General features: G+C 44.7%; 3 protein-coding genes across 3 annotated transcripts; 1 reads left to right on the top strand and 2 right to left on the bottom strand.

Moving 5' to 3' along the window:
* Positions 1 to 3,027: 3,027 nt before the first annotated feature.
* On the bottom strand, positions 3,028 to 59,652 carry LOC120055392 (rap guanine nucleotide exchange factor 4-like). Its single transcript, XM_039003256.1, has 30 exons — positions 59,585 to 59,652; positions 55,106 to 55,248; positions 54,823 to 54,911; positions 45,691 to 45,837; positions 40,981 to 41,053; positions 40,816 to 40,880; positions 39,877 to 39,983; positions 39,635 to 39,756; positions 39,108 to 39,291; positions 38,915 to 38,999; positions 35,666 to 35,726; positions 35,513 to 35,589; positions 35,043 to 35,189; positions 34,732 to 34,912; positions 33,386 to 33,464; positions 33,092 to 33,242; positions 32,868 to 32,965; positions 32,738 to 32,768; positions 31,390 to 31,465; positions 31,155 to 31,301; positions 30,963 to 31,060; positions 28,047 to 28,172; positions 27,566 to 27,642; positions 27,361 to 27,462; positions 27,147 to 27,237; positions 27,001 to 27,051; positions 26,838 to 26,925; positions 26,160 to 26,224; positions 25,965 to 26,019; positions 3,028 to 3,155 (listed from the first exon to the last, which is right to left on the bottom strand). Exons 1-30 carry the CDS (start codon positions 59,650 to 59,652, stop codon positions 3,028 to 3,030), a joined length of 3,012 nt encoding a protein of 1,003 aa, XP_038859184.1.
* Positions 59,653 to 67,428: 7,776 nt separating this feature from the next.
* On the top strand, positions 67,429 to 82,305 carry LOC120055393 (neurabin-1-like). Its single transcript, XM_039003257.1, has 20 exons — positions 67,429 to 67,461; positions 72,040 to 72,513; positions 73,003 to 73,269; positions 73,795 to 74,415; positions 75,210 to 75,342; positions 75,494 to 75,614; positions 75,705 to 75,809; positions 75,911 to 76,007; positions 76,933 to 77,052; positions 77,199 to 77,252; positions 77,663 to 77,763; positions 79,473 to 79,601; positions 79,705 to 79,715; positions 80,032 to 80,168; positions 80,235 to 80,482; positions 80,588 to 80,662; positions 80,791 to 80,977; positions 81,272 to 81,379; positions 81,660 to 81,848; positions 82,117 to 82,305. Exons 1-20 carry the CDS (start codon positions 67,429 to 67,431, stop codon positions 82,303 to 82,305), a joined length of 3,399 nt encoding a protein of 1,132 aa, XP_038859185.1.
* A 3,942-nt stretch (positions 82,306 to 86,247) lies between these two features.
* Positions 86,248 to 121,639, bottom strand: LOC120055394 (integrin alpha-6-like). Its single transcript, XM_039003258.1, has 24 exons — positions 121,458 to 121,639; positions 106,326 to 106,447; positions 106,123 to 106,202; positions 105,776 to 106,037; positions 104,633 to 104,764; positions 103,545 to 103,758; positions 99,634 to 99,827; positions 97,219 to 97,441; positions 96,988 to 97,077; positions 96,832 to 96,893; positions 96,460 to 96,629; positions 95,586 to 95,723; positions 90,577 to 90,689; positions 90,336 to 90,492; positions 90,116 to 90,199; positions 89,951 to 90,030; positions 89,784 to 89,861; positions 89,559 to 89,661; positions 89,240 to 89,424; positions 88,951 to 89,038; positions 88,754 to 88,864; positions 88,486 to 88,584; positions 88,272 to 88,397; positions 86,248 to 86,322 (listed from the first exon to the last, which is right to left on the bottom strand). The coding sequence occupies exons 1-24, from the start codon at positions 121,637 to 121,639 to the stop codon at positions 86,248 to 86,250; spliced, it is 3,168 nt and encodes a 1,055-aa protein (XP_038859186.1).
* Positions 121,640 to 144,179: the final 22,540 nt, after the last annotated feature.

A 144,179-nucleotide genomic window follows, 5' to 3' on the forward strand; every position in this document is an offset into this window, starting at 1 on the left:
AAAAAGCACACCATGCTATAATCTGAGTACAGCGCTAAGCCACAAAAACAAGCCATACAGATACCAGCCATGTTGTGGAGTCAGTAAAAGTCAGAAATAGCGTTATAAATATTCACTTACCTTTGATGATCTTTATCAGAATGCACTCCCAGGAATCCCAGTTCCACAAATAATTTTCGTTTTGTTCGATAAAGTTCATCTTTATGTCCAAATACCTCCTTTTTGTTAGCGCGTTTAGTTCACCAATCGAAATGCACGAGGCGCGGGCAAGTCCAGATGAAAGTCCAGACGAAAAGTCAAAAAAGTTATATTACAGTTCGTAGAAACATGTCAAACGATGTATAGAATCAATCTTTAGGATGTTTTTATCATAAATCTTCAATAATGTTTCAACCTGACAATTCCTTTGTCTTTAGAAATAAAAAGGAACGCAGCTCGCGCTCACGGCCGCGCGCGAGACTTAGCTCATGGCATTCTGCCAGACCCCTTAGTCAAACAGCTCTTATTCGCTCCCCCTTCATAGAAGCCTGAAACAAGGTTGTAAAGACTGTTGACATCTAGTGGAAGCCTTAGGAAGTGCAATATGACCCCATAGACACTGTATATTCGAAACGGCAATGACTTGAAAAACTACAAACCTCAGATTTCCCACTTGCTGGTTGGATTTTTCTCAGGTTTTCGCCTGCCATGTGAGTTCTGTTATACTCAGACATCATTCCATCAGTTGTAGAGACATCAGAGTGTTTTCTATCCAAATCTACCAATAATATGCATATATTAGCTTCTGGGCATCACCAGAGAAGAATCCCAGCATCTGGTGATGTCTATGGGTTCCAGACTACAGGCAGTCATTGACTGCAAAGGATTTGCACTATCAAAATAAAGTTGCACACTCCATGTATAAACTCCCAGCAATTTAATGGGTATTTACCAACGTTTCGACATCACTGTGCCTTCCTCAAGGTAATGTCATGAATACTTGAACCAGGTTATGTAGACAAACAGTGCAATTAGTGTAACAAACGACAATAGTGAGGGGTGTGTCACAATGATTAAGTTAATTAAAATGAATTAGTGACTGTTAAATAGTATATGGCATATTAAATATATTACGCTATTGTTATGATATAGAAACATAATGGAATATTGTACATCATATTAGCATCAACTTACATTGTTTCATTACATTTCACATAAAAATGTCACACCTATCCCAAATGGGAACTACAAATGAACTACAAATGTTGGATTTTTCTCAGGTTTTCGCCTGCCATGTGAGTTCTGTTATACTCAGACATCATTCCATCAGTTGTAGAGACATCAGAGTGTTTTCTATCCAAATCTACCAATAATATGCATATATTAGCTTCTGGGCCTGAGTAGCAGGCAGTTTACTCTGGGCACGCTTTTCATCCGAACGTGAAAATGCTGCCCCCTATCCCAAACAGGTTTTAATCACATTCTGCTCTCTGCCTGTTATCCCCTTTCCCGGTCAGTGTATGTGGTGTTTGTTCTGTGTGTGACCTGTCCCTTCAAATATGGCTGCTGACATCCAGAGCATTCATGCATGGGTTTATTGCTTCTGTAGAAAACACTTCGCCCCCCCCCCCTACACACACACACAGGTCAGAGACAGGGCTAGACAATGAGTCTACTCTAGTTTGACACTCAACCCCGTCTCTCACTCACTCATCAACTAAAACCTCACCACACACACAAGGAGGCAGTGACATCACCAGTCTGGAATGACCATGGTGACATGACAAACCCATAGAGATAGTTAAACAACATTGTATCTGTCCCATCATGGTGTCTGTGAGAGCACGGGCAGCGCCATTGAGACCGTATCCATTTTGAAGTAGTACATTTTCTTCTTCTACTACTTCTATGAGTTGGCAAACAAACAGAAATGAGGCATACTGCCACCAGTAGATGTATTTATTTTTTCTTCACAAAGCAAGGTTGGAGATTTACTGCCACCTGGAGTTATGGAATGTTTCCTCACAAGTATAATTCACTGGCTGATCCCTCCTGATGACCTGGATGGAATTATGTGATCCTTCCTTAACCCATAGGAGGTCCCCCCAGTTGACTGGTGAAAGTTCTCAGTGGCGCTGCCCATGCTAACACAGGCTTTTGAGCACTAGAGTCCTCTATCTATATGGACCAATCCAGGAATGACCGTGGTGACAAAATCAACAGGGGACAGACCAGTTGACATCACTATCAGGGACAAAAACAGTGACCAAATCAGCAATAACCACCAGAATCGGATGTTTTGATTAGATATTTTTATTTACAGTTCAGACAGACTATACGCTCTCAACCCACTGACATCATGATGAGGTAAAACAAGTTCTAGTCCAAGTTAAATATACAATATAGTACCCACATTTACAAAAAGTACATGAAGAAAACACAACTGAGAAAGATGACTGATTTTAATTGACTAACAATACGCTACATGAGTTGTGCTTTAATGCAAAAATAAACAACAACTTGAGGACAGTTTTCAGAACACTGGCGTAACAAAGCTAGAGGTTTTGTTTCTCTATATTACTTTATGTAAAGATCTTGGTATTTGTAACATACTTTTTCATATGTGTTACATCTGCTCAAAGTAAGGGACATGATAATCTGTAAATAAGACTTAAAACCTCTAGTTGTAACTTTTTTCAGTTACTTTTTTCTATCTCCATTTAGAGTAACCTTACACGTAACAGAGAAATCAAGAGTCTCTTATCTCTAAATCATCTCTCTTCTATGTGATGTCACAGAGGAGCTGAGGGTTCACTATGATGTCACAGAGGGCAAAGTGTTCTGTATGATTTCACAGAGGGCTGATGGTTCTGTGTGATTTCATAGAGGGCTAAAAATTCCATGTGATGTCATAGACATCTGACTGTTCCATATGATGTCACAGAGGCCCAGTGAAGCCATTTGATGTCATAGCAATGAAGGTTACTTGATCTTACACAGAGGCTCTGTATGATGTCATAGAGGGTAACAACTGCATGGTGGGCAGGCTCAGGTCCTGCGGGGCTCTAGCCTATAAGAGAGTGTTGTCAGGGTCCGTTGTTTGTCAATCACACACAGCTTCCTGACATAACCCCTCACCTCAGCATGGTTCTTATTGGGCTGACACACCTCAGGGTCTGAGAGAGAGAGAAAGTGCGAGAGAGAGAAAGTGCGAGAGAAAGTGCGAGAGAGAGAAAGTGCGAGAGAGAGTGAGTGAGAGAGACACACACAGAGAGAGACGAGAGAGAGAGAGAGAGGAGAGACAGAGAGAGAGAGAGAGAGACAGGGAGACACAGAGAGAGAGAGAGAGAGAGAGAGAGAGAGAGACACACACACACACAGAGAGTGTGACAGAGACAGACAGGTCCATTGTCACGATCGTCATAATAAGCGGACCAAGGCGCAGCGGGATATGAGGACATCTTCTTTTATTAAAGATGACGAAACACGAAACGAACACTTTTACAAAACAAAACAACAAACGACCGTGAAGCTACAAACGTTAGTGCACACACAAGCTACAAAACGTTCAACATAGACAATTACCCACAAACACCTAAAGCCTATGGCTGCCTTAAATATGGCTCCCAATCAGAGACAACAATAAACAGCTGTCTCTGATTGAGAACCAAATCAGGTAACCATAGACTTTCCTAAACACCTACACTGAACACAACCCCATACATACTACAAAACCCCCTAAACAATACACACACCCTAAACTAGACAAAACACACAAACATCCCCCATTTCACACCCTGACCTAACTAAACTAATCAAGAAAATATATATAACAAAGGCCAGGGTGTGACAGTACCCCCCCCCCCCCAAAGGTGCGGACTCCGGCCGCAAACCTGACACAGAAGGGGAGGGTCCGGGTGGGCCTTCCTATGGTGGCGGCTCGGGTGCGGGACGTGGACCCCCCTCCACCATAGTCACTACCCGCTTTGGTGGCTCCTCTGGAACGGCGAGTCCCGGACTGAATACCATCCCATAGGGCGCCACTGGACGGAGGGGCAGCTCCGGACTGAGGGGCAGCTCCGGACTGAGGGGCAGCTCCGGACTGAGGGGCAGCTCATGACTGGCAGATGGCTCTGACGGATCCTGGCTGACTGGCTCTGGCGGATCCTGGCTGGCTGGCTCTGGCGGATCCTGGCTGGCCGACGGCTCCGGCGGATCCTGGCTGGCCGACGGCTCCGGCGGATCCTGGCTGGCCGACGGCTCCGGCGGATCCTGGCTGGCCGACGGCTCCGGCGGATCCTGGCTGGCCGACGGCTCCGGCGGATCCTGGCTGGCCGACGGCTCCGGCGGATCCTGGCTGGCCGACGGCTCCGGCGGATCCTGGCTGGCCGACGGCTCCGGCGGATCCTGGCTGGCCGACGGCTCCGGCTGGTCATGGCTGGCCGACGGCTCCGGCTGGTCATGGCTGGCCGACGGCTCCGGCTGGTCATGGCTGGCCGACGGCTCCGGCTGGTCATGGCTGGCCGACGGCTCCGGCTGGTCATGGCTGGCCGACGGCTCCGGCTGGTCATGGCTGGCCGACGGCTCCGGCTGGTCATGGCTGGCCGACGGCTCCGGCTGGTCATGGCTGGCGGACGGCCCTGGCTGGTCATGGCTGGCGGACGGGCCTGGCTGCTCATGGCTGGCTGACGGCCCTGGCTGCTCATGGCTGGCTGACGGCCCTGGCTGCTCATGGCTGGCTGACGGCCCTGGCTGCTCATGGCTGGCTGACGGCCCTGGCTGCTCATGGCTGGCTGACGGCCCTGGCTGCTCATGGCTGGCTGACGGCCCTGGCTGCTCATGGCTGACTGGCGGCTCTGGCAGATCCTGGCTGACTGGCGGCTCTGGCAGATCCTGGCTGACTGGCGGCTCTGGCAGATCCTGGCTGACTGGCGGCTCTGGAAGATCCTGGCTGACTGGCGGCTCTGGAAGATCCTGGCTGACTGGCGGCTCTGGAAGATCCTGGCTGACTGGCGGCTCTGGAGGATCCTGGCTGACTGGCGGCTCTGGAGGATCCTGGCTGGGTGGCGGCTCTGGAGGATCCTGGCTGACTGGCGGCTCTGGAGGATCCTGGCTGACTGGCGGCTCTGACGGCTCGGGACAGACGGGCGGCTCTAATGGCTCGGGGCAGACGGATGGCTCAGATGGCTCGGGGCAGACGGATGGCTCAGATGGCGCTGGGCAGACGGATGGCTCAGATGGCGTTGGGCAGACGGATGGCTCAGATGGCGCTGGGCAGACGGATGGCTCAGATGGCGCTGGGCAGACGGATGGCTCAGATGGCGCTGGGCAGACGGATGGCTCAGATGGCGTTGGGCAGACGGATGGCTCAGATGGCGTTGGGCAGGCAGGCGGCTTTGGGCAGACGGCCGACTCTGACCTGCTGAGGCGCACAGTAGGCCTGGTGAGTGGTGCCGGAACTGGTGGTACCGGACTGGAGACACGCACCTCAAGGCTAGTGCGGGGCGCAGGAACAGGGCACACTGAGTTCTCGAGGCGCACTATAGGCCTGGTGCGTGGTACCGGGACTGGTGGTACCGGGCTGAGGGCACGCACCTCAGGGCGAGTGCGGGGAGAAGGAACAGGGCATACTGGACCCTGGAGACGCACATTAGGCCTAGTGCGTGGTGCCGGCACTGGTGGTACCGGGCTGGGGACACGCATCTCAGGGCTAGTGCGGGGAGCAGCAACAGGACGCACAGGACTCTGGAGGCGCACAGGAGGCTTGGTGCGTGGTGTAGGCACTGGTGGTAATGGGCTGGGGCGGGGAGGTGGCGCCGTAAATACCGGACCGTGCAGGCGTACTGGCTCCCTTGAGCACTGAACCTGCCCAACCTTACCTGGTTGTATGCTCCCCGTCGCCCGACCAGTGCGGGGAGGTGGAATAACCCGCACCGGGCTATGTAGGCGAACCGGGGACACCATGCGTAAGGCTGGTGCCATGTAAGCCGGCCCGAGGAGACGCACTGGAGACCAGACGCGTTGAGCCGGCTTCATGGCACCTGGCTCAATACTCAATCTAGCCCGGCCGATACGAGGAGCTGGTATGTACCGCACCGGGCTATGCACACGTACAGGAGACACCATGCGCTCTACTGCTCAATCAGGTGTACACTGAACACAACCCCATACATACTACAAAACCCCCTAAACAATACACACACCCTAAACTAGACAAAACACACAAACATCCCCCATTTCACACCCTGACCTAACTAAACTAATCAAGAAAATATATATAACAAAGGCCAGGGTGTGACATCCATAAATATTTGGAATTGACCAAGTTATTATTATTTTGGCTCTGTATGCCATTACAATGGATTTGAAAGGAAACAGACTTTCAGCTTTTATTTGAGGGTATTTACATCCAAATGGGGTGAACAGTGTAGGAACTACAGCACTTTTTATATGTGGTCCCCCCCTTTTTAAGTAATTGGACAATTGGCTGCTCAGCTGTTCCATGGCCAGGTGTGTGTTATTCCCTCATTAGTTAATTTACAAGTAAGCAGATAAAAGGTCTAGACTTGAAGTGTGGTATTTGCATTTGGAATCTGTTGCTGTTAACCCTCAATATGAAGTCCAAAGAGCTGTCACTGCCAGTGAAGCAAGCCATCATCAGGCTGACAAAACAAACCTATCAGAGAGATAGCAGAAACATTAGGTGTGGCCAAATCAACTATTTGGTACATTCTTAAAAGAAAGAACTCACTGGTGAGCTCAGGGAAACCAAAAGGCCTGGAAGACCATAGAAAACAACTGTGGTGGACAACAGAATAATTATTTCCCTGGTGAAGAAAAACCCGTTCACAACAGTTGGCCAGATCAAGAACACTCTCTAGGAGGTAGGCGTATCTGTGTCAAAGTCAAGAATCAAGAGAAAATAGTAAATACAGAGGGTTTATCACAAGATGTAAATCATTGGTAAGCCTGAAAAACAGGAAGACCAGATTAGAGTTTGCCAGACAACATCTAAAAAAGTCTATACTGTTCTGGAACAACATCCTATGGACAGACCAGTAGTGGAAAAAGTGCCCAACTGTCATAGTTGAGTAAAAGTAAAGATACCTTAATAGAAAGTTACTCAAGTAAAAGTCACCGAGTAAAATTCTAATTGAGTAAAAGTCTAAAAGGTTCTTGGTTTAAAATATACTTAAGTATCAAAAGTAAAAGTATAAATATTATTAAAAATTATTATATTAAGCAACCAGAGGGCACCATTTCCTTGTTTTTTTTTATTTATGGATAGCCCGGGACACTAACACTCAGTCATCGTTTACAAACAAAGCAAGTGTGTTTAGTGAGACCACCAGATCAGAGGCAGTAGGGATGACCAGGGATGTTGTCTTGATAAGTGGGCGGCATTTGACTATTTTCCTGTCCTGCTAAGCATTCAAAATTTAACGAGTACTTTTGGCTGTCAAGGAAAATGTATGGAGTAAAAAGTACAATATTTTCTTAAGGAATGTAGTGAAATATAAATAGTAAAGTTACCCCAAAAAACTACTTAAGTACTGGGAGAGATGAGACAAAGATCAACTTGTACCAGAATGATGAGAATAGTATGGAGAAGGGAAGGAACTGCTCATGATCTGAAGCATACCACTTCATCTGTGAAGCATGGTGGAGGTAGTGTTATGGTTTGGGCATGTATGGCTGCCAATGGAACTGGTTCCCTTGTATTTATTGATGATGTGACTGTTGACAAAAGCAGCAGGATGAATTCTGAAGTGTTTAGGGCTATATTATCTGCTCAGATTCGGCCAAATGCTTCAAAACTCATTGGACGGCGCTTCATAGTGCAGAGGGACAATGACCTGAAGCGTACTGCAAAAGCAACCCAATACTTTAAGGAAAAGAAGTGGCATGTTCTGCAATGGCCAAGTCAATCACCTGACCTGAATCCAATTGAGACTGCATTTCACTTGAAGGCAAAACGCCCCAAGAACAAGCAGGACCTGAAGACAGCTGCAGTAAAGGCCTGGCAGAGCATCACCAGGGAAGAATCCCAGCATCTGGTGATGTCTATGGGTTCCAGACTACAGGCAGTCATTGACTGCAAAGGATTTGCACTATCAAAATAAAGTTGCACACTCCATGTATAAACTCCCAGCAATTTAATGGGTATTTACCAACGTTTCGACATCACTGTGCCTTCCTCAAGGTAATGTCATGAATACTTGAACCAGGTTATGTAGACAAACAGTGCAATTAGTGTAACAAACGACAATAGTGAGGGGTGTGTCACAATGATTAAGTTAATTAAAATGAATTAGTGACTTAAATAGTATATGGCATATTAAATATATTACGCTATTGTTATGATATAGAAACATAATGGAATATTGTACATCATATTAGCATCAACTTACATTGTTTCATTACATTTCACATAAAAATGTCACACCTATCCCAAATGGGAACTACAAATGTGGCTCATGCGCACAGTGCATAGCACTATAAAAACGTCTTTCTTCATACACCCACATACAGGTCGAAAGATCCCTGTTAGGGGTATCATCTCATGCAAGACCAAGTGAGTAATCTATATCATCACCTGTTCATGTGGAAAAGCCTATGTGGGACAAACGAAAAGACAATTAAAACAACGCATAGCTGAACACCGCAGCTCAATCAGGTGTCAGAACATTGACTATCCAGTAGCAGCTCAATCAGGTGTAAGAACATTTACTATCCAGTAGCAGCTCAATCAGGTGTAAGAACACTGACTATCCAGTAGCAGCTCAATCAGGTGTCAGAACATTGACTATCCAGTAGCAGCTCAATCAGGTGACAGAACATTGACTATCCAGTAGCAGCTCAATCAGGTGTCAGAACATTGACTATCCAGTAGCAGCTCAATCAGGTGTTAGAACACTGACTATCCAGTAGCAGATCAATCAGGTGTCAGAACATTGACTATCCAGTAGCAGATCAATCAGGTGTCAGAACATTGCCTATCCAGTAGCAGCTCAATCAGGTGTAAGAACATTGACTATCCAGTAGCAGCTCAATCAGGTGTAAGAACACTGACTATCCAGTAGCAGCTCAATCAGGTGTAAGAACATTGACGATCCAGTAGCAGCTCAATCAGGTGTCAGAACATTGACTATCCAGTAGCAGTTCAATCAGGTGTCAGAACACTGACTATCCAGTATTAGCTCAATCAGGTGACAGAACATTGACTATTCAGTAGCAGCTCAATCAGGTGACAGAACATTGACTATTCAGTAGCAGCTCAATCAGGTGTAAGAACATTGACTATCCAGTAGCAGCTCAATCAGGTGTCAGAACACTGACTATCCAGTAGCAGCTCAATCAGGTGTAAGAACATTGACAATCCAGTAGCAGCTCAATCAGGTGTCAGAACATTGACTATCCAGTAGCAGCTCAATCAGGTGACAGAACACTGACTATCCAGTAGCAGCTCAATCAGGTGTAAGAACACTGACTATCCAGTAGCAGCTCAATCAGGTGTAAGAACATTGACTATCCAGTAGCAGCTCAATCAGGTGTCAGAATATTGACTATCCAGTAGCAGCTCAATCAGGTGTGAGAACATTGACTATCCAGTAGCAGCTCAATCAGGTGTAAGAACATTGACTATCCAGTAGCAGCTCAATCAGGTGTCAGAACACTGACTATCCAGTAGCAGCTCAATCAGGTGTCAGAACATTGACTATCCAGTAGCAGCTCAATCAGGTGTAAGAACATTGACTATCCAGTAGCAGCTCAATCAGGTGTCAGAACATTGACTATCCAATAGCAGCTCAATCAGGTGTAAGAACATTGACTATCCAGTAGCAGCTCAATCAGGTGTCAGAACATTGACTATCCAGTAGCAGCTCAATCAGGTGTCAGAATATTGACTATCCAGTAGCAGCTCAATCAGGTGTGAGAACATTGACTATCCAGTAGCAGCTCAATCAGGTGTGAGAACATTGACTATCCAGTAGCAGCTCAATCAGGTGTCAGAACATTGACTATCCAGTAGCAGCTCAATCAGGTGTAAGAACATTGACTATCCAGTAGCAGCTCAATCAGGTGACAGAACATTGACTATCCAGTAGCAGCTCAATCAGGTGTAAGAACATTGACTATCCAGTAGCAGTTCAATCAGGTGTAAGAACATTGACTATCCAGTAGCAGCTCAATCAGGTGTAAGAACATTGACTATCCAGTAGCAGCTCAATCAGGTGTCAGAACATTGACTATCCAGTAGCAGCTCAATCAGGTGTCAGAATATTGACTATCCAGTAGCAGCTCAATCAGGTGTGAGAACATTGACTATCCAGTAGCAGCTCAATCAGGTGTGAGAACATTGACTATCCAGTAGCAGCTCAATCAGGTGTAAGAACATTGACTATCCAGTAGCAGCTCAATCAGGTGACAGAACATTGACTATCCAGTAGCAGCTCAATCAGGTGTAAGAACATTGACTATCCAGTAGCAGTTCAATCAGGTGTAAGAACATTGACTATCCAGTAGCAGCTCAATCAGGTGTAAGAACACTGACTATCCAGTAGCAGCTCAATCAGGTGTCAGAACATTGACTATCCAGTAGCAGCTCAATCAGGTGAAAGAACATTGACTATCCAGTAGCACCTCAATCAGGTGTCAGAACACTGACTATCCAGTAGCAGCTCAATCAGGTGTAAGAACATTGACAATCCAGTAGCAGCTCAATCAGGTGTCAGAACATTGACTATCCAGTAGCAGCTCAATCAGGTGTAAGAACATTGACTATCCAGTAGCAGCTCAATCAGGTGTAAGAACATTGACTATCCAGTAGCAGCTCAATCAGGTGTAAGAACACTGACTATCCAGTAGCAGCTCAATCAGGTGTCAGAACATTGACTATCCAGTAGCAGCTCAATCAGGTGTCAGAACATTGACTATCCAGTAGCAGCTCAATCAGGTGACAGAACATTGACTATCCAGTAGCAGCTCAATCAGGTGTCAGAACATTGACTATCCAGTAGCAGCTCAATCAGGTGACAGAACATTGACTATCCAGTAGCAGCTCAATCAGGTGTTAGAACATTGACTATCCAGTAGCAGCTCAATCAGGTGTTAGAACATTGACTATCCAGTAGCAGCTCAATCAGGTGACAGAACACTGACTATCCAGTAGCAGCTCAATCAGGTGTAAGAACATTGACTATCCAGTAGCAGCTCAATCAGGTGTCAGAACATTGACTATCCAGTAGCAGCTCAATCAGGTGTCAGAACATTGACTATCCAGTAGCAGCTCAATCAGGTGTAAGAACACTGACTATCCAGTAGCAGCTCAATCAGGTGTCAGAACATTGACTATTCAGTAGCAGCTCAATCAGGTGACAGAACATTGACTATTCAGTAGCAGCTCAATCAGGTGTAAGAACATTGACTATCCAGTAGCAGCTCAATCAGGTGTCAGAACACTGACTATCCAGTAGCAGCTCAATCAGGTGTAAGAACATTGACAATCCAGTAGCAGCTCAATCAGGTGTCAGAACATTGACTATCCAGTAGCAGCTCAATCAGGTGACAGAACACTGACTATCCAGTAGCAGCTCAATCAGGTGTAAGAACACTGACTATCCAGTAGCAGCTCAATCAGGTGACAGAACATTGACTATTCAGTAGCAGCTCAATCAGGTGTAAGAACATTGACTATCCAGTAGCAGCTCAATCAGGTGACAGAACATTGACTATCCAGTAGCAGCTCAATCAGGTGACAGAACACTGACTATCCAGTAGCACCTCAATCAGGTGTCAGAACACTGACTATCCAGCAGCTGTTCAATCAGGTGTAAGAACATTGACAATCCAGTAGCAGCTCAATCAGGTGTCAGAACATTGACTATCCAGTAGCAGCTCAATCAGGTGACAGAACACTGACTATCCAGTAGCAGCTCAATCAGGTGACAGAACATTGAGTATCCAGTAGCAGCTCAATCAGGTGTCAGAACATTGACTATCCAGTAGCAGCTCAATCAGGTGTCAGAATATTGACTATCCAGTAGCAGCTCAATCAGGTGTGAGAACATTGACTATCCAGTAGCAGCTCAATCAGGTGTGAGAACATTGACTATCCAGTAGCAGCTCAATCAGGTGTAAGAACATTGACTATCCAGTAGCAGCTCAATCAGGTGACAGAACATTGACTATCCAGTAGCAGCTCAATCAGGTGTAAGAACATTGACTATCCAGTAGCAGTTCAATCAGGTGTAAGAACATTGACTATCCAGTAGCAGCTCAATCAGGTGTAAGAACACTGACTATCCAGTAGCAGCTCAATCAGGTGTCAGAACATTGACTATCCAGTAGCAGCTCAATCAGGTGAAAGAACATTGACTATCCAGTAGCACCTCAATCAGGTGTCAGAACACTGACTATCCAGTAGCAGCTCAATCAGGTGTAAGAACATTGACAATCCAGTAGCAGCTCAATCAGGTGTCAGAACATTGACTATCCAGTAGCAGCTCAATCAGGTGTAAGAACATTGACTATCCAGTAGCAGCTCAATCAGGTGTAAGAACATTGACTATCCAGTAGCAGCTCAATCAGGTGTAAGAACACTGACTATCCAGTAGCAGCTCAATCAGGTGTCAGAACATTGACTATCCAGTAGCAGCTCAATCAGGTGTCAGAACATTGACTATCCAGTAGCAGCTCAATCAGGTGACAGAACATTGACTATCCAGTAGCAGCTCAATCAGGTGTCAGAACATTGACTATCCAGTAGCAGCTCAATCAGGTGACAGAACATTGACTATCCAGTAGCAGCTCAATCAGGTGTTAGAACATTGACTATCCAGTAGCAGCTCAATCAGGTGTTAGAACATTGACTATCCAGTAGCAGCTCAATCAGGTGACAGAACACTGACTATCCAGTAGCAGCTCAATCAGGTGTAAGAACATTGACTATCCAGTAGCAGCTCAATCAGGTGTCAGAACATTGACTATCCAGTAGCAGCTCAATCAGGTGTCAGAACATTGACTATCCAGTAGCAGCTCAATCAGGTGTAAGAACACTGACTATCCAGTAGCAGCTCAATCAGGTGTCAGAACATTGACTATTCAGTAGCAGCTCAATCAGGTGACAGAACATTGACTATTCAGTAGCAGCTCAATCAGGTGTAAGAACATTGACTATCCAGTAGCAGCTCAATCAGGTGTCAGAACACTGACTATCCAGTAGCAGCTCAATCAGGTGTAAGAACATTGACAATCCAGTAGCAGCTCAATCAGGTGTCAGAACATTGACTATCCAGTAGCAGCTCAATCAGGTGACAGAACACTGACTATCCAGTAGCAGCTCAATCAGGTGTAAGAACACTGACTATCCAGTAGCAGCTCAATCAGGTGACAGAACATTGACTATTCAGTAGCAGCTCAATCAGGTGTAAGAACATTGACTATCCAGTAGCAGCTCAATCAGGTGACAGAACATTGACTATCCAGTAGCAGCTCAATCAGGTGACAGAACACTGACTATCCAGTAGCACCTCAATCAGGTGTCAGAACACTGACTATCCAGCAGCTGTTCAATCAGGTGTAAGAACATTGACAATCCAGTAGCAGCTCAATCAGGTGTCAGAACATTGACTATCCAGTAGCAGCTCAATCAGGTGACAGAACACTGACTATCCAGTAGCAGCTCAATCAGGTGACAGAACATTGAGTATCCAGTAGCAGCTCAATCAGGTGTCAGAACATTGACTATCCAGTAGCAGCTCAATCAGGTGTCAGAACATTGACTATCCAGTAGCAGCTCAATCAGGTGTAAGAACACTGACTATCCAGTAGCAGCTCAATCAGGTGTCAGAACATTGACTATCCAGTAGCAGCTCAATCAGGTGTCAGAACATTGACTATCCAGTAGCAGCTCAATCAGGTGTAAGAACATTGACTATCCAGTAGCAGCTCAATCAGGTGTCAGAATATTGACTATCCAGTAGCAGCTCAATCAGGTGTGAGAACATTGACTATCCAGTAGCAGCTCAATCAGGTGTAAGAACATTGACTATCCAGTAGCAGCTCAATCAGGTGTCAGAACACTGACTATCCAGTAGCAGCTCAATCAGGTGTCAGAACATTGACTATCCAGTAGCAGCTCAATCAGGTGTAAGAACATTGACTATCCAGTAGCAGCTCAATCAGGTGTCAGAACATTGACTATCCAGTAGCAGCTCAATCAGGTGTAAGAACATTGACTATCCAGTAGCAGCTCAATCAGGTGTCAGAACATTGACTATCCAGTAGCAGCTCAATCAGGTGACAGAACACTGACTATCCAGTAGCACCTCAATCAGGTGTCAGAACACTGACTATCCAGCAGCTGTTCAATCAGGTGTAAGAACATTGACAATCCAGTAGCAGCTCAATCAGGTGTCAGAACATTGACTATCCAGTAGCAGCTCAATCAGGTGACAGAACACTGACTATCCAGTAGCAGCTCAATCAGGTGACAGAACATTGAGTATCCAGTAGCAGCTCAATCAGGTGTCAGAACATTGACTATCCAGTAGCAGCTCAATCAGGTGTCAGAACATTGACTATCCAGTAGCAGCTCAATCAGGTGTAAGAACACTGACTATCCAGTAGCAGCTCAATCAGGTGTCAGAACATTGACTATCCAGTAGCAGCTCAATCAGGTGTCAGAACATTGACTATCCAGTAGCAGCTCAATCAGGTGTAAGAACATTGACTATCCAGTAGCAGCTCAATCAGGTGTCAGAATATTGACTATCCAGTAGCAGCTCAATCAGGTGTGAGAACATTGACTATCCAGTAGCAGCTCAATCAGGTGTAAGAACATTGACTATCCAGTAGCAGCTCAATCAGGTGTCAGAACACTGACTATCCAGTAGCAGCTCAATCAGGTGTCAGAACATTGACTATCCAGTAGCAGCTCAATCAGGTGTAAGAACATTGACTATCCAGTAGCAGCTCAATCAGGTGTCAGAACATTGACTATCCAGTAGCAGCTCAATCAGGTGTAAGAACATTGACTATCCAGTAGCAGCTCAATCAGGTGTCAGAACATTGACTATCCAGTAGCAGCTCAATCAGGTGTCAGAATATTGACTATCCAGTAGCAGCTCAATCAGGTGTGAGAACATTGACTATCCAGTAGCAGCTCAATCAGGTGTGAGAACATTGACTATCCAGTAGCAGCTCAATCAGGTGTCAGAACATTGACTATCCAGTAGCAGCTCAATCAGGTGTAAGAACATTGACTATCCAGTAGCAGCTCAATCAGGTGACAGAACATTGACTATCCAGTAGCAGCTCAATCAGGTGTAAGAACATTGACTATCCAGTAGCAGTTCAATCAGGTGTAAGAACATTGACTATCCAGTAGCAGCTCAATCAGGTGTAAGAACATTGACTATCCAGTAGCAGCTCAATCAGGTGTCAGAACATTGACTATCCAGTAGCAGCTCAATCAGGTGTCAGAATATTGACTATCCAGTAGCAGCTCAATCAGGTGTGAGAACATTGACTATCCAGTAGCAGCTCAATCAGGTGTGAGAACATTGACTATCCAGTAGCAGCTCAATCAGGTGTAAGAACATTGACTATCCAGTAGCAGCTCAATCAGGTGACAGAACATTGACTATCCAGTAGCAGCTCAATCAGGTGTAAGAACATTGACTATCCAGTAGCAGTTCAATCAGGTGTAAGAACATTGACTATCCAGTAGCAGCTCAATCAGGTGTAAGAACACTGACTATCCAGTAGCAGCTCAATCAGGTGTCAGAACATTGACTATCCAGTAGCAGCTCAATCAGGTGAAAGAACATTGACTATCCAGTAGCACCTCAATCAGGTGTCAGAACACTGACTATCCAGTAGCAGCTCAATCAGGTGTAAGAACATTGACAATCCAGTAGCAGCTCAATCAGGTGTCAGAACATTGACTATCCAGTAGCAGCTCAATCAGGTGTAAGAACATTGACTATCCAGTAGCAGCTCAATCAGGTGTAAGAACATTGACTATCCAGTAGCAGCTCAATCAGGTGTAAGAACACTGACTATCCAGTAGCAGCTCAATCAGGTGTCAGAACATTGACTATCCAGTAGCAGCTCAATCAGGTGTCAGAACATTGACTATCCAGTAGCAGCTCAATCAGGTGACAGAACATTGACTATCCAGTAGCAGCTCAATCAGGTGTCAGAACATTGACTATCCAGTAGCAGCTCAATCAGGTGACAGAACATTGACTATCCAGTAGCAGCTCAATCAGGTGTTAGAACATTGACTATCCAGTAGCAGCTCAATCAGGTGTTAGAACATTGACTATCCAGTAGCAGCTCAATCAGGTGACAGAACACTGACTATCCAGTAGCAGCTCAATCAGGTGTAAGAACATTGACTATCCAGTAGCAGCTCAATCAGGTGTCAGAACATTGACTATCCAGTAGCAGCTCAATCAGGTGTAAGAACATTGACTATCCAGTAGCAGATCAATCAGGTGTCAGAACATTGACTATCCAGTAGCAGCTCAATCAGGTGATAGAACATTGACTATCCAGTAGCAGCTCAATCAGGTGACAGAACATTGACTATCCAGTAGCAGCTCAATCAGGTGTCAGAACATTGACTATCCAGTAGCAGCTCAATCAGGTGTCAGAACATTGACTATCCAGTAGCAGCTCAATCATGTGTTAGAACATTGACTATCCAGTAGCAGCTCAATCATGTGTTAGAACATTGACTATCCAGTAGCAGCTCAATCAGGTGTAAGAACACTGACTATCCAGTAGCAGCTCAATCAGGTGTAAGAACACTGACTATCCAGTAGCAGCTCAATCAGGTGTCAGAACATTGACTATCCAGTAGCAGCTCAATCAGGTGTAAGAACACTGACTATCCAGTAGCAGCTCAATCAGGTGACAGAACATTGACTATCCAGTAGCAGCTCAATCAGGTGTAAGAACATTGACTATCCAGTAGCAGCTCAATCATGTGTCAGAACACTGACTATCCAGTAGCAGCTCAATCAGGTGTCAGAACACTGACTATCCAGTAGCAGCTCAATCAGGTGTAAGAACACTGACTATCCTGTAGCAGCTCAATCAGGTGTCAGAACATTGACTATCCAGTAGCAGCTCAATCAGGTGTCAGAACATTGACTATCCAGTAGCAGATCAATCAGGTGTCAGAACATTGACTATCCAGTAGCAGCTCAATCAGGTGTCAGAACATTGACTATCCAGTAGCAGCTCAATCAGGTGACAGAACATTGACTATCCAGTAGCAGCTCAATCAGGTGTAAGAACATTGACTATCCAGTAGCAGCTCAATCAGGTGACAGAACATTGACTATCCAGTAGCACCTCAATCAGGTGTCAGAACACTGACTATCCAGTAGCAGCTCAATCAGGTGTAAGAACATTGACAATCCAGTAGCAGCTCAATCAGGTGTCAGAACATTGACTATCCAGTAGCAGCTCAATCAGGTGTCAGAACATTGACTATCCAGTAGCAGCTCAATCATGTGTTAGAACATTGACTATCCAGTAGCAGCTCAATCAGGTGACAGAACATTGACTATCCAGTAGCAGAACAATCAGGTGTAAGAACACTGACTATCCAGTAGCAGCTCAATCAGGTGTCAGAACATTGACTATCCAGTAGCAGCTCAATCAGGTGTCAGAACATTGACTATCCAGTAGCAGCTCAATCAGGTGTAAGAACATTGACTATCCAGTAGCAGCTCAATCAGGTGTAAGAACATTGACTATCCAGTAGCAGCTCAATCAGGTGTCAGAACATTGACTATCCAGTAGCAGCTCAATCAGGTGTCAGAATATTGACTATCCAGTAGCAGCTCAATCAGGTGTGAGAACATTGACTATCCAGTAGCAGCTCAATCAGGTGTGAGAACATTGACTATCCAGTAGCAGCTCAATCAGGTGTAAGAACATTGACTATCCAGTAGCAGCTCAATCAGGTGACAGAACATTGACTATCCAGTAGCAGCTCAATCAGGTGTAAGAACATTGACTATCCAGTAGCAGTTCAATCAGGTGTAAGAACATTGACTATCCAGTAGCAGCTCAATCAGGTGTAAGAACACTGACTATCCAGTAGCAGCTCAATCAGGTGTCAGAACATTGACTATCCAGTAGCAGCTCAATCAGGTGAAAGAACATTGACTATCCAGTAGCACCTCAATCAGGTGTCAGAACACTGACTATCCAGTAGCAGCTCAATCAGGTGTAAGAACATTGACAATCCAGTAGCAGCTCAATCAGGTGTCAGAACATTGACTATCCAGTAGCAGCTCAATCAGGTGTAAGAACATTGACTATCCAGTAGCAGCTCAATCAGGTGTAAGAACATTGACTATCCAGTAGCAGCTCAATCAGGTGTAAGAACACTGACTATCCAGTAGCAGCTCAATCAGGTGTCAGAACATTGACTATCCAGTAGCAGCTCAATCAGGTGTCAGAACATTGACTATCCAGTAGCAGCTCAATCAGGTGACAGAACATTGACTATCCAGTAGCAGCTCAATCAGGTGTCAGAACATTGACTATCCAGTAGCAGCTCAATCAGGTGACAGAACATTGACTATCCAGTAGCAGCTCAATCAGGTGTTAGAACATTGACTATCCAGTAGCAGCTCAATCAGGTGTTAGAACATTGACTATCCAGTAGCAGCTCAATCAGGTGACAGAACACTGACTATCCAGTAGCAGCTCAATCAGGTGTAAGAACATTGACTATCCAGTAGCAGCTCAATCAGGTGTCAGAACATTGACTATCCAGTAGCAGCTCAATCAGGTGTCAGAACATTGACTATCCAGTAGCAGCTCAATCAGGTGTAAGAACACTGACTATCCAGTAGCAGCTCAATCAGGTGTCAGAACATTGACTATTCAGTAGCAGCTCAATCAGGTGACAGAACATTGACTATTCAGTAGCAGCTCAATCAGGTGTAAGAACATTGACTATCCAGTAGCAGCTCAATCAGGTGTCAGAACACTGACTATCCAGTAGCAGCTCAATCAGGTGTAAGAACATTGACAATCCAGTAGCAGCTCAATCAGGTGTCAGAACATTGACTATCCAGTAGCAGCTCAATCAGGTGACAGAACACTGACTATCCAGTAGCAGCTCAATCAGGTGTAAGAACACTGACTATCCAGTAGCAGCTCAATCAGGTGACAGAACATTGACTATTCAGTAGCAGCTCAATCAGGTGTAAGAACATTGACTATCCAGTAGCAGCTCAATCAGGTGACAGAACATTGACTATCCAGTAGCAGCTCAATCAGGTGACAGAACACTGACTATCCAGTAGCACCTCAATCAGGTGTCAGAACACTGACTATCCAGCAGCTGTTCAATCAGGTGTAAGAACATTGACAATCCAGTAGCAGCTCAATCAGGTGTCAGAACATTGACTATCCAGTAGCAGCTCAATCAGGTGACAGAACACTGACTATCCAGTAGCAGCTCAATCAGGTGACAGAACATTGAGTATCCAGTAGCAGCTCAATCAGGTGTCAGAACATTGACTATCCAGTAGCAGCTCAATCAGGTGTCAGAACATTGACTATCCAGTAGCAGCTCAATCAGGTGTAAGAACACTGACTATCCAGTAGCAGCTCAATCAGGTGTCAGAACATTGACTATCCAGTAGCAGCTCAATCAGGTGTCAGAACATTGACTATCCAGTAGCAGCTCAATCAGGTGTAAGAACATTGACTATCCAGTAGCAGCTCAATCAGGTGTCAGAATATTGACTATCCAGTAGCAGCTCAATCAGGTGTGAGAACATTGACTATCCAGTAGCAGCTCAATCAGGTGTAAGAACATTGACTATCCAGTAGCAGCTCAATCAGGTGTCAGAACACTGACTATCCAGTAGCAGCTCAATCAGGTGTCAGAACATTGACTATCCAGTAGCAGCTCAATCAGGTGTAAGAACATTGACTATCCAGTAGCAGCTCAATCAGGTGTCAGAACATTGACTATCCAGTAGCAGCTCAATCAGGTGTAAGAACATTGACTATCCAGTAGCAGCTCAATCAGGTGTCAGAACATTGACTATCCAGTAGCAGCTCAATCAGGTGACAGAACACTGACTATCCAGTAGCACCTCAATCAGGTGTCAGAACACTGACTATCCAGCAGCTGTTCAATCAGGTGTAAGAACATTGACAATCCAGTAGCAGCTCAATCAGGTGTCAGAACATTGACTATCCAGTAGCAGCTCAATCAGGTGACAGAAAACTGACTATCCAGTAGCAGCTCAATCAGGTGACAGAACATTGAGTATCCAGTAGCAGCTCAATCAGGTGTCAGAACATTGACTATCCAGTAGCAGCTCAATCAGGTGTCAGAACATTGACTATCCAGTAGCAGCTCAATCAGGTGTAAGAACACTGACTATCCAGTAGCAGCTCAATCAGGTGTCAGAACATTGACTATCCAGTAGCAGCTCAATCAGGTGTCAGAACATTGACTATCCAGTAGCAGCTCAATCAGGTGTAAGAACATTGACTATCCAGTAGCAGCTCAATCAGGTGTCAGAATATTGACTATCCAGTAGCAGCTCAATCAGGTGTGAGAACATTGACTATCCAGTAGCAGCTCAATCAGGTGTAAGAACATTGACTATCCAGTAGCAGCTCAATCAGGTGTCAGAACACTGACTATCCAGTAGCAGCTCAATCAGGTGTCAGAACATTGACTATCCAGTAGCAGCTCAATCAGGTGTAAGAACATTGACTATCCAGTAGCAGCTCAATCAGGTGTCAGAACATTGACTATCCAGTAGCAGCTCAATCAGGTGTAAGAACATTGACTATCCAGTAGCAGCTCAATCAGGTGTCAGAACATTGACTATCCAGTAGCAGCTCAATCAGGTGTCAGAATATTGACTATCCAGTAGCAGCTCAATCAGGTGTGAGAACATTGACTATCCAGTAGCAGCTCAATCAGGTGTGAGAACATTGACTATCCAGTAGCAGCTCAATCAGGTGTCAGAACATTGACTATCCAGTAGCAGCTCAATCAGGTGTAAGAACATTGACTATCCAGTAGCAGCTCAATCAGGTGACAGAACATTGACTATCCAGTAGCAGCTCAATCAGGTGTAAGAACATTGACTATCCAGTAGCAGTTCAATCAGGTGTAAGAACATTGACTATCCAGTAGCAGCTCAATCAGGTGTCAGAACATTGACTATCCAGTAGCAGCTCAATCAGGTGTCAGAACATTGACTATCCAGTAGCAGCTCAATCAGGTGTCAGAATATTGACTATCCAGTAGCAGCTCAATCAGGTGTCAGAACATTGACTATCCAGTAGCAGCTCAATCAGGTGACAGAACATTGACTATCCAGTAGCAGCTCAATCAGGTGTTAGAACATTGACTATCCAGTAGCAGCTCAATCAGGTGTTAGAACATTGACTATCCAGTAGCAGCTCAATCAGGTGACAGAACACTGACTATCCAGTAGCAGCTCAATCAGGTGTAAGAACATTGACTATCCAGTAGCAGCTCAATCAGGTGTCAGAACATTGACTATCCAGTAGCAGCTCAATCAGGTGTAAGAACATTGACTATCCAGTAGCAGATCAATCAGGTGTCAGAACATTGACTATCCAGTAGCAGCTCAATCAGGTGATAGAACATTGACTATCCAGTAGCAGCTCAATCAGGTGACAGAACATTGACTATCCAGTAGCAGCTCAATCAGGTGTCAGAACATTGACTATCCAGTAGCAGCTCAATCAGGTGTCAGAACATTGACTATCCAGTAGCAGCTCAATCATGTGTTAGAACATTGACTATCCAGTAGCAGCTCAATCATGTGTTAGAACATTGACTATCCAGTAGCAGCTCAATCAGGTGTAAGAACACTGACTATCCAGTAGCAGCTCAATCAGGTGTAAGAACACTGACTATCCAGTAGCAGCTCAATCAGGTGTCAGAACATTGACTATCCAGTAGCAGCTCAATCAGGTGTAAGAACACTGACTATCCAGTAGCAGCTCAATCAGGTGACAGAACATTGACTATCCAGTAGCAGCTCAATCAGGTGTAAGAACATTGACTATCCAGTAGCAGCTCAATCATGTGTCAGAACACTGACTATCCAGTAGCAGCTCAATCAGGTGTCAGAACACTGACTATCCAGTAGCAGCTCAATCAGGTGTAAGAACACTGACTATCCTGTAGCAGCTCAATCAGGTGTCAGAACATTGACTATCCAGTAGCAGCTCAATCAGGTGTCAGAACATTGACTATCCAGTAGCAGATCAATCAGGTGTCAGAACATTGACTATCCAGTAGCAGCTCAATCAGGTGTCAGAACATTGACTATCCAGTAGCAGCTCAATCAGGTGACAGAACATTGACTATCCAGTAGCAGCTCAATCAGGTGTAAGAACATTGACTATCCAGTAGCAGCTCAATCAGGTGACAGAACATTGACTATCCAGTAGCACCTCAATCAGGTGTCAGAACACTGACTATCCAGTAGCAGCTCAATCAGGTGTAAGAACATTGACAATCCAGTAGCAGCTCAATCAGGTGTCAGAACATTGACTATCCAGTAGCAGCTCAATCAGGTGTCAGAACATTGACTATCCAGTAGCAGCTCAATCATGTGTTAGAACATTGACTATCCAGTAGCAGCTCAATCAGGTGACAGAACATTGACTATCCAGTAGCAGAACAATCAGGTGTAAGAACACTGACTATCCAGTAGCAGCTCAATCAGGTGTCAGAACATTGACTATCCAGTAGCAGCTCAATCAGGTGTCAGAACATTGACTATCCAGTAGCAGCTCAATCAGGTGTCAGAACATTGACTATCCAGTAGCAGCTCAATTTAGGTGACAGAACATTGACTATCCAGTAGCAGCTCAATCAGGTGTCAGAACATTGACTATCCAGTAGCAGGTCAATCAGGTGACAGAACATTGACTATCCAGTAGCAGCTCAATCAGGTGTTAGAACATTGACTATCCAGTAGCAGCTCAATCAGGTGTTAGAACATTGACTATCCAGTAGCAGCTCAATCAGGTGACAGAACACTGACTATCCAGTAGCAGCTCAATCAGGTGTAAGAACATTGACTATCCAGTAGCAGCTCAATCAGGTGTCAGAACATTGACTATCCAGTAGCAGCTCAATCAGGTGTCAGAACATTGACTATCCAGTAGCAGCTCAATCAGGTGTAAGAACACTGACTATCCAGTAGCAGCTCAATCAGGTGTCAGAATATTGACTATCCAGTAGCAGCTCAATCAGGTGTCAGAACACTGACTATCCAGTAGCAGCTCAATCAGGTGTCAGAACATTGACTATCCAGTAGCAGCTCAATCAGGTGTAAGAACATTGACTATCCAGTAGCAGCTCAATCAGGTGTCAGAACACTGACTATCCAGTAGCAGCTCAATCAGGTGTAAGAACACTGACTATCCAGTAGCAGCTCAATCAGGTGTCAGAACATTGACTATCCAGTAGCAGCTCAATCAGGTGTAAGAACACTGACTATCCAGTAGCAGCTCAATCAGGTGTCAGAACATTGACTATCCAGTAGCAGCTCAATCAGGTGTCAGAACATTGACTATCCAGTAGCAGCTCAATCACGTGTCAGAACATTGACTATCCAGTAGCAGCTCAATCAGGTGTCAGAACATTGACTATCCAGTAGCAGATCAATCAGGTGAAAGAACATTGACTATCCAGTAGCAGCTCAATCAGGTGACAGAACATTGACTATCCAGTAGCAGCTCAATCAGAGGTTAGAACATTGACTATCCAGTAGCAGCTCAATCAGGTGACAGAACATTGACTATCCAGTAGCAGCTCAATCAGGTGTCAGAACATTGACTATCCAGTAGCAGCTCAATCAGGTGACAGAACATTGACTATCCAGTAGCAGCTCAATCAGGTGTTAGAACATTGACTATCCAGTAGCAGATCAATCAGGTGACAGAACACTGACTATCCAGTAGCAGCTCAATCAGGTGTAAGAACACTGACTATCCAGTAGCAGCTCAATCAGGTGTCAGAACACTGACTATCCAGTAGCAGCTCAATCAGGTGTAAGAACACTGACTATCCAGTAGCAGCTCAATCAGGTGTCAGAACATTGACTATCCAGTAGCAGCTCAATCAGGTGTCAGAACACTGACTATCCAGTAGCAGCTCAATCAGGTGTCAGAACATTGACTATCCAGTAGCAGCTCAATCAGGTGTAAGAACATTGACTATCCAGTAGCAGCTCAATCAGGTGTAAGAACTTTGACTATCCAGTAGCAGCTCAATCAGGTGTAAGAACACTGACTATCCAGTAGCAGCTCAATCAGGTGTAAGAACATTGACTATCCAGTAGCAGCTCAATCAGGTGTCAGAACATTGACTATCCAGTAGCAGCTCAATCAGGTGTCAGAATATTGACTATCCAGTAGCAGCTCAATCAGGTGTGAGAACATTGACTATCCAGTAGCAGCTCAATCAGGTGTCAGAACATTGACTATCCAGTAGCAGCTCAATCAGGTGTAAGAACATTGACTATCCAGTAGCAGCTCAATCAGGTGTAAGAACATTGACTATCCAGTAGCAGCTCAATCAGGTGTCAGAACATTGACTATCCAGTAGCAGCTCAATCAGGTGTCAGAATATTGACTATCCAGTAGCAGCTCAATCAGGTGTAAGAACATTGACTATCCAGTAGCAGCTCAATCAGGTGTCAGAACATTGACTATCCAGTAGCACCTCAATCAGGTGTAAGAACATTGACTATCCAGTAGCAGCTCAATCAGGTGTCAGAACATTGACTATCCAGTAGCAGCTCAATCAGGTGTCAGAACATTGACTATCCAGTAGCACCTCAATCAGGTGTAAGAACACTGACTATCCAGTAGCAGCTCAATCAGGTGTCAGAACACTGACTATCCAGTAGCAGCTCAATCAGGTGTCAGAACATTGACTATCCAGTAGCAGCTCAATCAGGTGTAAGAACACTGACTATCCAGTAGCAGCTCAATCAGGTGTCAGAACACTGACTATCCAGTAGCAGCTCAATCAGGTGTCAGAACATTGACTATCCAGTAGCAGCTCAATCAGGTGTAAGAACACTGACTATCCAGTAGCAGCTCAATCAGGTGTCAGAACACTGACTATCCAGTAGCAGCTCAATCAGGTGTCAGAACACTGACTATCCAGTAGCAGCTCAATCAGGTGTCAGAACACTGACTATCCAGTAGCAGCTCAATCAGGTGACAGAACACTGACTATCCAGTAGCAGCTCAATCAGGTGTCAGAACATTGACTGTCCAGTAGCAGCTCACTTTGTTGAAGCTAACCATCCCATTTTAATTAACTTAATCATTATGACACACCCCTCACTACTGTCATTGGTTACACTAATTGCACTGTTTGTCGACATAACCTGATTCAAGTATTCATGACATTACCCTGAGGAAGGCACAGTGATGCCGAAACGTTGGTAAATACCCATTAAATTGCTGGGAGTTTATATATGGAGTGTGCGACTTTCTTTATTTTGATAGTTTATAGTTTATTCGCCGTTAGTCAGCACCTCCACACAAACTATTATGCTGGGTGTGCGCCAGCTCATGTTTTTTAATCTGCAAAGGATTTGCAAACATGTATTAAAACTCACAATTGAACTTATGATTGTTAGTTTGTCCAATTACCTTTGAGCTCCTAAAAATGGGGGGGACCACATTATAAAAAGTGCTGTAATTCCTAAACCGTTCACCCAATTTGGATGAAAATACCCTCAAATGAAAGCTGAAAGATTGTTTCCTTTAAAATCAATTGTAGTGGCGTACAGAGCCAAAATGATAATAACTTTGTCAATGTCCAAATATCTATGGACCTGACTGTTTGTATTGTTAATGCCTATTGTTATGGGTTCAGCTGAAAGGACCACTAGACATAATCCGAGACTTACTGAACGGCTGACTCCTGCAGTGTCTCACCGCCCGGATGGTGTTTGCGATCACCCGCTGGAAAACCCAACAACAAGCAGTGTCTCATATCATACAGAAGTTGTATTAATGTTCTATGAAGGTTGTGGATACTACAACATACATATAGGTGGCATGAACAGTTTATGAGCATCTTATGAACACCTGTGTATACTCACCATCTTCTCAAAGTTGACCATGTTGTCTATGAATGTCTTGTTGCCCTCGTGACTAAAAGTCATGTCTGGGAACAGAATCGAAAAAGCAGTTTAAAACAGAGGACATACTATAAACTACGTCATCTTAGTTTGAAAACAGCCACCCCTAGTCATAGACTGTTCTCTCTGCTTCCGCACGGCAAAGGGTACCGGAGCTCCAGGTCTAGGTCAAAGAGGCACCTAAACAGCTTCTACCCCCAAGCCATAAGACTCCTGAACAGCTAATCAAATGGCCACCCAGACTATTTGCATTGCCCCCCCCCCCCCCCCCCCTCCCCTCTCCCCCTCTTTTACACCACTGCTACTCTCGGTTGTTATCATCTATGCATAGTCACTTTAATAGCTCTACCTACATGTACATATTACTTCAACTAACCGGTGCCCCCGCACATTGACTCTGTACCGGTACCCCCCTTGTGTATAGTCTCGCTATTGTTATTTTACTGCTGCTCTTTAAATATTTGTTACTTTTTATTTCTTATCCATATTTTTTTAACTGCATTGTTGGTTAGGGGCCCGTAAGTAAGCATTTCACTGTAAGGTTGTTACCTGTTGTATTCGGCGCATGTGACAAATACAATTTGATTTGAAAACGTTTCCTGTTGCATACCTACTGCATGCGACCGAGCTTGGGCTTACCTTTGAGGAGGAGGGGCATGAAGGGGATGATTGGCGGCTCTATTTTGGTGACGGTCAGCCGGTATGCCCGGTGGTTCCTGGACGGGTCCTTGGAATACACACACATCACAGTTAAGGTCAACAACTGTATTGTTAATTTAGGGGTCTTTGAAGAGCAACTCACCATCATGCTCTCAAACTCAGCATAGAACTTCTTGAACTTGCTGGGGAGTTTCTGCCAACAGAAAGAGAGAGAGGTTCAGGGGCTTCCGTTTTTTTATGGATTCATAGAAAAACTGCAGTTTAGTTTAACAGTATAGTAGTTGTCACCTCCCAGGTCTGGGCGAGTCGGCTGACTGCAGGGTTGCTCATACCCATGATGATGGCAAAGAACGAGTTCAGGTTCTTAAACTCCCGACAGCTGGAGAAAGCAACACCACCAATACAATGAGATTGTGAAGAAGCATTTCAGTGACATCAATAATCTATAAGCATGAGTATCTACAGAACGAGTGGGTGTTTTGTTTGTGTGCACAAGACTCACTGAGCAGCGATTTTGATGAACTTCTTGAGCAGCTGAACCCGTTTGCTAAGCTGACCACACAGACACACCTCCGTCACCACCCACAGCTGCACCTGGTTGAACCTGACCACACACAATAGTCATAACATACTGTAACATGTACCATCAACCTGAACAACGCCATAGAAGTTATTTAGAAATGATTCATGTTTGATTATAATCAGACCTGCGTAGAAACAGGTCCAGGTTGGCTGTGGTTCTCCTGAAGCTCTGACGGCCAAACGTGTGGTACAACAACTCATGCTACACCAGGGAAGACAAAGAATACCTACAGGTGTTGTCACAGAGAATTTCCCTGCGCAGTAGGACATTCAAATTGTTGTGTATTCAAGGTTTAAAAAGGCTTCTAAAGTAAGCAATTTCCACTTTAAAATGTCAGACTTGATTTATCCTAAATAAAAATGGATCAACCCCTACAAAAATGTCCATTAATTATCACACACATAATAATTAACATTTCCTGTTGCTGCAGGATTATTTTCCTGCTGTGAGAAACTGGTCAAATTAAGACAGAACATAATGTATGTACTATAGGATTCAGGTGTACTGAGAGAAATAGACAGCGTGTTTATCTCATATTAGCCAGGGTGTGTGTGTGTGTGTGTGTGTGTGTGTGTGTGTGTGTGTGTGTGTGTGTGTGTGTGTACCTCGTGAACACAGCTGAAGAGTTCCCAGTCGTACAGGGTCATCTGATAGGCCAGGTCTTTAGAACTCATCAGCTCAAAACTGGACATGGACCCAGCTGAGGGCCCCTCCTGGTCTGGGAGAGGGGTCTAACACACACACACACACACTCACAATGGGTTAAGGAGAAGTATATCTTTAAATCTGTGAATAACACTTGTATATTTTATTAATGTTTATTATGAGTATTTCTTTAAATTGATGTGGCTCTGTGCAAATTCACGGGATGTTTCCAAATGTAAACTGATGTTTTTGGATATAAATATGAACTTGATCGAACAAAACATACATGTATTGTGTAACATGTTGTCCCGGGAGTGTCATCTGATTAAGAATATCAAAGGTTAGGGATACATTTTATCAATATTTCAGTTTTTTGTGACTCCTCTCTTTGGTTGGAAAATCGCTGTATGCTTTCTGTGACTAGTTGCTGACCTAACATAATGATATGTTCTGCTTTCGCCTAAAAGCTTTTTTGAAATCGGACACTGTGGTTGGATTAACGAGAATTTTATATTTAAAATGGTGTCTAATACTTGTATGTTTGAGACAATTGAATTGTGAGATTTCTGTTGATTAAATTTGGCGCCCTGCAATTTCATTGGCTGTTGGCGAGGGGTTCCGCTAGCGGAACGGGGTTCTGCTAGCGGAACCCCAGTCCTAGACAGGTTAATCATTAGTTGTAATAGAGGCCTGAGGGGGGTGTCATAGCCGAGGGCCTACACCAGAACTTAATGGTTAAGCTTGGAATGTACTGAGTGTGGGGAAAGCGATCACATGTGGCAGGCATTGATAAGTGGAGAGAGCCATGGATTAGTGATGAAGGGGGTGGAGGTCAGGTCACGTTAAGGGAGAAAGAACAATGTATGGCCCATAACACTTAGTTTCCTGCATAGCAATAAAGATACAATGTTTGTTCAGATGTGTAGGTGGAGATTCAGCATAGGAGAAAGGGTTAAATATCAGTGCTTGTATGAACATGTCTTTGTCAAATGCAGCTGTATTGACCCTCTGGGAAGAATACACTTGGTTTTACCTTTTAATAGTGTCCTTACAATTTTTACTCTGAATAATACAGTTGAAGTCGGAAGTTTACATTCACTTAGGTTGGAGTCATTAAAATTTGTTTTTCAACTACTCCACAACTATAGTTTTGGCAAGTCGGTTAGGACATCTACTTTGTGCATGACACAAGTAATTTTTCCAACAATTGTTTACAGACAGATTCTTTCACTTACAATTCACTGTATCACAAATCCAGTGGGTCAGAAGTTTACATACACTAAGTTGACTGTGCCTTTAAACAGCTTGGAAAATGACAGAAAATTATGTCATGGCTTTAGAAGCTTCTGATATGCTAATGACATCATTTAAGTCAATTGGAGGTGTACCTGTGGATGTATTTCAAGGCCTACCTTCAAACTCAGTGCCTCTTTGCTTGAAATCATGGGAAAATCAAAAGAAATCAGCCAAGACCTCAGAAAAATAATTGTAGACCTCCACAAGTCTGGTTCATCCTTGGGAACAATTTCCAAACACCTGAAGGTACCATGTTCATCTGTACAAACAATAGTACGCAAGTATAAACACCATGGGACCACGCAACCGCCATACTGCTCAGGAAGGAGACGCGTTCTGTTTCCTAGAGATGAACGTACTTTGGTGCGAAAAGTGCAAATCAATCCCAGAACATCAGCAAAGGACCTTGTGAAGATGCTGGAGGAAACCCGTACAAAAGTATCTATATCCACAGTATAACGAGTCCTATATCGACATAACCTGAAAGGCCACTCAGCAAGGAAGAAGCCACTGCTCCAAAACTGCCATAAAAAAGCCAGACTACGGTTTGCAACTGCACATGGGGACAAAAATCGTACTTTTGGAGAAATGTCCTCTGGTCTGTTGAAACAAAAATTTAACTGTTTGGCCATAATGACCATTGTTATCTTTGGAGGAAAAAGGTGGAAGCTTGCAAGCCGAAGAACACCATCCCAACCATGAAGCACGGGGGTGGTAGCATCATGTTGTGGGGGTGCTTTGCTGCAGGAGGTCCTGGTACACTTCACAACATAGATGGCATCATGAGGGAAGGAAAATGATGTGGCTATATTGAAGCAACATCTCAAGACATCAGTCAGGAAGTTACAGCTTGGTCGCAAATGGGTCTTCCAAATGGACATTGACCCCAAGCATACTTCCAAAGTTGTGGCAAAATGGCTTAAGGACAACAAAGTCAAGGTATTGGAGTGGCCATCACAAAGCCCTGACCACAAACCTATAGATAATGTGTGTGCAGAACTGAAAAAGCACGTGCGAGCAAGGAGGCCTACAAACCTGACTCAGTTACACCAGCTCTGTCAGGAGGAATGGGCCAAAATTTGCCCAATTTATTGTGGGAAGCTTGTGGAAGGCTACCCAAAACATTTGACCCAAGTTAAACAATTTAAAAGCAATGCTACCAAATACTAATTGAGTGTATGTAAACTTCTGACCCCCTGGGAATGTGATGAAAGAAATAAAAGCTGAAATAAATAATTCTCTACTATTATTCTGACATTTCACATTCTTAAAATAAAGTGGTGATCCTAACTGACCTAAAACAGGGCATTTTTACTCGGATTAAATGTCAGGAATTGTGAAAACCTGAGTTGAAATGTATTTGGCTGAGGTGTATGTAAACTTCCGACTTCAACTGTAGATCCTAACAGACCTTACAAGATTAAGATAAACTGAGTAAAGTGTTTACATGACTATTGCCATTCTCAGCCTACTGAAATAATCTGTTTAATATGGAATTATTAGTGTGCATGTAAACATACTCACTGATCTGTCTCAAAGGCCACTCTATTGACCCATTTCTATTCCTCATTCTCTCTCACCAGAGCATTGAGCTGGTCCCGGGGACAGGCGAACATACGCCCATTGATGCTCAGAGAGGAGAATACTGACACATCATTGGGCTTCAGCATCTGCTTCTCTGTGACAGGAGAACACACACACACACACAGAGGAAAATAAAATGACAGCAATAAATGCTATGCAAATGAAGTGAGATGTGATTGGCTCCTCACCGCCTGCGGAGCTGAGGTGGACCAATAACAGGTCGTCGTTTGAGGCAAGTTTGTTGGCCACAGCGCTGGTCACCTCACTCCCTGTGGCCGCTACGGCAACCCGGATGGTGGTGTAGGTGTGGTCACTGCAGTACACCTTCAACAGGACTACACACACACACGTTTTTAAGAGGCTTGTGATTAAAGAAAAAGTGTAGGGAAATTTAAAAAAATTACGTCACATAAACACACTGACTGTCGTCACAGTTCCTGATGGGTTGTGTCTTCATTAGTTTCTCGTCTCCATTGCTGAACTGTGTAAGGACCTTCTGCTGAGACAGACCACACAACATCAGAGATGATCAACAACACACACCTTGACAGACCACACAACATCAGAGATGATCAACACACACCTTGACAGATCACACAACATCAGAGATGATCAACACACACCTTGACAGACCACACAACATCAGAGATGATCAACAACACACACCTTGACAGACCACACAACATCAGAGATGATCAACAACACACACCTTGACAGACCACACAACATCAGAGATGATCAACAACACACACCTTGACAGGCCACACAACATCAGAGATGATCAACAACACACACCTTGACAGACCACACAACATCAGAGATGATCAACAACACACACCTTGACAGACCACACAACATCAGAGATGATCAACAACACACACCTTGACAGACCACACAACATCAGAGATGATCAACACACACCTTGACAGGCCACACAACATCAGAGATGATCAACAACACACACCTTGACAGACCACACAACATCAGAGATGATCAACAACACACACCTTGACAGACCACACAACATCAGAGATGATCAACAACACACACCTTGACAGACCACACAACATCAGAGATGATCAACAACACACACCTTGACAGGCCACACAACATCAGAGATGATCAACAACACACACCTTGACAGACCACACAACATCAGAGATGATCAACAACACACACCTTGACAGACCACACAACATCAGAGATGATCAACAACACACACCTTGACAGGCCACACAACATCAGAGATGATCAACAACACACACCTTGACAGGCCACACAACATCAGAGATGATCAACAACACACACCTTGACAGGCCACACAACATCAGAGATGATCAACAACACACACCTTGACAGACCACACAACATCAGAGATGATCAACAACACACACCTTGACAGGCCACACAACATCAGAGATGATCAACAACACACACCTTGACAGACCACACAACATCAGAGATGATCAACAACACACACCTTGACAGGCCACACAACATCAGAGATGATCAACAACACACACCTTGACAGATCACACAACATCAGAGATGATCAACAACACACACCTTGACAGATCACACAACATCAGAGATGATCAACAACACACACCTTGACAGGCCACACAACATCAGAGATGATCAACAACACACCTTGACAGACCACACAACATCAGAGATGATCAACACACACCTTGACAGACCACACAACAACACACACAACATCAGAGATGAACAACAACACACACCTTGACAGACACATTCACCATGCCACACTCACCTTTTTCACTTTGGCCTCTTCTGAACTGAAGAATAGAAACAAGAGAACAAGTGTATGTTAATAATGCATGTCTTTATAATGGTTTGATGGTCAGGATTATGGGGTTAAGGTCAGTTTTACATACTGTAGTTTGACGACCTTTTCCAAGTCAGGTACAAAGTCTTTCAGAGCTCTGAGGATCCGTGAGTCATTGGACACACTGGACACACTCCCATACAGCTCCTACAGAGAGAAACACACAGACTCAGACAACTCCTCAGGTGTGTGTGTGTGTGTGTGTGTGTGTGTGTGTGTGTGTGTGTGTGTGTGTGTGTGTGTGTGTGTGTGTGTGTGTGTGTGTGTGTGTACCTCCAGGAATATGAGTGCTGCTGGCTCCTCCTGTAAGTGATGTGTGTGTACTGCAGCCCAGCGCAGGGCCAGATTGAGGACTCGTCTCTTACAGGTCACAGCGTACTCCAACCTCTCCTGCTCCGAGCCCGGGGGAGCCACCGCATGGTAGGTACACACAGGGTTAAAGATATAACACACAACTATAACATAACTGTCACCTATATGTAACATACTGAACTTCAAGAAGAGAAACTGAAGGGAGAGAAAGAAGGATAGGGAGAAAACAAGAGGGCAGAGTGAGAAAAAAGATATTGTGCCATGAGTAGCTGGCAGAACTGGCTGTTAGGCATGAAGACACAGTGCATGAGGACAAAGTCATCTACCGCAGGGTCTGAGGGGAATAAAAAGAGTGGAAGAAAGAGAATAATAGTAGAAAACAGATATTCATGCATATCTACCGACCCATCATCCGATCCCATACAGTAGCAGGGCCCGGCTGTATAAAACATGTTAGGTGTTTCCCTTAAGGGTTTACTTTAAGGAATCATTTCCCCTTATCTAAGGAAATGATTTAAGGGTGTTGCATACAGCCCCTCAAGGGCATACTTTAAGTGTTTTGCGGTAGCTTGAAGGCATGTATGGCAGAAAGAGTCTCTGGTTACCATGGAGAAGACCTGATTCACTGAATGAATGTCAAAGAGATCACATTTATTTTGAGATCTCAAAATAGAACTTCTACATTCAATACTGGAGAAAAACATTGATTGAGAATATAATAAAAACCCTTTTCTTTGAGTTACTTTTTTCTCACCTTATTTATTACTTTCTAGTACTTCAAGCTAACTTACAGAGCAGGTAGCTTACAGAGCAGGTAGCTTACAGAGCAGGTAGCTTACAGAGCAGGTAGCTTGCAGAGCAGGTAGCTTGCAGAGCAGGTAGCTTGCAGAGCAGGTAGCTTATAGAGCAGGTAGCTTACAGAGTAGGTAGCTTGCAGAGCAGGTAGCTTGCAGAGCAGGTAGCTTACAGGGTAGGTAGCTGGCAGAGTAGGTAGCTTAAAGAGCAGGTAGCTTACAGAGTATGTAGCTTACAGAGCAGGTAGCTTACAGAGTAGGTAGCTTACAGACCAGGTAGCTTACAGAGCAGATAGCTTACAGAGCAGATAGCTTACATAGCAGATAGCTTACATAGCAGATAGCTTACAGAGTAGGTAGCTTACAGAACAGGTAGCTTATAGAGCAGGTCGCTTATAGAGCAGATAGCTTACAGAGTAGGTAGCTTGCTAGCCAGCTGGCTTTGTAGACATGGATTGTGCACCTTTCATTGTTTAGCTAAGTAGCTAGCTGCTTGCTGGTGGATGTTTTCCTTTTGAAACCAGGGGAGAGGAAAGCAACATTCAGCCACAAATGATGTTTTCATTGACATCCATACTGAATGAAGCACTTAAGGGACCTCATAGGCACCCTTAACTCTTTCACTTCATTTAAGGGGGAAATTTGCCCCAAAATGTTTTGTGCAACTGACTTAAAGTTAAGGAAACTTTAAGGGAAAAGATAAGGGGAAAATTTACTTTAGATGTTTTATGCAACCGGGCCCAGGCCCTCAACCCTAGGGACTCACAGTGTATATCTATCAGGTTGTGTGTGTGTGTGTGTGCACACCTGGGTCAGAGTGGTGTGTATCCATCCTCATAGTCTCCAGGAAGTGGTCAAGGATCTTCTCAGGGGTTCCAGACAACACAGTGTACCTGATATTTCCCAGACTGGAGGCTCTGGGACTCTTCTCCAAGACCAGAACAGCCTGCTCATGTTCCTTCAAACGCACTGTATTTGCCTCCACGTCCTAAAGTCAAGTAAATTACAGGACATTACATTAAAGCAAGGTAAGGTAAAGTACATTTCATTTAAGTAAAGTAAATTACAGTATGGTACAGTATTGCACAGTGTAGTAACAGAACAGTACACAACTCTACCCTGAGTATCCTGTTGAAGTCTTCTTTGTCCACTCGGAGGAAGTGACAGTTGTCTTCTCTGAGGACGATGGAGGCAGCTCGAGGAGAATCAGTCACCAACGCCAGCTTCCCAAAGTCATCCCCCTCATGCAGGGTACACACCACACCCTGAAGAGGAACACACACACATCAAAACACACAGATTAGACAGCTGGAGAAGTGCTAGCATGAATGAAGATTGTGACTAATCAAACTGTGTGTGTATGTTGTGTATATTCTGAGACCATTGAGCTAGTCATTCACTGTGATGAGCGAAGCCAGAGTTTCCCAAACTGTGGCACTAGTTCCCCTAAGGAATACAAGCCAGCTGTTGTATGCAGATGCATTCTTTTGGTCATAATCATTTTAGTTAGCGTCATCTTGTGCTACTTTCAAATCCGCTGTAGGCCCATAATATACACATCATGTATAAACACCCACACACGTCATACCTTGCCGTAGATGACCACATTGACAGAGCCCTTCTGGATGATGTACCAGGATGTTCCCTCTTCTCCCTGGTTAAACACTGGAAGGAGAGAGCACACCTTAATGTGTGTCCCTAAAACACACACACTGTACAGCATGGTGAGATAGGGACTTACACACGGTTCCTACTTTGGCGTGAGACTCGAAGATGAGAACACTCGCCAGCTCCCTCTTCACCTGTAAGCAAGATGGTAAGAGCAAAACAAACATTAAAACAACACCCGAAAAACCTCTGAACATTTCATCAATGTCTGTAAGTACACAAGCCAGCTAGATCTGCTAGACCAGCGGTCCCTAATTCCATTCAGTCGTGGGCCGATTGTTCCTTGAGCGGATGGTTGGGGGGCCGGAACATAGTTATAAATTGTACACTGAAAATTGACCGTAAGAATCCCAAAAATATGTAGTATTTGACTAAAACTGAATCGTTTCAAACTTTGATTACATTGGGATATGATCACATACAGGTATGCTTCTATATTTATGCATGGAAATAATTTTGGGAACAGATTTCCTCAATTAAAATCACTTTGAGCTCATTTCCTGGTGATTCTACAGTCTTTTCTGTCCAAGATCGAATATAAACTCAGCAAAAAAGAAACATCCCTTTTTCATGACCCTGTCTTTCAAAGATAATTCATAAAAATCCAAATAACTTCACAGATCTTCATTGTAAAGGGTTTAAACACTGTTTCCCAGGCTTGTTCAATGACCCATGTAGATATACCTTTTTTTATGAGCCGTTTCCAGCTACAATAGTCATTTACAACATTAACAATGTCTACACTGTATTTCTGATCAATTTGATGTTATTTTAAAATGGACAAAAAAAATAGCTTTTCTTTCAAAAACAAGGACATTTCTAAGTGACCCCAAACTTTTGAACGGTAGTCTATATATATATATATATATATATATATATATATATATAGTGCCTTTGGAAAGTATTCAGACCCATTTACTTTTTCCAAATGTTGTTACTTAAAAAATATATATTCTCAGCAATACCCCATAATAACAACAAAACGAAAACTGTTATTTATTTTTTTTGCACATTTATTAAACAATAGAAAACAGAAATACCTTATTCAGACCATTTGCTATGAGACTCGAAATTGAGCTCAGGTGCATCCTGTTTCCATGGATCATCCTTTAGATGTTTCTAAAGCTTGATTCCAACTGTGGTAAATTGAATTGATTGGACATGATTGGGAAAGACACACCGCTGTCTATATAAGGTCCCACAGGTAACAGTGCATGTCAAAGCAAAAACCAAACCATGAGGTCGAAGGAATTGTCCGTAGAGCTCCGAGACAGGATTGTGTCGAGGTACAGGTCTGAGGAAGGCTACAAAAACATTTCTGCAGCATTGAAGGTCCCAAAGAACACAGTGGCCTCTATCATTCTTAAAATGGAAGAAGTTTGGAACCACCAAGACTCTTCCTAGAGCTGGCCGCCAGGCCAAACTGAGCAATCGGAGAAGGGCCTTGGTCAGGGAGGTGACCAAGAACCCAATGGTCACTCTGACAGAGCTCTACAGTTCCTCTGTGGTGATGGGAGAACCTTCCAGAAGAACAATCCTCTCTGCAGCACTCCACCAATCAGGCCTTTATGGTAGAGTAGCCAGACGGAAGCCCCTCAGTAAAAGGCACATGACAGCCCACCTGGAGTTTGCCAAAAGGCACCTAAAGACTCAGACCATGAGAAACAAGATTATATGGTCTGATGAAACCAAGATTGAACTCTTTGTCCTGAATGCCAAGCGTCACATCTGTTGGCAACCTGGCACCATCCCAACGGTGAAGCATGTTGGTGGCAGTATCATGCTGGGGAATGTTTTTCAGCGGCAAGGACTGGGAGACTAGTCAGGATCAAGGGAAAGATGAATGGAGCAAAGTACAGAGAGATCCTTGATGAAAACCTGCTCCAAAGCGCTCAGGACCTCAGACTGGGTCGAAGGTTCACCTTCCAACAGGACAATGACCCTAAGTACACAGCCAAGACAACGCAGGAGTGGCTTCGAGACAAGTCTCTGAATGTCGTTGAGTGGACCAGCCAGAGTCCGGACTTGAACCTGATCAAACATCTCTGGAGAGACCTGAAAATAGCTGTGAAGCAATGCTCCCCATCCAACATGGAAGAGATTGAGAGGATCTGGAGAGAAGAATGCGAAAAACTCCCCAAATACAGGTATGCCAAGCTTGTAGTGTCATACCCAAGAAGACTCAAGGCTGTAATTGCTGGCAAAGGTGCTTCAACAAAGTACTGAGTAAAGTGTCTGAACACTTACGTAAATGTGATATCCGTTTTTTATTTTTAATATTATCAAACATTTCAAAAACCTGATTTTGCTTTGTCATTATGGGGTATTGTGTTTAGAATGTTGAGGGGAAAAAAGCAATTTAATACATTTTAGAATTAGGCTGTAACCTAACAAAATGTTGAAAAAAATCAAGGGTTCTGAATAGTTTCCGAAGGCACTGTATATATACACAGTACCAGTCAAAAGTTTGGACACACCTACTCATTCAAGGCTTTTTCTTTATTTTTACTATTTTAAACAAATCAAAATATATTTTCTATTTGAGATTCTTCAAAGTAACCAGCCTTTGCATTGATGACAGCTTTTCACTCTCTTGGCTACTTTGAAGAATCTCAAATATATTTTGATTTGTTTAACACTTCTTTGGTTACTATATGATTCCATATGTTTTATTTCATAGTTTGTCTTCACTACTTTTCTACAATGTAGAAAATAGTAAAAAAAAAAAACTTGAATGAGTAGGTGTGTCCAAACTTTTGATTGGTACTGTGTGTGTATAATATATATATATATGTGTGTGTTTTTCTTTGCTCAGAAAAATTGGGGGAACCCTGTGCTAAATTTAGTGTTGGAGAGGTGGGATAAGACTCGCAGTGTTGGAGAGGTGGGATAGGACTCGCAGTGTTGGAGAGGTGGGATAAGACTCGCAGTGTTGGAGAGGTGGGATAAGACTCGCAGTGTTGGAGAGGTGGGATAAGACTCGCAGTGTTGGAGAGGTGGGATAAGACTCGCAGTGTTGGAGGGGTGGGATAAGACTCTAGCTGTGTTGGAGGGGTGGGATAAGACTCGCAGTGTTGGAGAGGTGGGATAAGACTCGCAGTGTTGGAGAGGTGGGATAAGACTCGCAGTGTTGGAGAGGTGGGATAAGACTTGCAGTGTTGGAGAGGTGGGATAAGACTCGCAGTGTTGGAGAGATGGGATAAGACTCGCAGTGTTGGAGGGGTGGGATAAGACTCGCAGTGTTGGAGAGGTGGGATAAGACTCGCAGTGTTGGAGAGGTGGGATAAGACTCGCAGTGTTGGAGAGGTGGGATAAGACTCACAGTGTTGGAGAGGTGGGATAAGGCCTTGATGTGAAGCAGCTCATCATAGATGATCTCCAGATCATCACCCGTCCTCTGACCAGGACTAGAGATGGAGACAGAGAGAGAGTTCTGTTGATGATTCCTAACTGGTATACAATATATAAGAATGAACTAGGCATGTGTGCATGTGTGTGTCCATGCATGTACTGACGGTTTGCGGAGGATCATGCGCAGCAGGGCATCAGGTCCCATCTGGGTGAGGAAGAGGATTGTCTCAGGCAGCTCTTCCTCACTCTCCCTCTTCTCCTCCTCGCTAGGCAATGGGGTGTGCTCCTCTTCATCGTCAAGGAAACGATAGAACAGGTACTTGTCCTGGAAACCCAGCTCCTGGTCCACTAGGGGACACACACTGGATCAGTAATCAGTGAGCTCACATAGTGAGATAGCTGGACACAGAGGTGGGTTTCACAGCATTTTTATTAGCCAGTCTTGTCAGATCAGTCATTAATTCAATTTGATTTCCTTGATTCCTCACTTCCTCTCTCCTCCTCCTTCTCAAAACCCATTGGATGAAAAGGTCAGAGGGAACAGACCTCTAACCTTCTCATCCAATGGGTTTTGAAAAAGAGGCGAGGAGAGAGGAATCAAGGAAATGCAATTGAAATTCTCCCTCCATGTGATGAAACTGGTGGAGAACATTTGAAGCGTTGTGTCCAATAGAGGGCAGTGTAGTCTCACCATGGTTCAGGACTCCCTCCTCCAGCAGAACCTGCCACATCCCCACAGCGTGAGAGCGAGTATGTACACAGGTACTCTGCTGCACCAGCCAGTCTACCAGCTCTGTACCTACACAACACTGCCTGCATCACACAAACACACACAGTGAGACAGTTTGCATGGACCATAAAGTAACACAAAACATACATATGTATGTGCACACACACACACACAAACACATGCAAACGTACAAACACACACACCTGTATGTCTTGAGGTGGTACTTCCTGTCTCTGATCATGTGAGGAGCCCTGGAGAGGATGGCGTTCCGCATCACCTTCCCCCCTCGCTGCAGCTTCTCTGATGGAACCTACAGACATAACACAGGAACACAATAAAACTCTTATTTTATCTCTAGCATAGCTAGATAGTCACAATCACAGTGAGAATCTCAGCCTCCAGGTGTTAATAATTTAAACTTTGAGCTGAGAAATCCACAAAAATAATGAGCCAGGAGACTTTTAATTTCATGTCTCCGCCAACATACGCCCTACAGCCTCCTCATATTTACTATACACTCGCTAAGCTGTGAATCACAAACACCCAACCTGTCCTAACACTCCCAGTTGTCATAACAACCACACAACTGCTGTCAGGGATCATGAATGAAAGGTGAGGAAAAAAAGGAGAAAAAAAAAGACAACCACTGACCCACTCAGAGATACTGCTGCTGTCTTAGAACTACAAAAGAGGGCATCATAATTGGGCAGATGGGGCCTTTCTTGCTTGTGCATGAATTATCTCTCATTAGCACAGCTGCAGAGGAAACTCCAACTACATCGCACAGTTCAGGCTAGATATTATTTATCTCAGTAGAAACTTTGCAATGTGTGCATTGAGCTCACAGAAAAAAATATAATGAAAAGGAATTCAAATTATTCAACCAATGTCAGTCAATTACTTGTTTAAAAAACAAAAAATGACTGACATTTCGGTTAGTTGCTCAGCACTAGTGTGAATACACCCCCCCCCCCCCCCCCCCTCAAACATTTATTAATAGTATCCTCTTGTAGAATACACACACATCTCAGGTCACAGTCTTTCACTGTACACAGCCTCATTTAAAAAGACAGTACTTTGGGGTTAGTTGAGTGATCAGTGGTATTAACTTTAATGAATAACATTAAAATGGGCCATCTTACCTTGTTGAGGATGTTGTTCATGAAGTTGAGAGGATCTGAACCTAGACTGTCTTTGTCTGTCAGCCATTAGGGAGGTGGGAGACAAAGTTATGACCATCGTAATGTGTAATATGCAATGTTAATAAATCAATATTATTCATTCAACTGGATTGTAGTTGTACTCACTGTCATTGTTGGATCCAGTTTCCATGGCGCCATAGGGAGGGGCCAGAAGTCCAGCCATACACTGACGGTACTTCTACAACACAACACACAGCCTTAGTCATCATAATCAATAAACACACACACCCACCACCATTACCATTAGTCTGAACAAGGCTCTATTGCTTTACCCACTCATCACCTCACACCAACAGCTCTGGACATTACATCCCTATACGACCCTGAGGAGCTCCATTACCGCTGCCTCCACACACACACAAACGCGCGCTTGCACGCACACACACACACACAGCCTACACCCTTCCTTCAAAACAAAGCCCTTTGTCACCCAGGGATCATTTACATATGGAACAATTCACATTACATAACACACACACACACAAACCACACACACACAGGGTCAATGAGTATAGCAAGGACAACTGAGTGCAGCGGCGTGTGTTTTAGTGCTACTCACTCTTTTATGTTCATATCTATATTTCAAGACAAATATTGCAGATTGCTTGACTTCTTTAGCCATGCTTGAATGCTAAACACACAGCGATGAATTTACAGAGTTCTCTAGGATTGTGTCACTCTAGACCATACAGACGTTAGAGTTTAGAGTAGAGTCATTACCAGGCAAACCATGCCTTTAGGAGTCTGCCAAAACACACACACATACACACACAGGAAGAGAAGCCCTTTAACATTCAGGAAGCTGCTGACACAAACACACACACACTAACAATAGGCTGATTCTTTGAGCAAATCTAAGTCATCACATCCGATGTCAGACAACAGAGAGCATTGGCAGTACTGAAATCACAGAGTTTACCGGGAGTTTGTACTTTCTATCAATTCATGAATGAGTAAAAAGTCACTTAAGAAGAACCAAACCCACCCTGGCACATCGCATCTCTCTCTTTATTGATTTCTCTCACACTCTCACACACACACACACACACACACACACTTGACTAAACTCACCCAGGGTCTTCTCTACACTCTACGTCTGGGAAGGACCCCTAAGAGGTGCTCTCTGCTCCTGTAATCCACACACACAACCAGGAAGCCAGCAGCATCCTCAGTACTACCCCAGAGGTCTCCTCTCTCTCTGTCGCACACACACTCAGTCCTCTTTGAAACAGCCCTCCAGTACTCACACACAGAGGTTGCCACGGCAATCAGAGCTTTTCAACGAGCGAAAGCGAGAGGAGCTAGATTGAACAACGTAGAGAGAGGAGTGTATATAGAGAGCAGAGAAAGATGGAAAGTGAGAGTGTGTGTGAGAAAGAGACAAAGTCTCAAGGCACAAGCAGCAGACAACATTTTCATCAATAATGAATAGAGCTCAAAATTGTTTACACTGAACAGAGACAGACAGACATACTGTCACGTATACTCCCTCTCCGGCCTCTAGGTAATCAGGCTGCTGATTATCCCGCACACCTGTCACCATCGTCTCACGCACCTGCGCCTCATGACACTCACCTGGACTCCATCACCTCCTTGATTATCTTCTCTATATCTGTCACTCCCCTTGGTTCTTTCCTCAGGTGTTATTGACTCTGTTTCATGTCGGTGCGTTGTTTGTGTTTCGTATTTATTGTTTCATTTATTAAAACACTCACTCCCTGAACTTGCTTCCCGACTCTCAGCGCACTCGTTGCACATGCAGCGTTTGTTTCAGATAATAGTACCATTTTATCTTCTTTGGGATTGTAATTATTACGCAAGGACCATTGTAGTATGTAATATCTAAGAAACGTGCTACAAGATGAATAGCTGACTATAAAAGTACTGTAAGAAATGAATCAAAGACTGTTTAAATTGATCATAAAGTAATGTTTAAAAATGAATAACCCTTTCTCTGCCTCCTTCTCTTATTCCACAAGACAGGTGATGACACACTTTGTGATGACTGTGTGGGGTTGAGATAAATAGTATGTCTGTTAAAAGTGGTGGCCCTGTCCAGCCAATGTCCCTGGGCCCCTCAACTAGCTCTCACAGTCTCATCTCAGAAATAGACATTCATCCATGTTTCTCAAACGTAAAATGTCAAAGTTGTTGAAAACATAACATTTTGAAGTGTTTAAGGTCACGTTTAGGCATTAATTCCACATTTTAAGGTTAGGCATTAACTCTTAAGGGTTAAGGTTTGGGATAGGCTTAGAAAGTTTTGGGGGATTTCTGTTTTATCGCTGAAATTGAAGTTGCAACATTTGCAATCAGAGGTAGATGTTGACAGGGATGTTGGATGGGGGTAAGCAACACACTAGCAAAACTGAAACCTACCCGAAGTTAGCAGTGCTCACTATTGACCCTAGTGGCCGGTTTCCACGTCATCTCCCAACGTCCTCAGACATGGATGGCCGTTGAATATTGACTTGTATAACGGGTGAACTGGCTTGGGTCTCTGTAGTAACACTATTGTATAACGGGTGACCTGGCTGGGACCCCTGTAGTAACACTATTGTTTAACGGGTGACCTGGCTGGGACCCCTGTAGTAACACTATTGTTTAACGGGTGACCTGGCTGAGACCCCTGTAGTAACACTATTGTTTAACGGGTGACCTGGCTGGGACCCCTGTAGTAACACTATTGTTTAACGGGTGACCTGGCTGGGACCCCTGTAGTAACACTATTGTTTAACGGGTGACCTGGCTGTGACCCCTGTAGTAACACTATTGTTTAACGGGTGACCTGGCTGGAACCCCTGTAGTAACACTACTGTATCACGGGTGACCTGGCTGGGGCCCCTGTAGTAACACTATTGTATCACAGGTGACCTGGCTGGGACCCCTGTAGTGAAACTATTGTATAATGGGTGACCTGGCTGGGACCCCTGAAGAAACATTATTGTATCACGGGTGACCTGGCTGGGACCCCTTTAGTAACACTATTGTATAATGGGTGATCTGGCTGGGACCCCTGTAGTAACACTATTGTATCACGGGTGACCTGGCTGGGACCCCTGTAGTAACACTATTGTATCACGGGTGACCTGACTGGGACCCCTGTAGTAACCCTGGCTGGGACCCCTGTAGTAACACTATTGTATCACAGGTGACCTGGCTGGGGCCCCTGTAGTAACAGTATTGTATCACGGGTGACCTGGCTGGGACCCCTGTAGAAACATTTTTGTTTAACGGGTGACCTGGCTGAGACCCCTGTAGAAACATTATTGTTTAACGGGTGACCTGGCTGGGACCCCTGTAGTAACACTATTGTTTAACGGGTGACCTGGCTGGGACCCCTGTAGTAACACTATTGTTTAACGGGTGACCTGGCTGGGACCCCTGTAGTAACACTATTGTTTAACGGGTGACCTGGCTGGGACCCCTGTAGTAACATTACTATATCACGGGTGACCTGGCTGGGACCCCTGTAGTAACACTATTATATCACGGGTGACCTGGCTGGGACCCCTGTAGTAACACTATTGTATTACGGGTGACCTGGCTGGGGCCCCTGTAGTAACACTATTGTATAATGGGTGACCTGGCTGGGGCCCCTGTAGTAACACTATTGTATAATGGGTGACCTGGCTGGGACCCCTGTGGTAACACTATTGTATCACGGGTGACCTGGCTGGGACCCCTGTAGTAACACTATTGTATCACGGGTGACCTGGCTGGGACCCCTGTAGTAACACTATTGTTTAACGGGTGACCTGGCTGGGACCCCTGTAGTAACACTATTGTTTAACGGGTGACCTGGCTGGGACCCCTGTAGTAACATTATTGCATCGCCTGTCAAATGCTGTAACTCCGCGTCAGACTGACCTGGCCCTGGGGAGGTCGTACGACAGATCTTTGTCTTTCAAACACTTTATGGTTCCTCTCCTTTAACCAGCATGATATGACACTTCAAGACAATAGCAGCAGCAAGCGACTGGCACCCAGGCTAATATCACCCACACAACATAAGATCAAAACACTGAGGAGAACTACAGCCTCATGCCCTTTCTGCTGTATATTTAACCTGCTAAAATAGACACCCGAGAGAAAGAAAGACAGAGAGAGAGAGAGACAGAGAGAGAGAGAGACAGAGAGAGAGAGAAAGAGAGAAAGAGAAAGAGAGAGAGAGAGACAGAGAGACAGAGAGACAGAGAGACAGAGAGACAGAGACAGACAGAGAGAGAGAGACAGAGACAGAGAGAGAGACAGAGAGAGAGACAGAGAGAGAGAGAGACAGAGAGAGAGACAGAGACAGAGCGAGAGACAGAGAGAGAGAGAGAGACAGAGAGAGAGACAGAAAGAGACAGAGAGAGAGAGACAGAGAGAGAGAGACAGAGAGAGACAGAGAGAGAGACAGAGAGAGAGACAGAGAGAGAGACAGAGAGAGAGACAGAGAGAGACAGAGAGAGAGACAGAAAGAGACAGAGAGAGAGAGACAGAGAGAAAGACAGAGAGAAAGACAGAGAGAGACAGAGGAGTGCACTTCGCACACATACAAAAACCGTGTTACCCCACTAGCACTCCTCCTCTCTCTTTCAACTGCTAACCACATAAAAGATCCCCCCAACACATTCACACAATGACTGTTTCAGCATGCATCATCCCACTGAAAAGTACAGCAGGTTCCACACAACAAGGACACACACACACACAGCTGACCGTAGTGGAGGCCTAGGGTTGACAGTGGACTGCCCTCTTGTGGCAGAAGCGAGAACCACTTCAAAATGTTAACTGTGTGCCTCCTCTTCTGCCTCACCTCCCCTCTCTCACCTCCCATAGACTCTTGAACTCTCTCTGTTCGATGCGGAGCAGTTCGCTGGTCTCTCTACTGACGATAGTGGTGTGGCGAGGAGTATTATCCAGAATTGACTCTCCAAACGCCGTGCCGATTCCCAGCGTGCAGATAGTGACAGCATCCTAGACACACACAGAAAGAACACACTCAATTCGTTTAACTTATGTGATCAATTTTAATTCAGTTCCCATTCAATACATCTTTGTCCTCAAAAGGGCAATTCATTTGTAGAACAACCACCACATACAACATCACTGGGGACAGTTATGCACAGTTATACACACACACACACACACACACACACACACACACACACACACACACACACACACACACACACACACACACACACACACACACACACACACACACACACACACACACACACACACACACACACACACACACAGAGAAGACTGTTTCAATCCAGACCAACTATCTACCTAAGGATCAATGTTATAAGACTAGTTGTTAAAAACATACTCATGGTTAGAATGTTCTATTCTTGCATTCTGTCTAGGATGGCCAGAAAGTGACCCACATAGTGATTATAATATGATCATGGTCATTCTGTCTAGGATGGCCAGAAAGTGACCCACATACTGAGGATAATATGATCATGGTCATTCTGTCTAGGATGGCCAGAAAGCGACCCACATACTGATTATAATATGATCATGGTCATTCTGTCTAGGATGGCCAGAAAGTGACCCACATACTGAGGGTAAAATGATCATGGTCATTCTGTCTAGGATGGCCAGAAAGTGACCCACATACTGAGGATAATATGATCATGGTCATTCTGTCTAGGATGGCCAGAAAGTGACCCAGATACTGAGGATAATATGATCATGGTCATTCTGTCTAGGATAGCCAGAAAGTGACCCACATACTGAGGATAATATGATCATGGTCATTCTGTCTAGGATGGCCAGAAAGTGACCCACATACTGAGGATAATATGATCATGGTCATTCTGTCTAGGATGGCCAGAAAGTGACCCACATACTGAGGATAATATGATCATGGTCATTCTGTCTAGGATGGCCAGAAAGTGACCCACATACTGATTATAATATGATCACGGTCATTCTGTCTAGGATGGCCAGAAAGTGACCCACATAGTGATTATAATATGATCATGGTCATTCTGTCGAGGATGGCCAGAAAGTGACCCACATACTGAGGATAATATGATCATGGTCATTCTGTCTAGGATGGCCAGAAAGTGACCCACATACTGATTATAATATGATCATGGTCATTCTGTCTAGGATGGCCAGAAAGTGACCCACATACTGATTATAATATGATCATGGTCATTCTGTCTAGGATGGCCAGAAAGTGACCCACATACTGATTATAATATGATCGTGGTCATTCTGTTTAGGATGGCCAGAAAGTGACCCACATACTGAGGATAATATGATCATGGTCATTCTGTCTAGGATGGCCAGAAAGTGACCCACATACTGATTATAATATGATCATGGTCATTCTGTCTAGGATGGCCAGAAAGTGACCCACATAGTGAGGATAATATGATCATGGTCATTCTGTCTAGGATGGCCAGAAAGTGACCCACATACTGAGGATAATATGATCATGGTCATTCTGTCTTGGATGGCCAGAAAGTGACCCACATACTGAGGGTAATATGATCATGGTCATTCTGTTTAGGATGGCCAGAAAGTGACCCACATACTGAGGATAATATGATCATGGTCATTCTGTCTAGGATGGCCAGAAAGTGACCCACATACTGATTATAATATGATCATGGTCATTCTGTCTAGAATGGCCAGAAAGTGACCCACATAGTGATTATAATATGATCATGGTCATTCTGTCTAGGATGGCCAGAAAGTGACCCACATACTGAGGATAATATGATCATGGTCATTCTGTCTAGGATGGCCAGAAAGCGACCCACATACTGAGGATAATATGATCATGGTCATTCTGTCTAGGATGGCCAAAAAGTGACCCACATACTGAGGATAATATGATCATGGTCATTCTGTCTAGGATGGCCAGAAAGTGACCCACATACTGAGGATAATATGATCATGGTCATTCTGTCTAGGATGGCCAGAAAGTGACCCACACACTGAGGATAATATGATCATTGTCATTCTGTCTAGGATGGCCAGAAAGTGACCCACATACTGAGGATAATATGATCATGGTCGTTCTGTCTAGGATGGCCAGAAAGTGACCCACACACTGAGGATAATATGATTATGGTCATTCTGTCTAGGATGGCCAGAAAGTGACCCACATACTGAGGATAATATGATCATGGTCGTTCTGTCTTGGATGGCCAGAAAGTGACCCACATACTGAGGATAATATGATCATGGTCATTCTGTTTAGGATGGCCAGAAAGTGACCCACATACTGAGGATAATATGATCATGGTCATTCTGTCTAGGATGGCCAGAAAGTGACCCACATACTGAGGATAATATGATCATGGTCATTCTGTCTAGGATGGCCAGAAAGTGACCCACATACTGAGGATAATATGATCATGGTCATTCTGTCTTGGATGGCCAGAAAGTGACCCACATACTGAGGATAATATGATCATGGTCATTCTGTTTAGGATGGCCAGAAAGTGACCCACATACTGAGGATAATATGATCATGGTCATTCTGTCTAGGATGGCCAGAAAGTGACCCACATAGTGATTATAATATGATCATGGTCATTCTGTCTAGGATGGCCAGAAAGTGACCCACATACTGAGGATAATATGATCATGGTCATTCTGTCTAGGATGGCCAGAAAGTGACGCACATACTGAGGATAATATGATTATGGTCATTCTGTCTAGGATGGCCAGAAAGTGACCCACATACTGAGGATAATATGATCATGGTCGTTCTGTCTAGGATGGCCAGAAAGTGACCCACACACTGAGGATAATATGATTATGGTCATTCTGTCTTGGATGGCCAGAAAGTGACCCACATACTGAGGATAATATGATCATGGTCTCTAACTGACAGAGAGCGGACCAATTAGAGTATTGTAAATAATGCACTCCAAGCATTAATCAGGCTGTACAGGATTACACAAGTAGAAACACAGGTAGAACAGCACAGAACTCTAGAGAGAGAACATTGAACATTAGAGAGATCACAGAGCTCTAGAGGGAGAACTTTAGAGAGAGATCACAGAAATCTAGAGCGAACGCTGTGCGTTTTGTTGCCAACCTTACTTTGCTAGCTGACAAACTTTACGTTTTTTTTTCTTTTCAATTACCGTTTATATTTTTAGTTTTTCCATCACAACTTTTTTCCCTCATTCAACTTTTTCACTCCGGACGCTTTATCTGGACATGGTTCGTCAGCACTTTCAACAGCCGAAGCTAAGTACTAACATTAACATGATGCCTTCTAATTGCAGTCGCTGTACTCATAATATACAGGAGAACATTCGCCTTATGGCGAGGACAGCTGTGCTACAAGCCCAGCTTCAGACGCAATCGTTAGGCAAGGGTAATTTCAGTGTAGGAAAGGATGAAACAGCGTCTGTGCCACCAGTAAGTACAGATAGTAACGTTAGTATAAATCCCCCCGCACAGTCCCCGCAGCCGGACAACTTTCTCATGGCTTCTGGAGGGAAATGCTGTAGGAATGCTCAACTGGTGTCGCTCATTCAGCCGACAGAAACTTTCAACCGGTTTTCCCCATTAAGTAGCGAGTCGGAGTCTGAGGCCGAGTCTTCTCTTGTCTCTACTCCTCCCGTTACGGGGTCTGAGACGCCGAAGGCTCCCACCATTAGCTCTGACAAATTGAAAACCCTAGTCATTGGCGACTCCATTACCCGCAGTATTAGACTTAAAACGAATCACCCAGCGATCATACACTGTTTACTAGGGGGCAGGGCTACCGACGTTAAGGCTAATCTGAAGATGGTGCTGGCTAAAGCTAAAACTGGCGAGTGTAGAGAGTATAGAGATATTGTTATCCACGTCGGCACCAACGATGTTAGGATGAAACAGTCAGAGGTCACCAAGCGCAACATAGCTTCAGCGTGTAAATCAGCTAGAAAGATGTGTCGGCATCGAGTAATTGTCTCTGGCCCCCTCCCAGTTAGGGGGAGTGACGAGCTCTACAGCAGAGTCTCACAACTCAATCGCTGGTTGAAAACTGTTTTCTGCCCCTCCCAAAAGATAGAATTTGTATATAATTGGCCCTCTTTCTGGGACTCACCCACAAACAGGACCAAGCCTGACCTGCTGAGGAGTGACGGACTCCATCCTAGCTGGAGGGGTGCTCTCATCTTATCTACCAACATAGACAGGGCTCTAACTCCTCTAGCTCCACAATGAAATAGGGTGCAGGCCAGGCAGCAGGCTGTTAGCCAACCTGCCAGCTTAGTGGAGTCTGCCACTAGCATAGTCAGTGTAGTCAGCTCAGCTATCCCCATTGAGACCGTGTCTGTGCCTCGACCTAGGTTGGGCAAAACTAAACATGGCGGTGTTCGCCTTAGCAATCTCATTAGGATAAAGACCTCCTCCATTCCTGCCATTATTGAAAGAGATCGTGATACCTCACATCTCAAAATAGGGTTACTTAATGTTAGATCCCTCACTTCAAAGGCAGTTATAGTCAATGAACTAATCACTGATCATAATCTTGATGTGATTGGCCTGACTGAAACATGACTTAAGCCTGATGAATTTACTGTGTTAAATGAGGCCTCACCTCCTGGTTACACTAGTGACCATATCCCCCGTGCATCCTGCAAAGGCGGAGGTGTTGCTAACATTTACGATAGCAAATTTCAATTTACAAAAAAAGAAATGACGTTTTCGTCTTTTGAGCTTCTAGTCATGAAATCTATGCAGCCTACTCAATCACTTTTTATAGCTACTGTTTACAGGCCTCCTGGGCCATATACAGCGTTCCTCTCTGAGTTCCCTGAATTCCTATCGGACCTTGTAGTCATAGCAGATCATATTCTAATTTTTGGTGATTTTAATATTCATATGGAGAAGTCCACAGACCCACTCCAAAAGGCTTTCGGAGCCATCATCGACTCAGTGGGTTTTGTCCAACATGTCTCTGGACCTACTCACTGCCACAGTCATACTCTGGACCTAGTTTTGTCCCATGGAATAAATGTTGTAGATCTTAATGTTTTTCCTCATAATCCTGGACTATCGGACCACCATTTTTATTACGTTTGCAATCGCAACAAATAATCTGCTCAGACCCCAACCAAGGAGCATCAAAAGTCGTGCTATAAATTCTCAGACAACACAAAAATTCCTTGATGCCCTTCCAGACTCCTTCTGCCTACCCAAGGACGTCAGAGGACAAAAATCAGTTAACCACCTAACTGAGGAACTCAATTTAACCTTGCGCAATACCCTAGATGCAGTTGCACCCCTAAAAACGAAAAACATTTGTCATAAGAAACTAGCTACCTGGTATACAGAAAATACCCGAGCTCTGAAGCAAGCTTCCAGAAAATTGGAACGGAAATGGCGCCACACCAAACTGGAAGTCTTCCGACTAGCTTGGAAAGACAGTACCGTGCAGTATCGAAGAGCCCTCACTGCTGCTCGATCATCCTACTTTTCCAACTTAATTGAGGAAAATAAGAACAATCCAAAATTTATTTTTGATACTGTTGCAAAGCTAACTAAAAAGCAGCATTCCCCAAGAGAGGATGGCTTTCACTTCAGCAGTAATACATTTATGAACTTCTTTGAGGAAAAGAACATGATCATTAGAAAGCAAATTACGGACTCCTCTTTAAATCTGCGTATTCCTCCAGGGCTTAGCTGTCCTGGATCTGCACTGCTCTGCCAGGGCCTGGGATCGGGAGAGACACTTAAGTGTTTTAGTACTGTAACGATCGTCGTAATCCTCCTCCTCGGACGAGGAGGAGAGGCGAGAAGGATCAGACCAATACGCGGAGTGGTTTGTGTCCATGATTATTTAATGAAAATAGAATGAACACTGAACATACAAAACAATAAACGTGACAAACCGCAAACAGTCCCGTGTGGTAAATGATTACAGACACGCGATACAACCACCCACAAAACACACGTGAAACCCCGGCTGCCTTAGTATGATTCTCAATCAGGGACAAACGATCTACAGCTGCCTCTGATTGAGAATCATACCAGGCCGAACACAAAACCCCAACATAGAAAAACACACATAGACAACCCACCCCAACTCACGCCCTGACCAACTAAATAAATAAAAGGAAAAAGGAACAATAGGTCAGGAACGTGACAAGTACTATATCTCTTGACACAATGATGAAAATAATCATGGCCTCTAAACCTTCAAGCTGCATACTGGATCCTATTCCAACTAAACTACTGAAAGAGCTGCTTCATGTGCTTGGCCCTCCTATGTTGAACATAATAAACGGCTCTCTATCCACCGGATGTGTACCAAACTCACTAAAAGTGGCAGTAATAAAGCCTCTCTTGAAAAAGCCAAACCTTGACCCGGAAAATATAAAAAACTATCGGCCTATATCGAATCTTCCATTCCTCTCAAAAATTTTAGAAAAAGCTGTTGCGCAGCAACTCACTGCCTTCCTGAAGACAAACAATGTATACGAAATGCTTCAGTCTGGTTTTAGACCCCATCATAGCACTGAGACTGCACTTGTGAAGGTGGTAAATGACCTTTTAATGGCGTCAGACCGAGGCTCTGCCTCTGTCCTCGTGCTACTAGACCTTAGTGCTGCCTTTGACACCATCGATCACCACATTCTTTTGGAGAGACTGGAAACCCAAATTGGTCTACACGGACAAGTTCTGGCCTGGTTTAGATCTTATCTGTCGGAAAGATATCAGTTTGTCTCTGTGAATGGTTTGTCCTCTGACAAATCAACTGTACATTTCGGTGTTCCTCAAGGTTCCGTTTTAGGACCACTATTGTTTTCACTATATATTTTACCTCTTGGGGATGTTATTCGAAAACATAATGTTAACTTTCACTGCTATGCGGATGACACACAGCTGTACATTTCAATGAAACATGGTGAAGCCCCAAAATTGCCCTCGCTAGAAGCCTGTGTTTCAGACATAAGGAAGTGGATGGCTGAAAACGTTCTACTTTTAAACTCGGATAAAACAGAGATGCTTGTTCTAGGTCCCAAGAAACAAAGAGATCTTCTGTTAAATCTGACAATTAATCTTGATGGTTGTAAAGTCGTCTCAAATAAAACTGTGAAGGACCTCGGCGTTACTCTTGACCCTGATCTCTCTTTTGACGAACATATCAAGACTGTTTCAAGGACAGCTTTTTTCCATCTACGTAACATTGCAAAAATCTGAAATTTTCTGTCCAAAAATTATGCAGAAAAATTCATCCATGCATTTGTTACTTCTAGGTTAGACTACTGCAATGCTCTACTTTCCGGCTACCCGGATAAAGCACTAAATAAACTTCAGTTAGTGCTAAATACGGCTGCTAGAATCCTGACTAGAACCAAGAAATTTGATCATATTACTCCAGTGCTAGCTTCCCTACACTGGCTTCCTGTTAAGGCAAGGGCTGATTTCAAGGTTTTACTGTTAACCTATAAAGCGTTACATGGGCTTGCTCCTACCTATCTTTCCGAGTTGGTCCTGCCGTACATACCTACACGTACGCTACGGTCACAAGACGCAGGCCTCCTAATTGTCCCTAGAATTTCTAAGCAAACAGCTGGAGGCAGGGCTTTCTCTTATAGATCTCCATTTTTATGGAATGGTCTGCCTACCCATGTGAGAGACGCAGACTCGGTCTCAACCTTTAAGTCTTTACTGAAGACTTATCTCTTCAGTAGGTCATATGATTGAGTGTAGTCTGGCCCAGGAGTGTGAAGGTGAACGGAAAGGCTCTGGAGCAACGAACCACCCTTGCTGTCTCTGCCTGGCCGGTTCCCCTCTCTCCACTGGGATTCTCTGCCTCTAACCCTATTACAGGGGCTGAGTCACTGGCTTACTGGTGCTCTTTCATGCCGTCCCTAGGAGGGGTGCGTCACTTGAGTGGGTTGAGTTACTGACGTGATCTTCCTGTCTGGGTTGGCGCCCCCCCTTGGTTTGTGCTGTGGTGGAGATCTTTGTGGGCTATACTCGGCCTTGTCTCAGGATTGTAAGTTGGTGGTTGAAGATATCCCTCTAGTGGTGCGGGGGCTGTGCTTTGGCAAAGTGGGTGGGGTTATATCCTTCCTGTTTGGCCCTGTCCGGGGGTATCATCGGATGGGGCCACAGTGTCTCCTGACCCCTCCTGTCTCAGCCTCCAGTATTTATGCTGCAGTAGTTTATGTGTCGGGGGGCTAGGGTCAGTTGGTTATATCTGGAGTACTTCTCCTGTCTTATCCAGTGTCTTGTGTGAATTTAAGTATGCTCTCTCTAATTCTCTCCTTCTCTCTTTCTTTCTCTCTCTCGGAGAACCTGAGCCCTAGGACCATACGTCAGGACTACCGGGCATGATGACTCCTTGCTGTCCCCAGTCCACCTGGCCTTGCTGCTGTTCCAGTTTCAACTGTTCTGCCTGCGGTTATGGAACCCCTACCTGTCCCAGACCTGCTGCTTTCAACTCTTAATGATCGGCTATGAAAAGCCAACTGACATTTATTCCTGATTATTATTTGACCATGCTTGTCACTTATGAACATTTTGAACATCTTGGCCATGTTCTGTTATAATCTCCACCCGGCACAGCCAGAAGAGGACTGGCCACCCCTCATAGCCTGGTTCCTCTCTAGGTTTCTTCCTAGGTTTTGGCCTTTCTAGGGAGTTTTTCCTAGCCACCATGCTTCTACACCTGCATTGCTTGCTGTTTGGGGTTTTAGGCTGGGTTTCTGTACAGCACTTCGAGATATTAGCTGATGTACGAAGGGCTATATAAAATAAACTTGATTTGATTTGATTTGAAAGAAAACAGAGAACTTCAGAGAGAACTCTAGAGAGAACACTAAAGTCTAAAAAGAGAACACTGAACGCCAGAGAGAAAACACAGGACAATAGAAAGAGAGCTCAGAGAACAACTCTAGAGGGAATACATAGTAACTAAAATAGGAAAACCAAACACAGAGGTGTAGTAAAAGGTATGAGGCAGACCTGATTTACCTGGTGGTTGGCTGTTTCTGACACCTTGACGTCCAGAGAGCCAGACAGAACAGCATACCAGCTGGTCCCTATGTCACCCTGGCGGAACACTACACAGAACAGACATAACAGCATATAAGCATTCAGAAATCATTCATCAATAGTCATAACATTGATGTGACAAGTCATAGTAAACCTGAAAGCCAATGAGGTATCAGAGAGGCCTTTTTCAAGGTGCTCATACCACTGAGTGAGTGTGAGAGAGTGTGTGCAGATGTCCAAGTGTGTGTGTGTGTATACTTCCAGGTGATGCCTTTCTCCAGGTACTCGTAGAAGGCACAGGAACAGATCTGCAGCAGCAGGGAGGGGTGGAACCTCTGGAAGGCTTTAACCCCTTTTAGTCTGGTCAGAATAATATCCACATCCTCTGCTGAACGCTCCGCAGGCCTACAGAGAGAGATGGGGGATGTTAGTAATAATACTACTACATGGGAGTTATATAGCACTTTTCAAGGACCCAAAGTCACTTTACAATTATAGGGGGGGAAAAAAGTCAAAACAAAACATCAGAGCTAACAAAAACATGAGTTCCACAAAAAACGTTCCAGCACCCAAGGGTTCCACGATGTCTATGTTCGTCACTTCATCAAAATATATAGCTTTCCAAACGAATAGTTTCCATTTTGTATTATTTCAACCAAATGCAGCTAGTGCTGTTTATCAAATGAGCAGGACCTGCACTTAAATATTCTGAGATAAATGTTATGTTTTCACCTCCATTTGTAATGTGTCGCTGTCTGCCCTGAAGCACTGTCACCTTCTGTACTATAGATCAGCTCTAATCTCTGTCATTTACAGCCAACTGAAGTCAGATGAGATATCATGTAAAAGCGTACACCTATTACTGTCTACACTAGAGGTCGACCGATTAATCGGAATGGCCGATTTATTAGGGCCGATTTCAAGTTTTCATAACAATCTCTAATCTGCAGTTTTGGACGCCGATTATGGACGATTATATTGCAATCCATGGGGAGACTGCTTGGCAGGCTGACCACCTGTTACGTGAGTACAGGCAGCAAGGAGCCATGGTAAGTTGCTAGCTAGCATTGAACTTATCTTATAAAAAACAATCAACCTTAACATAAATCACTAGTTAACTACACATGGTTGATGATATTACTAGTTTAACTAGCTTGTCCTGCGTTGCATATAATCAATGCGGTGCCTGAAATTGTGTCACCTCTCTTGCGTTCAGTGTAAGCAGAGTCAGGGTATATGCAGCAGTTTGGGTCGCCTGGCTCGTTGCGTTCAGTGTAAGCAGAGTCAGGGTACATGCAGCAGTTTGGGTCGCCTGGCTCGTTGCGAACTGTGTGAAGACCATTTCTTCCTAACAAAGACTGTAATTAATTTGCCAGAATTATGACATAACATTGAAGGTTGTGCAATGTAACAGCAATATTTAGACTTAGGGATGCCACCCGTTAGATAAAATACGGAACGGTTCCGAATTTCACTGAAAGAATAATTGTTTGTTTTCAAAATGATAGTTTCCAGATTTGACCATATTAATGACCTAAGGCTCGTATTTCTGTGTGTTTTTATTATATTATAATTAAGTCTATGATTTGATAGAGCAGTCTGACTGTGCGGTGGTAGGCAGCAGCAGGCTCGTAAGCAATCATTCAAACAGCACTTTCCTGCGTTTTCCAGCAGCTCTTTGCAATGCTTGAAGCACAGCTCTGTTTATGACTTCAAGCCTATTAACTCCCGAGATTAGGCTAGCAATACTATAGTGCCTATAAGAACATCCAATAGTCAGTCAAAGGTCTATGAAATACAAATGGTATAGAGAGAAATAGTCCTATAATAACTACAACCTAAAACTTCTTACCTGGAAATATTGAAGACTCATGTTAAAAGGAACCACCAGCTTTCATATGTTCTCATCTTCTGAGTAAGGAACTTAAACGTCAGCTTTTTTACATGGCACATATTGCACTCTTACTTTCTTCTCTAACACTTTGTTTTTGCATTATTTAAACCAAATTGAACATGTTTCATTATTTATTTGAGACTAAACTGATTTTATTTACGTATTATATTAAGTTAAAATAAAAGTGTTCATTGTTCATTCAGTATTGTTGTAATTGTCATTATTCAAAATATATATATATCTTTTTTTTTATATAAAAAATAAAAGAATCGGCCTATTAATCGGTATCGGCTTTTTTTGGTCCTCCAATTATTGGTATCGGTGTTGAAAAATCAAAATCGGTCAACCTCTAGTCTACACACAGAGAGACGCATACACTGGCATTAGCTGTGTAACAGTTAGCTGATTTATCATTGTTGCCTGGGCTTATTGATTTGGACATTGTGTGTGTGTGTGTGTGTGTGTGTGTGTGTGTGTGTGTGTGTGTGTGTGTGTGTGTGTGTGTGTGTGTGTGTGTGTGTGTGTGTGTGTGTGTGTGTGTGTGTCCATCATGCCCGCCGTAACCTGACATCCACCATCAGGGGGATGGACTAACACAAGGGGGGGCTATGACCAGCATTGTCAATGGCTGCATCTCAACAGTTTAACATGGCTTCCTTTCCTTGTCTCCTTTCCTTCATCTACACTGACTGGGCAGGTAAGGATTCCTATTACCATTAGAAACATTTCTCTGTTTCCTAACTTCATCACAAAGAAGGAAATAGAGAAACAGAGAGGGGGAGACAGAGAGAGCAATGAGCTCCCATTGCCGATGGTTACCTGTGGATGTCAAATCAAATTCATTTTATTGGTCGCGTACACATATTTTGCAGATGTTATTGCAGGTGCAGCGAAATGTTCATGTTTGTAGCTCCAATCGTGCAGTAATACCTAACAATACAAAAGAATAAACACAAATCCAAAATAAAGAAATTAAGAAATATCAGAATGAGCAATGTCAGAATTTCTTCAGGCTCCTAAGGTTGAAGAGGCGTTGTTGTGCCTTCTTCACCACACTGTCCGTGTGGATGAACCGTTTCAGGCTGTCAGTGATGTGCATGCAGAGGAACTTGAAGCTTTTCACCCTCTCCACTGCGACCCTGTTGGGGATCCACAATCAGCTCCTTCATTTTGTTGAGGGAGAGGTTATTTTCCTAGCACCACTCCGCCAGGGCTCTCTGCACATGCTCTGATGACGCGGCTTGGGATGCCGTCTGGGCCGGCAGCCTTGCAAGGGTTAACACACTTAAATGTCTTACTCATGCTGGCCGTCGAGCTCTTCTAGCCTATTCTATTCTGCTCAATGCTATCAATCAATCTTATTCCACTCCATTCCCAAGCATCTCAAGGCTAATATTCTCATGAGATATTTGAACTGTGTTCAATACAAACTACATTAACCTGCAGATACAGATTCAATATGTGCCACTGGTTCTTATATGGCTGTGTGTGTGAGTGTGTGAGTGAGTGAGTGAGTGCACAAACACTATAAAAAAAATGATTCTGGGGTGAATTGAAATTGACTCAAAAAAACAACCAACATAAATTTAATAAAAGTAATTTCAAAGATTTGTTCATTTCATTTAGCCAACCCCAAAAAATGTTTAAAAGGATAAATTGAGTACATTTTAATATTAATAATAATATCTCTCTCCACTTAACAATAAATTATTGCAACCACTTGCCCGTTTTTAGAGGATTGTGGGTAATTCAAAAATGTTTGACTTTGTGATTATTTCACAGAATGTTGTAAGCATATTCGAAGGAATACAATTCTATTTCTATATTAGTATTAAGCAGCTTGTTGTGTCATGAGGTGTAATGTATTATGACGAACGATATCAAAACCAGACAAATGTACGTTCAATGATCAGGCCACCCATTCTTAAAAACAGAGGCTAATTCAGCGTCATGCGATGCATGCAGTTCTACCTCCAGGTAGACTACTGCTGGTGGATTAAGCACTGTGCTCAACAATGCCTGACAAAAATGGGTTAAAATGGCAAATTATGAAATAGATTAAACAATGTTAAACATTAAGAGTTTTATTAACACTAGCTGTACTAAATATGTGCGTGACATCAACTCATATATTACCACATTATCAGTAAATCCAACACAATTTTATGGCTATTATAAATTCCATGGATTTACTTTATTTGTGTAAATCCCAAACAATTTATGAAATATTTTTTTACAAAAACAAATGTGACGTTTCATCTACTAATAAGAGTAAGTGTTTTGTTGTTGCGTTCATTTTTTAAAGTAGATTCAACACAATGTTTTTTACAGTGCCGGCTGACAAATTACCCTGCAATGAAGAGATTGGATTTGCGCAAACCTGCCTCACGCCCAGAAATAAACCAACCCTACACACACACGACTGTTTTTTGTAGGGTAAAATTTACCCATCGCAGACTACAATAAAGCTCGGTCTGAATTCATAACAGATAAAAGTGATAATGCTGCGGGTGGTGAGGAGGATTAACGAGTGAAAAAGAAAACCATGAACCTACAACGCCTTTGTGAACGACTAGCAAATAGACAAACACAGCAGGTAAATGCCCTATGAATAACCTAACCTGGGAATGGTCTTCAATTAGTACCTCGACTGAATGTGAATATGTCAATGACATTTGATACGCAATAACAAAGCCGCCTTCGCACTCAGACAATGCACACAATCAGAGATTGCCGGTTAAGATTACGATTTGTCATGTTGACCCTGATTAATGAATGGAACCCAAATTCGTTGTTTTCAGCGGTTGAGGATGCCGTGACCAAAAGGCGGGAACGTTTATTACCCACCTTTTATCCAGACAGCCGACCCATTCGACCGAAGGAGACGAGTTGGGTGATGTTTCTATAGCGACCATCTTTCCAGAGAATGGGTGTGTGGGATTGAGAAACCGGGAGATGCTGAAGGCGGCTTCAGCGTGGTGGTTATCCGTGCAGTCGTCGTTCATGAGCTGAACTCGCGACTCCGCCACTGGGCTGATCCAGGGCTGAGGTTTGACGTTATGAGGCCACTCTACCCCCTCAGGACATTACCAACCAACGAGTGAAATTGATTTGCTAAATAATTGGCTATAATTTTTTTTTAAAGATACCATTCTTCTAAAAGGTTTAGATATAATTTTTTCAGAAACGTGAAATATGTTGATGATAGTGATACTGACTAGATTAATGAAATTGTCTTCACCTATTCAGTCCTTTCATACCATAACTGAAAAGAGAGGAAGAGAGGAGGAAATCAATCAACCTTTATCTCATTTTCTATTAGCTTCATGACAAAATCTGTAGAATAGCACTATAAAACTGCACATTTTTCTCTGCACCGTGGCAAAATGTGTTGAAATGCAGTAAATTAGCTGATTGAATGTGGGGAGCTATTCAGTGGTCAATAATCAATCACTGAACAGCATCAGCAGCAGATATAATGGAATGACATGTATGAGACAGACACTATCTTCATAAACAAAACAGTATATTTTTATTAATGGTTGAATTTTCAAGATATTGCACATGGAACACTAATAAATAAAGAATTCTGAGAAATAATTCATGGAACACAGATCCATAGATATAGAATGAATAGAAATTAAAATCGAATTCTACTGTGATTATATGGTGTGTGAAGCCTCTGAGTTTGGTGGAACAGGATAGATACAGCCAGCGGTGACGGGCTGTCTGTCCCCACAATTACAGCCTGTTACCACAACGACAGTGTCACGGCACCAGGAAGCGTCTTACTTTTCCCAACGCTGTTTTGCCAAAACCACGCCCTGTTATTCAGAGGAACGTTCTACTACGCTCCCATTGGCTAGCTAGCGTTGTCTCACTCACAGGCGATCAGCGCAGAGACAGTGGCCTTCCAAGGTAAGGTTGGAAAGTGTAATTTAACAATTAGCTGCCTGTCGTAATGCAGGCCTATTTTTATCATGTTTGGTAACATTTGCCCATGTATTTCTTTTCAGAGTATCAATGAGTTGCAAAAATGTCTCAGAGAACTCTGCTGAATTCCCTCAATTGAAAGTGAGCTAAATTAACCTAAGCTACTTAACTTTACTAGCTCGGTATTTGAAGTTGTTATATTATCATTAGTAGTCTATTATCAGGTAAAATCATATGCTTATTATTCATAATTTCTCAAATATTTATTAGCTAATCATTCAGTCGAATACGCTATGCTACAGCCATTTAATCTGTCTTTGAGCGTTAAGGGACATTAATGGCTAGTACTGTCCACGACATTATGTTATTTTTTTTTTTCGATCGTGAAATACAAGGGCAAATGTGATTAATCAGTGACTGAAATTTTGCGCTACCTGATATTCACTTCCGGACATGGAGAGCGCTCAAAGCGTTGTAGAACGCCCCTCTGAATAACGGGGCATGGTTTTGGCTTAACTGCTTTGGGGGGAAAGAAAGACGCCACCAGCATGGGGGGAGGAAACAGGAAGTGTTTGAGATTCAGTGAGTGCCAAAATATACAGTACTTCCTTCAGGCCGATGTTGAGAGAGAGAAGACAGACTCTCCTACAGAAGATGTGGAGAGCGAGATGGACAGAGAGATAGAGAGATAGAAGGGGTGGTAATGGAGAGAAAAGGGTGGGGAAGAGGGATAAAAGGAGATGAGAGGGAGGGAGAGATTGATCGCCATAATATGCCATTTGAAATGTCTCTAGTCCTTTGAAACTTTTGTGAGTGTAATGTTTACTGTTAATTACTGATTGTTTATTTCACTTTTGTTTAGTTATATATTTCACTTGCTTTGGCAATGTAAATATATGTTTTTCATGCCAATAAAGCCCTTTGAATTGATTGACTCCCTCTCCTCTGGCCTGCAGTGTGGTCTCAGGGAGTGGTAGAGGGAGGGAGAGAAAAAGGGGATGTTGATGTCCACCGATGAAAGAGGAAGACAGGAGGGAGGCAGGAGATGTGCTGTTGTGTTCAGCGATGGAAAAACACAGACGACAGACACACACACAAAACCTCATTCTGACAGATTAAGTTAGCTGGGATTCCCATACTAGTGGGAGCTATTAGTTCCAGCTAGGTTATCTGTTGTGTATGTGTGTGTGTGTGTATGTGTGTATGTGTATGTGTGCCAGCTGTCTGAAGTAGAGGTTTAACACAGTGTAATGAATGTGTCCTCTACAACACCACAGGAAGCCAACACTGCAGGACATTAGCATGTCTCAGAGGGGGACTGTGTGACTTAGTTGGTAGAGCATGGTGCTTGCAACGCCAGGGTTGTGGGTTCGTTTCCCTTGGGGGACCAGTATGAATATGTATGCACTCACTACTGTAAGTTGCTCTGGATAAGAGACACACTAAATGACTGAAATATGTATGTGACAGACAAAGTAGGAGAGAGAGGAATTCTGTATCCCAACCCCTTAGACACTACTAGATATTTAAGCATTATGCTCATTGTTTCACCTTGCCTTCTGATAGACTGAGTAAAATGTTTGATTTATTCCTAACACTTTAGGCTATCCATTCATTTTAGATCTAGGAGTGCCTGCCTACACTAAGGAAACAGAAGGTTCTATCTGGAACCTAAAAGTGTTCTTTAGCTGTCCTCATGGGAGCGCAGCACCTGACCAGCAGTATGCACTTCTGAACAGTAGATGGCAGTGTTGCTGTACGTGTCTCAGAGCCATAGACCCCAGAAATTATAAAGAATTGTGTGTTTGTGTTCCAACCATAGGGTGTTAATAAAGAGTGTTTTTGAATGTCCTGATGATTAAATCATGTCAACTGTGTGATCTCCTGGTGGATGTGAGAAACTCTAAATATGGTCCTCAACAGTGGCGATTTTAGCATGTAAATCTTGGTGGGGCAAACTAAAAAAATATGTTTTAGATGCATGCCAGCAAGCCACTACACAACACTAAACAATACATTAATTGCATTATAATGGTGACAAATGATTCCCACAAACTGTTAGGGCCTACATAAAGCTTTCCCAACAGGAGTCCCAAAATCTTACCACTGCTACACCTGGCTATCAGCGGAGCCTTGTCTGGCAGCAAAACAGTTCATTCAGCCTCATTTACTGCCTTTTAAAAACAACATAGCTGATAAGGCTGACTTGCTTAAACAAATGTGGTTTTCGACAGATAATTGAGATGTACAAACTATGGCATAAGGGGGGGATGAGCAGATAAGAGGCAATCCGTAATTTCGATTAAGACATTAATGAACGAGCTAGGACGAATGTAGTCAATATAACTATTTGTTCAGCACTTTTGAAATGTACAGCGACAGAATTCAGAACATGGGTCGTTCTTACAGTATTCACCCTGTACACCAAGTCAGAACCGTAGGATAAATAAAGGGGGCATATAAGCAGACAATGAAAGCTCTTACTCAATGATGACATTTCTATAAAACAGGCTATAGGCTACATGTGCACCACCAAGTCAGAACAGTAGGCTAAATTATGAGTGGAAAAGGGCCAAAATTATTAGGATGAGGCACGTGGGCTATTAACAGCTTACTACACAACATACTTTCTTAGCTACAGAATACATATCTTCCTGGCATATTACATAATTTATGCAGCAGCATACAATGCATTTTTGGACTCACCTTGTTGTACTGTGCTCACTTGAACAGGAAGGTGGTGTGGCGGTCCTTTGTGGGCAAATTTTGTCATCATACTTTGTCATCAAATTCTGGCGTTATATGGATTTTTGGTGCTTTCAAGACAACTGGGAACTCTGGAAAAAAACAAGGTCGAATCATGACGTTAGTGATTTTCAGGTCGGAGCTATAGAAAGAAGCCCAAGTTCCCGACTTCTGAGTTGGATGACCATTAAGAATGTATTTTCCCAGTCGGAGCTCGTTTTCTTCTGAGTTCCCAGTTGTCTTGAACTCACTAAAGTCTGAGATTTCCCAGTTCCTAGTTTCCATTTGTTTTGAATGCGGCAGAAGTCATGCTGGAATGCTCCAATGTTGAAGCTTGGAAAAGAGACCCTTAAACCCAGACTTGGACCACACATACACTCCACTGAATAGCAGGCTAGTGATTGCTTTGCAATGCTTGCAGTTAGCCACTGATTCCTTCCAAACCACTCATTGTTGAATTTACAATTTACAACAATGTTTATGTCCAATGGCCAATAAGCACTGATACCTTTTATCTATAATTTCTTCTCTTCATATGACAAGTTTTGAAAAGGATTTGCCAGTAGATTGTCGAAGTGATTCATGATGATGACTGCTAGCTAAGATTTTGAAAGTATGATGTTGACATGATCGGTCCAATCAAAGCTACAGTTGATATAACGTGATTTGATGTCATTTTATCTGTGGCCAATGACCTTGAGCCTTCTTGGACGGGCACATCTAATGTAACTCTATGACAGCACCCAAGGGGCTTGAATTTTCAAGCTCTGTCTGTAGATCTTGCGGTGACATAGTGTCCCAATGAGTGACAGAAAACTGAGCCAATCATGGCGCAACTAGAGAACTTAACCAAACCCTATGCTCTGTATTTCCACTGGCTGCTCCGCCACCACAGAAAGCACTGAGCTAGGCTGAAACACCTGCATTTTGGAGCTGCCTTATTCAAGAAAGCAAAAAGAGACCATGTTTGTATGCAGCTTCATTAACTCCAATTTTAGTTTTTTTGTTGATTGTTTGCAAACTGATATGTGAGACGTATTAATAAAATCAAATAAAATCAAATGTATTTATATAGCCCTTCTTACATCAGCTGATATCTCAAAGTGCTGTCCAGAAACCCAGCCTTAAACCCCAAACCAGCAAGCAATGCAGGTGTAGACGCACGGCCAAAATAACATGCAAAACAGGCATTAAAAATAACATTCCCCAACTGCCCTGAATGACGGGTTGCCACTGGTCCTCTATCCTCCAGAGACCCAGCCATTCATTTTTGTCCTCTCTAATGGACATTAGTTTTTGGTCTGTATCTCTATTTGGAAAGTGTTCAGACCCCTTGGCTTTTTCTACATTTTGTTACGTTATAGCCTTATTCCCCCCAAAATTATTAACCTCATCAATCTACACACAAAACGGCATAATGACAAAGCGAAAACAGGATTTTAGAATTTTTTGTTAATGTATAAAAAAATATATAAAAAAATACAATTTTTACATAAGTATTCAGACCCTTTTCTATGAGACTCGAAATTAAGCTCAGGTGCATTCTGTTTCCATTGATCATCCTTGAGATATTTCTACAACTTGATTGGAGTCCACCTGTGGTAAATTATATTGATTGGACATGATTTGGAAAGGCACACACCTGTCTATATAAGGTCCCACAGTTGACAGTGCACGCCAGAGCAACAACCAAGCCATGAGGTTGAAGGAATTGGCTGTAGAGCTCCGAGACCGGATTGTGTCGAGGCACAGATCTGGGGATGGGTGCCAAACAATTACTGCAGCATTGAAGGTCACCAAGTACACAGTGGCTTCTGTCGTTCTTAAATTGAAAAAGCTTGGAACCACCAAGACTCTTCCTAGAGCTGGCTGCCCAGCCAAACAGCAATATGAGGAGAAGTGCCATTGGTCACTCTGACATAGCTTCAGAGTTCCTCTGTCGAGATGGAAGAACCTTCCAGAAGGACAACGATCTCTGCAGCACTCCACTAATCAGGCCTTCATGATAGAGTGGCCAGACGAAAGCCACTCCTCTGTAAATCGGCACGACAGCCCACTTGGAGTTTGCCAAAAGGCACCTAAAGTACTCTTAGACCGTGAGGAACAAGATTCTCTGGTCTGATGAAACCAAGATTGAACTCTTTGGCCTGAATACCAAGCCTGGAGAAAATCTGACCCCACCCCTACGGTGAAGCATGGTGGTGGCAGCATGATGCAGTGGGGATGTTTTTCAGCGGCAGGGACTGGGAGACTAGTCAGCATCGACGTAAAGATGAACGTTGACCTTCAAACAGGACAATGACCCTAAGCATACAGACAAGTAACATAATAAAATATGGAAAAAGTCAAGATGTCTGAATACTTTCCAAATGCACTTTATGCCACTGTGTTAGTCCTGCTGTACCTTTTGAGAGGACATTCTGGGATTTTCAATGATTACACCTTGATAGTTTTCTTTCTGGTTCTTCAAAATGGCTACAATCACAATTAGCTAATGTTAATGTAAGTGTGTGTAATTGTGTAATTATAATTTTTGTGAGTTTGATATTGAAAGTTGTTTCTAAAAAAGTAAATATCTCAGGAACAGTTTCAGTTTTCAGAGCAGTGTAATCTTCTTATTTTTTACATGAAATAAGAGCTAAATAAGAGCTAAATAAGAGCTTGTTGATACATGTTCTCTGGGGTGGACATCAGGATGCACCAACTATGTTTTTTACCTATAGACCTCCATCTGGGTCACGATTGGCTGCCAAACTCTGCCCCACAGCTGACACACACACACACACACACACACACACACACACACACACACACACACACACACACACACACACACACACACACACACAGACACACACACACACACACACACACAGACAGACACACACACATAGTTGAGAGCACACAAATAACTGCTGCTGTTATTGTTGTTGGCTTTCTCTCGTGATTTGTCTGAGATCAAAGTTGGTCTGGAAACAATTAGGGCAGAAAGAAACAAACCAAGGGCAGAAGGTCTAATGGTAATGAACCAACATCATATATCTCTCAGCAGATATAAGATGGAGGACAATGCTCCCCTACCCATCACTTTTAGTCTTTCTCTCTCTTTTCTTTCTCCTCCCTCCTACTCTCTCTCCCCCCACCTCCCTCCCTCTCTCTCACTTCTCTCCCCCACATTCCTCTATCCTTCTCCTTACATTATCCTTCTCCACCTCTCTCTCTCTCCCCTCTGTACAGTGGGTGGTATTTATATCATCTAGGTCCCAGTGCCTCCTGGGAGAATGGTTCCATATCCAGGTCAGAACTCACCATAGCCCCAATACTCTCTACAGCCCACTCTACTCTGTTCCACTCTGCTCTGTTCCACTCTGTTCCACTCTACTCTGTTCCACTCTACTCTGTTCCACTCTGCTCTGTTCCACTCTGCTTTGTTCCACTCTACTCTGTTCCACTCTACTCTGTTCTACTCTACTCTGTTCCACTCTACTCTGTTCCACTCTGCTCTATTCCACTCTGCTCTGTTCTGTTCCACTCTGCTCTGTTCTGTTCCACTCTGCTCTGTTCCACTCTGCTCTATTCCACTCTGTGTTCTGTTCCACTCTGCTCTGGTCTGTTCCACTCTGTTTTGTTTCACTCTGTTCTGTTCCGCTCTGTTCCACTCTGCTCTGTTCCACTCTACTCTGTTCCACTCTGCTCTGTTCCACTCTAATCTGCCTGCCAGGAGGAGAGGCAGAGCTGGCTGCAGGTAAGCTGCTCCACTTTAGTTCCTTTTGTGAATGGTGAATATGCACTGTACAGTACATTTCAATGTGGAAATTAATTTTACTTAGGAAACTGTTAAGTAGGCTGAAAGTAATTTATTAATTGATTGATTTTCTAATAGTTTGATTGATTGACTAGCAGCTAAGCAGTCGGACAGGGTGTGTCTCCTTTTCCAACCACAGGTCCAGAACAGTGTACATTAGCGTAGTACACTTCTTGTCTTCTTCAGTCACCTCTGGCTTTGTAGCAATATGGCTAAGAGTCTGGACAGCAGGTTTCTCTGTGTGAGCATCAATAGCCAAACAGGACAAACCTCAAACGGACTGATTGGCACCCCGGCCACCTTGGCACCAGTCTTCAGAACAGCTATTCGGTGTATTAATGGTTCATTATTAGCACAATATGATAATCATTATTATTATTATTCCCAATGTATTCCCTCACTTGTCACTGTAGTGTGTGTTAAATGGAGAGGGTTAAATGTATTATCACGTTCCTCTCTGTGATAGGCTACTCCCCCTCTCCCTGGCTGTGATGTAAGTGTTAACACCAAGGTAGTTTACACAGGATTACAGTGAGATAATCCAATTTCAGTATTTAGTGACATGAGCCGCCATCTGTCCTCTGTTAGCATGCTGAGAACACAGGCTTATGCCAGCCAAAGTCCTTCTCAAAGACATGTCTATAGGATGGAGAATATACCTGAATATGATATGAAAGCGTTTCGTGCATGCGCACTTTCACTGTAATCGGGTCTCTGGTGGCGCGCCAGGTGCTGATTGAAGGGAGCGCGCGCTGTTGGCGCAAGGTGTGGCGAGTGGACAAATTTGTCATTTCTGCAATGAACCGAGGACAATTCAATCAGTGTTTCTAAAGCCGCGGACGAAGGGACAATACTGGTGATTATAAATACTGTTAAACTTGAATAGCGACATGAATCAACTTGACCTGATTTTGAATGCGTTGTAGTTGTCTTTCAGCTTTGCGAACAGTTGTGATGGTCTCACGAACTTCAGCTTTTCAAGACCCAATAGGCCTATAACATTTTATCGTCGGATATAATACTGAATTTAACAATAGCCTACTGTACGCTAAGTAGGCCTAAATGTCGTTATATTGTTGTTTTATGTTATAATTAGGTCATTCCATTTGATTTTAGCTACTTTTTCACCGCACCCCTTTTGATTTGAACAAAACTTAACACATATTTGCCCATTGTAGAAGTAAGTGGTCAGAAAGTGATTTTTCTTTTGGATCTGAATGCCAAAACATTTAGGAGATGGAGGTGCTCAAAGTTGACCCATTTTGCATACCCCACCATACCATGAGACATCCAGGTCTTCATCACTGGAGAAGATGAATAGTTGAGTTTGATATGAATTTTAAAAGCATGGTTATCAAACAATTTAATCATTCCTTGAAAATTGTTTTTTTAATAAATAATTGCAATTTTTTTTAACCTTTTTAATGTGAATTCTCAAAAAATGCATGACTCAGATTTTGTATTTTCAAATGTTGTAATGTAAATTAGGGTGTAAATTATCTGAGGTAGCCAGAATATTGGGAGCCTACACTTGCTTACAGCTGTTTAGATTAAGAGCCCACGTAGCCAGTCTGAGATATGGCTTGGAGAATGTACCTCATTCCAGGGATGAGCAATGAATTGTACTGTGAATGGTCCCATTATCCCAACTGTTAAATGAGAAGATTGAACAACTGCTATGAAACTAGCAGTCGTTCAAAATTCTCAGTGTGAATTGGGTTCATGGGACAATTCGGAGTATAAAGCATTTCTCGTCCCTAGATTGAGGTACATTTTGCGAGTCATATCCCAGTATCTTAATCTAAACATGAAGTCTGTCTGACCTCAATGCAGCTGTAAGAAAGCGCAGGTTCAGAATCTATTCTGACTACCTCCTGAGGTGTATGTGTTGTTTGCCCATCATCATTTGAGACACAGCATACTCTTGAATACTGGGTGGTTGTCATGTCAATCATAGAAATATAATTCATAGAAGGAACCTGTCCCTTCAGACCACTGCAATTTAGCTGGTACACCATTGAAATTTAAATTAAATACAGATTTTTACTTCCAATAACTACCACAAAGATGGCTGCCGGTCCACCCACCGTCGAATGTCAGCTTAAAGGCCCCCCACCAGAGGGCAATTTTAAATGAACCTTTATTTAACTAGGCAAGTCAGTTACGAACAAATTCTTATTTTACAACAATGGCCTACCCCGGCCAAAAGCTCCCCTAACCTGGACGACACTAGGCCAATTATTCGCCGCCCTATGATACTCCCAATCACGGACAGTTGTGATACAGCCCGGGATCGAACCAGGGTCTGTAGTGACACCTCTAGCACTGAAATGCAGTGCTTTAGACTGCTGCGTCATAGATAAACAACTTTGTGGAATTTTCTTTCGCGGGCGACTTTTCATTCTACATAGGATAGACACTTGTGGTTTCTACAGTAGCTGCACCAATACAAGCAGTGGATTGTGGTCAAAACCATTCATCGTGGGGCGAGCGGGGTTCCAAAATCAGATCACACTCAATTTGACCATTTCTAAAAATATGCTTGCACCCCCTATTTTAATTTGCGCCATGGCTCAGGCGGCCGGTTGTAGGCTACGGCGAAAAGCTGTTTGGCTCAGCTCTGTCGCGACTCGCAAGAGGAAGAAGACTGAAAAGTATTAGTGTTAAACGCTCGTGGTTGTTTAAATGGGAATGTCTATTCTATGTATATTTCTATGATTTTAATAGGTTTCCTATTGACAGTTTAATTGACGGTGTAATTTAAAACTGATATTCAATTCAACATTATCTGATGTGTGGACCTCCAACCATCTTTGTGGTACCATTTGAAAGTTAAAATGTCAATTTTATTTCCATTTCAGTACATTTATCAGCCATAACATGACACCCACCCTGTATTCAAGAGCATGTCTCAACCTGGCTGGCACGACACAAACACCTCCGATGATGTAAAATAGGGTCTAAGCTACAACCGATGCGAAAAATAGTAATTCATTTACGTTAAAGGAACCAAATGTTTTTCTATTTTTTTTATGAAGAATTTAACAATTTGACAACCCATTTTGTAAGCTTTTAAATGATATCAAACTCAACCGTTTATATTTTCCACTGATGAAGAAATGGATGTCTCGTGGTATGGTGGGGTATGCATAACGGGTCAACTTTGGGCACCTCTATCTCCTGAATGTTTTGGCATTCAGATCCAAAAAGTCACTTTCTGACCACTTCTACCATGGACGAATACACTATATATACACAAAAGTATGTGGACACCCCTTCAAATTAGTGGATTAAGGCTATTTCAGCCACACCCGTTGCTGACAGGTGTAAAACCAAGCACACCGCCATGCAATCTCCATAGACAAACATTGGCAGTAGAAAGGCCTTACATGAAGAGCTCAGTGACTTTCAATGTGGCACCGTCATAGGATGCCACCTTTCCAACAAGTTCGTCAAATTTCTGCCCTGTAAGTGCTGTTATTGTGAAGCGGAAACGTCTAGGAGCAACACTGGCTCGGCCGCGAAGTGGTAGGCCACACAAGCTCACAGAACGGGACCACCGGGTGCTGAAGTGCGTAAAAATCGTCTGTCCTGTTGCAACACTCACTACCAAGTTCCAAACTACCTCTGGAAGCAACGTCAGTACAATAACTGTTAGTCGGGAGCTTCATTAAATGGGTTTCCATGGCCGTGCAGCCACACACAAGCCTAAGATCACAATGCACAATGCCAATTGTCGGCTGGAGTGGTGTAAAGCTCGACACCATTGGACTCTGGCGCAGTGGAAACGTGTTCTCTGGAGTGATGAATCGCACTTCACCATCTGGCAGGTCCCATGGACGAATCTGGGTTTGGTGGATGCCAGGAGAACGCTACCTGCCCCAATGCATAGTGGAGGAGGAATAGTGGTCTGGGGCTGTTTTTCATGATTCGGTCTAGGCCATTTAGTTCCAGTGAAGGGAAATCTTAACACTACAACATACAATGGCATTCTAGACAATTCTGTGCTTCCAACTTTGTGTCAACAGTTTGGGGAAGGTCCTTTCCTGTTTCAGCATGACAATGCCCCCATGCGCAAAGCGAGGTCCAGTGTGGAAGAACTAGACTGGCCTGCACAGAGCCCTGACCTCGCCCATCGAACACCTTTGGAATGAATTGGAAATGCGAGTCAGGCCTAATCGCCCAACATCCGTGCCCTGACCTCACTAATGCTCTTGTGGCTGAATGGAGTCCCCACAGCAATGTTCCAACATCTAGTGTAAAGCCTTCCCAGAAGAGTGGATGCTTTTATAGCAGCAAAGGGGGGACCAATTCCATATTAATGCCCATGATTTTGGAATGAAATGTTAGACGAGCAGGCGTCCACATCCTTTTGGTAATGTAGTGTATGTATGGAAATTTGAGTTAAAATCAAAAGGGGTGCGTGCGGTCAAAAAAGGGATTATAATCAAATGGAAGGACCCAATTGTTTGTAGGTAGGGAACCTCATTGCCAGGCTAATTGCGCATGGCCGGAAGTGTCTGGTGAACAAGGTTATTAGGTAGTTGGAAGTAGGTTACGTAAAACAACCATTAAATTACAATTTGATATGAAATAAAGATTTTGCTTCTGCAACCATGTCAAAAGCACCAGTGCCATTCCATGACTGTACTTTTCTCTGTTAACTGATTCTGGCCTAGTGTGTTTCTCTGTAGACAGTGGAGTCCTAAAAAGCCTAACTGGATTGGAAATAGAGGTACCCTCTAAACCTGTCTAATCAGGGATACATGCTAACTTGACTCTCCTTCATTGAGCTCCGTACCTCTCCACCTGTCTCCAGCCCCAGATGATGCGGACGGACAATAAAGGCCGGAGCGCCTCCCCCCACAGGAACGCCTACAAGTCTGACTTCCACACCATCAAATGCTCCTTGGATGCCGCGGCCATGCCTAGACCTTCTTCCCTGGGCGCCTCAATCCCTTCACCTGGATCCATGGCAGTCCCTCACACCAGGACTAGCAGTGGGAGTGACCCTGGTGAGGGTACCAGGGGTGGGTCCCTCAGCCCTAGAGGAACTAAGATCAAAGACAACATCTTCCTCCAGATGGACAGCCAACAGCACCACCTCCACCTCTTATCTCAGGCCCTGCCCAAACACCCTCTCAGCTCCAGCTCTGTCCGGAGCAGTGTGGCCAGCATGTCCAGCGTAGAATCGTCTATGCTAGATAAACCGTTTAAGGCAGAGGAGATAGCAGAGATAGACAGAGCTGCTCTAGCCCAGAAGTTCTCGGTGACCCGGAAGCTCTTTGAGAAGGTCAGTGGGGGTCAACGTTTAAAGGTCAGCCCTGGCAGAGATAGCAGGAGGTTGGTGGAGGAGAGTGGGGAGGAAAGGGGGAGTGCAAGGAGCAGGTTAGATAGGGAGCAGCTGACATCCATGTCAGAAAGTGAAGGAGAGGGGGAGAGAAGGAAAGAACTCATGAACATACACATTTCACTACCCAACATAAAACTCCATACAGCCACTTCCTCACTGGACACCAGTTTGCCTACACCCCTTCACCCTGTTAATGGTCACTACAGTGAGCCATTTTCCCCTGACAGTAGAAGTCCTACAACTGACCCCTCAGACCGCAGGAGTGTGTACGGTCGACGTGTGTTAGATGGGAGTGTGTGTGAGGGCTTTGTGTTCTCCCATGTATCCAACCTTTCTAGCACAGCACCCAGCTCCCCCCACTCTCAGCCTCCATCCCCTTCTTCCAACTCCCCCAGTCCTCTCACCCCAGTCTCCCCTTGTTCTGACCAGACTGACCTCTATAGCCCTAGTAGTCCTAATGCTGACCCCCTGTACAACAGGAGTTTGTCTGAGGGGAACCACCCTAATGACCTTGACATGACCCCTGATGTCCCTTTGACCCCCAAAGAGGGGTCAGGGGCTGGGACAGTAAGGGCGGAGCTAGTGGAGGTGAAGAACGAGTCATCTGAGAGCGACGGTAACGAAGGAGAGGAGGAAGGCAAGAGGGAGGAGGGCAATGAGAATAACCTGGTGGATGATGTGTTTGAAGAATCCAAAGTGGAACCTAGAATGGTGGAACCTACATCGGCACAAAGAACAGTAGAACCTAGAATGGTGGAACCTACATCGGCACAAAGAACAGTAGAACCTAGAATGGTGGAATCTACATCGGCACAAAGAACAGTAGAACCTAGAATGGTTGAACCTACATCGGCACAAAGAACAGTAGAACCTAGAATGGTTGAACCTACATCGGCACAAAGAACAGTAGAACCTAGAATGGTTGAACCTACATCGGCACAAAGAACAGTAGAACCTAGAATGGTGGAACCTACATCGGCACAAAGAACAGTAGAACCTAGAATGGTGGAATCTACATCGGCACAAAGAACAGTAGAACCTAGAATGGTGGAATCTACATCGGCACAAAGAACAGTAGAACCTAGAATGGTGGAATCTACATCGGCACAAAGAACAGTAGAACCTAGAATGGTGGAAAAGAGAACGGTTGAACATCCAGTAGAACCCAGAATGGTAGAGTGTGTGGAGGGATTCCTTGACAGTCTTGAAGTGACGGAACAGGAAAGTGAATCAGAAAGAGACATGAACCAGCAGGAGACAGAACAGAGGGAAGAGCGAATGGAGGGGGAAAACAGACCGATCAGCCAAGCAATAGAGCAGCACAGAGAAGAGGGGACAACCGGAGACGGTGAGAAAGTGGAGGTAGAGGTGAAAAGAGATGAGGCAGGAGAGCAGGAGGAAAAGAAACTTGAGAGAGAAACCATGTGCAGTGACGACAAAGAAAAGATGAGGGAGGAGGTGAGAGAGGGAGAGGAGGAAGCGAAAGAGAAGGCCGGATTGGAAGATGGAGGGATTGACTTCAGGGAAAAAGAAGAAGAGGAAAGAAAGTCCAGAGGGAGAGTGAAAGTGAAGGAAGAGCAGGAGAGGGAAGAGGGGGAGTGCACTGAGACAGGAGATGAGAAGAATGGATCTGCTGCCGTCATTGGAATTGAGAATGAGGCCTTTGTGGAGGACGGGGAACTGAACTCGTCGGAGTGTCATGACGATTTGGAATGGCCCAGAAAGGACTGGGAGCAGCTCTTTATGGAATATGAGGAGATTCCCAGTCTTCCCCATGAGGATGATGATGATGTGGATTCTGCTAAGAGGAGGAAGATTAAGTTCTCTACAGCACCAATCAAGGTACCCCCCGTCACATTGACACTTCCTTCCTCACTCACGCTCACCCCATTAGGTTTGATAAAGTGATACCAGATTTTTATTTGAGAGGAAGTCTTGCCCTCATAGTTGGAATAAGATGAAAACCATGGCTAGAACAGATGAATAGATGGACAATATGAACATACAGCCAGTCTATTCTATTCCTTTAGGTTGAGAGGAGACACAGGATCTCACATGCTCTGTCAGGTATTCAGCTCAGAATAAGTGTGATATATCAACAGCTTTCCTCCCCCAGGATGAGTGTTAGCTCCCATGTCTTACCAAACTGCAAGTCAGTTTATTTTAGGGCCTCATAATGCATTTTTTAGTCCAGTAAGGATTTTAAATCTCCCAGACATCTCTGGCCTTGTGTGGCCACCAAGTATACTGAGAGCCATAATGGGTACGACACAGTTGGCACACATTTCACTGTGTGTGTGTGTGTGTGTGTGTGTGTTTAGGATTGAATTACTGTTCAAGGACCATTTTGTCTAAGATGTTCTCTGCCTCTGAGATTGAACTGCAGTAGAGCACATGGATTTGCAAAGCTTTATGTGTTAAAACTATGCATCTGCAACAGCTTGTTTCCAATCCCATCTCACACCCCAGTCCTACTGGAGGATCTACTAGCAGAAACAGGATGGTCACGGTGTGCTAGCAGTAACTCCAGATAGCAGTGTCTTGTCAGGATCCAGACAGCCAAAGACAGGCATGCAATACACACACACACAACTTGACTATGAAATATCTAATGGTGTGTGTGTGTGTACACTTAGGTGTTCCTGACCTACTCAAATGCAGACTATGACCGGCGTAATGATGATGTTGACCCTGTGTCTGCCTCTGCTGAGTATGAACTGGAGAAGAGAGTGGACAAGATGGATGTCTTCCCTGTCCAGATAAAGAAAGGTTGCGCTCACTCCCTCTGTGCTGTACTGCTTCCTTTATATTACTCTCTCCTTTTCTCTCTACTGTTCTCTCATTCCCTTTACCATCTCTCTCTCTCTTTAATTCTCTGTTTTAACACCTCTTTGTGTAACTCCCCCATCTGTCTGTCTAGGAGAGGAGGGCCTGGGTATCAGTATAATAGGGATGGGGGTAGGGGCTGACCAGGGGCTGGAGAAGTTGGGGATCTTCGTTAAGACCATCACAGAGAACGGAGCTACACAACAGGACGGACGGTGAGAATCTAAGGTCAATGATGCCTTTCTAATGGTTAGGATGTGAGTGCGGTGCTGTAAGCTGATCTTAGATCTGTGTGTGTGTGTTAGTATCCAGGTGAATGACCAGATAGTGGAGGTGGATGGGGTCAGTCTGGTCGGAGTCACACAGCTGTTTGCTGCCACCGTGCTAAAGAACACCATTGGCTCTGTCAGGTATGCAAGCACAGACAGGCTCATGCTCTCACACACTTTCTCTCAGCAGATTGGTTGTCACTTAACACAGGGTCCTGATTTGTCATTGTCCCTCACTGCAGGTTTTTTATTGGACGGGAGAAGCAGGGAGAGGAGAGTGAGGTGGCCCGTCTAATCAATGAGAGTCTGGAGCAGGACAAGACACCGTCTACAGTAGAGGTAGGCATGGGTGTGACTGGCCCTACGGCAGAGGGGCAGGCAGGGTTGTGACTGGTCCTACGGCAGAGGGGCAGGCAGGGGCGTGACTGGTCCTACGGCAGAGGGGCAGGCAGGGGCGTGACTGGTCCTACGGCAGAGGGGCAGGCAGGGGCGTGACTGGTCCTACGGCAGAGGGGCAGGCAGGGGCGTGACTGGTCCTACGGCAGAGGGGCAGGCAGGGGCGTGACTGGCCCTACGGCAGAGGGGCAGGCAGGGGCGTGACTGGCCCTACGGCAGAGGGGCAGGCAGGGGCGTGACTGGCCCTACGGCAGAGGGGCAGGCAGAGGCGTGACTGGCCCTACGGCAGAGGGGCAGGCAGGGGCGTGACTGGCCCTACGGCAGAGGGGCAGGCAGGGGCGTGACTGGCCCTACGGCAGAGGGGCAGGCAGGGGCGTGACTGGCCCTACGGCAGAGGGGCAGGCAGGGGCGTGACTGGCCCTACGGCAGAGGGGCAGGCAGGGGCGTGACTGGCCCTACGGCAGAGGGGCAGGCAGGGGCGTGACTGGCCCTACGGCAGAGGGGCAGGCAGGGGCGTGACTGGCCCTACGGCAGAGGGGCAGGCAGGGGCGTGACTGGCCCTACGGCAGAGGGGCAGGCAGGGGCGTGACTGGCCCTACGGCAGAGGGGCAGGCAGGGGCGTGACTGGCCCTACGGCAGAGGGGCAGGCAGGGGCGTGACTGGCCCTACGGCAGAGGGGCAGGCAGGGGCGTGACTGGCCCTACGGCAGAGGGGCAGGCAGGGGCGTCACGCAGTTGACTGGTCCTACGGTAGAGGGTGCGTGACTGTGTACATGGAGCTGGATTGAGTGCCAGGAAAAGAGGCAGTGCATATATGCAACCTTGCATCTCTTATTGGTTGTACCTGTGTGGGTGTTTGTGTATCTCAGGTGTTAAATGATGGTGTTGTGGGACTCAGCTCAGTGGATGAGACGGTAGAAGTCCTCCGTACAGATGATGAAGAGGATGATGAAGAGAAAGAAATCACCAGCTGCCTCAGATGCCAACAGGTGTTGACATCCATTATAGTCTGAGATGAAAGGCCTTGGGGGGGATACTCTCTGTTATCCCTCAGTAGCTGTTATGCTCCTCGAACAGCTTTTAGTGTCTGTAGATGTTGTGTGAAGTGTTCATGTGTGTACTGGTCTCTCCTCAGCTCCAGTTAAAAGTCAGGACCAAATCAGACCAACTCTGCCTAGTGCGGGAGAAGGTAGGTCACTCTGACGAGACTGCCAAAACACAGGCTCACTCATTGCTTCCCTCAGAGCAGTCTGACCCATTTAGCTCTGTGTGAGACTTGCCTCTCTAACAGTCTAGAGTCTGAGTTATTAGCACATCGGCCATGTTCCAATCACCTTGAAAATATAGTATGTCGTCTCTTGTGTTATCACTGATCTGACGGGATTGATTCAATCTATTTAATGTAGGCCTCTACTTTCATATATACAACTGTGTTAAATGAGTGATTGAAACATGACTGTTTTTGGCGTGTTTAGTAGATGGTGAGTGAAGTGTCTAAGGTGAGTGTCTGGGATGATTCCTAGATGAAGGGCTCATGGTATGGGGCTAGGGAACTGGGTGTCCGTCACCCACCTGTGTCCGTCTTTCTGTCTCCTCCAGCTGAGGGTGTGTGAGGAGCAGCAGGCCTTGTGGGAGAGTCATCAGGCTGAGCTGAAGGAGCGTATCCAGGATGGAGAGGAGAAGGCTGACAAACTAGAGAAGTAATAATCAACTACGCTAATCAACCGTCACTAAGTTCCGATGACGCAAATGATGGCGACGATGATGAACATGATGATGATAAATGGTTTTGTATTCATTATTAATCCACATTAGCTGCTACCAAGGCAGCAACTCTTCCTGGGGTCCAGCAACTTTAAGGCAGTTATATACCATTTTAAAAACATTACATTTCACAACACATTGTGTGCCCTCAGGCCACTAATGTACTGCCACACATCTACAACACAAAACTCATGTGTACGCGTGTGTATGGTGCGTATGTTATCGTGTGTGCGTGCCTGTGTGTGTGTGTGTCTCTTTACAGTCCCCACTGTTCCATAAGGTGTATTGTTGTTTTTTTAATCAAATTTGACTGCTTACGTGAGTTACCTGATGTGGAATAGTTCCATGTATTCATCGATCTATATAGTACTGTGCGCCTCTCATAGTCTGTTCTTGACTTGGGGACTGTGACTAGACCTCTGGTGGCATGTCTTGTGGGGTATGCATGGGTGTCTGAGCTGTGTGCTAGTAGTTTAAACAGACAGCTCGGTGCATTCAACATGTCAATACTTCTCACAAATAGTAGTCACTCCTCCACTTTGAGCCAGGAGAGGTTGACATGCATGTTATTGATGGAAGCTCTCCATGTACATTTAAGGGCCAGCCGTGTTCTGAGACAATTGTAACTTTGTGGCACCTGACCACACGACTGAACAGTAGTCCAGATGTGACAAAACTAGGGCCTGTAGGACCCGCCTTGTTGATAGTGTTGTTAAGGAGGCAGAGTAGCACTTTATTATGGACAGACTTCTCCCCATCTTAGCTACTGTTGTATCAATATGTTTTGACCATGAGTTTACAATCCAGGGTTACTCCAAGCAGTTTAGTCTCCTCAACTTGCTTAAGTTAGTTGAGGATTAAGGTTTAGTGAGTGATTTGTCCCAATAACAATGCTTTTAGTTTTTGAAATATTTAGGACTAACTTGTTTCTTGACACCCATTCTGAACCTGACTGCACCTCTTAGTTAAGTGTTGCAGTGATTTCACTTGCTGTGGAAGCTAATGTGTGGAGTCATCAGCATACATGGACACACTGGCTTTACTCAGTGGCAGGTCATTAGTAAAGATTGAAAACAGTAAAGGGGTCTAGACAGCTGCCCTGGGAAATGCCTGACTCTACCTTGATTATGTTGGAGAGGCTTCCATTAAAGAACACCCTCTGTGTTGTTAGACAGGTAACTCTCCATCCACAAAATAGCAGGGGATGTAAAGCAACAGATTATGATCAATAATGTCAAAAGCTGCACTGAAGTCTAACAAAACAGCTCCCCCAATCTTTTTATACATTTCGCTCAGTAAATCAACAATGTGTGTAAGTGCCGTACATGTTGAATGCCCTTCCTTAACAATCTGTTGTTCATCTCTTTACTGTGAAATAGCCTTGTATCTGGTCAAACACCATTTTTTCCAAAAGTTTAGTAAGGGTTGGGCACAGGCTGTTTGAGTCAGTAAAGGGTGCTTTGCTATTCTTGGATAGTGGAATGACTTTTGCTTTCCTCCAGGTCTGAGGACACACACTTTACTATAGGCTTACATTGAAGAGGTGGCAAATAGGAGTGGCAAAATCGTCTGCTATCATCCTCAGTAATTTTCCATCTAAGTTTTCAGACCCAGATGATGAACATGATTCGTTGTCTTCTTCTAGGTACTGGCAGGAGGCCCAGGCTCTGTGCAGGATTGTGAACCAGCGATTGGCTGACACCCAGAGCCAATTAGACAGCCTGGAGGTGAAATACAGCAAGGCCAAGAGACTGCTGAGGGAATTCCAACACAGGTGAGCTCTGGTTAACATGCCCCTGTAGGCCAATTGGTAATATTCAATGCCTGTTTAGAATGTCTATTTCTCTGTGTTTGATGGTCCCTCTGTCCCTGTGCAGGGAGAAGGAGAGCGAGGGGAGAGAGGAGGAGCTGCAGAGAGAGATGGAGGAGAGCGAGAGGATACATGGAGAGACTGTGGAGAGACTCCAGAGACGGGTGAGACTGGAGGAGACACCATGAACTGTAGTGTACAGATACTACCTCAGTGAACTAAGCATTTCTTCCTCTGTGTGTTCAGATAGGTCTACTGGAGCGAGGGGAGATGGTCCCTGAGAGTGACAACCAATCACTGGATACCTCATTTACATCAAGTAAGACACACTACCTGAGGGGCAGTGTGTGTGTGTGTGTGTCACTCTGTGCCTCTCAAACTGTGTGTGTTTCAGGTGCAGACTGGAGCATTGCGGTGCCTGTGACAGGTCTGTTAGACACCAGCGCTCACAGGGCCAGAGCACAGCTCGCCCAAAAAGCCAAGAGACACCCTCCCTCACGAGACAAACTCAGAGAGTCCTTCAGACAACAGGTCAGACACACACACACACACACTCTCCTTCCAATCACATACTGAATGTTCTATTACTCCCTGTAGGGTGAGGAAGACCATATTCAGAGCTGTGACGGGAAGAGCCAATCACTGACTACGATCGCACCACGAGAGATGGGACGATCGGTCTCAGCAGGCGGTCACCGTGTCCACTCCAGCACATCCTCTCTGTCTGCCCTCACCTCCAAGCCCCACCCCCCCTCTCTCCTCACCCCCCAGCCAGGCCAGTCCCCCCCTAATGAGGACAAGTCATCTACCACACGCAAATCAAAGAGGAGATTCCCTGACTTCAGGTAGGGCACACCAGACCTCTTCAACCCCTAACCCACTTTCCCATAGGCACTGTGTGTAGATCTGACAAGCATTATGGTAATAGCCCCACCTCCTGACCCCTCTAGCGGCCTCCGCAAGTCTCTGAGGAGAGGGAGGAAGAGTGAGGAGAAGAAGAACAAGGAAAGACCCCTGGACCACAGGTACAAGAAATAACACACTATTGAACTAGCAGAGGAAACGGGTACAGTCAATACATTGCACCCACACTTACATTTCTTCTTTCAGTGTTTCTGCTGGCCCTGTATTTGATTTGTGTTCCTGTCTCCAGGGGTTTATGTGTTAACCTGGTGGATGCCCCCAGCGGTGGTGTCTCTCCCTCTGTCTCCTCCATGCCCTCCTGCCTACCCTTCTCCTGGTTCGGAGAGCGAGGGAGGGAGAAGGAGAGAGGGAAGCTTAGGTCTGTCTCCAGCAGCAGTCTACCGCACATGACCACCGGAGGCAGTAGAGAATGCCAGGTGAGAGGGGAGTCTTCTATCTCAGACCACCCTGGACTTTAACTCTAATTTGGGCTCAAAGCACTTGTCCAGCTTATTCACTGGCTCAATAACTTAGTGGCTTATTCACTGGCTCAATAACTTAGTGGCTAATTCACTGGCTCAATAACTTAGTGGCTTATTCACTGGTATGTTTTGTATTCTTACTTCGCCTGAGCCTTTCATGTTATACTCTCCTCTACATGCTCTTGACTGTGTGGTGTACCACTGTGCGCTTCAGTGTGTGTCAGTCACAAATGTCTTTGCTCATTCTAGAGAGTGAATGTAGGAGACCCAGGTAGTCCCAGCTCTGCTCTCCTGTCAGGGATGCTGTCAGATCTGTCTCTCTCTGCACACTCTCAAACTCTCACCTTCTCATCAGAGGTGAGTCTCTCCTGCTCTCTCCGTCTGTCTCATGTGGTCTCCCTCCTCTCTCTGTGTATCTCTGTTCTCTCTCTGACCTGATTTTTGTTCTAGTTTTCTACTATGCCCTGATTAAGTTTTCTCTGTAGCTCATAGGGCTGGATAGGATGGTAATTTACTTCCTCCTGAATGACCCAGAATGGGATGGAATATTATTACGCTGTTAGTTTTTAATTTAGAAAAGGTTTGTTATACATCTTACTGTTGGGTTTGTGTGTGTCTGTCCCGTCCATCTCCGTAGAACCTGGATGATGACTCTGTCCCAGTTGGTAACGATTACCAATGGCAAAGCCGACCCCTGGACCAATGGACTAATCAGCAGGTCTGTCTGTGGTTGATTGGCATGAGCATGGACCAATACGCGGCCCAGTTCACAGCCAATGGTGTGGATGGGCTGCAACTTCTCAGTCTGGACAACAACAAACTCAAGGTAGTCACGGGAGTCACGGGCCATGTCTCAATACTGACTCCTCTCCTCACCTTCTGTCCTGATGATTGAAATCATAGCCAATCTATGGTTGAAATGACTAAATGTGTTGCCCTTCCTCCTGCTAGATCATTGACCATTGAGGAGAAGAAAGGGGGCTAGAGTATTGCGACACAGCCCTAGATTTAGATGAATGAGTTCATTCCATATGGAGCAGCCCACTGTGGCACAGAAATTAAAGTCTCGCTCTCTCCTCTCTCCCTCCCTCCAGGCTCTGGGTGTGTGCAGTCACAGTGACCGTGCTGCTCTGAAGAGAAGGCTGAAGGAGATGAGGAAGACTCTGGAGAGAGAGGAAAAGGAGAGAGAGAAGGGAAAGGAGGAGAGGGAACATGAGAAGAGGAAGGAGAGAAAGGAGGCCAGACATAGTGGTAAAAAGGTCAGAACCGAGTCCCTCTGCTAAAGTCTGGACCCTGACCTCTAACCTCTAAACCCGGAAATGATCTTCAATCACAACTTTTTGTCTAAGTCCTACTACTATTAGGCTCATCTCATGCATTCCAGCCTTTAGACAATCAGCTATAGTCTCTCTCTATTATAAACTCTACCAGCACAGAAACGTCAGTCTTACTGTTAGTCTTCACTGTGACTGGTGAAATATACTTTTTATCTGTTTTGTAACAGTATTTATGTACAGATGTTTCTATACGAATGTTGTACAATTGATTGCAATGAAGCACTTAATTATTTTAAGCTGGGAATATTTTACATTCATTAATAAATAATGTTTTAAACGTATTGCCTTAAAGTTTTATTTGACTGATCAGATTCTTTTTTTTTTAGGTTCAATTCAATTTCCATGACATTGAAGTATCAAAGTGCACAAAAACCAAAAGAGATTGTGACTGTACAGGGTGTAAAAACATGTATTTAAGAAATCCTTGCAGTTTTCCACGTTACTTTGCATTAATGTCAAGAACTGTCGCTGGACAAATCCTCCACATTTTGGTATTGAATGGGCCCTGTTTAAATACCTATAAAATGCATAATTTCCTCTTCATCACTTACTTGAAATGATCAGTGACGTAACGTGAGGGGTTAGAAAACTACAATCTGTAATTACTCCACACACGCCTCTACCTCACTGGTCCATCTCAACAATAGTAATACACCAGAAGTACAGTACGTACAGAACATTTTGTCTGAGCGGTTATGGATGAAAAAGTTAGTACATAATACAGAAAGATGGCACAGGAAAGCTGCTGATTAGCTGCTGCTATAACTTGATAAAATAGGACCCCAGTTAAACACCTGAAATGTGTAGAACTGTCTTTATACACATGAGTGCAGATGTTGAAACACAATGTCTATTTGTTGTTTTGAGATGATTTGGCAGTGTGATTTGACACGTCCTTCCATACGTTGAACACTCATTCTGGGTTAAAAAAAAGAAAGTATTTGGCCATAATGGTTAGGCAACATTCTCACACATATTAACCCCCTGTCGTGACCCAAGAGTCAATTGATGCACCAGTGTTGTCAATCTAAGTTGCATAACAGAATCAATCTGTCAGTTTAAGCTAGATCTGTTTTTTGCATTAGATGCGTCTCAATCCGCCAGTGTCGCACTTCCGTCTCAATCCGCCAGTGTCGCACTTCCGCGTCTACGGTGAAAGGTGGTAGAGCTAGAACGATGTTTGTCAGACCATGACACATCCCGAAAATCGGTCTTCTCACGAGAACGTCTGTAGCGTTCGAACGGTTTCACCAAACTATACTGAACAAAAATATAAACACAACATGTAATGTGTTGGTCCCATGTTTAATGAGCTGAAATAAAAGATACCAGAATTTTTCAATACGCACAAAAAGCTTATTTCTTTCAAATTGTGTGCACAAATTTGTTTACATCCCTGTTAGTGAACATTTCTCCTTTGCCAAGATAATCCATCCACCTGACAAATGTGGCATTTCAAGAAGCTGATTAAACAGCATGATCATTACACAGGTGCACCTTGTACTGGGAACAATAAAAGGCCACTCTAAAATGTGCAGTTTTGTCACACAACACAACACAGATGTCTCAAGTTTTGAGGGAACGTGCAATTGGCATGTTGACTGCAGGAATATCCATCAGAGCTGTTGCCAGAGATTCTCTACCATAACCCACCTCCGGCATTGTTTTAGAGAATTTGGCAGTATGTCCAACCAACCTCATAATCGCAGACCACGTGTAACCATGCCAGCCCAGGACCTCTACATCTGGCACCTTCACTTGCGGGATCGTCTGAGACCAGCCACACGGACATCTGATGAAACTGGGGAGTATTTCTGTCTGTAATAAAGCCCTTTTGTTGGAAAAAACTCATTCTGATTGGCTGGGCCTGGCTCCCCAGTGGGCGGGCCTATGCCCTCCCAGGCCAACCCAGGGCTGCGCTCCTACCCAGTCGTGAAATCCATAGATTAGGGCCTAATTTATTTATTTCACTTGACTAATTTCCTTATACGAACTGTAACACAGTAAAATTGTTGAAATTGTTGCATGTTGTGTTTATATTTCTGTTCAGTGCATTATGACCACTGTGTGTAAAAGGGAGACTCTCACGCACATGATGGTGTTCTCTGTTTTGCTCTGCGACCCCCACAAGCGTCACAGGACTCTTCTGAAGGTAACTCGTACCAGATAAAATAAAATGTATGAATGGAAGTATTCAGGTAGTTTTGTGCCTACCCCCAAAAAGGGGTTAAATGTGTGAAAAAAACTAAACATTCTGAGTTTGTTTTTATTATCTCCTAGATTTAGGACAGACACTTCAAAACCTTGTTTCTCATTCTTTTTCGACTATACTTTTTTCCATTTATCAACGTGTTATTCAATGCGTTTCTATGGGCTTTAGTAGTAAAGGACAAAATCTATATTTTATCCCCCAAAAAATTTATAAATATATTTTATTCCTAAAGGGGTCCTAAAACTCAAAATCAAATAGCTAAATCATCCATAGTATGACCATCTTAAAACAATTCCATGTCAGTTTTGCACCCCACCCCCCCCCCCCCCCCACCCCCCCCCCCCCCCCCCCCCCCCCCAATGTCTTAGACTCGAAAAAATTTAACAATTTAAAGAATGTATACAAAAACCCTCCAGCCTATACCATAGGCGTACATTTACAAAACATTGTCCAGAGCTCTGAAAGAGAGACAACTGGGATTCTTGACCCAAAATGTACAAGAAGAACACAACAAAAACCTCTCCTCTTTCTGTCCAGTGATCAACATGGATGTCACTATCAAGATAAAATAAAATCAGACAAGATAATACTTCATTGATCCCCAAAAAGGACAAATTTGATCAAGTGTCTTATTTTACCTAATCTAAACTGCTATTGTAGCATCATCATCCCTTTTTAAAGTCCACAAATAATGCTTTTTGACAATCCTTTTGTATTTCTATGTACAATCAAATATCCACACTGCGGAGACAAGCCTTGGAATGGTTAGAGGAAGACTGTGGAATGTTAGGTAGGAATTCTGTGTCTCTGGGAATGTCTGTGGGAATGGGAGATCCAGCATTCTGCCATCATTAAAAGTAACTAATTCTCATTCCAGCTAGTTATGCAGGCTTTCATTTCCAGGATTTCCAGTTGGTCTTTCTCCTTATTTTTTTTATCTGCAATGCGTTGTAGCTGGGAACACGCGTTAATTAAACATCTCACTGCCATTACAGGAATAGTTCATTTCCCAAACTGAATTTATGAATTCAAAATATGAAAGCGTATGAGAAAGGTTGATTTAGGGGTGAACTATCCCTTTAATTATGGCACTGCAAGTGCTTTTACAGAGCCACCAATAGTCCTACAAACAGAAAGATGCTATAAACCAGAATGAGAGCAGTCGAGGAGCCTTGAGAGAGGAAAAGGAAGTGCTTGAAGTTCCTATAGCAACCAAAGAACCAGAAACCAGAGACAGAGATTGAGAAAGAGCTGCAGGGTCTTTGGGGTGATAGATGAACATGTCATAATGATTCTCAACCAAAGCATCAATCCGGGATGGCCATGCATGTAGACAGTCCATAACTCAGCCATAACAGTTGGAAAGAAGGATATTTCCAAGCAGAAACTTGAAGTGCTTTCTACAGAAACCTATAAACTGAGCTCTTAACATTTCAATCCATCATCATAGTAGTCATCATCATAGCATTGCATTTGATTTCATAGCGCTGAGCCCCTTTACTGCCAGTCTTTTATTAAAAGCGGTTTCCTCTCCTGCGATAGAGTTAGTCTGCAATGTTCCACTGGGCCCGTCCATCCTTCATGCCACTCTGTGCCCCACCAGGCATGTACACTGAAGATGGGTCTAGATGTGTTTACCCTGGAGACTGACAGCTTCTTTCTCTCTCTTTCTCTCTTTATGCATCAGACGGCGTCAATCGCTCTTTGTCAGAGGGTGGGGCATCCTCTTTCTTCTTCCCGAAGAAACCACACTAGAGAGAAGCAACGCATTAGTGTGTGCAAAAAATATTATAAGTAATTTAGGTCAAAAGAGTCCACATTAACAAAGGAAATGGAAGGATTAACAGTATAGATAGATAACAATAAAAACTGTACCATAGAGGCTCAGAGTACTGTAAGTTAGAGGAAAAACTCAAAGAAATGGAGGAACTTATTCTAGAAAGATCCCGTGTAATATAGTATCAAAATATACAAACTGGATGGAATATTTCTTAAAATTATTTTTGGATCTTCAACATAGAAATGCTACCAAAAATAATGTACTGGAACTTGTTAAAAATGATGGAGTCACTCATGATTCACCAAACTATATTTTGAAAGAGGAAGTAAAGTACTTTAGGCATAGGTTTTCATTTCAGTCTCATCCATCTCCACTAACCGAAGTTAATTGTATGGATTTCTTTCCTATTAACAATGTAAAATGAATGTGAAGGCCGAATTACAGAGGAGGAACTTCTTGATACAGTTAAAGCCTTTAAGGCTGGGAAAACTCCAGGGCTGGATGCCATACCAGTGGAAGTATACAAAACTTTTGAAGTGCTTTCAACAAAAAGGTCTGATTTCATTATTACTGAAACAGGATCCAAGTGGTATATATAAAGAACCAGTCCATTTAAAAAATTGGAGGCCTAAATGCCAATTAAAAAGGTATTGTTGTATATTATTCATCCTAATCAGACAGGTTTTTTACATGGACGATACACTGGAGATAATTAAAGACAAGTACTGGAAACAATAGAGCACTATGAAATATCTGGGGAACCAGGCCTGGTATTGTTAAAGTCATTTAAATGTTGAAAGATAATGATGAAATAATTCCCACTCTGAAACCTTATAACTGTATGAAATTGATTAGAATCATACATTTATTATCTGATGGGTTTGTTTAGGTATAGTCAGTAAAAGTATAATTAATGAGGTGTGTAGTTTTAGTCAGAATTAGGGTAAAACAATATAAGCTGTACAATATGTCTCTAAAGTGTCTTAAACACAGACTGTCTGAGCAAGATTCGGTGCCGACCTTGGCTAGGGGTCACTGAGAGATTTGGGAGAGGACAGGGAGTGATTCTCACGGTCCCTAATCTTTGTTGGCTGGGTAGCAGGACAGTATGTGCGTAGGATACCTACTGTTTGTGTGCAAATGTATGTGCGTATGAATTCTGTTTGTGTGCAAGAGTATGTGCGTAAGGAGCTAGTATAAAATGAATGGTTTTGTACAACTAACCAGCGCTCTCGTGAATAAACATTTGACTATTTTTGGGCCTCTGTCTGTTTTCATTCCAGTATCTTACAAATCCTGGCTAGCAGACTGAGTAGTTTAATCGAATTGGTTTATGAACCTGGAGAACATAATTCTCATGACAGGTATTCATAGCTGACTTTGAAAAGGCCTTTGATAAAGTACGACTGGAGTTTATATATAAATGCCTAGAATATTTCAATTTTGGAAAATCTCTTATAAAATGGGTTAAAATCATGTATAGTAAGCCTAGGTGTAAAATAGTAAATAATGGCAACATCTCAGAAAGTTTTAAACTGTCAAGAGGAGTAAAACAAGGTTGTCTGCTATCAGCATATCTATTTATTATTGCCATTGAAATGTTAGCTGTTAAAATTATATCCAACAATAATATTAAGGGATTCGAAATCCATGGCTTAAAAACAAAGGGTATGAATACTTATGTAAATAAGGTATTTCTATTTTTATTTTTTTATACATTTGCAAAACTTTCTTAAAACCTATTTTCACTTTGTCATTATGGGGTATTGTGTACATTGCTGAGGATTTTTTTTATTTAATCCATTTTAGAATAAGGTTGTAGTGTAACAAAATGTGGAAAAAGTCAAAGGGTTTGAATACTTTCCAGAGGCACTGTATATACTGTAAACAGTTTCTCTGTGCTCCCCCATGCTGCCTTACCTTCCAGAGCAGGAAGACCAGCAGGCCGAGCAGCAAAAGTCCTAACAAGATGGCCACCAGGATGATCCACCATGGCAGTCCTCCGTACTGAGCCACACGACGCTCCGGGAACACCGTCACTCTCACCTGAGAAAGACAACATCAATCAAGCATCAATAGAAAGTAAAAGAAAGTGAAATATGTTTTGTGTTGAAATGTGAAACTGATAAAGTACCTGTGTCTCAGCGTTCCTCAGGACCATGTTTTTAGCTGTGCCGTCCACTCTGAGAGAGGCTTTCACTATCACGTCCAGATAGTTCAGCTTAGAGTACTCCTGTTGGGAATCACAGAGGGACATGAGTGTGGACAGGGGATTGAGGTGCAGTCAAATATCAAAGAGGTGTGTGTCGAGGTGTGTGTGTGTGTGTGTGCGTGAGTGCTTGCGTGCGTGCGTGTCTGTGTGTGTGTGCGTGTATGTGTGCGTGTATGTGTGCGTGTCTTACCTCCAGGAATGTGCTGTTCCAGAGGCGAGATCTGAGCAGGATGACTGCATTACTGTCCAGGCCCTGTAGGGAGCAGTGAATCTCCACACACTTTGCCCCATCCTCACACGACTGTAACACACACACACCATATTACAGGATAGCTCGTACACGACTAACAACATTGATCAACTGGGAGAGAAGGAGAGTTGTGTTACCAGAGTAGTGTATTTCCTTTTGTCAGTCAGCAGTGCGATGGTTCCCTCAGGTTTGTCTGTCTCCCCTACAGCTCGCCTCCTCCTGCTACTCCTACTCTCCTGAACACAGTGTAACAGAAGTTAGATGCATGGTAATTTGGAACAAACCTTCCATTGGTAAGCATCGTACAACAGAGTTAACTGTATTGGGACTGTTAGTGTAGTGTGTTAGAGTTTGACTGTGTATGAACTCTTGGGACTGTTAGTGTGTTAGAGTTTGACTGTGTGTTAGAGTTTGACCGCCCAGTGCTTGCTAACCTCTTTGACAGTGAGTGGGTTGATCTCTCTCTCTGGAGAGCATGTGATCTGTTCCAGACCTTGGGAGTCCATCTTCACCAGGTACAGGATCCACTTCCCCTCCACAGTTTCTTTCGGCCAATTGATGATCAGGGAGGCGGTGCCATAGGTCTTCAGGGGCTTCCCTAGGTTGATCACCTGTCAATCAAAAGACAGATCAAAGGACAGGTCAGTTCAGTTTATAATGAAATATGAATAATCCTGTTTGGTTTATGTATTTTTTTCATTTGTTTGTGTGTTTATGAAAATAAATAAAAATACATGATCCTTACCCTGAACTCATACTCGATCGGGCTGCCGATGTCTCCCTCTGACTTCATGTCGCTCTCACCTTTGACCTCTCCAGTGAAGTAGACCTGGGAAGGCTTGGCCACTCTAGGGAAACATGTACACTGTGAGCACAAACACACACAACACCTTACTGAAGTTTAGATGTTGGGAGGTCTCACGTGTAAAAGCACATTAAAGTGAGCAGCTGGCAAATAATATTTTTTTACCCTGTGAGGGACAGCTGCAGCTCGATCACCACTTTGGCCTTGGCCTTGACTCTGCCCACCTTCTGCTGGTCACTTGTCCTGAAAGGTCAGAGATCAAATCAGCACTGTTGGTCAAATCCATATCTATTTCATTATAGACATGACAGAGGAGTGTGTACTCTACTCACGTCTCCAGCTTCAGGTCTATCTCCAGCTCTGTGGTGTTCAGGGAGATGCCTGCTGTACTCAGGATTATGTAGAACGTCACCTAAACAAACAGAGTGGTATGTTAGCGCACGCACGCACACACACACTCACATTAGTGATCATGATTAGCTGATGGTGTCTCTCACCTCTGAGTCTCGCTTGAAGGGGTTCCCCAGCTCACAGTCTGCCTGAGAGCCATTCTTATTGGCCACACAGGACACCTGCCTGTCCTGCAATCAACAACAAACAGCCAATCACAATTCAGTACCAGTCTAAAAGATTGAAGAGGGAAAGGAGAGAGAGAGTGGAGTGAGAGAGAGAGAGAGAGAGAGAGAGAGAGAGAGAGAGAGATGGGTAACTCACTGCCTTGGGTGCAGAGTAGGAGGCGGAGTAGGAGAGAGAGGAGGGGAAGGAGGCAACCAATGCTGCCTCATGAGCATCATCTCCATTCTTATTGGTCACTGTGATCTCTAGGGCGATGTCCTTCTGGTCGCTAAGGGAGACCACTGGCACCCCATTCTCCCTGCAAGGACACCAGCAGACTATGTCAGCATTGATTCCATTCACCCAGGTGATGGTTGGTGACAGGTTAATGTGTTCTACTCACATAGGCAGTAGATGGAAGTCCTTGTTGGCTTCTCTGTAGCAGAAGCGGTGCTGAAGCTGTAAATTACTCTGACACAAATTATCACTGCCACATCCTTCCTTCAGGAAACTCACCTACACACACAGGGAACAACATGCCAATCACACAAACTCACCTACACACACAGGAAACAACATGCCAATCACACAAACTCACCTACACACACAGGGAACAACATGCCAATCACACAAACTCACCTACACACACAGGAAACATGCCAATCACACAAACTCACCTACACACACAGGAAACAACATGCCAATCACACAAACTCATACTAATACAGAGGGAACAGGCTTTGAGCAGGCAACAGTTGTATAACTGTAACGGCAGTCTATTTCGTCCTCCTCATCGGACGAGGAGAGGCGAGAAGGATCGGAGGACCAATGTACAGCATGGTAAGTTTCCATGATTTAATAACATGAAAACAATATACAATTACAAAATAACAAAACAAACTAACCGTCACAGTCCCGTGTGGCACAAACACTGACACAGAAAACAACCACCCACAAAATCCCAACACAAAACAAGCCACCTATATATGATTCTCAATCAGGGACAACGATTGACAGCTGCCTCTGATTGAGAACCATATTAGGCTGAACACAGAAACAGACAAACTAGACACACAACATAGAATGCCCACCCAGCTCACGTCCTGACCAACACTAAAACAAGCAAAACACATAAGCACTACGGTCAGGACGTGACAGTACCCCCCTCCTGAGGTGCGGACTCCGAACGCACCCCTAAAACTCAAGGGGAGGGTCTGGGTGGGCATCTGTCCGCGGTGGCGGCTCCGGCGCAGGACGAGGACACCACTCCACCATTGTCTTTGTCCCCCTCCTTAGCGTCCTTTGAGTGGCGACCCTCGCCCCCGACCCTGGTCTAGGAACCTTCACAAAGGTCCCCCCTAGATTTAGGAGACAGCTCAGGACAGAGAGGTAGCTCAGGACAGAGAGGTAGCTCAGGACAGAGGGGTAGCTCAGGACAGAGGGGTAGCTCAGGACAGAGGGGTAGCTCAGGACAGCGGGGTAGCTCAGGACAGCGGGGTAGCTCAGGACAGCGGGGTAGCTCAGGACAGCGGGGTAGCTCAGGACTGAGGGGCAACTCCGGACTGAGGGGCAACTCCGGACTGAGGGGCAACTCCGGACTGAGGGGCAACTCCGGACTGAGGGGCAGCTCTGGACTGAAGGGCAGCTCCGGACTAATGGCAGCTCCGGACTGAGTGGCAGCTCCGGACTGAGTGGCAGCTCCGGACTGGAGGGCAGCTCCGGACTGGAGGGCAGCTCATGACTGGAGGGCAGCTCATGACTGGAGGGCAGCTCATGACTGGAGGGCAGCTCATGACTGGAGGGCAACTCATGACTGGAGGGCAACTCATGACTGGAGGGCAGCTCGTGACTGGAGGGCAGCTCGTGACTGGAGGGCAGCTCATGACTGGAAGGCAGCTCATGACTGGAAGGCAGCTCATGACTGGAAGGCAGCTCATGACTGGAAGGCAGCTCATGACTGGAGGGCAGCTCATGACTGGAAGGCAGCTCTGACAGCTCCTGACTGGTTGGCGGCTCTGGCAGCTCCTGACTGGCTGGCGGCTCTGGCAGCTCCTGACTGACGGACGGCTCTAATGGCTCGGGACAGACGGGCGGCTCTAAAGGCTCGGGACAGACGGGCGGCTCTAAAGGCTCGGGACAGACGGGCGGCTCTGACGGCTCGGGACAGACGGGCGGCTCTGACGGCTCGGGACAGACGGGCGGCTCTGACGGCTCGGGACAGACGGGCGGCTCTGACGGCTCGGGACAGACGGGCGGCTCAGATGGCGCTGGGCAGACGGGCGGCTCAGATGGCGCTGGGCAGACGGATGGCTCAGATGGCGCTGGGCAGACGGATGGCTCGGATGGCGCTGGGCAGACGGATGGCTCAGACGGCACTGGGCAGGCAGGCAGCTCAGACGGCGCTGGGCAGGCAAGCAGCTCAGACGGCGCTGAGCAGACGACCGACTCTGACCTGCTGAGGCGCACAGTAGGCCTGGTGCGTGGTGCCGGAACTGGTGGTACTGCCCAACCTTACCTGGTTGAATGGTCCCCGTAGCCCTGCCAGTGCGGCGAGGTGGAATAACCCGCACTGGGCTATGCTGGCGAACCGGGGACACCATTTGTAAGGCTGGTGCCATGTACGCCGGCCCGAGGAGATGCACTGGAGACCAGATGCGTTGGGCCGGTTTCATGACACCCGGCTCGATGCCCAACCTAGCCCTACCAGTGCGGCGAGGTGGAATAGCCCGCACTGGGCTAAGCACGCGTACTGGGGACACCGTGCGCTCCACCGCATAACACGGTGTCTGACCAGTACGACGCCCTCTCACTCCACGGTAAGCACGGGAAGTTGGCGCAGGTCTCCTACCTGACTTTGCCACACTCCCCTTTAGCCCCCCCCCAAGAAATTTTTGGGTGAGCCTCTCGGGTTTCCAGCCGCTCTGCCTTGCTAGCGCCTCATAATGCCGCCTCTCCGCTTTTGCTGCCTCCAGCTCCGCTTTGGGGCGGCGACACTCCTCTGGCTCTGCCCAGGGTCCTTTACCGTCTAGAATTTCCTCCCATGTCCATTTCTCCTGGTACCGCTGCTGCTGTCGCTGCTGCCCGTTGCCACGCTGCTTGGTCCGGGTTTGGTGGGTGGTTCTGTAACGGCAGTCTATTTCGTCCTCCTCATCGGACGAGGAGAGGCGAGAAGGATCGGAGGACCAATGTACAGCGTGGTAAGTTTCCATGATTTAATAACATGAAAACAATATACAATTACAAAATAACAAAACAAACTAACCGTCACAGTCCCGTGTGGCACAAACACTGACACAGAAAACAACAACCCACAAAATCCCAACACAAAACAAGCCACCTATATATGATTCTCAATCAGGGACAACGATTGACAGCTGCCTCTGATTGAGAACCATATTAGGCTGAACACAGAAACAGACAAACTAGACACACAACATAGAATGCCCACCCAGCTCACGTCCTGACCAACACTAAAACAAGCAAAACACATAACCTGTTGAGGACAGAGGGCGCTGTTTTCACTTTGGGGGAAAATCGTGCCCAATTTAAACGGCCTCGTACTCAATTCTATGCATATTATTATTACTATTGGATAGAAAACACTCTCTAGCTTCTAAAACCGTTTGAATTATATCTGTGAGTAAAACAGAACTCATTTGGCACAAACTTCCTGACCAGGAAGTGGAAAGTCTGAAAACTATGCTCTGTTCTAGGTCCTGCCTATAAATGGGCATGATACGTATTAGTATACATGCACGTCATACACCTTCCCCTAGATGTCAAGAGGCAGTGAGAGAAGAAATGGAGTGTTTATCTTGGTCTGAGTTGGAATAAATCCTCTTGGAATGACGTGTCACCCATTTCCTGTTTTCAGGAAGGCGCGAGAAGGAACCGGGGATTGCCTTCTGAAAAGCTGTCGTTATAGGCGACTACTATCTCCGGCTTTGATTTTATTTGATACATGTGACAATATCATCGTAAAGTATGTTTTTTCAATATAGTTTAATCAGATTATTGACATTTTTTCGGGAGTTTTGCCGTGTTCCGTTCTCTTCCGTTTGTTGACATGGAGAGATTCGCGCCACTTGGCAAGTGTGCTTGCTAAATCGAGAGGGAAAAGGCCGTTCTAAATCCAAACAACGATTGTTCCCGACAAAGGACCCCTTGTACAACATTCTGATGAAAGATCAGCAAAAGTAGGACCCATTTTATGATGCTATTTCATATATCTGTCGAACATGTTGTGCTAGTCGTTTGCGCCCAGCTTTTGGGTACTCTCTCGCTATAACTAAGCTGGATGTCGTAATGAAGTTATTTTTAGAATTCTAACACGGCGATTGCATTAAGAACTAGTGTATCTATCATTTCCTATACAACATGTATTTTTTAGTTATGTTTATGAATAGTCATTTGGTCAGAATATGTGTGTCAGAAAAAGTGTCAGAAAAATATCCGGACGTTGTGGGAAAAAGATGCTACCTTAGCACAATGTATAACCACTGATTTCAGCTCTAAATATGCACATTTTCGAACAAAACATAAGTGTATGTATAACCTGATGTTATAGGACTGTCATCTGATGAAGCTTATCAAGGTTAGTCAAAAATTATATATCTTTTGCTGGTTTGTCACGATCGCTAACTTTTACTACTGGGGAATGGCTTGTGTTTCTGGCTATTGTGGTAAGCTAATATAACGCTATATTGTGTTTTCGCTGTAAAACACTTAAGAAATCGGAAATATTGGCTGGAATCACAAGATGCCTGTCTTTCATTTGCTGTACACCATGTATTTTTCAGAAATGTTTTATGATGAGTATTTAGGTATTTGACGTTGGTGTCTGTAATTATTCTGGCTGCTTTCGGTGCAATTTCTGATTGTAGCTGCAATGTAAACTATGATTTATACCTGAAATATGCAAATTTTTCGAACAAAACATAGATTTATTGAATAACATGTTATAAGACTGTCATCTGATGAAGTTGTTTGTTGGTTAGTTTGGTTGGTTCTTGGTTAGTTAGGTTGGCTTTGTGCATGCTACCTGTGCTGTGAAAAATGTCTGTCCTTTTTTGTATTTGGTGGTGAGCTAACATAAATATACGTGCTGTTTTCGCTGTAAAACATTTAAAAAATCGGACATGTTGGCTGGATTCACAAGATGTGTACCTTTCATTTGCTGTATTGGACTTGTTAATGTGTGAAAGTTAAATATTTCTAAAAAATATATTTTGAATTTCGCGCTCTGCCTTTTCAGTGGAATGTGGGAGGAGTTCCGCTGGCGGAACGCCAGAGCAGTACAGACAAGCAAAACACATAAGCACTATGGTCAGGACGTGACAATAACTCTGTCACATACAGTAGGTGACTCAAAGCTGCCTAATAGGAGACTGTGTTACGGTTGTTATTGGATACCTCAGCACTGGCCGTGATAGGCTGGTTGGAGTCGAGGATGGGCGTGAGCCCTGGGAGCGCTCTTCTCTTCCTTTTGGAGTTCTGTATCTCCACGGCAACCTCAATGGGGATTCCCCTAAGCTTGTCCTTAATGTTCTCCTGTTGATGACAGACACACGGAGTACAGATCAGATATACATGGTAACAGTGTAGGGAAAAGTGCTCAATTGTCATACTTGAGTAAAAGTAAAGATACCTTAATAGAAAATGACTCAAGTAAAAGTGAAAGTCACCCAGTAAAATACTACTTGAGTAAAAGTCTAAAAGTATTTGGTTTTAAATATACTTAAGTATCAAAAGTAAATGGAATTGCTCAAATGTACTAAAGTATCAAAAATGTAAGTTAAAGTATAAATCATTTCTCGTTTTTTTTAAATTGACGGATAGCAAGGGAACAGTCCAACACTTCAACATAATTTATAAACTAAGCATTTGTGTTTAGTGAGTCTGCCAGATCAAAGGCAATAGGGATGACCAGGGGTGTTCTCTTGATAAGTGTTTGAATTAGACCATTTTCCTGTCAAAATGTAACGAGTACTTTAGGGTGTCAGGGAAAATGTATGGAGTAAAAAGTACATTATTTTCTTTAGGAATGTAGTGAAGTAAAAGTAAAAGTTGGCAAAAATGTAAATAGTAAAGTGAAGTACAGATACCCCCCCCCCCCAAAAAAACTACTTAAGTAGTACTTTAAAGTAATATTACTTAAGTACTTTACACCACTGCATGGTAATGACATACTACTGACAAAGGCTAGAGGAGACTTGTCCACATTTCACCTACAAGGCTGGTGAAAGACTGTTAACAGTCACTAGTTTCGAGAGTTGTGATGCAGTACCTGTAGAGTGAGTTTGGCAGTGATACACTCCTTCTTGCCCTGTGCACTGAGGGTGAGAACACCAGTGGACTCGTAGTCATGGTCCTCGCTGGAACGTGTGGAGAAGGTCACTCTGGGGGGAAGACCCTTCTTCCTACGCTCCGCATCCGCTTCAAAGGAGTACGCCACCGCTGTGGAGGGGAGAGAGAAAGAGACAGAGTGAGATAGAGAGAGAGACAGAGAGATAGAGAGAGCAAAAGTGAGAGAGGGGGAAGTGAGAAGAGAGAAAGGTAGAGAAAGAGAGGGACAGTTACTATTGCATACTGATCTAAAGCATTAAAAGCCCATTGAATTATTTATTTTGAAATCATAACACAAAAGGTGTTGTCTTACTCAGTTTGGGGTTGTAGGATTTAGGGTTGGCTGTGTAGGAGAAACAGGCCTCTACCTCCAAGCTGGGAACACAAAGTCATGAGTATTTATGAATATGGTTTAAATTGTTTATACTTTTCCATATGCAGATGAACAGCACACACACAGCAATCTTACCAAATGTTGTTGCCACAGTTCTTCTTAGTTGGATCAATCTCCTTTGGCGTTGTCTTGACAACCTTCTGGATGTTGATGACTGGCCGAGCTCTGGAGTAACATCACAGGGTCACAGTGTCAAATGTTTAAAAGTCAAGAAAGTGGCCCAAAAAAAAGTATAACAAATGGAATGTATTTAAAACAAAACATTGTGGGGTAGATGACTAATAGATGATCAATTGCCATGGTTACCGGTAGACAAACACAGAGTCGGAGAGGGACCCTACGGCCAGGTCAGGGTAGGAGTTCTTGTCCAGGTCCATGTTACCAGCTAGAGAATAACCAAACAACCTCGTCTTCGATGGCGCCCCTGACAACACCTGTGCCGGTTTGATGTTGATGCCCTGAGCTGAGCCGTGGTAGATGAACACCTTCCCTGACCCACTGTCATCATATGGTGCTCCCACAGCAATGTCTGACAGAGAGAGAGAGTCAGGATTACACACTGTCTACATACACACACAAAGGCAAAGACAGACATGTGTGTACACACACACACATAGCTGCATTTTTAGGATTTCCACATATGAGGAACATGTTTCAACAGGGTCTGAAAAAAGGGCCTTTTAGAAACACATGTCATGCAGTTCTACTTCATAGACATGTTTGAAGACATTAGCTAATTATTATTTTTTTAACACACAAATGGCCAAATGCAGGCTACTGTGCAACTCACTTTTCAGGTAGGATGCAATTTATAATCATGTGTTTCATTATTATTATTATTGAATATCATTGTTATTTTTGTAGGCCTATTCATTAATCTAAACCAGTTATTTAAATATTCAAAACGTGTTTTGTTTCATTCTGTTGAGACATTTTTGTTGGCTAAATGAAGTTCGATCTGTGTTTTCAATTGTATGGTCCTTATTTAGCTTAAGATATATCAGTAGGCCTTTTGTAAAATAAATATCATTAGTCTATTTCTGTCATTTGGGTATGTTATGCTCTAGCCTTTCTTGTTAATACAGTTTAGAAGCTTTGGTGAAGATTTGGTGTGGTTATTAGCCTGTTATACTGCAGGCCTATGACGGCAACTCACTCCGACAGTTGAACTTGAGGTGAGGAAGAATGTTTTAGGCCCACCAGAGTTACTCTTATAATCTAACAATATAATACTTAGATTTTTTAATTTTTTATTCTGATTTAAAAAATTACGAGTAAGCCTCCTTTAGCCTCCTTCTGTATGCCTATATCTGTGTGCTCGATATTTAGTTTGAGATGGGTTATAAGTAGGCCTTTTGTAAAATAAATATCATTAGCCTATTGTTGTAATTTGTAGGGTTAAGTAGGCACTAGCCTGTCTATGTTTAAAGCAGTTCACAAGTGTTTTGTTTCATTCTGTTTCATTTTGTTGGGCCAAATTAAGTTCCAACTGTAAACTAATGTTGTATTTGCTGAGATATAATACCCTGCTTTTATTTTCCCTATAAACAATGTATTGACATTCATTTAAGGTGAGGGAGAATGTTTTAGGCCTACCAGAGTTACTTCCGTAATCTAACAATATAATGCTTATCTTTATAAAAAAAATATTATGATCGAAAGATAATGAATTTGCCTCCTTCTGTATGCCTATATCTGTATAGCAGACGCAGTAGCCTACTGTATCTGGTAAAGCTAAAGAACAGCATGTTGGTGTTGTTTGGATATGCTACACATCGAAACACAACGAATAGTGTTTTAAAAATGTGTTCTAGGCTGCTTGTAAGGATGTAATGTGGCTCATTTGGCCAACATCCCTGGTTTATTGATGGCGCTGGCTGTGTGGGTGGACACCCTAATGGGTTATGCACTCAACACATATGGATGACAGGTACATTTCTCAAATGTCTGATGAATGAAAATCTTCCCAGTCATTTGTCCGGTGCCAAACGTTCCTAACAGAAACCCTGATATATGGTGTATAGTGTGTATAGTATAGGCTACAGTAGGCTACAAAATAAACTTTCCAGTGACACTGACTCACCCAATGATGAAGATGAAGTCAGCATAGTCTACTCACCGGTGATAGCCGATGCACTTGTGCCAATATCTCAAGATAAGCTGCTGTTCACTCAGAATTGCTCAAAAAGTTGTTGAGAAAAAAATAGTTAGCTTCTACAAAAATATTAGTCTTCTCTTTCCAGCAGTAGGCATTCGCTTTCAAAACGGTAGACCCACGTTTTTCTCACGATTGTATTTTGAAATTTGTGAAAGGCAAACTGACAGCCGCAACCAACCATATAAATATAACACATAGATGGCAGTCCCCATTCAAGTCAGGACTGCATCCAATGTTGGTGTACCAGTGAGTTTAACAGTCAAAGTGGCAGGGTAAGAGGTTCCAAAATCCTACTATGGATTATATCTATGGCCACAACGCAACAAGCTGTTCTATATTTGACCTGTCTGATGCCCAACTTGTGGCCTTCCAGACTGTAAGTGCTTGTGATAAAACTTAATCCACAGCTATTTCTTTTAAATTATGCTCTTCTGTGTAGTATTTTGAATTATTTGATTTATGTCTGTTCAGATTGAAATCATTTTGCCAAAATTATTTCAATTGGGGGGTGCTACAGCACCCCCAGCAACCATGCCTCCCACCGCTATGCATACCCCCCTCACCCTGATAACCGTCCAAGTTGAGATCTCCCAGGTTTTCTACAGCCAATCCGAACATGGAGTCCTGAGGTCCATCTATCCTGGTGGGCGTGAGCTTACTCCAGACTCCGCCCTTGTTAATATAGGCATAAATAGCTCCGCCCACCTTTCCATCCTTCTCAAAGAACTGAGGGGCTCCCACCACGATATCCTGCCACCTAGAGCAAGAGAGAGACAGAGAGAGAGAGATGACTCAGAGAAACAGAGAAAGATGTCGTCTCAACAAGGAACTAACTGTCTCATCTCAAAGATCATCTGAGAGGCTCAAGCCATAATATCCCTCACTGTGGAGAGAGATAACCTGTGATATCCCTCACTGTGGAGAGAAAGAAGCCATGATACTCTCCACTGTGGAGAGAGAGAAGCCATGATACCCTCCACTGTGGAGAGAGAGAAGCCATGATACCCTCCACTGTGGAGAGAGAGAAGCCATGATACCCTCCACTGTGGAGAGAGAGAAGCCATGATACCCTCCACTGTGGAGAGAGAGAAGCCATGATACCCTCCACTGTGGAGAGAGAGAAGCCATGATACCCTCCACTGTGGAGAGAGAGAGGCCATGATACCCTCCACTGTGGAGAGAAAGAAACCATGATACCCTCCACTGTGGAGAGAGAGAAGCCATGATACCCTCCACTGTGGAGAGAGAGAAGCCATGATACCCTCCACTGTGGAGAGAGAGAAGCCATGATACCCTCCACTGTGGAGAGAGAGAAGCCATGATACCCTCCACTGTGGAGAGAGAGAAGCCATGATACCCTCCACTGTGGAGAGAGAAGCCATGATACCCTCCACTGTGGAGAGAGAGAAGCCATGATACCCTCCACTGTGGAGAGAGAGAAGCCATGATACCCTCCACTGTGGAGAGAGAGAAGCCATGATACCCTCCACTGTGGAGAGATAGAAGCCATGATACCCTCCACTGTGGAGAGAGAGAAGCCATGAAACTCTCCACTGTGGAGAGAGAGAAGCCATGATACCCTCCACTGTGGAGAGAGAGAAGCCATGATACTCTCCACTGTGGAGAGAGAGAAGCCATGATACTCTCCACTGTGGAGAGAGAGAGGCCATGATACTCTCCACTGTGGAGAGAGAGAAACTGACCATGATATTCTGTCTTTGATGGATAGATGGACAGGGGAAGTGTAGTGTATAGATTTGCCTTATTGATGAAGGGAGAAACATTTGAGAAGAGAGAAATTCCATAGGCGGGCATGTTTTTTCACGGGACCTCCTATGTGCAACTATTTTATGGGAGTAATAGTAAAGACCATAGGCAGCTCACGTTTCAAGTTTGGGGAAGCTTGGGGAAGCTTACAATTTCTTCTACCATTTACACCGATCTGCGTGACAGTTATGATTATATTTATATACGCATTTTCGTGGAACAGTTTCATTTCAATAATAACGTTTCTGTTTCTCAAACTCATTGTCATGTGGTTAATCATAAAAATCTGAAGTAAAATGATAAAGAGTCGAAAGTACAAATGAAGCTAAGGCCAAAAGCACCAGAGTCTGCCATATGGACACATTGATACATGGTGGATCATTGACAGCTCAAGAAATGAGCGCATAAAACTCAGCGATAGCCTACAGTATAGGCCAATGCAGCAGTAGGCCTATAAATCCTCTTAGAGTCTATTGACACACCGGTGCATCAATCTAAGTAACATAATAAAACAATCCCCATCAAAATCCGTCAGTTTAAGCTAGAGAATCTGTTTTGTTTTGCTTTGACAGCATCTCAATCCATTGCATCCACCTATATGGGTCTACAGGCAATACGCAAACAGTGAGTTTGACCAACCGAAGTCCCGCCCCTGTGTCTACCTCACATATTTTCCAGTATCCCTTGTGGTGTAAACCCAGAAGAGATGAACATTCTGCTAATTCGCTTCCTACTACTTACACGCTTCATTTTTGGAGCTTTTTTTTTCTAGATTTGATACTCGCAATTATGTCTATGTCTCTGTCCAGTTTTGAGGAGCGTCTGTGCAAACTAGTGAGACATACAATAGCCTTTATAACCCTTCGATGTGGTTGTATATTTGGACAAGTGCCCAAAAGACAACAGCTGGAGGGAGATATCATGGATATCACGAAATTTTAACAACGACACTGATGTCAAAGAAACATGGAGAAAGATTTGGGACCGGTATGATCGTAATCTGAAAAAGTTGAAGGAGACGAGGAGTGGGGCTGCCGCTGATGGGACTGTATTGGCTTCGTGTTCACATGGAAACCATGTATTGATACCATTTCACTTATTCGGCTCCAACTATTACTAGGAGCCCGTCCTTCCCAATTAAGGTGCCACCAACCTCCTGTGCATGGTACCATGGATGGTGTCTATTCCTATGTTTCCCGTTTCTCAGGTACGATGTACTTTCACAGGACCATCGATCAGTACTGTGTCCGCTCCGTCGGCTCTCAAGTGAGACAGAGCCCTGGTGATTTTGTATTATTCACACATTAGGGTGGTGGGTAATTTACTGTGGTTTTTCTTTGTTGCACGTTTTTATGTTTTATGTTTTTATGTACAAAGGGAAGCCCAGCCGCGAGCTGCCCAGTGACACGAGCCTACAAGACAAGCTAAATGACTTCTATCCACGCTTCAAGGCAAGCAACACTGAAGCATGCATGAGAGCACCAGCTGTTCCAGACGACTGTGTGATCATGCTCTCCGTAGCCGATGTAAGTAAGACCTTTAAACAGGGAATTGTTTATTGTCAGTACGTGTGCTTTATGTGACTGGTGCGATATGGGTTTTGTGCCCATGTGTTTTGTTATTTTTGTATGCCGGTAGTTATGGACATTAAACGGCTCCGGCTATTTACCAAGTTCTGCTCTCCTGCGTTTGACTTCCATGCCACCAGTTACGCACCCCTTGACAGATGCGCCATATCTTCGCCTCACACCCCTCTCCTCCTCGTTGCAATTTTTTTTATTATACTCAAGACACATTATCTAACACAGATTTGAGATGCTTTTCACTGACAGCCGCAACTCAATCGGCTAGGTATATTGCCTGGATATCATAAGGTGAATGCACCAATTTGTAAGTCGCTCTGGATAAGAGCGTCTGCTAAATGACTTAAATGTAAATGTAAATGTAATTCACAATACCCAAATTGCGGGATTGCCAAATAAGCATAGCCTTACACACTTGTGATTTGAAACAATCCACAGCTATTTTTAAAAACAAGCTAATGAACCTCTGTGGCTAAGTCATGCTCTCTGGTGAAGTATTTTGAATGTTTTTACTTAGACCGTAGTAATTATATAAATCAATTTACTTAAGGGGAAGCCATTAACCTAACAGTGCACTGTGTACCCTGCCAACTTTCTTTTTAAATTCGCAAGAGTCTGAAACCAAAGATCTGTATATAATAACAAGATGCTCATGTTTCCGCCCTAACAATGGGAGTTGTTGTCCCAAAGGCGGGAAGGCAGGCGACAAACTTGGGTCTGCATATTATGCCCATAAAAACGCATTGGACTTGTTCTGGACAGATTTTGGCGAGAGTGAGCCCTCTCACTTCACCTCTTCCTCTCTGCTGAAACTAACAAGTGAAACAGCGCCCCTCTGTCTTACTATATGTAGCCCGTGTATCTGATTCTGTCTGGTCAGAAAAAGTATGACATGCCATACTCTTCTACCCATACTGAGACAGAGGGGTGCTGTTTCGCTCGCTCGGATGCTTTATCTGAGATTGAAGCTTCTTTCTGTCTGTGCGAGTCTCGGTCAAATAAATGATCAATATTCAATATGTTATTTGGACAGGCAAGGAGGTACGGTAGGGTGGACCAGGCCCCCTAAGCCCCGCCCATTACGCCGGCCCTGGAAATAGTATCATGGTCTTGTCTTCTCATACCCGTCTCCAGTGAGATCCACCACAGCGAGGTCGTAGCCGAACGATGAGGCTAACCCCTCCCCTTCCAGGATGTACTCTGGTGACAGCATGGAGGACTCATCGGACTCCTTCTTTAGCAACACCACCTCTCCGCTGTGATGGGCTCTCGGAGCCCCTGCAACCACTGTCAGCTGACCCTTCTTCGTGATGGCCTTCCCTGAGTCCAGAGAAAAGCCTGATAGGAGAGAGATAATTCACCAATCAATCAATCAATCCGTCAGTCAATGTATGTCCACATAGATACAGACATGTTTCAGGTGAGATGGTGCTTTACTAAATGTTTGATGCACTGCATGGTCACAGATATGGATGGAACACTGACTGAGTTTACACAGGCAGCCCGATTCTGTTTTTTTTCCCACTAGTTTGTCTTTCACATCAGAACTTTTCACATCAGCTCTTTTTCAGAGCTGATCTGATTGGTCAAAAGATGAATTTATGAAGAAAATATCAGAATTGGGCTGCCTGTGTAAACGCAGCCAGTGACTGACTGTGGCTGTAGATGTAGATGGACAAGCAATAGAAGATAATGTTATAATAATGTTGTGCTGACCATGCATGACACAACATGAAGGGACCAAACCAAACAGAAACACCAACCCATTCCCAACACGACTGATGACACCAATATGTTGCATTCGGATCGGCCAAAGCTAGGCGCTGTACAGATTCACTGATTTCTCCATCATATAGATCTATTCAAGCCCGGTTGGTTGGAAGTGGATGTGAGTTATAGCATCTGCACCACACCTAGCTCAGGTCGATGCTCATGACTAGCACAATGTTCCACTGTGCATGATGATGACTAGGGCACGGAGCGATGTTTATTATTGGCTCTGGAGAGGATGATGTCATCACGCAGGTAGTCTTACAATTCTAAGTAGCTATTGGCTGTCACATCAGTCTCCATAGCAACCTGGGGAGGAAGTGACTTGTACACAAACGGTTCACGCTGGAGCTGGACACACTGGTCATGAAGAGCACACATTGAGGAGGGAGAGGAGGGAGCCAGAGAGGGATGAGGGATGATACAAAGCAGGGGTACCTACCCAGGTAGCTGTTAGGGGGCACAGGGACCAGGTCTGGGTTTAACTGGTTCTCATCGCCCACCTCATAGGGCCCGTCTTTATACGAACGCATCTCCAACAGAGTGCTGTTCTTATGCTCTACTCTCACCATACCTGGAGGGAGGGAGGGAGGGAGGGAGGGAGGGAGGGAGGGAGGGAGGGAGGGAGGGAGGGAGGGAGGGAGGGAAAAGGAGAAGAATAAATGAGAGGAGGATGAGGATGAGGGATAGGAAAGTGAAGAAAGGGGGGATGGAGATGAGAAGATGAGGACAAAAATCTCAACACAAGCATATAATAAATGGAAAAGCGTTTGATAAATAAATAACATGCAATAAATAAATAACACGTGATAAATAAATAACACGTAATAAATAAATAACACGAAATAAATAACACGTAATAAATAAATAACATAATAAATAAATAACACGTCATAAATAAATAACAGGTAATAAATAAATAACACGTAATAAATAATTAACACGTAATAAAAAAATAACACGTGATAAATAAATAACACGTAATAAATAAATAACACGTAATAAATAACACGTAATAAATAACACATAATAAATACAATATATGAATCATGAGCTGAAAATAAAAGTAAAAAAGTAACGTACATGTTGATGTGACCCTAATCAAAATTTGACATTTTATCATTGTCGTTTTGCTTCCAGCAGAGGTCACTGTGGTTAATACATTTGAACATGATTGAGAGAGGAAGGGCCCATGCGGACTATGCTAATCTGCCTAACCCTAACCTCTGACCCCTCACCCTAACCCTACCTCTAACACCTGACCCAGACATAACCCTGACCTTATCCCTTAACCTTACCCTGACCCCTAACCCTACCTCTACTTGAACGTTACAGCGCTCACTGTTGCCCATAGTGGCCGGTTTCCACATCATCTCCCAACGTCCTCAGACATGGACGGACGTCCAATACTGACTTGTATCACGGGTGACATGCCTGTGAATACTGCACTGTTGGGTAGGGCTTGCAAGTTAAGCATTTCACTTTACTTGTGCATGCGACAAATACAACTTGAAACCCTGAAAGTTATCTGATCTTGTCTAGGGTTTTGAATCCAGGAATACACACTCACACTCCACACCCCTACCTTTCCAGTCATATGCTCCAGGAGCTCCAAACACTAGGTATTCATAGTCCCTAGTGAAGGTGGCAGACAGACCCTGTTGGCATGAGCCAAACCTCTCATGCCCGCGTGCCCGCCCCTCACAGAACCTCCAGTTCCCTCCGTCCTCATCAGACCGGGCATTGATTGTCAGGTCCTGGCTCAGCACGTAACACCTTCCTGTGATGTCACGAGACTCCTGGGGCGTGTTCACAAACAGACGCAGCTGGTAGCGGTGGGCACACGTCTGGAGAGAGATAGGAGAGGGATTGGTTAATGGAGCTGTCAGTCAAGTCAATGGCCAATCAGTTTGAAAGTGCGCACACACTTACCACAATCTTTCCTCCTGGTCCCTGGCTGTTCACTGTTACACCCATCCACTGGTTCTCCTTGCTCTCAGTATTCAGGTTCTCTACACACACAAAATCATCATAAAATCTTAATCAAATGATTCTGCCAACAGACAATTTCCTTGGAAGGATCTGTGTAGAAAGATGAAGACAGAAAAGAAGTGTGTGTTCAGAGGTGAGCTCACCATTGTTGTCAAACTCCACGCGGTTACAGCTGGAAGAAGTGGTGTCACAGTTGTAGAGTCCTCCTGTGACCTTTGACTTCTGACCTCTCAGAGCTTTGGCCCTCGGAGCACCAACCAGCAACCTGTAACAAACACCACAACGCCATGTTTGGATACAGGAAACAAACACGCACACATGAGACACACAGACACAGACAGCAGTTTGGCCCACATAGCACCAACCAGCAATATTATAACATGGCTGATAGACACAGACACACATCTAAAATAGCACTCTATGTCCTTGTCTGACCTCCAGTTTACAAAGAGGTCATCATACAAATCTGTCAGTGAGCCAATAGATCTGTCCCAATGTGGAGCACCAAACTGTGACAACCTGTGATAATCTGGACCAGCCTATCAACAGTCCTCTCAATGAGGACCAGCCTATCAACAGTCCTCTCAATGAGGACCAGCCTATCAACAGTCCTCTCAATGAGGACCAGCCTATCAACAGTCCTCTCAATGAGGACCAGCCTATCGACAGTCCTCTCAATGAGGAGCAGCCTATCAACAGTACTCTCAATGAGGAGCAGCCTATCAACAGTACTCTCAATGAGGACCAGCCTATCAACAGTCCTCTCAATGAGGACCAGCCTATCAACAGTCCTCTCAATGAGGACCAGCCTTTCAACAGTACTCTCAATGAGGACCAGCCTATCAACAGTCCTCTCAATGAGGACCAGCCTATCAACAGTCCTCTCAATGAGGACCAGCCTATCAACAGTCCTCTCAATGAGGAGCAGCCTATCAACAGTACTCTCAATGAGGACCAGCCTATCAACAGTACTCTCAATGAGGACCAGCCTATCAACAGTCCTCTCAATGAGGACCAGCCTATCAACAGTCCTCTCAATGAGGACCAGCCTATCAACAGCCCTCTCCACTCCCCTCCCTTCATGCACACGCACACACACACACACACACACACACACACACACACACACACACACACACACACACACACACACACACACACACACACACACACACACACACACACACACACACACACACACACTGGGCTTATTTTTTGGAACCTCAGACAAGAGGACATAGCTGCGGGAAGTAGGGGTGCTGAGGGTGGTGCAGCACCCCCTGAAAAATCTGAATAAATGTTTTTATAGTAATAAACATATTTTTTATCTAATTTTTGTAATCATTTTTTTTTACAAAAGGTAGTGCAAAGGGTTTTTTACTAGTCCTGTATTAACGGACTGATATAGCCGTCTGTAGCACGGGCGAAAACATTTTTTGTCCGAAAATGTTTTTTCACAAAAGTAGTGCACTGGGCCTTTACTAGTCCTGTATTATCAGACCGCTATAGCCATATGTAGCTCTGGGTACATTGATAGGGCGGAGAGACATTTATCTTGTCAGAATATCATAGTCTTTGTTCCAGCTTAACTTGAAGAGGACAGTAGGCCTACCTACTTTACAAAAAGTGTGTTTACATGTTTTATTTGTTATTATCACCAGATAGGTGCAGTGAAATGTGTCGTTCTGATGAAGATATAAGATATTAGGTAATTTCGTCAAACTTGTGAAGCTTCTATGTTTATCAGTTGCTCATTCAACATATTTGCTGCTACTTTACTCAATCTGTTTTAACAGTTTCCCTTCCTAACTATATTACATTCCCTGAGATCAACCAGAAATATTTACAAGGCCAAATATTCCCAGATTTTCATAAAAAGGTATCTCGTTTCTGGGTAGGTGCACTTTGGGTCTGGAGGGAGCATCGCTCCTCTACTTCTCACAATGGTGTTCCTTTAGTAAAGTTCACATACGGATTAATTAGTGTTAGTTTAGTATAAAGTTTCTGTTACACCACCTAATTTCTTATATTTTTGGGGACATTTCGCTGAATAGTCTAAAAGAAAATCTAATGTGGCCAAAACTCAACTGAACAGCTTACGTAACTAGGCAGGGTGTATGTCTGTGTGTGAGTATGTCTGTGCCTGGGTGACTACCTGAGCCCAGGTAATCAAATGACTGCTTTCACACTGATCTCAGAACAATGAGGATCCTTCGTGTTGCCCCCTGCCATACATACATGTACACGCCACAGGAGGTTGGTGCCCTTAACTGGGGAGGACGGGCTCGTGGTAATGGCTGGAACGGAATGAGTGGAATGGTATCAAATACATCAAACACATGGTTCCAGGTGTTTGATGCCATTCCACTCGCTCTGTTCCAGACATGATTATGTCCTCCCCTCAGCAGCCTCCACTGACACACGCACGTGAACATACATTAACAGGAAGTCAGGAGAATAGGCGGAAAGAAGAGGTATCCCCTTAGTCATGCCCCTACTGTAGTCTATGATCAGAAAACCCTCCTTAAAACCTAAAACATTAGGAGATGAGAAAAAATCTGATCCTGAATCAGTGCATAGCAGAAACTTGTACCTTCTCCTTAGACTACGGAGGTCCAGTAAGATTAAAGAGACAGTCAACAGGAACCACCAAAACCGTACATTATCGTGATACTGTATAACTACATACAGTACATAACTAGAATGCAATTACCCAGGTACACAGTAACTGCAGTAAAAGTATATGAAACAATATTTTATTTGTACATGGTCTCAATTGTTCATTTACCTCTGTGCAATGTAAAGCGTGTGTAGCCCATTACCCAGTAGCCTGCCACTGGCAATTAAAACACAGGGAGTGTGAAAGGGAGACAGGGAGTGTGAGAGAGGGAAACAGGGAGTGTGAGAGAGGGAAACAGGGAGTGTGAGAGAGGGAGACAGGGAGTGTGAGAGTGAGACAGGGAGTGAGAGAGGGAGACAGGGAGTGAGAGAGGGAGACATGGAGTGTGAGAGGGAGACAGGGAGTGTGAGGGAGACAGGGAGTGTGAGAGGGAGACAGGGAGTGTGAGAGGGAGACATGGAGTGAGAGAGGGAGACAGGGAGTGTGAGAGGGAGACATGGAGTGAGAGAGGGAGACAGGGAGTGTGAGAGGGAGACAGGGAGTGTCAGAGGGAGACAGGGAGTGTGAGAGGGAGACAGGGAGTGAGAGAGGGAGAAAGGGAGTGTGAGAGGGAGACATGGAGTGAGAGAGGGAGACAGGGAGTGTGAGAGGGAGACAGGGAGTGTCAGAGGGAGACAGGGAGTGTCAGAGGGAGACAGGGAGTGTCAGAGAGAGACATCGAGTGTGAGAGGGTGACAGGGAGTGTGAGAGGGAGACAGGGAGTGTCAGAGGGAAACAGGGAGTGTGAGAGAGGGAAACAGAGAGTGTGAGAGGGAGACAGGGAGTGTGAGAGGGAGACAGGGAGTGTGAGAGGGAGACAGGGAGTGTGAGAGGGAAACAGGGAGTGTGAGAGGGAGACAGGGAGTGAGAGAGGGAGAAAGGGAGTGTGAGAGGGAGACAGGGAGTGTGAGAGGGAAACAGGGAGTGTGAGAGGGATACAGGGAGTGAGAGAGGGAGAAAGGGAGTGTGAGAGGGAGACAGGGAGTGTGAGAGGGAAACAGGGAGTGTGAGAGGGAGACAGGGAGTGAGAGAGGGAGAAAGGGAGTGTGAGAGGGAGGCAGTCAGTGAGAGAAGGAGACAGGGAGTGAGAGAGGGAGACAGGGAGTGTGAGAGGGAGACATGGAGTGTGAGAGGGAGACATGGAGTGTGAGAGGGAGACAGGGAGTGTCAGAGGGAGACAGGGAGTGTCAGAGGGAGACAGGGAGTGTCAGAGGGAGACAGGGAGTGAGAGAAGGAGACAGGGAGTGTGAGAGGGAGACAGGGAGTGTGAGAGGGAGACATGGAGTGTGAGAGGGAGACAGGGAGTGTGAGAGGGAGACAGGGAGTGTGAGAGGGAGACAGGGAGTGTCAAAGAGAAACAGGGAGTGTGAGAGGGAGACAGGGAGTGTCAGAGGGAGACAGGGAGTGTGAGAGGGAGACAGGGAGTGTCAGAGGGAGACAGGGAGTGTGAGAGGGAGACAGGGAGTGTCAGAGGGAGACGGGGAGTGTGAGAGGGAGACATGGAGTGTGAGAGGGAGACAGGGAGTGTGAGAGGGAGACAGGGAGTGTGAGAGGGAGACAGGGAGTGTGAGAGGGAGACGGGGAGTGTGAGAGGGAGACAGGGAGTGTGAGAGGGAGACAGGGAGTGTCAGAGGGAGACAGGGAGTGTGAGAGGGAGACAGGGAGTGTGAGAGGGAGACAGGGAGTGTGAGAGGGAGACAGGGAGTGTGAGAGGGAGACGGGGAGTGTGAGAGGGAGACAGGGAGTGTCAGAGGGAGACAGGGAGTGTGAGAGGGAGACAGGGAGTGTGAGAGGGAGACAGGGAGTGTGAGAGGGAGACAGGGAGTGTCAGAGGGAGACAGGGAGTGTGAGAGGGAGACGGGGAGTGTGAGAGGGAGACGGGGAGTGTGAGAGGGAGACAGGGAGTGTCAGAGGGAGACAGGGAGTGTCAGAGGGAGACAGGGAGTGTGAGAGGGAGACGGGGAGTGTCAGAGGGAGACAGGGAGTGTCAGAGGGAGACAGGGAGTGTGAGAGGGAGACAGGGAGTGTCAGAGGGAGACAGGGAGTGTGAGAGGGAGACGGGGAGTGTCAGAGGGAGACAGGGAGTGTCAGAGGGAGACAGGGAGTGTCAGAGGGAGACAGGGAGTGTCAGAGGGAGACAGGGAGTGTGAGAGGGAGACGGGGAGTGTGAGAGGGAGACGGGGAGTGTCAGAGGGAGACAGGGAGTGTCAGAGGGAGACAGGGAGTGTCAGAGGGAGACAGGGAGTGTCAGAGGGAGACAGGGAGTGTGAGAGGGAGACGGGGAGTGTCAGAGGGAGACAGGGAGTGTCAGAGGGAGACAGGGAGTGTCAGAGGGAGACAGGGAGTGTCAGAGGGAGACAGGGAGTGTGAGAGGGAGACGGGGAGTGTCAGAGGGAGACAGGGAGTGTCAGAGGGAGACAGGGAGTGTCAGAGGGAGACAGGGAGTGTCAGAGGGAGACAGGGAGTGTCAGAGGGAGACAGGGAGTGTGAGAGGGAGACGGGGAGTGTGAGAGGGAGACGGGGAGTGTCAGAGGGAGACAGGGAGTGTCAGAGGGAGACAGGGAGTGTCAGAGGGAGACAGGGAGTGTCAGAGGGAGACAGGGAGTGTGAGAGGGAGACGGGGAGTGTCAGAGGGAGACAGGGAGTGTCAGAGGGAGACAGGGAGTGTCAGAGGGAGACAGGGAGTGTCAGAGGGAGACAGGGAGTGTGAGAGGGAGACGGGGAGTGTCAGAGGGAGACAGGGAGTGTCAGAGGGAGACAGGGAGTGTCAGAGGGAGACAGGGAGTGTCAGAGGGAGACAGGGAGTGTCAGAGGGAGACAGGGAGTGTGAGAGGGAGACGGGGAGTGTGAGAGGGAGACGGGGAGTGTCAGAGGGAGACAGGGAGTGTCAGAGGGAGACAGGGAGTGTCAGAGGGAGACAGGGAGTGTCAGAGGGAGACAGGGAGTGTGAGAGGGAGACGGGGAGTGTCAGAGGGAGACAGGGAGTGTCAGAGGGAGACAGGGAGTGTCAGAGGGAGACAGGGAGTGTCAGAGGGAGACAGGGAGTGTGAGAGGGAGACGGGGAGTGTCAGAGGGAGACAGGGAGTGTCAGAGGGAGACAGGGAGTGTCAGAGGGAGACAGGGAGTGTCAGAGGGAGACAGGGAGTGTCAGAGGGAGACAGGGAGTGTGAGAGGGAGACGGGGAGTGTCAGAGGGAGACAGGGAGTGTCAGAGGGAGACAGGGAGTGTGTGTATTCTACTGATAAACAGCTCACTGCCTTTATCCACCACCGCAGCGTGTTATTAAGCAACAATGGATAAACATCAACAGAACTGTCAGCATATTTCAGTTCCAAATGGATTCCAGAACACTTTACAGAACCCTCATGAAATCCTGAACTATGAAATCCTGAACTATGCCTTCTTAGTGCCAAGTTCTCTACGCTCCAACCCTATGGTCTGTTGTCAGGACTGATATGAACCCAGGGTTACATTCATTACTGTACACCGTATCATAGCAATGTGCATAAAATAATAAAACAAGTGTTTCTTATTGGACAAGTTCAGGTAGTCCCTCAATGTTTCAGTCCATTTTCTTCCATTTGGTACCTAGTTTAAACAACCCAGGTCTGTGTATCGGAGACTGACTGACTGACTGTGTGTGTGTTTGGTGCCCAGTTGTAAAGGTTATTTATGTCCGTAGCATTCCTTCAGACATCCCTCTTCCACTCCTTGGCTTTGATGTTGGCTAACCAGGATCAGCCTGCAGGGGAGAAAGAGGGGCAGATGCAGGGAGAGGTGTGGTTGGGGTAGAACGTGTGTGTTTATCATAGTAAACGTACAGAGACATTCACCTAGCGCCATGACTCTGAACTAACCTTTGAACTCTAACCCTACTGCTAAAACCTATCTACAGTATCTAGGATCTGAGAGATCAAAGAGTGCTGGACATAGGAACCTCACAGCTCTACACACTAGACCTCTGTCTGTAGAACATAGTGGAATAGATTCTCTCTCTCTCTCTCACACACACACACACACACAATATCTCAGTCTTTTTGTCATACGCTTTCACTCACCCCCCCTCCCCTCTCTCTCTCTCTCATTCTTTCAGTAACTCTCTCTCTCATTCTTTCAGTAACTCTCTCTCATTGTTTCAGTAACTCTCTCTCATTGTTTCAGTAACTCTCTCTCTCATTGTTTCAGTAACTCTCTCTCTCATTGTTTCAGTAACTCTCTCTCATTCTTTCAGTAACTCTCTCATTCTTCCAGTAACTCTCATTCCTCCAGTAACTCTCTCATCTCTCTCGATATTTCAGTAACTCTCATTCTTTCAGTAACTCTCTCTCTCTCTCTCTCATACATAGAGCAGAGTTCTGACAGACTTTGGAACATAACATATACACATGTGCTCCAGATCCCTTGCACATCAGCATGTACCTGAGACACACACACCTTGCAAGCCAGTTCCTCCTTTGCCTGCAGGTATCTAAAACACACTTACGCAAACACACACCTGTAGGGCATAGAACTGTAAATGAGTCAGGTTGGCAGATCTTGGCGTGCCTGTCGGGCGTGGCACATGTGTATGACTCACATTTCACACACACCCTGGATGCAGGAAACACTTCCAGGGAACACACACCTTAACTGGCTTGCCTACTTAGTTTTTAACAATCACTTTGGTACTAATTTCAGAACCTTGTGTTCATTTTTCAAAACTCTAGACACAAAACTCAAAACGGTCATCACTTGTAACTGTCACGATCGTCTTTAGGTGAAAGAGAGGACCAAGGCGCAGCGTGATATAAATACATTTTCACTTTATTAGAAGATGAACACGAACACGAAAACTAACTAGACAAAACAACAAACGACCGTGAAGCTACAAAACGAAAGTGCAGACACAAGCTACTAACGTCAAACATAGACAATTACCCACAACCTACCTAATGCCTATGGCTGCCTTAAATATGGCTCCCAATCAGAGACAACGATAGACAGCTGTCTGATTGAGAACCAATCCAGGCAACCATAGACTTACATAAACACCTACACTGAACACAACCCCATGAACTCTACAAAACCCCCTATACAATACAAACACCCTAGACTAGACAAAAACACACAAACATCCCCCATGTCACATCCTGACCTAAAAATAATAAAGAAAACAAAGATAACTAAGGCCAGGGCGTGACAGTACCCCCCCCAAAGGTGCGGACTCCGGCCGCAAAACCTGACACAGAAGGGGAGGGTCCGGGTGGGCCTTCTTACGGCGGCGGCTCGGGTGCGGGACGTGGCCCCCACTTCACCATAGTCACTACCCGCTTTGGTGGCGCCTCTGGAGCGGCGACCCTTTCAGCGAGTCCTGGACTGAATACCATCCTAGAGGGCGCCACTGGACGGAGGGGCAGCTCCGGACTGAGGGGCGGCTCCGGACTGAGGGGCGGCTCCGGACTGAGGGGCGGTTCCGGACTGAGGGGCGGCTCCAGACTGAGGGGCGGCTCCGGACTGGCGGGCGGCTCCGGACTGGCGGGCGGCTCCGGACTGGCGGGCAGCTCCGGACTGGCGGGCAGCTCCGGACTGGCGGGCGGCTCCAGACTGGCGGGCGGCTCTGGCAGCTCCTGGCTGACTGACGGCTCTGGCAGATCCTGGCTGACTGACGGCTCTGGCAGATCCTGGCTGACTGACGGCTCTGGCAGATCCTGGCTGACTGACGGCTCTGGCAGATCCTGGCTGACTGACGGCTCTGGCAGATCCTGGCTGGCGGGCGGCTCTGGCAGATCCTGGCTGGCGGGCGGCTCTGGCAGATCCTGGCTGGCGGGCGGCTCTGGCAGATCCTGGCTGGCGGGCGGCTCTGGCAGATCCTGGCTGGCGGGCGGCTCTGGCTGCTCCTGACTGGCGGGCGGCTCTGGCAGATCCTGGCTGGCGGGCGGCTCTGGCTGCTCCTGACTGACGGACGGCTCTAGCGGCTCCTGACTGACGGACGGCTCTAGCGGCTCCTGACTGACGGACGGCTCTGAAGGCTCTGGACAGACGGGCGGCTTTGAAGGCTCAGGACAGACGGGCAGCTCAGACGGTGCTGGGCAGACGGGCAGCGCAGGCGGCGCTGGGCAGACGGACAGCTCAGACGGCGTTGGGCAGACGGGCAGTGCAGGCGACGCTGGGCAGACGGACAGCGCAGACGGCGCTGGGCAGACAGCAGACTCTGGCCGGCTGAGGCGCACAGTAGGCCTGGTGCGTGGTGCCGGAACTGGTGGTACCGGGCTAAGGACACGCACTTCAAGGCTAGTGCGGGGAGCAGCAACAGGGCGCACAGGACTCTGGAGACGCACAGGAGGCTTGGTGCGTGGTGCCGGAACTGGTGGTACTGGGCTGGAGACACGCACCACAGGGCGAGTGCGTGGAGGAGGAACAGGGCTCTGGAGACACACTGGAAGCCTGGTGCGTGGTGTTGGCACTGGTGGTACTGGACTGGGGCGGGGAGGTGGCGCCGGATATACCGGACCGTGCAGGCGTACTGGCTCCCTTGAGCACCGAGCCTGCCCAACCTTACCTGGTTGAATGCTCCCCGTAGCCCGACCAGTGCGGGGAGGTGGAATAACCCGCACTGGGCTGTGTTGGCGAACCGGGGACACCATGCGTAAGGCTGGTGCCATGTATGCCGGCCCGAGAAGACGCACTGGAGACCAGACGCGTTGAGCCGGCTTCATGGCAACTGGCTCAATGCTCAATCTAGCCCGGCCGATACGTGGAGCTGGAATGTACCGAACCGGGCTAAGCACACGTACAGGAGACACCGTGCGCTTTACCGCATAACACGGTGTCTGCCCGTACTACCGCTCTCCACGGTAAGCTCGGGGAGTTGGCGCAGGTCTCCTACCTGACTTCGCCACACTCCCTTGTAGCCCCCCTCCCAATACATTTTTGGGTTTGACTCTCAGGCTTCCAGCCTCGCTTCCGTGCTGCCTCCTCATATCGCCTCCTCTCGGCTTTAGCTGCCTCCAGCTCTTCACGAGGGAGGCGATATTCTCCCGGTTGTGCCCAAGGTCCCTTACCGTCCAGTATTTCTTCCCAAGTCCATGAATCCTGTGTTCGCTGCTCCTGCTGCTGCTTATCACGTTGCTTGGTCCTTTTGTGGTGGGTAATTCTGTCACGATCATCTTTAGGTGAAAGAGAGGACCAAGGCGCAGCGTGATATAAATACATGTTCACTTTATTAGACGATGAAAACGAACACGAACACTAACACAAACTAGACAAAACAACAAACGACCGTGAAGCTACAAAACGAAAGTGCAGACACAAGCTACTAACGTCAAACATAGACAATTACCCACAACCTACCTAATGCCTATGGCTGCCTTAAATATGGCTCCCAATCAGAGACAACGATAGACAGCTGTCTGATTGAGAACCAATCCAGGCAACCATAGACTTACATAAACACCTACACTGAACACAACCCCATGAACTCTACAAAACCCCCTATACAATACAAACGCCCTAGACTAGACAAAAACATACAAACATCCCCCATGTCACACCCTGACCTAAAAATAATAAAGAAAACAAAGATAACTAAGGCCAGGGCGTGACAGTAACACAGGCTGTCCAATGTTCCAAACATTGCATTGTGCATTCACATCTTTAAAGAAACCTTGCACTTGCAGAATCATTGGTTCAAATAACTCATATATCATGAAATACCATAGGAACATTCATTTAGATCACCCACACACAAGGTACCAATAGTTTCACTGTGTAGTTGTTCGTACAATCATAAAATAATGTAGTACAAAATATGTGATACATGTTTCATTATGCTACTACACGTAAAAACATCACTGTAAAAGGACTAGTAGAGAGAATACTACAGACACAGTGGAAACATTGAAAAAAATATGAAATTTATTGATGAAATATATTAAAATCACAACATAGGTTTCTTTGAATCAAAGCAAAAATAATTAGCTACAAAAAAAGAAAAAACAGTTAAAGGTCAACTGCAGTGTTCCTCACCTGGCTTACTGTAAAAAGCAAAACAAAAGATTGATTACTGTACTTCTATATTTCCATCAACCCTGTCTTGTGGATTTGGCCACAGGTTCTCATCCACATCACAATGGATGTTTTCATTAGCCAAACATCTTGGGAAGAATCTTCTGGCATGGCGAATCCAGGCCTGCCACTGGTCTGCTGTGATGTCATTGCATGCGTCATCCATGGCCTGGAGAAGGGTGGCTTGTTCGTGAGGGCGCCTATCATATACCTTCCACCTCCACGTGGAGAAAAATTCCTCAATCAGTTTAAGGAAAGGAGAGTATGGGGGTAAGTACAGGGTGGTAAATTGTGGATGGGCCTGAAACGATGCTTGCACCATTTGAGCATGATGGAACCTGACATTATCTCACACAATGACATAGGTCATGCCATCAGCTCTACAGACCTGATTTAGCTCATCAAGGAAGGTTACATTTGAACAGCGAATCATGTGGCTGCCTGCAACTCAATATATAGAGTATGTAGAGTAGAGAGCTTTATTTGTTGTTCGACCAAACATTAGAACTGCAAGATGCGTAATCTAAGCAACTTTGACCGTGGTATGATTGTTGATGCCACATATGGTGATTCCAGCATCTCAGAAACAGCTGCCCTCCTGGGATTTTTACACACTACAGTCTCTAGAGTTTACAGAGAATGGTGTGATAAACAAAACACATTCAGTGAGCGGCAGTTCTGTGGGCAAAACACCTTGTTAATGAGAGAGGTCAGAGGAGAAGGTCCAGACTCATTCAAGCTAACAGAAAGGCCACAAATGCTCAAATAACAGCTGTTTAAAACAGTGGTGTGCAGAAGGGCATCTCTTAACGTACAACACCATGAATAATTCAGGCTGTTGGGGAGGCAAAAGTGGTCCTACCCAGTACTAGATAGGTGTACCTAATAAGGTGGACGGTGAGTGTACAGTAATGTCAATTCTGAAAACATGGTCTGGAAAAGTGGTACATGGGACCATAGAAACAGTGTCTGATAAAGAATGATGATGAAATATTTATCCATAGATAATGTAGTCCAATTGGTTCATGTTCCACGGTAATTGGTGTCAATGGATCTCGTTATCCTGAAACTTTCATGATCTAAACATGGAATATTGTTTGTCAGTTTCCATAAAAGTATGCATTAAGAGTAATGCAACAGGTACTTATCATTTTGAGCAGTTGTATCAATTGATAGTTAGATCATTGTAATGAAATGAATAAACAGTCATTTCAGATGTAGTGTGTGAATTTCATTTTGAAATGGTAATACTTTGATGTTAAATTGTGTCATTTTGAACAGGTGATTTTAGTTCAATGAACAAATTATCTTAGCTTTATGTGTATTGTATCCAAGCAATTGGAAAAAGTGTTAGAGTTTTGAAATTTTGATCATTGGTTGTGAGTTTTGTGTCTAGAGTTTTGAAAAATGGCATCAAGGTTCCGAAATTAGTGCCAGTGATTGTAAAAAACTGTAAATAAAGGTTAAATAAATAAAATATTTTAAAAAGCACACCCCCAGCAGGACAGACAGTAATTTCTGTAATACTGATCTACTGAGGCAGGCAGCTAAGAAGTGTAGCCTCTGGAAACACCATAGGGCAGCAGGTAGCCTAGCGGTTAGAGCATTGGACCAGGAAACGAAAGGTGGCTGGTGTGTGTGTGTGTGTGTGTGTGTGTGTGTGTGTGTGTGTGTGTGTGTGTGTGTGTGTGTGTGTGTGTGTGTGTGTGTGTGTGTGTGTGTGTGTGTGTGTGTGTGTGTGTGTGTGTGTGTGTGTGTGTGTGTGTGTGTGTGTGTGTGTGTGTGTGTGTGTGTGTGTGTGTGTGTGTGTACTTGTGGTTAGATGAAGTTCAACTTCTATATATGATAACTGTATAAACTAAAGTCATTTTTTCTACATGAGAACTCATTGAGGGAATCCCCTTTAAGCCAGAGTATGAAATCATGTTTCACAGGGCTGATGACCACTTGCCTCAAATATAGTCAGTCTAAAACTGGAGTGTGATTGAGTTTGTTCAGTCCAGTTCAGGTCAGATCTAAGAATTCTCCTCATTACAGAAAGTTACAGACCTGACTTATAACATTCCAGGCCTAGTTAAAAGGGTAGAATCTATTCTAAAAGGCAAATTCATTCCAATGACGCTTTGTCCATAACAGTATAGTCATGGATAACATTATGGTATTGAATGGGTCTGGAAACACACACACACACACACACACACACACACACACACACACACACACACACACACACACACACACACACACACACACACACACACACACACACACACACACACACACACACACACACACACACACACACACACACACACACATACACTGTGGGTCTTTTACTGGGCCAAAAGAAGGGTTCTTTCACATCAATTAGACTGTCTGGAAAAGATATAAAGCCTTAGCTCGAAACAGGTTTTTGACAATAATGTACTGTATGTGTATGGTTTAAACATAACACCACTGTGACCCTGACTGATACAAATGACATAGTCCCTGCTGCTGGTACTGCTGCCACACCCTTGGCCAACGGGGTCTCAGGGCAATTCATATTATTCTGTATGTAAATCTGTGACTCTCATTCAGTATCATATATTACATTACGTTATGTTACATTATGAATGGAATAGCGGTCGTACAATATCATACAAATTATTGGATGTATAGTATCATACATCTTACCCAGTCGTAAAATAGCATATGAATTGGATGACATAACTTATGATACATCTTGGTGGACGTATAGTATTGTACGTCTTTCACTGAGACCGGGTTGCTTGTTGCGCTGTACCGACAAAGGAGAATTACGGGGAGAATTTACGTTGGCGGTTAGGGGAACTTACGTAGCAGGTTAGCTAGGTGAATTTGGTTAAGTTTAGAATAAGGGTTAGGGGTAGGGTTATCTAAAATACCACAGCTGTCCCCAGCCATCCTCCCCGACCAACCTGTCTAATTTAATTTCTGTCTAAAGTAACTAGACCATTAGTAAGTACTGTATAATATGTCTTGGAGGTGCTCAGAAATACTTAAAGCATGTTTTGTATGGCTCTGAGGCCAGACTGCCTTAGCCTACCTTATGTGACCCAAATGACAACGGCAAGCTCTGTATCTACAGGTTCACTTTACTCTACTTTGAGGAGTGAAGAACCACAGCATATGGTGCACAGGAAGGGACAAAAAGAATAATATGATGTTGAGTACCTCCATAAATAAAGTACCCTGATCTGTGGCTAAGTGAAACTCCCAAAGGGCCATTTCTATCCGGAGCTAGTAGAATTAAGCAATAAGGCCCGAGCGTTTGTTTTATATGGTCAAAATATCACGGCTAAGGGCTGTTCTTAAGCACGACGCAACGTTTGTGATATCACCATTATCACAAACCCCCGAGGTGCCTTATTGCTATTATAAACTGGTTACCAATGTAATTAGAGCAAATTTTGTCAAACCCGTGGTATACGGTCTGATATACCATGGCTGTCAGCCAATCAGCATTCAGGGCTCGAACCACCCAGTTTATGAATCTCTGTAGAGCAGAGGAATATATCGTTTTGGAATCAGGAAACTTTTTAGTTGTAAAGGTAGACTTCACCAAATGACATTGCCATGACGTTGGCTCCCGAGTGGCGCAGCAGTCTAAGGCACTGCATCTCAGTGCTAGAGGCATTACTACAGGCCCTGGTTCGATTCCAGGCTGTATCACAACCGGCTGTGATTGGGAGTCCCATAGTGCAGCGCACAATTGGCCCAGCGTTGTCTGGGTTAGGGTTTGGTTGAGGTAGGCTGTCATTGTAAATAACAATTTGTTCTTAACTGACTTGCCTAGTTAAATAAAAAAATTCATGAGCAGCAGCCCAGGAGATATTATGATGAGTGAGATGCAAGACTTCCCTCTCACACAGTCACACATAGTATCTGCACAGGTTCGCTTCATGCTGTTCACAGCGTGGTAGCCAGGGCACCAATCTGAGGGCGAATGAAACGCACACTTCTTATAGCGAGGTGCTGCCTAGCGGACTAGAACACTTGGAAAAGAAAAGGAGAGCCCCACACTTTAGGAGCTCAGATGCAATAATTTTATAACCTAATAACCAACTTTTCGACAGACAAGCTGTCTTCATCAGGGCACCAAAACAGCAGACAAGTTGATCCTCCCACTTCAAAGCCCTTAGTTGTTGCGGAAATTGACCCACTATTCTGTTTACTTTCTGCATCTCCGTCATATCGCTGAGTCTACCTTTAAGTCATGAACTGCAGTAAGATTGGAGGGGCTTACGGACAGGCACGAACCTGCAAAGGGCAGTGAAAACCCACCAAGAATGAACCGGTAAGAAAAACATGCCAGTCTGAAACTTGAACTACATTTGGACAACTAAATTAGAGAGAACTCATTAAGATATTTCCTGACTAAAGGTAAGAATGAGGTTGAGACAAGAAACCTTTGCAAAGAACCTGTGAGCCTGTGAAGTAGACTACAGTAGCAGTAACCTGTTAAACATTTGGTTCCACAGCTGGAATGGAAAACAAAAGAAAACAAATCAAAATATATTTTTACATGTATTTTTAAAGTAAGGAGACTTACATGGTCTTATCCACCGGATCTAACTGCCGGTGCATAGCGAGAGAGAACCCGAAAAGGCTCCCGGGCTCTCCGTTCTTTATCAGGACGTTTTCTGTGTCCAGGTTGAAAGATGATATTTGCGTCCATTCCAGGAGAAAGAGAAGCGATAGAGATGAGAGGAATTGTATCCATCTATCCCCCATGGCAGCAAGGAGAGTTTATTTCTGTGTGATTGAAAATAAACACCGTTATGTCTCCCGGTAACTCCACCAGTTTATCTGTGGTATAACTCACGCTCCAGTTAAGTGATGTCTGAATGTAGCATGCTTGCTCACTCTGGGTTTTGGGTAGGATGTTGCCCACTGGAAGCTTGTGCCGCGCCCCTCCTACCTCCCCACTCTCCCTCTACCTCTCTGTCCCTCCTCTGTTCTCTTACCTCAGGTGTTGTCAGTGCTTAATTTGTAAATCGGGAGGTGACCTAGGGGGCTCAGAAGTACCAGAACACAATCGTAAAAAAATTTCACCTTTATAATAGAGCATTGTATGCATATCATCACATTTCGTAGTGGCATAGAGTAGAGCAGAAGTTGCACACATGGGGAAATGTTTTTGTAGTAAGGTTTTGGGAAAAATGTGACCTTTTATAAAAGCATTTCATGCAATTCTACATCATTTAACATGACTACTTTTTTTTACCGTACACATGATCGAAATGCCAGGCTACTTTGAAACGGACAAACTATGATCACTAACAATAGGCAGGACAAATCCGTTTTGGTGATTTCTGTTAAATCATCAAAATAAATCAATCACAGCACGTTTTTGGACTCATTCAGCAGTTTTGACCTGATTAAGTACAATAGCATTGTTAATTAATGTTGAAAGTTCAATTTACATTCCTAAAACTTGAAAATCAAACTTGAAACTCGAAAATGATGGTGTCGCTACTTCCTGTTGACAAGATATACTGATAAATAGCCCAATGTCAAAACACAGTTTTAAAGTGTCCAAATCAATAACCCATATGCAGAAACAGTTTGTGATATATTGAAAACCTAAAAATAGAATTTACTATCAACACATACATATATTTTTTTAGTTGAGCATCTTATAAATGGCACACGCACCAAAACCCTGTTGTTGTGTCCAGTTATTAGGGGGGAAAGGCACTGTTGAAACTACAACAACAAACACATGGAAACTGGATATAGTTTCACATCACTGGTTAGAGGACAACCTGCAGAACACAGTCAGCCACATTCTGGAATGTTGCATTTTGATACGGGGGTCACCAAAACAAAAAGAGAAATGCAACACAGTTTTGTTAATCACTCATATCAATTATCATGTTGACATCAATTGCGCAAGAGGGGGGAGATGAGGTTGCACGTCAACAGGTAATCAAATGGCTACCCGGACTATTTGCATTGTGTGCCCCCCCAACCCCTCTTTTTACACTGCTGCTACTCTCTGTTTATCATATATGCATAGTCACTTTAACTATACATTCATGTACATACTACCTCAATTGGGCTGACCAACCATTACTCCCGCACATTGGCTAACCGGGCTATCTGCGTTGTGTCCCACCCACCACATGCCAACCCCTCTTTTACGCTACTGCTCTCTGTTCATCATATATGGATATTCACTTTTACCATATCTACATGTACATACTACCTCAATCAGCCTGACTAACCGGTGTCTGTATGTAGCCTCACTACTTTTATAGCCTCGCTGTCTTTTTACTGTTGTTTTATTTCTTTACCTACCTATTGTTCACCTAATACCTTTTTGCACTATTGGTTAGAGCCTGTAAGTAAGCATTTCACTGTAAGGTCTACACATGTTGTACTCGGCGCACGTGACAAATAAACTTTGATTTGATTCGATTTGTTAAAACTAGCACAGCTCAAGAACCACACGATATCTGGGAATAATGTGCAGGGGACAATTTGTAGAAGACAGCTAGCTAAATTATGAAGTGTTGCATTTTGATTAAAGTGGGTCGCCAACAAGTTAAGTGTAACGCAACACTTTTGTTAATCACTTCCATTTATAGAACAGCGCTGTTAAACTAACACTATTCAAAGGAAACTTGGAATAACCTTTACATGGTTAGATGGGAATTTGTTGGCGGCTTCTATCTATATTTTGAAATGACAGCTGTTGATTTCTGGAGGCTGCCATCACGAAAATGGGAATAAACCACTTTTCTGTTAGTTGACTTCAACGAATCACAACCTGTCATAGGATATCAACAGTGACAACGGTTGGCTGCTGTTTAAGTGATAGTTTGACTTTCAAATCTATGTATTGGTGTGTGGCCAGCAACTTTTATAGAGAGACCGGTGTTGTGCCGGAAAGCTCCCCCCTGACAGAATTCTCCCCCCTTCGCATACGCACTCAATTCTTCATTGCTGTGACTTGCTTGCTAGTTGAGATTTCTGATCACGTTAGGCTGCGTTTCATTCTATTTTTTATGACAGTTTGATCGCGGGGAGGCACTAGTAATGTCTGCAGTTTTCGGTTTGGCTATTTGTTTCAAGTGTATTAGTTTATTAATTATTCATTTCGGTTGCCTATCCTGATGTGAAGTTTGTTCTACAAAAAGTATTTGACTCTTATGTGTGCCACAGGAAGTATTTGACTCTAGCCACAAAATTAAGGAAATTGGAAGGGGGGGGGAATTTCTGAAAGGCTATTTTCTTGCCTGACGAAATCCCCCCCCCCCCCCCCCCCTTCTATCTTGGAACTGCAAGGCCTGGCACACTTCTGAATCATTTTGGTAGCTCATGTTGACCAGTAGTGTGTGCCACAGAAATTATTTGACTCTAGCCACAGAATTAAGGAAATTAGAATTCGTCAAATACTTCACAAATGGTGAAGTTAAATCTGGTTAACAGGAGGGCCCACCAGGCCTGCCTGGAGTTGAGGCGATTGGCTGTATGGAGATATTCCAGGTTTTATGGTCGGTCCAGACCAGGAATGGCTGTTCTGCTCCTTCCAGCCAGTGCCTCCACTCTTCCAACGCCATCTTCACCGCCAGGAGTTCTCGGTTGCCAACATCGTTATTCCTTTCAGCAAGGTTGAGACGATAGGACAAGAAGGCACAGGGATGAAGCTTCTGGTCCTGGGAAGATCGCTTGGACAGGATGGCCCCCACTCCAACATCCGAAGCATCCACTTCCACCACAAATTGATGCGAGGGGTCCGGATGGATGAGGATGGGTGCTGTTGTGAACTGATGCTTCAGGTCCACAAAGGCTTTGTGGACAGCTGGAGACCATTTGAACGGTACCTTGGGAGAGGTGAGTGCCGAGAGGGGGGCCGCCAGGGGGCTGTAGTCCTGAATGAAACGGCGGTAGAAGTTTGCAAAACCAAGAAACCGTTGCAACTGCACCCTGGACGTTGGTTGAGGCCAATCCACCACTGATTTCACCTTTCCAGGATCCATCTGAACATTGCCCTCTGCAATGACATATCCCAAAAAGGTGATAGAAAAGCGGTGGAACTCACACCTCTCGGCTTTCACGGACAGTTGGTTCTCCAGGAGGCACTGAAGGACCTGTCTGACATGAAGAACATGTTCTTGTGAAGATTGGGAAAAAAACTGGATGTTATCAAGGTACACAAACACAAACCGGTTTAGCATGTCCCGAAGCACATCATTGACCAAAGCCTGGAAAACAGCGGGGGTATTGGTGAGTCCAAATGGCATGACCTGGTACTCATAATGTCCACTGGCTGTGTTGAAGGCTGTCTTCCACTCATCCCCCTCGCGTATCCAAACCAGGTGGTAGGCATTTCGAAGGTCCAACTTGGAAAATATGGTGGCCCCCTAGAGAGGTTCAAACTCCGAGAAGAGGAGAGGTAGGGGGTAACGATTCTTGACAGTAATGTCATTAACACCCCGGTAGTCAATGCAAAAAACACAGGGTCTTGTCCTTCTCCACAAAGAAAAACCCTGCGCCGGCAGGAGATGCAGACTAACGGACGGCCCCAGTGGCCAGAGACTCCTATATGTACTCCTCCATAGCTTTGGTCTCTGGTCCAGACAGAGAAAACACTCGACCCCGAGGTGGTGTTGTGCCTGGGAGAAGATCAATGGCACAATCATAAGGACGGTGCGGGGGAAGGGAAGTAGCACGTACCTTACTGAACACTTCCAGGAGGTCATGGTATTCTGTGGGGAAAGCATAGACATCCACAGTCTTGCTAACATCCTGAGGAAGATGACTTGAGGAAGGCTGTGCTGCTTGAAGGCAGTGGGAATGGCAAAATGAGCTCCAATCCAGGATGGAGCTTGTGGTCCAGTCAATCACAGGATTGTGCTTTGGAGCCAGGAAAATCCCAAAACAACCGGAACATGGGGAGATGTAATGAGGAGGAACTGTATTGTCTCAATGTGGTTAACTTCTTGACGCTAGGGGCCAGATGTTTTTTTATTTTTTTTATAATGTTCTCAAGGTAAACGGACTATTTCTCAGGCCCAGATCGTTGAATATGCATATAATTTACAGATTGGGATAGAAAACACTCCAAAGTTTCCAAAACTGTCAAAATATTGTCTGTGAGTATAACAAAACTGATTTTGCATGCGAAAACCTGAGGAAATCCAACCTGGAAGTGCTTTTTTTTTTTCCTATTTCATTGCCTGCCCCTCTTCCATTTAAAGTGGTATCAACCAGATTAATTTTCCAATGGCTTCCTCAGGCTGTGATCAGGCTTTTGACATAGTTTCAGGCTTTTATTTTGAAAAATGAGCGAGATTTTTCAAAACGAGTCAGGTGTCCTTTGATTAGTTCCTGCGCGCGAGAGGGGTAGCTCGACATTTTCTTTCTCTCTTTTATTGAATAGGTTACTGTCCGGTTGAAATATTATCGATTATGCATGTTAAAAACAACCTGAGGATTGATTATAAAAAACGTTTGACATGTTTCTAAGAACATTACGGATACTTTTGGGAATTTTTGTCTGCCTTTCAGGACCGGAACGAGCATGTGGTTTTCTGACGATAACGCGCTACCCAAATGGCGTATTTCACTTGTGATTCCATGATTATAAATATTTTTAGGATTATTTTTGAATTTGGCGCTCTGCAATTCAGCGGTTGTTTACGAAAATGATCCCGCTAAAGGGATCCGTAGCGTCAAGAAGTTAATGCAACCGCTGTGTCAGATTTCAAAAAAACTTTACGGAAAAAGCACACCATGCAATAATCTGAGTACGGCACTCAGACACAAAACCAAGCCATACTGATATCCGCCATGTTGTGTAGTCAACAGAAGTCAGAAATAGCATTATAAATATTAACTTACCTTTGATGATCTTCATCAGAATGCACTCCCAGGAATCCCAGTTCCACAATAAATGTTTGATTTGTTCGATAAAGTCCATCTTTCATGTCCAAATACCTCCTTTTTGTTCGCACGTTTAGCCCAGTAATCAAAATTCAAGAGGCGCGACCACTAGGTGCAGACGAAAAGTCAAAAAGTTCTGTTACAGTCCGTAGAAACATGTCAAACGATGTATAGAATCAATCTTTAGGATGTTTTAAACATAAATCTTCAATAATGTTTCAACCGGAGAATTCCCTTGTCTTTAGAATTGCAATGGAAAGCAAGCTAACTCTCAAGTGAACGCGCGTGGTCAGCTCAAGGCACTCTGGGAGAGACCTTACTCAATCCCCTCTCATTCGCCCCACTTCACAGTAGAAGCCTCAAACAAGGTGCTAAAGACTGTTGACATCCAGTGGAAGCCTTAGGAAGTGCAACATGACCCCATAGACACTGTATATTTGATAGGCCATGAGTTGAAAAACTACAAACTTCAGATTTCCCACTTCCTGGTTGGATTTTTTTCTCAGGTTTTTGTCTGCCATATGAGTTCTGTTATACTCACATATATCATTCAAACAGTTTTAGAAACTTCAGAGTGTTTTCTATCCAAATCTACTAATAATATGCATATTCTAGCTTTTATGGCTGAGTAGCAGGCAGGTTAATTTGGGCACGCTTTCATCCAAAATTCCGAATGCTGCCCCCTACCCTAGTGAAGTTAAACAGGTCAACATTCACAAGGCTGTGGGGCCAGACGGATTACCAGGACGTGTGCTTCGGGCATGTGCTGACCAACTGGCAGGTGTCTTCACTGACATTTTCAACATGTCCCTGATTGAGTCTGTAATACCAACATGCTTCAAGCAGACCACCATAGTCCCTGTGCCCAAGAACATAAAGGCAACCTGCCTAAATAACTACAGACCTGTGGCACTCACGTCCGTAGCCATGAAGTGCTTTGAAAGGCTGGTAATGGCTCACATTAACACCATTATCCCAGAAACCCTAGACCCACTGGGTTTATGTTTGGGTGGTTGCATACAGATCCACAGATGATGCAATCTCTATTGCACTCCACACTGCCCTTTCCCACCTGGACAAAAGGAACGCCTATGTGAGAATGCTATTCATTGACTACAGCTCAGCGTTCAACACCATAGTACCCTCAAAGCTCATCACTAAGCTAAGGAACCTGGGACTAAACATCTCCCTCTGCAACTGGATCCTGGACTTCCTGACGGGTCGCCCCCAGGTGGTGAGGTTAGGTAGCAACACATCTGCCACACTGATCCTCAACACTGGAGCTCCCCAGGGGTGCGTGCTCAGTCCCCTCCTGTACTCCCTGTTCGCCCACAACTGCATGGCCAGGCACGAGTCCAACACCATCATTAAGTTTGCTGACGACACAACAGTGGTAGGCCTGATCACCGACAACAACGAGACAGCCTTTAGGGAGGAGGTCAGAGACCTGGCCGGGTGGTGCCAGAATAACAACCTCTCCCTCAATGTAACCAAGACTATGGAGATGATTGTGGACTACAGGAAAAGGAGCACCGAGCACTTCCCCATTCTCATCAACGGGGCTGTAGTGGAGCAGGTTGAGAGCTTCAAATTCCTTGGTGTCCACATCAACAACAAACTAGAATGGTCCAAACACACCAAGACAGTCGTGAAGAGGGCACGACAAAACCTATTCCCCCTCAGGAAACTAAAAAGATTTGGCAAAGGTCCTGAGATTCTCAAAAGGTTCTACAGCTGCAACATCGAGAGCATCCTGACCGGTTGCATCACTGCCTGGTACGGCAATTGCTCGGCCTCTGACCGCAAGGCACTTCAGAGGGTAGTGCATACGGCCCAATACATCACTGGGGCAAAGCTGCCTGCCATCCAGGACCTCTACACCAGGCGGTGTCAGAGGAAGGCCCTAAAAATTGTCACCCCAGTCATAGTCTGTTCTCTACTACCTCATGGCAAGCGGTACCGGAGTGCCAAGTCTCGGACAAAAAGGCTTCTCAACAGTTTTTACCCCCAAGCCATAAGACTTCTGAACAGGTAACCAATGGTGGACTATTTACATTGTGTGCCCCCCCCAACCCCTCTTTTACGCTGCTGCTACTCTCTGTTTATCTTATATGCATAGTCACTTTAACCATACATCCATGTACATACTACCTCAATTGGCCCGACCAACCAGTGCTCCCGCACATTGGCTAACTGGGCTATCTGCATTGTGTCCCACCTCCCGCCAACCCCTCCTTTTACGCTACTGCTACTCTCTGTTCATCATATATGGATAGTCACTTTAACCATATCTACATGTACATACTACCTCAATAAGCCTGACTAACTGGTGTCTGTTGCTACTCTTATTTTCAAATGTATTTTTACTGTTGTTTTATTTCTTTACTTTACTTACCTACACACACATACACACACACACACACACACACACACATACCTTTTTTCGCACTGTTGGTTAGAGCCTGTAAGTAGGCATTTCACTGTTGTATTCGGCGCACATGACAAATAAACTTTGATTTGATTTGATTTATTGCCCTGGTTGCCTGAAGAGAGCCACTTAAGCCAGTTGTTTTTCTGTGTGTTTTTCTGTGTGCGTGTCTTAGCGCGTGTGATATAGGTGACCCTAACCTAACAGATAGGTTAATTACATAGCAATTCCATCTACAATGTTGTTACTATAGGTGTTATATACTTAAAGCATAGCTAATACACACTTAATGTAAAGTGTTTTCAATGTTTCCTCAAGGTCACGCAGCCATTTGAACTACTTGGGATGGACCTTATCGGCAAACTGACACAGACAGACAGCGGACACCAGTATATCTGTGTTATGATTGACTACCTCACTAAATGGCATAAAGTCTGCTAAGGAGGTCACAGACTGCATAATCAAATTTTGAGGCATCAGTTTGAGGCACCCAAACGTATACTCACACACCAAGGGAACGAGTTTGTCAATGACGTAAATAGTAACTGTGTTACTCAACTTTAATATTTGGTTAAATGTCTTCAGCTTTCTAAAAGTCTTTTTCCCTTTTATAATAAAAGATCAACAAAAATGTCTGCAAAGCTCTGGCGATCCGAAGAAGTCTCTGCTCACCATACCATCCCCATACGAATGGATTGGTAGAAAGGATGAACGGGACAATACAGAGGTATAAGCAACATCTGTAGACTGATGTTATAACATATTTAACAGGCAGTAGTGGTTTTGAGTTCATCAATTGTAATGTTCTAAAAACGTTCACATTCTAAGAATAACTTGTGCCATATCCTTTTTTTTCAATCATATTTTCAGATCCATCTCTAAATTATTGGGCCAAAAACCAAAAGAGTGGGACAAGCATCTTTAACCTGTCTGGCACCGGGGTTCCGCTAGCGGAACTCCTCCCACATTCCACTGAAAAGGCAGAGCGCGAAATTCAAAAAATATTTTTGAGAAATATTTTACTTTCACACATTAACAAGTCCAATACAGCAAATGAAAGATACACATCTTGTGAATCCAGTCAACATGTCCGATTTTTAAAATGTTTCACAGCGAAAACACCACATATATTTATGTTAGCTCACCACCAAATACAAAAAAGGACAGACATTTTTCACAGCACAGGTAGCATGCACAAAGCCAACCTAACTAACCAAGAACCAACCAAACTATCCAAGAAACAACTTCATCAGATGACAGTCTTATAACATGTTATACAATAAATCTATGTTTTGTTCGAAAAATTTGCATATTTGAGGTATAAACCAGTTTTACATTGCAGCTACCATCACAGCTATCGTCAGAAATAGCACCGAAGCAGCCAGAGTAATTACAGACACCAAGGTCAAATACCTAAATACTCATCATAAAACATTTCTGAAAAATCGATGGTGTACAGCAAATTAACTTCTACTTCCACACAATCCCGGATCCGGGAGCACCCCCATCAGTAAAAAAGCTGACTAGCATAGCCTAGCATAGCGCCACAAGTAAATACTAGCATCTAAATATCATTAAATCACAAGTCCAAGACACCAGATGAAAGATACACATCTTGTGAATCCAGCCATCATTTCTGATTTTTAAAATGTTTTACAGGGAAGACACAATATGTAAATCTATTAGCTAACCACGTTAGCAAAAGACACAACTTTTTTTACTCCACCATTTTTTTCCTGCATAGGTAGCTATCACAAATTTGACCAAATAAAGATATAAATAGCCACTAACCAAGAAACAACTTCATCAGATGACAGTCTGATAACATATTTATTGTATAGCATATGTTTTGTTAGAAAAATGTGCATATTTCAGGTATAAATCATAGTTTACCATTGCAGCCACCATCACAACTCTCACCAAAGCAACTAGAATAACTACAGAGAGCAACGTGAATTACCTAAATACTCATCATAAAACATTTCTGAAAAATACACAGCGTACAGCAAATGAAAGACAAAGATCTTGTGAATCCAGCCAATATTTCAGATTGTTTAAGTGTTTTACAGCGAAAACACAATATAGCATTATATTAGCTTACCACAATAGCCAGAAACACAAGCCATTTACCAGCAGCAAAGGTTAGCGATCGTAACAAACAAGCAAAAGATATATAATTTTTGACTAACCTTCATAAACTTCTTCAGATGACAGTCCTGTAACATCATATTACACAATGCATATAGGGTTTGTTTGAAAATGTGCATATGTAGCGGCACAAATCGTGGTTATACAATGTGATTAGTAGCCAAACTTCAAGCAATCTGTCCGGCGCCATCTTGGAGAAGCACCTAATCTAATCGATAACTAATCATAAACTTGACTAAAAAATACAGGTTGGACAGCAAATGAAAGATACATTAGTTCTTAATGCAACCGCTGTGTTAGATTTTTAAAATTAACGTTACTACGACATACAGCGTGCGCTAAAGCGATACCGCACCGAAATTCATGGCGGAATTATTGTTTAACATTTTTCAACATAAATACGAATTAACAGCATAAAGACTTCTTACTATTTGATGAGATTCCATCAGAATCTTGGCCAAGGTGTCCTTTGTCCAGAACAATCGTCTTTTGGTTGAAAGATGTCCTCTTCTCCTGTAGAATTAGCCGCTAACGCTAGCCATGTGCCGGAGAGGTGTCCAACTCGCGATAGCGCGTGACAAAGAAATTCCAGAAAATCGCAATAAACTGATATAAACTGCTATAAGTCGGTTTAAATTAACTACCTTATGAAGTTTTTAAGACAAAAATCAAATTAAATCAGAGCCGGAGATATAGAACTGCTGAAACGAAAGCTTTTCAGGACGCCATGGTGATGTTCCTCCTGCGTCAGGCCCCCCGTTGAAAAGGTCGGACCTTCCGTTCCAAGAGCTTTTATAGTGCCCCAGATGGTGCAATCCACTCCATTCAAATTCTCACCGCTTACTGACACCTAGGGGAAGGCGTATGCAGTGCATGTAGCCCCATAGCTTACATGGGAATTTATAAACTGACCCTAGAACAGAGACCTCGATTTCAGAAATCTCACTTCCTGACAGGAAGTGTGCTGCAGAATGAGTTCTGTTTCACTCAGAGAAATAATTCAAACGGTTTTAGAAACTAGAGAGTGTTTTCTATCCAATAGTAATAATAATATGCATATTGTACGAGCAAGAATTGAGTACGAGGCAGTTTAATTTGGGAACGAAATTTTTACAAAGTGCAAACAGCACCCCCTATTGAGAAAAGGTTTTAAAGACAAACATCTTGTGAATCCAGCCAATATTTCCGTGTTTTAAGTTTGAAGTGTTTTACAGCGAAAACACAATATAGCATTATATTAGCTTAATACAATAGCCTACCACACTACCGCATTCATTCATCAAGGCACGTTAGCGATAGCAATAGGCACGTTAGCGATAGCGAATAAACCAGCAAAATATATTAATTTTCACTAACCTTCATAAACCTTCATCAGATGACAGTCCTATAACATCAGGTTATACATACACTTATGTTTTGTTCGAAAATGTGCATATTTAGAGCTGAAATCAGTGGTTATACATTGTGCTAACGTAGCATCTTTTTCCCAGAATGTGCGGATATTTTTATGACACTCAACTATTCTGACCAAATAAATATTCATAAACGTTACTAGAAAATACATGTTGTATAGGAAATGATAGTAACACTAGTTCTTAATGCAATCGCCGTGTTAGAATTCTGAAAATAACTTCATTACGACATCCAGCTTAGTTATAGCGAGAGAGTGCCCAAAATCTGGGCGCAAACTACTATTTCACATGTTCGACAGATATATGAAATAGCATCATAAAATGGGTCCTACTTTTGATGATCTTCCATCAGAATGTTGTACAAGGGGTCCTTTGTCCAGAACAATCGTTGTTTGGTTTTAGAATGTCCTCTTCTCCAGTCAATTAGCACGGAAAGCTAGCATGAAGCTCTCCTTCCTGAACAAAGGCACACAACGTTGCTTTGTTGGACGCCTAACGTCCCGAATAAATTTCAATAATCTAATAAAACTATATTGAAAAAACATACTTTACGATGATATTGTCACATTTATCAAATAAAATCAAAGCCGGAGATATTAGTCGTCTATAACGATAGCTTTTCAGAAGGCAATACCAGGTCCCTTCTCGCGCGCTCCAGAAAACAGGAAACTGGTGACACGTCATGCCAAGAGCTTTTATTCGACCTCAGATCAAGTTATACACTCCATTTCTTCTCTCACTGCCTGTCGACATCTAGTGGAAGACGTATGAAGTGCATGTATACTAATAAATATCAAGGACATTTATAGGCAGGCCCTAGAACAGAGCATCGATTTCAGATTTTCCACTTCCTGTCAGGAAGTTTGCTGCAAAATGAGTTCTGTTTTACTCACAGATATAATTCAAATGGTTTTAGAAACTAGAGAGTGTTGTCTATCCAATAGTAATAATAATATGCATATTGTACGAGCAAGAATTGAGTACGAGGCCGTTTAAATTGGGCACGATTTTCCCCCAAAGTGAAAACAGCGCCCTCTGTCCTCAACAGGTTAACCAAGAATCAAATGACAACAAAATACTCCCCTTCTTCCTGATGTTCGGTAGAGAGGCTCGCTACCCGTCAGAGGTTCCAGAACATTACAGGGTTGGTCATTTTACATTCTAGTTGATTTGAGAAGTGCAGACTGTATCTTTGTAAGTTTAAATTAATATCAGAAATGTATGCTATAGATTGACAGCAGTGTCGAGAAGGTCTTAGCAGTGGAAGACTTAAAACTTCTTATGGATAGGGGGCAGCATTTTTACGTTTGGATGAAAAGCGTGCCCAGAGTAAACGGCCTGCTACTCATTCCCAGTTGCTAATATATGCATATTAGTAGATTTGTATAGAAAACACTCTGAAGTTTCTAAAACTGTTTGAATGATGTCTGTGAGTATAACATAACTCATATGGCAGACAAAAACCTGAGAAAAAATCCAACCAGGAAGTGGGAAATCTGAGGTTGGTCGTTTTTCAACTCATTCCCTATTGAATATACAGTGTCTATGGGGTCATGTTGCACTTCCTAAGGCTGCCACTAGATGTCAACAGTCTTTAGAACCTTGTCTGATGCTTCTACTGTGAAGTGGGGCCGAATTAAAGGGGAATGAGTCAGAGGTCTGGCAGAATGCTTTGAGCTCGTGACGCTCGTTTACGTGAAAGCGAGCTCTGTTCCATTTGCTTTTCTGAAGACAAAGGAATTCTCCGGTTGGAACATTATTGAAGATTTATGTTAAAAACATTCTAAAGATTGATTCTATACTTCGTTTGACATGTTTCTACGGACTGTAATATGACTTTGTCTGAACTTTGCCTGGACCTGCCCGCGCGTCGTGAGTTTAGATTTTGTACTGAACACGCGAACAACAAGGAGGAATTTGGACATAAATTATGGACTTTATGGAACAAATCAAACATTTATTGTGGAACTGGGATTCCTGGGAGTGCATTCTGACGAAGATCATCAAAGGTAAGTGAATATTTATAATGCTATTTCTGACTTATGTTGACTCCAACATGGCGGATATCTTCTTGGGTTGTGTTGGTCTCTGAGCGCCGTACTCAGATTATTGCATGGTTTGCTTTTTCCGTAAAGTTTTTTTGAAATCTGACACAGCAGTTGCATTAACTTCTTATGGCTGCAGGGGCAGTATTGAGTAGCTTGGATAAAAGGTGCCCATTTCAAACGGCCTCGTACTCAATTCTTGCTCGTACAATATGCATATTATTATTACTATTGGATAGAAAACACTCTCAAGTTTCTAAAACCGTTTGAATTATATCTGTGAGTAAAACAGAACTCATTTTGCAGCAAACTTCCTGTCAGAAAGTGAAAAATCTGAAATCGAGGCTCTGTTCCAGGGCCTCCCTAATCGTTTGCTTGAAATCTATTAGTATACATGCACTTCATACGCCTTCCACTAGATGTCAATAGGCTGTGAGAGGTGAAATGGGGTCTCTAGCTCTTTCTATGGTCAAAAGAGAGAGCTTGGAATGACAGGACCCCAATTTCCTTTGCTCAGGAAGACGCGGAAAGGACTTCCGCATTGGCTTCTGAAAAGCTTTTGTTATAGACGGCTAATATCTCCGGCTTTGATTTTATTTGATAAATGTGACAATATCATCGTAAAGTATGTTTTTTCAATATAGTTTAATCAGATTATTGAAATTTTTTCGGGAGTTTTGGCATGTTCCGTTCTCTGAGTTTGTTGACGATGGAGAGCTTCGCGCCACTTGGCAAGTTTTGCTTGCAAATTCGAGAGGGAAAAAGGACATTCTAAATCCAAACAATGATTGTTCTGGACAAAGGACCACTTGTACAAGATTCTGATGGAAGCTCATCCAAAGTAGGACCCATTTATGATGTTATTTCCTATTTCTGTCGAAAATGTGTTGTTGTGTTTTCCGCCTTGAGTTTTGGCGCTGTGTCGCTATAACGTAAGCTGTATGTCGTAATGAAGTTATTTTTAGAATTCTAACACGGCGATTGCATTAAGAACTAGTGTATCTATCATTTGCTGTACAACAAGTATTTTTTAGTAACGTTTATGATTAGTTATTTGGTCAGAATAGGTGAGTGTCAGAAATATATCCGGACATTCTGGGAAAAAGATGCTAAGTTTTCACAATGTATAACCACGGATTTCAGCTCTAAATGTGCACATTTTTGAACAAAACATAAGTGTATTGTATAACCTGATGTTATAGGACTGTCATCTGATGAAGTTTGTCCAGGTTAGTGAAAAATTATATATCTTTTGCTGTTTTCTTGCGATCGCTAACTTTTGCTGCTGATAAATGGGTTGTGTTTTTGGCTATTGTGGTAAGCTAATATAATGCTATATTGTGTTTTCGCTGTAAAACACTTAAAGAATCGGAAATATTGGCTGGATTCACAAGATGTTTGTCTTTCATTTGCTGTACACCATGTATTTTTCATAAATATTTTATGATGAGTATTTAGGTATTTCAATTTGGTCTCTGTAATTGTTCTAGCTGCTTCGGTGCTATTTCCGATTGTAGCTGCAATGTAAAACTATGATTTATACCTCAAATATGCACATTTTTCGAACAAAACATAGATTTATTGTATAACATGTTATAAGACTGTCATCTGATGAAGTTGTTTCTTGGTTAGTTTGGTTGGTTCTTGGTTAGTTTGGTTGGTTTTGTGCATGCTACCTGTGCTGTGAAAAATGTCTGTGCTTTTTTCTATTTGGTGGTGAGCTAACATAAATATACGTGGTGTTTTCGCTGTAAAACATTTAAAAAATCGGACATGTTGGCTGGATTCACAAGATGTTTATCTTTCATTTGCTGTATTGGACTTGTTAATGTGTGAAAGTTAAATATTTCTAAAAAATATCTTTTGAATTTCGCGCCCTGCACTTGGACGGGCTGTTGTCATATTGAGCCCGACACCGGCCTGCAGCCATAAAAGGTTAAGGAGAAGTATATCTTTAAATCTGGGAATAACACTTGTATCTTTTATTAATGTTTATTATGACTATTTCTGTGATTTGATGTGGCTCTGTGCAAATTTACGTGATGTTTTGGAGGCAAAGCCAAATGTAAACTGTGACGTAGAAGTCCATCACTGGCCGCTGGCAGTATTTGGTACTTTAACGCACGCACACATTCATCACTCCTCCCTGCTCCGTTATCAGATAAGTTAACAATGTGGGTCGACACACAATTTAACTTCTCTATCTTAGTACATACATTTCACACTTACTTCAGTAACCGGTTATGGGATAAAATGGGACAAGTGTTATGGGACAAGTGTTTATATTTCATATAAGTAATATTTATTTTACTTATCGATGTTATGGATGAGCTCGTTGTTTGTTTGTTCTGTTCCTCTCTCTCTCCATCTCTGTAGCTTCCGGGTATGCTGGATAAGGACCCGAGCTAAGGGAATGGGCTGACTTTGTAGTGCCTGTCCCGAATGGCTCATTAATGTAAATGGGCTTATTGAAAGACACTGTCAGTAGTGATGTAATTTTGTAAATGTTATATTGTGATATTGTTTCATAAAAAACGAGTTGCAATGTATATACTTTAGTATGTTTAGTTAAATGGAAAATGTAGGTTTATATAGGTAATTGCCTAATTAATTAGTGTTAATTGTTCTGAGGGGAGGGGCTAGCCCTACAAAAGGAGCCTCTTTCAGTTCATGGGGAGGCATTTTTGGATTGATCTGTGGATGGGGTAGCATTGTTTTTAGCAGGCCAATAAGGTATATGTTTGATGGCAGTACTGTTGTTCTTGTTCCGGAATCACTTTGTAAATAAACACCCTTGCACAGAAGAAGTTTTGCGGCTCCGCCATCTTTTTATTTTGAAAGAGGTTAGGTTTTTAGGCTCCTATCAGAGCAGAGAGGGGAGAGTTGTAGGCTCCTGTCTATCAGAGCAGAGAGGGGGAGAGTTGTAGGCTCCTGTCTATCAGAGCAGAGAGGGGGAGAGTTGTAGGCTCCTGCCTATCAGAGCAGAGAGGGGGAGAGATGAGAGATGTAGGCTCCTGTCTATCAGAGCAGAGAGGGGGAGAGATGTAGGCTCCTGTCTATCAGAGCAGAGAGGGGGAGAGATGAGAGATGTAGGCTCCTGTCTATCAGAGCAGAGAGGGGGAGAGATGAGAGATGTAGGCTCCTGTCTATCAGAGCAGAGAGGAAGAGAGTTGTAGGCTCCTGTCTATCAGAGCAGAGAGGGGGAGAGTTGTAGGCTCCTGTCTATCAGAGCAGAGAGGGGGAGAGATGTAGGCTCCTGTCTATCAGAGCAGAGAGGGGGAGAGTTGTAGGCTCCTGTCTATCAGAGCAGAGAGGGGGAGAGTTGTAGGCTCCTGTCTATCAGAGCAGAGAGGGGGAGAGATGCAGGCTCCTGTCTATCAGAGCAGAGAGGGAGAGAGATGAGAGTTGTAGGCTCCTGTCTATCAGAGCAGAGAGGGGGAGAGTTGTAGGCTCCTGTCTATCAGAGCAGAGAGGGGGAGAGTTGTAGGCTCCTGTCTATCAGAGCAGAGAGGGGGAGAGTTGTAGGCTCCTGTCTATCAGAGCAGAGAGGGGAGAGTTGTAGGCTCCTGTCTATCAGAGCAGAGAGGGGGAGAGTTGTAGGCTCCTGTCTATCAGAGCAGAGAGGGGGAGAGTTGTAGGCTCCTGCCTATCAGAGCAGAGAGGGGGAGAGATGAGAGATGTAGGCTCCTGTCTATCAGAGCAGAGAGGGGGAGAGATGTAGGCTCCTGTCTATCAGAGCAGAGAGGGGGGGAGATGAGAGATGTAGGCTCCTGTCTATCAGAGCAGAGAGGGGGAGAGTTGTAGGCTCCTGTCTATCAGAGCAGAGAGGGGGAGAGTTGTAGGCTCCTGTCTATCAGAGCAGAGAGGGGAGAGTTGTAGGCTCCTGTCTATCAGAGCAGAGAGGGGGAGAGTTGTAGGCTCCTGTCTATCAGAGCAGAGAGGGGGAGAGATGTAGGCTCCTGTCTATCAGAGCAGAGAGGGGGAGATATGTAGGCTCCTGTCTATCAGAGCAGAGAGGGGGAGAGTTGTAGGCTCCTGTCTATCAGAGCAGAGAGGGGGAGAGATGACAGTTGTAGGCTCCTGTCTATCAGAGCAGAGAGGGGGAGAGATGAGAGTTGTAGGCTCCTGTCTATCAGAGCAGAGAGGGGGAGAGATGAGAGTTGTAGGCTCCTGTCTATCAGAGCAGAGAGGGGGAGAGATGACAGTTGTAGGCTCCTGTCTATCAGAGCAGAGAGGGGGAGAGTTGTAGGCTCCTGTCTATCAGAGCAGAGAGGGGGAGAGTTGTAGGCTCCTGTCTATCAGAGCAGAGAGGGGGAGAGATGAGAGATGTAGGCTCCTGTCTATCAGAGCAGAGAGGGGGAGAGATGTAGGCTCCTGTCTATCAGAGCAGAGAGGGGGAGAGATGAGAGATGTAGGCTCCTGTCTATCAGAGCAGAGAGGGGGAGAGATGAGAGATGTAGGCTCCTGTCTATCAGAGCAGAGAGGGGGAGAGATGTAGGCTCCTGTCTATCAGAACAGAGAGGGGGAGAGTTGTAGGCTCCTGTCTATCAGAGCAGAGAGGGGGAGAGATGTAGGCTCCTGTCTATCAGAGCAGAGAGGGGGAGAGTTGTAGGCTCCTGTCTATCAGAGCAGAGAGGGGGAGAGTTGTAGGCTCCTGTCTATCAGAGCAGAGAGGGGGAGAGATGTAGGCTCCTGTCTATCAGAGCAGAGAGGGAGAGAGTTGAGAGTTGTAGGCTCCTGTCTATCAGAGCAGAGAGGGGGAGAGTTGTAGGCTCCTGTCTATCAGAGCAGAGAGGGGGAGAGATGAGAGTTGTAGGCTCCTGTCTATCAGAGCAGAGAGGGGGAGAGTTGTAGGCTCCTGTCTATCAGAGCAGAGAGGGGGAGAGTTGTAGGCTCCTGTCTATCAGAGCAGAGAGGGGTAGAGATGTAGGCTCCTGTCTATCAGAGCAGAGAGGGGGAGAGATGTAGGCTCCTGTCTATCAGAGCAGAGAGGGGGAGAGTTGTAGGCTCCTGTCTATCAGAGCAGAGAGGGGGAGAGTTGTAGGCTCCTGTCTATCAGAGCAGAGAGGGGGAGAGATGTAGGCTCCTGTCTATCAGAGCAGAGAGGGAGAGAGATGAGAGTTGTAGGCTCCTGTCTATCAGAGCAGAGAGGGGGAGAGTTGTAGGCTCCTGTCTATCAGAGCAGAGAGGGGGAGAGTTGTAGGCTCCTGTCTATCAGAGCAGAGAGGGGGAGAGTTGTAGGCTCCTGTCTATCAGAGCAGAGAGGGGAGAGTTGTAGGCTCCTGTCTATCAGAGCAGAGAGGGGGAGAGTTGTAGGCTCCTGTCTATCAGAGCAGAGAGGGGGAGAGTTGTAGGCTCCTGCCTATCAGAGCAGAGAGGGGGAGAGATGAGAGATGTAGGCTCCTGTCTATCAGAGCAGAGAGGGGGAGAGATGTAGGCTCCTGTCTATCAGAGCAGAGAGGGGGAGAGATGAGAGATGTAGGCTCCTGTCTATCAGAGCAGAGAGGGGGAGAGATGGGAGATGTAGGCTCCTGTCTATCAGAGCAGAGAGGAGGAGAGTTGTAGGCTCCTGTCTATCAGAGCAGAGAGGGGGAGAGTTGTAGGCTCCTGTCTATCAGAGCAGAGAGGGGGAGAGATGTAGGCTCCTGTCTATCAGAGCAGAGAGGGGGAGAGTTGTAGGCTCCTGTCTATCAGAGCAGAGAGGGGGAGAGTTGTAGGCTCCTGTCTATCAGAGCAGAGAGGGGGAGAGATGTAGGCTCCTGTCTATCAGAGCAGAGAGGGAGAGAGATGAGAGTTGTAGGCTCCTGTCTATCAGAGCAGAGAGGGGGAGAGTTGTAGGCTCCTGTCTATCAGAGCAGAGAGGGGGAGAGTTGTAGGCTCCTGTCTATCAGAGCAGAGAGGGGGAGAGTTGTAGGCTCCTGTCTATCAGAGCAGAGAGGGGAGAGTTGTAGGCTCCTGTCTATCAGAGCAGAGAGGGGGAGAGTTGTAGGCTCCTGTCTATCAGAGCAGAGAGGGGGAGAGATGTAGGCTCCTGTCTATCAGAGCAGAGAGGGGGAGATATGTAGGCTCCTGTCTATCAGAGCAGAGAGGGGGAGAGTTGTAGGCTCCTGTCTATCAGAGCAGAGAGGGGGAGAGATGACAGTTGTAGGCTCCTGTCTATCAGAGCCGAGAGGGGGAGAGATGAGAGTTGTAGGCTCCTGTCTATCAGAGCAGAGAGGGGGAGAGATGAGAGTTGTAGGCTCCTGTCTATCAGAGCAGAGAGGGGGAGAGATGACAGTTGTAGGCTCCTGTCTATCAGAGCAGAGAGGGGGAGAGTTGTAGGCTCCTGTCTATCAGAGCAGAGAGGGGGAGAGTTGTAGGCTCCTGTCTATCAGAGCAGAGAGGGGGAGAGATGAGAGATGTAGGCTCCTGTCTATCAGAGCAGAGAGGGGGAGAGATGTAGGCTCCTGTCTATCAGAGCAGAGAGGGGGAGAGATGAGAGATGTAGGCTCCTGTCTATCAGAGCAGAGAGGGGGAGAGATGAGAGATGTAGGCTCCTGTCTATCAGAGCAGAGAGGAAGAGAGTTGTAGGCTCCTGTCTATCAGAACAGAGAGGGGGAGAGTTGTAGGCTCCTGTCTATCAGAGCAGAGAGGGGGAGAGATGTAGGCTCCTGTCTATCAGAGCAGAGAGGGGGAGAGTTGTAGGCTCCTGTCTATCAGAGCAGAGAGGGGGAGAGTTGTAGGCTCCTGTCTATCAGAGCAGAGAGGGGGAGAGATGTAGGCTCCTGTCTATCAGAGCAGAGAGGGAGAGAGTTGAGAGTTGTAGGCTCCTGTCTATCAGAGCAGAGAGGGGGAGAGTTGTAGGCTCCTGTCTATCAGAGCAGAGAGGGGGAGAGTTGTAGGCTCCTGTCTATCAGAGCAGAGAGGGGGAGAGTTGTAGGCTCCTGTCTATCAGAGCAGAGAGGGGGAGAGTTGTAGGCTCCTGTCTATCAGAGCAGAGAGGGGGAGAGATGTAGGCTCCTGTCTATCAGAGCAGAGAGGGGGAGATATGTAGGCTCCTGTCTATCAGAGCAGAGAGGGGGAGAGTTGTAGGCTCCTGTCTATCAGAGCAGAGAGGGGGAGAGTTGTAGGCTCCTGTCTATCAGAGCAGAGAGGGGGAGAGATGACAGTTGTAGGCTCCTGTCTATCAGAGCAGAGAGGGGGAGAGATGAGAGTTGTAGGCTCCTGTCTATCAGAGCAGAGAGGGGGAGAGATGACAGTTGTAGGCTCCTGTCTATCAGAGCAGAGAGGGGGAGAGATGAGAGTTGTAGGCTCCTGTCTATCAGAGCAGAGAGGGGGAGAGATGAGAGTTGTAGGCTCCTGTCTATCAGAGCAGAGAGGGGGAGAGATGACAGTTGTAGGCTCCTGTCTGTCATAGCAGAGAGGGGGAGAGATGTAGGCTCCTGTCTATCAGAGCAGAGAGGGGGAGATATGACAGTTGTAGGCTCCTGTCTATCAGAGCAGAGAGGGGGAGAGATGTAGGCTCCTGTCTATCAGAGCAGAGACGGGGAGAGATGTAGGCTCCTGTCTATCAGAGCAGAGAGGGAGAGAGATGAGAGTTGTAGGCTCCTGTCTATCAGAGCAGAGAGGGGGAGAGTTGTAGGCTCCTGTCTATCAGAGCAGAGAGGGGGAGAGTTGTAGGCTCCTGTCTATCAGAGCAGAGAGGGGTAGAGATGTAGGCTCCTGTCTATCAGAGCAGAGAGGGGGAGAGATGTAGGCTCCTGTCTATCAGAGCAGAGAGGGGGAGAGTTGTAGGCTCCTGTCTATCAGAGCAGAGAGGGGGAGAGATGACAGTTGTAGGCTCCTGTCTATCAGAGCAGAGAGGGGGAGAGATGAGAGTTGTAAGCTCCTGTCTATCAGAGCAGAGAGGGGGAGAGATGACAGTTGTAGGCTCCTGTCTATCAGAGCAGAGAGGGGGAGAGATGAGAGTTGTAGGCTCCTGTCTATCAGAGCAGAGAGGGGGAGAGATGAGAGTTGTAGGCTCCTGTCTATCAGAGCAGAGAGGGGGAGAGATGACAGTTGTAGGCTCCTGTCTATCAGAGCAGAGAGGGGGAGAGATGTAGGCTCCTGTCTATCAGAGCAGAGAGGGGGAGAGATGACAGTTGCAGGCTCCTGTCTATCAGAGCAGAGAGGGGAAGAGATGTAGGCTCCTGTCTATCAGAGCAGAGAGGGGGAGAGTTGTAGGCTCCTGTCTATCAGAGCAGAGAGGGGGAGATATGACAGTTGTAGGCTCCTGTCTATCAGAGCAGAGAGAGGGAGAGATGAGAGTTGTAGGCTCCTGTCTATCAGAGCAGAGAGGGGGAGAGATGAGAGTTGTAGGCTCCTGTCTATCAGAGCAGAGAGGGGGAGAGATGACAGTTGTAGGCTCCTGTCTATCAGAGCAGAGAGGGGGAGAGTTGTAGGCTCCTGTCTATCAGAGCAGAGAGGGGGAGAGTTGTAGGCTCCTGTCTATCAGAGCAGAGAGGGGGAGAGATGAGAGATGTAGAATCCTGTCTATCAGAGCAGAGAGGGGGAGAGATGTAGGCTCCTGTCTATCAGAGCAGAGAGGGGGAGAGATGAGAGATGTAGGCTCCTGTCTATCAGAGCAGAGAGGGGGAGAGATGAGAGATGTAGGCTCCTGTCTATCAGAGCAGAGAGGAGGAGAGTTGTAGGCTCCTGTCTATCAGAGCAGAGAGGGGGAGAGTTGTAGGCTCCTGTCTATCAGAGCAGAGAGGGGGAGAGATGTAGGCTCCTGTCTATCAGAGCAGAGAGGGGGAGAGTTGTAGGCTCCTGTCTATCAGAGCAGAGAGGGGGAGAGTTGTAGGCTCCTGTCTATCAGAGCAGAGAGGGGGAGAGATGTAGGCTCCTGTCTATCAGAGCAGAGAGGGAGAGAGATGAGAGTTGTAGGCTCCTGTCTATCAGAGCAGAGAGGGGGAGAGTTGTAGGCTCCTGTCTATCAGAGCAGAGAGGGGGAGAGTTGTAGGCTCCTGTCTATCAGAGCAGAGAGGGGGAGAGTTGTAGGCTCCTGTCTATCAGAGCAGAGAGGGGGAGAGTTGTAGGCTCCTGTCTATCAGAGCAGAGAGGGGGAGAGTTGTAGGCTCCTGTCTATCAGAGCAGAGACGGGGAGAGATGTAGGCTCCTGTATATCAGAGCAGAGAGGGGGAGAGATGTAGGCTCCTGTCTATCAGAGCAGAGAGGGGGAGAGTTGTAGGCTCCTGTCTATCAGAGCAGAGAGGGGGAGAGTTGTAGGCTCCTGTCTATCAGAGCAGAGAGGGGGAGAGATGACAGTTGTAGGCTCCTGTCTATCAGAGCAGATAGGGGGAGAGATGAGAGTTGTAGGCTCCTGTCTA

Source organism: Salvelinus namaycush, chromosome 11, assembly GCF_016432855.1.
Source record: "Salvelinus namaycush isolate Seneca chromosome 11, SaNama_1.0, whole genome shotgun sequence".
NCBI lineage: Eukaryota > Metazoa > Chordata > Actinopteri > Salmoniformes > Salmonidae > Salvelinus > Salvelinus namaycush.

Coding starts and splice junctions, on each gene's coding strand:
- LOC120055392 (XM_039003256.1), bottom strand. CDS start 59,652: ATGGTCGCTATAGAAACATCACCCAACTCGTCTCCTTCGGTCGAATGG. Junction 33,243..33,385: donor TGCCAGCTACTCATGGCACA/ATATCTTTTTTC, acceptor CCCTGTGTGTAC/CTACCATGCGGTGGCTCCCC. Junction 26,020..26,159: donor TGGTCAACTTTGAGAAGATG/GTGAGTATACAC, acceptor TGGGTTTTCCAG/CGGGTGATCGCAAACACCAT.
- LOC120055393 (XM_039003257.1), top strand. CDS start 67,429: ATGGCTAAGAGTCTGGACAGCAGGTTTCTCTGT. Junction 73,270..73,794: donor ATGTGTTTGAAGAATCCAAA/GTGGAACCTAGA, acceptor GTGACGGAACAG/GAAAGTGAATCAGAAAGAGA. Junction 77,764..79,472: donor AAGGCTGACAAACTAGAGAA/GTAATAATCAAC, acceptor GTCTTCTTCTAG/GTACTGGCAGGAGGCCCAGG.
- LOC120055394 (XM_039003258.1), bottom strand. CDS start 121,639: ATGGGGGATAGATGGATACAATTCCTCTCATCTCTATCGCTTCTCTTT. Junction 89,662..89,783: donor CTGCAGCTGTCCCTCACAGG/GTAAAAAAATAT, acceptor ATGTTTCCCTAG/AGTGGCCAAGCCTTCCCAGG. Junction 86,323..88,271: donor TGGTCTTCCTGCTCTGGAAG/GTAAGGCAGCAT, acceptor GCTTCTCTCTAG/TGTGGTTTCTTCGGGAAGAA.